The sequence below is a fragment of the Rattus norvegicus genome, chromosome 13, assembly GCF_021556685.1.
Source record: "Rattus norvegicus strain SHRSP/BbbUtx chromosome 13, alternate assembly SHRSP_T2T, whole genome shotgun sequence".
Lineage (NCBI taxonomy): Eukaryota > Metazoa > Chordata > Mammalia > Rodentia > Muridae > Rattus > Rattus norvegicus.
In genome coordinates this window covers 57864725-57993631 of record NC_141546.1, presented here as the reverse complement: position 1 = coordinate 57993631, position 128907 = coordinate 57864725, and the positions used below count along the sequence as shown (strand labels likewise).

Sequence of the window (128907 nt, the reverse complement as noted above, 5' to 3'; positions counted from 1 at the left end):
TTAAGGGAGGTCCCTGAGTTAACAGAAGCTGGAGTTAGGCTTCTGTTTACCCACTAGGTCAGAGTCCTTCTGTTTAGGACATTGTCAGCAACACTGCCATTTTGAGAAGTTGCTTTGGACCAACAGTGATGACTTCAATAACGTGAGGATTTGTGGGCCAGGAGGTGGTGGTGCATGACTGGAGAGGCAAAGGCCATCCCATCTCCAAGTGTGAGTCCCGCCTGATCTACAGAGCTAGTTCCAGGGCTAAACAGACAATCTCTGTCTAAAACAAAACAAAAACCAAACCAAAAAGAAAAAAAAGGAAAAGGAGAAAAGGAGGGTTTTGCAGGAATGGAATGATAGTTACTGCCCTGGGGAAAGGAGGAGGAGGAGTATGGAGATTTTATTGAAAGTGTAACTTGTTACTTATACAATAAAAAGTTCTAGATCTCTAACATATTGATCTAATGTATAGAACTGTAAATACAGTTAACAATTCTGTATTTTACTCTTGAAATTTGCTAAAGATATTGCTTTCAAATTTTCTAACAGAAAATAAATGAAACTCTTAGGAGTGATAACATGTTAATTAGCTTGGTTGCTATAGTTACTGTACATTAAAATATCAATTTGTGGGCCAGAGAGGTGGCTCAGCTGCCCACCCCTTCAGTTGTACTCTACACTCTGCACATTTACATGCACACACACACACACACACACATACACACACACACACACACACACACACACACAATGTTTTTAAAATGATCAAGTTAGCAGAGCGTGGTAACTCATACCTTTGATCCTAGCACTCAGGAGGCAGAGGCAGTCAGGCCTTTATAGTTTTTAGGATAGCCTGGTCTACAAAGTGAATATCAGGACAGCCAGGTCTGATACACAGAGAAACTCTGTCTCAGGGGAAAAAAATAAAGTTGTACAACCTAAAGAACTTTTTGTCATTTTTACCTTAATAAAACTGAAGAGAAGTAAATGGAAATTGATGTTAGATAGATAGATAGATAGATAGATAGATAGATAGAAGATAGATGGATGATGGATAGATAGATAGATAGATAGTAGATAGATGGATGATAGATAGATAGATAGATAGATAGATAGATAGATAGATAGATAGATTGATTTATAATAAATAGATGATAGATGGGCTGGTTCTTTGACTACATAGTGTTGGTATAAGAAGGGATGTCTAGTCCAGATCAAGAGTATATTGGTAAATACAGTCTTATGAGATAGATAGATAGATAGATAGATAGATAGATAGATAGATGATAGAAGATAGATGGATGATGGATAGATAGATAGATAGAAGATAGATGGATGATGGATAGATAGATAGATAGATAGGTTTATAATAGATAGGTTTATAATAAATAGATGATAGATGGGCTGGTTCTTTGACTACATAGTGTTGGTATAAGAAGGGATGTCTAGTCCAGATCAAGAGTATATTGGTAAATACAGCCTTATGAGTTTGTGATGGTTAATGTCAATTTTTAATTTTATGAAATCCAGAATCACCTGAGAGACCTTTGGGGATGCCACGGTGTATGTCTATATTATTAAAAATACATTTTTCTCTTATGATATATTCTAATTACAATTTCCCCTCCCCTGACTCCTCCCAGATCCTCCCTATTTCCCTGCCCACCCAAATCCATGCCCTTTCTTTCTCTCATTAGAATGCAGTCACTTTAAAAAAATAATTAAGAAGGGCTGGAGAGATGGCTCAGCGGTTAAGAGCACTGACTGCTCCTCCAGAGGTCCTGAGTTCAATTCCCAGCAACCACATGGTGGCTCACAACCATCTGAAATGAGATCTGATGCTCTCTCCTGGTGTGTCTGAAGACAGCTGCAGTGTACTCACATAAATAAAATAAATATTTAAAAAATAATTAAGAAAAAGATAATAAAAACAAACCAGAGTAGGACAAAACAAAGAGAAGAAACAGAGTCAAAGAAAAAGCACAAGAGACATATAAAAGCAGACACACACACACACACATTTGCACACACACAGAGAAATCTTATAAAACACAAAATTGGAAACCATAATATCTAAGCAAATGACTTGTACAGTAGCAAACGAACACCCAACAAAGCACTGTAAGACAAAAAGTGTTCAAAATGCCATTGAGTTAGTTTTGTCTTAGCCTCTACTTGGTAAGCCTTGCGCTTCCTAGGTAAGCGCTCTACCACTGAGCTAAATCCCCAGCCCCTGGAGATAACTTCTGAGTTGGGGATGGGCCTTGTGTCTGCTTCCCGTCTTGGCACTGGAACTCTTTGTGACCAAGAACTGTGTTAGTTCTCTTTTCATGTGAGTTCATATGATCTTTGCTCTGTTGATTCAGAAGGCCTGCTTTCCTTGTATCCTCCATTCCCCCCCTCACAGGGTTCCCCAAGTTCATGGGGACCATGTTGGGGAATTGTCTTGATTAGGTTCACCGGGATAGAATACTCACCCTCTCTGGGTGGCAGCGATCTCTAGGTTAGAATGATAGGTCTTAAAAAAAAAAAAAGAAAAAATTAAGCAGAGCAGAGCACAAGCATTCGTTCCTCTCTGCCTCCTGACTTTGAATATAGTCTGACCAACTGCAACCTGGATGAATGTTGAAATATTAATTCAGTTCTGCAATGACTAGATCACTAGGTCCAATCCCACTCTGTTTACAACCTAAACTACTCCAGTAGCAGTATGTACTTCTTGTGAAACTTAAAACCTTAAACTCTGCACTCTCTTATCTCATACCCTTTACACATAGCCAATACATAAGCTTAGTGCAAACAACTTCTAGTTACTGTCCCAAAACTTTCTTCATAAAAGTGGTCTTGGCTGATAGATCTAAAGGACAAATTTACGACTCTATAACTCTAATCTTACTACTGGGAGCTGCTGAAACACATCCCAGGACCTTTGCTTTTGTTCTTAGCATCTGTAACAGCTCAATAAACACTTATTTCAGAGATCCCTAGGTCTCAGTAGTTTTGAGTACTAATCAGCAGAATCAATATAAAAGAACTTGACATATCTTCACTATTTCTTTCAAACTTATTGCCTATAATTTTTTTTGTTTTATTAAGACCATTTTATTTTGGGCATTCATATGCTGTGTGGTATGTGTACGTGTTTTGGTATGTGGGTATGCGTGGGCTTTTAGAGATGGGAGTTTGACCTCATGTGTCGTCTTGAACTGCTCCCTACTTTAAGACAAGGTCTCTTGCTGAACCTGGAGTTAACAGGTTAGTCTAGTTGACCAGCTTATTTTTGAGAATTTCTTGTCTCCGCTTCCAGTCTGAAAGGATGACACACCCTTTTTGACTTTTATGTGAGTTCTGGGGCTTACATTACAAAAGCATTACTATCTCCCCAGACCTTGTTTTCTACCATTTAAATTAGATATCAATAACACAGGTGTGGTTGAACATGCCTTTAATCCAAGCAATCTGGAAGCAGAGGCAGGTAGATCTCTGTGAGTTCAAGGATAGTCTGGTATACATAGTTTCAGGACATTTGGGCTATGTAGAGAGACCTTGCTTCAAATACAAAACAAAATTAGTTGTCAATTAACCCACACATGTTTGTTAATTTCAGTCCCAGACAAGCTCGCCCATTATGATGGCAAATATACTACAAGCATCTGTAGGCTTAATGTTCCCAGCCATCCTATGAAAAGTAAATGTGCAGCTGTGTCTGTTGGTGCTCTCATCAGAGAAAATCTGTATAATTTTCGCATCTGTCTCAGTAATTGAACTTCACGTTCATTGACGACTCCCACTACAATCCAGCAACTGCATTTCTTTCTTCTCCCCGTACATGCATGAATCCGTTCTCTGAGTTGGGAAACTGACTCCTGTTTCTTAGTTGATCTTATTTGTTCTTTATGAGGTTACTTTCTCCATGTCTTATCACCACTGGATTCTCTTCAACATATGAACATCATTCTGATCTTGGCAGCTCACCCGAGTTCTTTTCTTACATGGTTACCTATGTCACCCCTGCACAGATTTTGACACTGCACAGACAATCCCCTGTGTAAATGTCCTTTTACCCTGCTTGGACTTTGCCACCTCTAGCCAGGGTGTATCTCTAAGGAGATTTTCTCCCTGACTCACTGGGATCCTGGAGCATATGCTATTTGGTAGGCTACCATGGTTTTTCTCCTCATCACAAATAGGGTGATTAACAAAACATTGAAACTGGGAATATGAGGTTCTAGTTGTACCTCTACTGGGACCCCTTCAATGAGACTCACAACACAAAAGCAAGAGGAGTTTTTATTGTTCCAGCATGTTGGGGTCGCCCCACTTTGAGAGGGAGATGACCTTGAGCAGACTCTAACAAGGAGTTATAATACTTTTCATAAGAGCAGATTTTAAACAATAAGGGCAGAATTCAAACAATAGTAACTAGGCAGGGTACTATTGGTGGGGTGAAGCAACCTTCAAACTGACTCCTGGCCAGTGGGCCATTCGGGATTTTCCAAGGGGGTCAGTTGAGGAGTCACAAGTGGCTTTGTTTAACAACTTGGCAATGGTTCTGCCCAGAGCACTTGTTGCCTGTCTATCATGGCTGCTCTGACCTTGTGCTGCCCATCTAGGAGATAGCTGCTGCCATCAGTGAACCAGGTAACCTCGGCATCAGGCAGTGGTTGGTTGGAGAGATCTTCCCACCACACCTGTTCCGGTACCAGGACCTGTAAACAGCATTGGGCAGGTAACCCAGGGTCAGGGTCAGGTAATATAGCTGGGTTGAGGGTCACTGGAGGTGTGAAAGTGACTCCATCCAAATTCAGCAATAAAGTCTGGTAGTGGGTCATATTGGCATTAGTGAGCCATTGGTCAGGGGGCTGGGGCACCATGCTCTCAAGGGCATGGTGGGAAGGGGCTGTCACAGTCAAATCCTGCCCCGTGGTCAGCTTATCTGCATCCTTGACCAGGACCGCCACTATTATCCTCAGATAGGCAGGCCATCCAGCCACTACTGAGTTCAGTTTCTTTGACAGGTAAGCAATGGGGCATTTCCATGGGTCAGCACTCCCTTAGCCATCCCTTGATTTTTGGCCACAAAGAGATGAAAAGGCCTGCTGATATCAGGCTGCCAGAGTGCAGATGCTTCCAAAAGAGCCCTCTTAATGGCATCAAATGCCTGTTGTTTCCTCTCACCCCAGTAACACAGTTGTCCAGTCTTAGTCAAGAGGTAGAGGGGTCTGCTAGCTCGGCAAACCTGGGAATTCAAAGCCTGCAAAAGTCAGCTGTCCCCAAAAATTCTTACACTTGTTTGGGGGTCTTCAGGGCAGGGATATGAAGAATGGTTTCTTTCCTGACCTCTGATAATTAGCACCTCCCATCTTCTAACTGGTACCCCAGGTAGCTCACCTTACATTGGCAGATTTGGTCTTTCTTGGCCGAGGCTCGATAACCCAACTTGCTCAGTTGTATCAACAGCTGCTTAGTGCCCTTGAGACAGTCTTTCTCAGTCTCTGCTGCGATTAAAAGGTCATCTACATATTGTAGAAGTGTCACCTGTGGGTTAGACTCACTATAGATGGTCACAATGTAGGTCCTCATCGAATAGGGTTGGTGAGTTCATGAATCACTTGGGTAGCCTGATCCAAGTGAACTGTCCCGTGACCCCCCCTCTTGGGATCTTTCCACTCAAAAGAAAGGTATTCCTGACTTTGGGGAGTCAAGGTTAGACAGAAGGCATTTTTGAGGTCCAAAATGTGTACCAGGTCCTGATAGGTGGTAATGAGCTTAGCAGGGTATAAGGATTAGGTACTGTGGGGTGTAGGTTGACTGTTCACCAATTTACCTCATGCAAGTCCTGCACAGGTCAATAGTACTGTGTGCCGGATTTCTTGATGGGCAGGAGAGGTGTATTCCATGCTGACTGACATCTCCTCAGAATCCCCAAGTCCAGGAGCCTGTTAATGTGAGGCCATATCCCCTCCCGAGCCTCCTGTGACATGGGGTACTTATGCATGGATATTGGGGTAGTCATGGCCTTCAGCTCTACATGAATGGGGAGGGGCGGGGTTGGTTGGTTACCTTCCCCATGCCTGCTGTTTCAGCCCAGCCTGGGGGTACTTTTGGAGCCACCAGTCCATGTTTTGGTATGTTTCCTTGGTATTCTCAAACAGTTTGTATTCATCTTCCAATCTTATGGTCAGAACCTGTATAGGTTCCCTCTTGGGACAAAGTGGATCTGAATGCCCAGTTTTGTAAGTAAGTCTTGACCAAGAGGAGGGTAAGGACACTCAGATATGACAATGAAAGAGTGGGATACCTGGCCCACTCCTAGATCAACAGATCTTTGGGTAGTCCATGAGTACTGTTTAGTCCCTGGCTCCTTAAACCCAAGACTTTTTCTTGGAGAGGAGCCCCTCTGTTTGGAGGAGGACAGAGTATTGTGCCCCTGTGTCCACCAGAAACTGGGTGGGTTTCTCCTCCACTTTCAGAGTTACCCAGATTTCGGGGAGGGGCTCTGAACCCCATCCCCCCCTAGTCACTTTCTTCTTCCAGAGTTAAGACTCTTTGGATCTCTGAGCCAGTTTCCTTCCTTTTGGCCCCCTCTGCCTGCTTTTTCCTGTTGGGACAATCTCTAGCCCAGTGGCAGCGTTCTTTGCAATAGGCACACTGGTCTTTCTCAAGTGGAGCTGTCTGTCTCCTCATTTATGGCAGAGGCTAGGGTCCCCTCCTGTTTTCTCTAACCACCGCTGTCAGGATCTTTTCTAATTTTCTAGTTTGGCGCTCTTCTCTTTGTAATTCCTTTTCCTCTGCCACTTTCTGTTTCCTCTCTTCCTTTTCTTCTTCTGGTTCCCTATTGTGGTAAACTTTCTCAGTTATCTGTACTAGTTCCCTCAAAGACTTACCTGGTAAGCTGTCTAGCTTCTGGAGCTTCCTCTTTATGTCTTTTGCAACCTGATCTATAAATGCCATAGTCAGTGTGGCCCTATGTTCCTCGGCGTTAGAATCATTGTGTGTGTATTGGTAGAAAGCCTCCACTAGTCGTTCTAGGAAGGCAGAAGATATCTCATCAGGGCCCTGCTGCACCTCTTGCACATTAGTCAGATTGGTGGGTTATTTTGCTGTATCCTTGAGACCTGCCAAAAGAGCCTGGTAGTAGACTTTCAAGTGCTCCTTACCTACCGCCTCATTGTAATCCCAGTCAGGCCTCCTGAAGGAATCCTTCATCTATGACAGCAAGGTTCAGGGTTGGGACCCCATTATTTTCTGAAACATTTTTCCAGGCCTCTAGGAAAATCTGCTCCTTCTCCTCAGTGGTAAAGAGGACCTGCAAGAGCTGTTGACAGTCATACCAAGTAGGCTGGTGTGTGAAAAGAATGGACTCTATTAGATTAGTGAGGCCTTTGGGGTTATCTGAAAAGGGAAGATGCTGAGCTTTCCAGTTGTAGAGATCAGAGTTAGAAAAGGGCCAGTATTGCATAGCCTGATTCCCAGATGCCTTTGGGCCTGCAGAGGGAGGGCCATAGTGGTGTCAGGGGACAAAGCTCTACAGCTTTGTGCTTCCATTGAAGGACCTGTGTCCTCCTCTTGGATACACGGGTAAAGGGCTCAGGGGCTGGGGCTGGCAGAGCCTCAGACTCTGCTTGGGGCTCCCGAGGCACACTCAGGGCCAGAGCAGGTGGATATGGTGGGGGAGATCAAGTAGGAAAAGGTCTGTAGTCTCTGATTCCTGATGAACTTCTGACTTCTTCCCTGAGCCAGCTGGCTGCTCTGTCTGAGTCTTGAAAGTCAGAACCCTGCTAGGGAGTAAAGGAGGGTTAGTTATAAGTTCTTTCCAGACAATTATACAGGGGACCTGATCCGGGTGACCAGCAGATCCAGATCCAAGCTCCAGGGTCTTACACTTGACTGCCATGGTTATAGAGTGGTCAAATGGTCCCTCCTGGGGACAATTGACCCCAAAAGCTGTGGCCACTCAGATGTGCACAGGGTCTGGAGTTTCTTTTTCTTTATGTCTACTAACAAGTTGTGTGTGTCTCTCTGGACCTCATCTCAATGCTCCAGAACCAGATCCAGAGGAGTAGTAGAAAGTTTCTGTCTCATATCCAAAAATTTCATCAGTCCAAGTCCAAGAATACAAAGAAGAACAATTAACACACAGACAGACCATTCGCCTCTTCCATAGGCAGAACAGACAGGTTACCTGGTGACTCGGCCGGGTCACCCTGGGTCCAGAGTCTGCAAAACCTGGTGACTCAGACAGCTCATGTTGAATCCAGAGTCATCTCCCCAAGCCTTACTGATGCTTGCAAGCACAAACCGAAAGCAAAGCCAGCACACAAACACAAAGAAAATGCAGTGGAGACACAGACAACTGTGCTACCTGCTCGAGACATTTCCTCCTATTCACCGACCTCTTGTGGGTCCCCCACAAGAAGTGAGCTTCCTGGCCAATGCACTAAATGTGAGTTTCAGATTAGACCTCTACTAGGACCCCTAGAGTGAGACTCATGGAAACAGTGATTGATGCAAAAGCAAGAGGATTTTTTTATTGTTCCAGTGCGTTGGGGTCTCCCTTCTTTGAGAGGGAGACAACCCTGAACAGACTCTAACAAGGAGTTATAATACCTTTGATAAGGGCAGATTTCAAACAATAAGGGCAGAATTCAAACAATAGTAACTAGGCAGGGTATTATTGGTGAGGTGAAGCGACCTTCAAATTGACTCGTGGTCAGTGGACCGTTCGGGTCTTGCTAAGGGGGTCAGTTGAGGAGTCACAGGTGGCTTTGTTTAACAATTTGGCTTGCAGTTGTTCCAGGAACTAATCTAGCTCTACTGGTCCTGGCAGGGAGAGGTCTTTGTGCTCGGAGGTTTGTGGTGGAATTTTCCCACTGGCCTTAGATTGACCCCAACTCTGGCTCTTTCAGGGGAACTCTGAATACAAACTCAAGCAACCCCAAGCTCATTTTCTAGAACAAGTCATAAAATGCTAGAAAGTTCTATATTTACCATTAAAGTTTTATTATAAAAGATACAACTATCTCAAGCCCACGAGGTGGAAGATTTTATCCACGGAGGACACTTGCCATTCAAAAGTGTTCATCAAAGTTTTATAACATAAGCACAAACGATTTTGTCGAGAGCCATAAGTATTTAAATCCAATCTCCAGTGTCGCACACCCATCTCAGAGTTGAAACGTCTGACTCACTAAGGTCCTTCAAAGGAGGCCAGCTTCTTCCTAGAAGCTCTCTAAGCGACACCTCTAAGGACCAGTCTTGATCACATTGTTAACATAATTCAGGTGTATTAGAAAGAGGCTCATTGACAATACCAGAAGTCACTCCTGACACTGAAGAAATTCTATGGGTGCTAGGAACTCTGTACCTGGATCAAAACTCAGGGCAAAGGCCAAATTTATCCTAAGGTTTTTGAAAACCAGGAATAAAAACACATAGCCAATAGAGTTTGAAGTTTAGGTTGTTTAAAGTTCTCATATTTGAGAAGGTATATATTCCAAGTCCTTACTCGAAAATGAAATGAATTATTAGTAAATGCCTCTCTTTAGTTAAGGAAATGGTTAAAGATACAATCACGTATTTTCTTCTTAAAACAGGGTCTTACTATGTAGTCCTCGGTGTTCCAGAACTTGCTTTGTATAACAGACTGACCTCAAACTCACAGAGATCTACCTGCCTCTGCCTCCCCAAGTGCTGGGATTAAAGGTACATTCTACCACATCCCACTACATTCTGAACTTTTTAAAAATGTGAAATCTAAATTTTATTTCAATGTCTTACTTGAGTTCTGAGAGTAAGGGAAATGGAATCAGAGACTGGTTATTTTATAACTTTGTTAGAATTGAGCACAAGACATGAAGTATTCTTAAATTTTTTTAAATGACATATTAAGGCAATTGATGCTAAAGATTGTGATAATTTTACAAATTTAATTTTCTGAAGAATTGTTATTACCATCCAGCATGCTATGAACAAAAAATTTATTCAAAAGGCTTTTTTTTTCTAAGCACTACTTCCTTTTGTATAATGCTGTGGGATTGGTGTTCGTGTGTGTGTGTGTGTGTTGTGTGTGTGTGTGTGTGTGTGTGTGTGTGTGTTGTGTGTGTGTGTGTGTGTGTGTATCGGGTCTGTGCATACTCGTGAATGCAAATATGTGTGCCCATTCAAGAGTACAGTGCTTTTAAAAGTCAAAAGAGGGCACAAGATCCCATGGAAGCTGTGAGCTGCCTGACATGGGGCTGGGAACTAAACTAGCATCCTCTGCAAGTACAACAAAGTGCTCTTATCTGCTAAGCCATGTCTACAACTCCCAAATGAATTTTCTTATGTATCTGAATCATTAGACTTGGGATGACAGGACTAGAAAATGTTTCCCTTTTGAAATATAAGCACATTTTTAAAAGCAGATCTAGGTGGCATAGCCTCCTTGCACTGGTAAACTGTTAGCTCAGAGTTTCACTTCATTTCAACTAAACAGCAGGGTTTTTTAGATTTGCTCCTTACACTCTGTTTTGTCTTCCTAGCTCCATGTAGGCCAGTGACACTTGACTTCATCCTTCTCTCTCTGTCAACTGGGTGAAGGACGTTCATTCTTGATTCTTACATCTCTTATCTGTAGCTCAAGGGAAAAGAACGAGTGATGCTTTTTATGGTACCATGACTATGACCAAGTACTTTGGGGGTTACTTTTCTATTCCTGGAGCAAATAACCGAGACAGTCAGTTTATAAACATGAAAGGCATTTTGCCTCAAGTTTTGGAGGTCTCGTTGGATGATTGGTTGACTTTCTTACTTTAAGACCAGTGATTAGGCAGCACAAGGTGGCAATGAATGACAGATTTGTTAGTGACATGGCTTGAATGGGAAATAAAGGCAGCAAAGGAAGAAGAGACAAGATCCCACAGTGTCCTTCTAAGGGCACATCTAAAACTTGCCTCTCCCTTCTGGAACATTCAAGTTTCACTATTTCCCAATACTGCCAGCCTGAATGCTAAGTATGCCTTTTACATATAGATATTTGGGAATGTTAAGTTCTAAACTACAGTAATAGCAGAAGGAATACAAGAATTGTCAATTTGTAAAAACTTTTTATTGGTTCTTTGTGCATTTCACATCATACCCCCGCCCCAATCCCATAGGCGGTGGTTTGAAGATGCTTGGCCCATGGGAAATGACACTATTAGGAGGTGTGGCCTTATTGGAAAGGTATGGCCTTGTTGGAGGAAGTGTATCACTGTGTAGGAAGGCTTTGAGGTCTCCTAGTACTCAAGCTCTGTCCAGTGTGGAATAGACCCACCTCAGGGCTGCCTGCAGAAGAGTCTCCTTCTGGCTGCCTTTGGAACAAGATGAAGAGCTCTTGGCTCCTTCAGCATCATGTCTGCCTGCATGCCGCCATGCTTCCTGCCATTATGATAATGGAGTGAACCACTAAGACTGTAAACCAGCCTCAATTAAACGTTTTCCTCTATAAGAGTTGCCTTAGTCATGGTGCCTCTTCACAGTAATGAAACCCTAAGACACCACCACTCCCCCTCTCCTTGTACCTATCCTTTAATCTTGCAACCACTTTCCCACCTCCCAACAGATAAAAAAAAAACAATAAAAACAGGAAAACAAAAAACAAAACAGAAAAACCCTATCTTTGTGGAAGCCATAGTATGTCCCAGTGTCACAGTATGTTCCACAATATACCCTTTTGGTTATTTGCTTGCAAATGTTCATTGCAATGGCTCCTTGGTCAGGTAAGAAACCTCTGGCCTCTGGTACTCTATCAATAATGAAACCTCACTTTTGGGGCTCCTCTTGGATATGCTGATATTGCCCTGTATCATGGAGATCCTATAGTTTTGATCTCTTGGACTGGCCCCTTCATGCACTCCAGCAGTTCATAAATGGGGCAGATGTTGGGCTGGGTCAATTCAAAGGCCTGGATCTGAGCCTGAGTATTATCTGAGCTGTTAAGCCCAATGGCTCCCCATCTCTCATGCCCTCAGGGCCAACTCAGAAGCAGCCTATGCAACCATGTCCAGCTCTACCCTACTGCCCAGGAGAGGTGCAGGGCTTTCTCTCCTGAGTGTTGCAGCCTGTGAGAGACATGGCCAGTTCTCCCACTCTCATGACCCCAGGGCCAATTCTCCCACCTGCCTTGGGTGGTGAGGGGTGAATAATGGGAGGAGGGCATCTCTCCTTTATCTGTGCCACCTCCTAGCAGACAAGAGATGGGTATACTGAGATTGGAAAATGTAGATCCTGTATTATTGTGCTTTTGGTTTTTTTTTTTTTTTTAGATTTATTTTATTTGCTGTGTATATAGTAGTCTGCCTATATGTATGCCTACACACCAGAAGAGGGCACCAGATCTCATTATAGATGGTTATTGAGCCAGGATGTAGTTGCTTGGAACTCAGAACGTCTGGAACAACAGCCAGTGCTCTTAACCTCTGAGCCCCTATAGATCCTGCTCTAAAAACACAAAGCAGAGGACTGTAGAGAGAGTTCAGCAGAATGGAGCACGTGTTGCTCTTGCAGAGTGCCCATATTCACTTCTCAGTACCCACACGGTGACTCAGAACTGTCCATAACTCCACTTCCAGGAGATTGAAGGCCTTCTTCTGACCTCTGCGGGCAACCAGTCACATACACCCACATCCATGTAGGCCGAACATTCATTCACATAAAATAAATGAACCTAAAAAGTAAAACAAAACAAATAAAATTGCTAGTTATTTAATAACATTATTTGATTACCACTGAAGAGAGAAATTTCAGTGACGTTTTCTTATTCCACTGAAATCTCTATAATACTTGCTATAAACTGTGAGGAAAAAAGTGCAGTAAAACTATATCTGAGCTAAATCCCTTAAACTTAGTCCTTCCGCCCCAATTTATATAAACTAGTCACAGTTTTATCCTGCTTTATCCTTCAGGGCATTTATCGCTGACTGACTTGATATATTGGTATATATATTTATTGCTTGGGGCTGTCTTTCTCCCAAGAAGAATAAGAGTAGTGAAGTAGAGGGGACTTATTTTGTTCTTACTGGATTGCACAAAAATTTACCCAGGAAAAGGCTTAGTTTTTAAATGCTATTTTAAATAACCTTTATAACACATTCTGGTGGGCTATTGTGGCACATGCCTTTTGGATATCAACCTTGTCTACAAAAGGAGTTCTAGCATGGCTAGCACCACACAGAGAAACCCCGCCTCAAAAAACAAGCAATCAAACAAACAATACACTGTCCGACTTAAATATGAACTTAAAAGCAATTACGGCTGAAGCAAAAGCAAGCAGAAATCTGTGCATTTGAAAACAAACAGCTATCACTGAAGTATATAAAAGGTTGTGTTCTGATTTTAATAAAAATATTAAAATCATTGGCTGAGTGATGGTTTTTAGGTAGGGGAAAAAACTGTGGTAACATTAAGATTATACCAGTTTACTCAAAATGTAATAATTTCTACCATCCAAACATGGGAGAAGTGGGCTGGGGCCATGTCTCAGCAGTTAAGAGCATTGACTGTCCTTCCAGAGGAGTGAGTTCAGTTCCCAGCACCCACATGGCAGCTCACGACTGTCTGTAACTCCAGTTCCAAGGGCTCTGGCACAGTCCACGCTCATACGTACAGGCATAGTATCCGTGCACAGTAACCAAATATAAGGGAGGGAGGAGACCGGAGCAACAGGAAGGAAACTCACTAAAACTCTTAGCCAGAGCCTCTGCCTCTAGAATGGACGGCTTAATTTCTCTGTTTTACAGCACTTAGACTGGTCCCCCTGGCCTCCTTTAGTCCCTATTCTAAAGTTAACCTCCCATGGCTAGATGATTCAGTGGGTAAAGGTATTTGTCACCAAGCCTGGTGACACGATTTCCACACCCCCCAGATGCAAATGGAGCTGACTCACACAAGCTGTCCACAGACCTGCTCATGTGTGGCACACACACTAAATAATAAATGTAATATTTTTTTAAAAAAAGCCTTTCCCCCCAATTCATGCAGTTTAAATGCCGAGTCCTTCCTGTTTACTCTAGTTCCCAGCACCAGTTATCAAGATTCCTATCTTCACGGTGAGTCACGGATTTGCCTTTTGTCTGTGCTAAAGGTCAGACCTGAGGGCTAACTTCGACCACATCTGCGTCCCTCCCTCCCCCTTCACTGTTGGACTCTTCCCATTGGTTCCCATGTACCCCAGGGACTCATCACCTTAAGGTGACTGTGTTCCTCCGCTTCAAACTGAAGGAGGAAATGCACATGTCATGGAAGCCCCTACAAAATCTCACTACTGCTCTGACCGTGCTCGTCTGGTAGGCATCTTTGCTTTAAAACTGTAGGATTAAGTAAAAAAAAAAAAATAGAATGTTAAAGATTTACTCTACTGTGTTGGGTGCTTGTTTAAAGCCCCCGCCTCTTATCTTGGGAGAGCAAACACTGGCAAGGAGCTGCCTCGAGGAATGATTGCTACAGCTGTCTGTCTGGTTGAAGGTCACTCCCACTGCCTGCTCCAGACCCTGCTGAGGAAGGAATGTGGTTTTTTTACTCCTGACTGAAAATATTTTTTTTTTCTGTAGCGTCTGTTCCTGTAAACATGTTTAACTATGATGAAAATTCCCCTTCATGGACATGGGACTCAGAGAGTACACTCAGGTGGTCACACTGTTACGTACAAAATCTGTGGGACAAAATTGTAAGGGGCTGCATAACCCATGCCAACAAGTAACAAAATGGGGTTCCTCCCACTGTCCAGTTGCCTGTTTGATTCGTCGATAGTCAGAATTCCCATGACAAGGGCCCAGGTCCCGGCATTGATGTAGGGTATCTCATGGATTGCTACTCCAGCTCCAGGAGATCTGGCGTCTTCTTCTGACCCTCCATGAGTATCTACACACATACAGCGGATAATCTAACACGTCCATTTCACCCTCTTTTTATATATATATTTTCACAGCTAAATCAAAGATTAAAGCACGGAATAGGCCCTACACGTTTGTTTCTGATGTGTTCCCTCCTTAACGAAAGCGAATTCCTCCTGTGCAGACCGCTCGGCTTCCATTACGCGACTTACTGTTTACAGAAAGTGTTCAACAGCTTCCTCAGCCTGCTTACGAGCCGGTCTCAAACGTGCCCCTTTTAGAAACTTCACACACCGCTCTCCCTGTGCGGCTGTGTATTTCTCGTAAGGCATTTATTAGCAAGGCACGGCTACCCGCACCATAGAGAGGAAGTTGGCTATCCTCAGATTCCCACTAAGGGCACTCAACTCTCAGAAGTATCAGGGTAGGTTCCGTGTCTTATCACCCACTAGAGAGAACACTCAGTTTCTACTGTGAGAGGCACACAGTTCCATACCACCTAGGGAAAGTAGCTGTACCACAATTGCCTCTGCAGACACTACCCTGAGATGGATCGTCTTAGTCTGATCACCCAAAACAGGGGTCATGCAGTCAAACTCCAGCCTGGACTTGAGCACCTGAGACATCGAAGCCTGCCTCCACAGTGACACACTTTCCGGAAAAAGGTTATATGTACTGCACCTCCTAATACCGCCAATTATTCAAACATATACGTCTAGGGTTGCCATACCTAGTCAGATAAGAAATACTTTTGTCTGGAATGAAAGCCCCATGGCACAGGGTTTGCCTGGCTTGCACCAGCCTTGGGTCCAGTTTCCCTCCCTGCAAGATTAATAAACAAAAACAATTTTAGATTCTATCAACTTACTTCCTATAAGACCCAAACTAACCCAGTATGAGCTGTGAACCCTACATTCTACAATACCCATCTGACAATCAAGATGTGTCCCTGGTACAAGAATGGTCTAAAGGTTATGGAGATAACCAACTATGTACAGATTAGATTTGAGGTTTGCTCCATTGGAAGGATTCCATACTTGGCACTGTAGATCCAATCAAAATCCCATGGCCTGGGAGGTCAGGTCCCTTAAGGAGGAGCCAAATACTATTGCTCTTGCTAAACATGCATCCATCAAATGCCTTCTAGACACAGGTTTTAGTATGCCCTCAGCCTTGGCCAGAAAAAAACTTCTCTCTGAAGTAGTCATCAGTTAATGGGAAGACGCACAACTAAGTCAAAGCATTAAGAGTAAATGGGGGTTGGGGATTTAGCTCAGTGGTAGAGCGCTTGCCTAGCAAGTGCAAGGCCCTGGGTTCGGTCCCCAGCTCCGAAAAAAAGAAAAAAAAAAAAAGAATAAATGGCACATTTAGTGTTCGACACTAAATGGAGTATCTCTAGCAATCCCGACTCAAGGCTCAGAGGAGATGAAAAAAACCAAGAGAGTCAGAGGAGGAGGAGTCCTGTGCTGTCCTCTGAGCATGGAATGACTTCTGCACTTATAAATTCACCTCAGCTGTGGTTACCTACACTGTAACAAGTTACCTACCTAATCTGTGACTATGGTTACCTACATACACCATTGCAACAGTTACCTATACTATGGTTATGGTTACCTTGCACGATGTCAAGCCAACAAGATTAGTCAGGCTTCCAACAGTCAGCAGTGGGTTCTGAAAACAAAAGGGAGGACATGGAGGGTGGAGAAGATGTATTAGGAGTGCCTGAGGAGAATGTGAAGAGGGACCTTGGGAAAGATATGGTCAAGATGTGCGGTTTTCATGCATAAGATAATCATGGAATAAATAAACATTGATCTAAAATACGCTATGTGTGGTTTCTAAGAACATATTGTATTCCTAAATGAAAGACCCTGTGCTCAGAAAATAATTTCTCATCAGTGGAGGAACTACGGAGCGGTAAGGGAAAGAGACCCATGGTGAAACTTGCTCACAGATTGTAGTAAGGCTGGGGTTAACAGGAAGATTAAGGGAAACCAGGCATGGTGGCCCATAGCTTTAAACCCAGTATTTGGACGGCAAAGGCAAGCAGATCTCTGTGAGTTTGGGGCCAGTCAGGTCTACGGAATGAGTTCCAGGTCAGCCAGAGTTATGTAGAGAAACATGGTCTAGAAAAACAAGAAACAAAATAACAAACAAACAAACAACAAAGAGTTAATACAGCAAAGTGAGAATGACCAATAAGGTAAGGACTTATAGTAGTGTAGAGATAGCCAAGGTAGACAGATATGAGGGAGGGTAGGGCTCTGGCCAGTGACAACAGTTCCTTGTTTCCTCACAAATCCTTCCACGCCCTTGAGGAATATATGTAAGTCACTGTTATCCTTTTATATCGACTCTCCTGCAGGGGTAAAACATTCTGGCCAAAAGGAACACAGAGGTGGAAAGGGTTTACTTCAAGATCACAGTCTTTGTGGGAAGCTGAAGCAGAAACCATGAAGCAAATGCTTCTTGCTGGCTCAATCTGGTTCAAACATTGACTTATGCTTTCTTTTTTTTCTTTTTAACACGGACTGGGACCACCTGCCCAGAGGATGGGCCCCCTTGAGTAGGCTGAGCCCTTCTACATCATGATAATCTCACACAGAATTGTCAAAAATCAACCTGGTCTAGGCAATCCTCAGTTGTGTCATCTCCTCTCAGATGACTCTGCATCAAGTTTCCAGGCATGTGTGGTCTCGTGTCTGATGTAACTGACCACAATAAACCAAACTGCAAATAAATAAATGCTTCTAATCAGATGCTTCTACCTAGGAGACCATCTAGACCATCCTAAAGACAAGGAGCTAAATAAGATGTAACAAAAAGAGACTGCATGTACTCTCAGGGGCTGAGAATGAGAGTTAACTTTCTGATACGATAAAGCTACAAGCTGGTCACGTGAATGTGAGAACAAACTGAACATAGTCATTACTATCCAGAGAGATACTTGCAAGGTCAGAGGTAGCAACATCAGCTGACAGGCAAGGCCAGTAAGAAAACCCATTAGGAATGACTGGACAGAGGAGTGGACTGGGTGGACAGCTCACAGACAGCTCATGATCATGTACCTGGTTGGGCCAGGAAGTCATGCATAGGGGACATGTGAATCCTTCCTTGCCTCAGCTTGTGGTAGCCCAGATGATTAACCAATGTCAACAAAGATTACTTTGAGTTTCTGCCATCACTCTATAGAAAACCTAAACAAAGAAATTCAGTGTCCTTTTCTCTTTGTTTCTTTGTTTCTTCCTTCCTTCCTTCCTTCCTTCCTTCCTTCCTTCCTTCCTTCCTTCCTTCTTTTCTTTCTTTCTTCTTTAGAAATCCCTCCCAACTCTCAGGAGTTTCTCACACTTCCCCTACACTTTTCTGTAATGATTCTCAACAGAGCCTATTTCTACTTGGCATACCCTGTGTGTGTGTGTGTCCAAGTGTTTAATCCTAAGACAGCAAACTTGAACTCAGAGCCACTGACCCAACTTGACCTTTCGATGACTATGAGTCTGACATACTAGATCCCTGGGTCAAACTCGATAGGACCAAGGAAAAGCCTACCTCTCTCAAAACCTGCATCACCACTGTGAAATCAAATGAAGACTATCCAAACGAGATCAAACGAAAGGCATTTACTTAATGCTATGTACAGCAAGGAAATCAGCTACTGTAACTTGTATTTTGAAACAGACTTCAAGGCATACCAGAGAACAGGACAGCCTTTTCATGAAGAAGATAAAGGACTTGGGTATTTATGACTAGAAGTTGTATGCATGAAGGTGGAGGGCAGACCAACCACTGACTGACTAAAGGATCATGATTGGGAACTGGAAATCCTTACTTTTCCCAGGTGTCTGTTTCAGTGGTTATGAGGTAGTGGCCCCACCATCAAGTTCTAGAGTAATATATAGTCTGGGTAGCTTGAATATTCTGTTCCTCAGCACTGAACAATGAAATTCCATATAGGTCAAAATGCTTGTTCCTGCACCCAGCAAGTTTTAGGTGCATAGTATGTCAAAGCACTGTTATGAAAATGGAAGAATGAGGGTGGCACTCGTAAGCTGGAAAGACTGCATAGTTTGGATCAATTTTGAGAATTTGAGGAGATAGACTCTAGTATATCTTTTTATTATTGGAAGTATTATTATGGAACTAACTTCTTCATATTATTTTTTAATTAATTAATTTGGTTTCTTTAAAACAGGGTTTCTCTGTGTAGCCCTGCACGTCCTGGAATTGGCTCTGTAAACCAGGCTGGCCTTAGACACAGCAATCTGCCTGCTTCTGCCCCCTGAGCGCTGTGTGCCACCGTGCCTGGTTAGAGGAAGTTACTTCTAGCCTGAGCTTTGAGAAGAGTGTTAGCCAGATAAGGTAGGGCCAGAGGAGAGGGGACAGAGAAGTGGGCTCCAAGTTATTCATATGAAATAATTTTGATTTAATCTGATTTGAAATAAAAGCTCTCCATATTCTTCCTTTTAATAAGCTTGTTTTTTAAAACAAACATGGATTGTCTATGCTTTCTTATTTAAAGATCTATTTTGAAGAACAAAGAAGCCAATAAACCGAGTTCTGCTGTGCACCTTACTGTTTTCTCCTCTCTTTTCCTGGGTAGGGAAGTGCCGTTCAGTAATCTTTAAGACTTCAATTGATTTGCCTTAACTTCTTCAACAACTAGTCATTCCGGTAGAACTCAAGCCAGGTCTCTTCAGCCCTAACACACGCCTGATATTTCTTGCAGCTGTTAGATAGAGCAGTGATCTATAGAAGTGCAATTAGTGCTAGGAAATCCATGCTGAATTACTCAACAATTCAGTTTGAAAAAACAAAAACAACAAAGGAAAACAAAAAAAATGTTAAGTGAAACAAGCAAAACAACAAGCCAACACACACACACACACACACACATACACACACACACACACACACACACACACACACACAGAACGTCCTTTCTTTGAAGAACACTGACCAATAAAATATCAATTGTAATTTCTCAAAGGTATGAAAAAATTTCTATTTTCTTTCTTAGCCCTTGTTCTGTTGCTAAAACAAAATACCCAAGGCTGGGAAGTTCATAGTAAATAGAATTTTGCTTGTCTCACAAGGATGGTGCTGGCCAACATCTGGAGAGGACCTTCTTATGTGTTTATCAAACATTCTGAGCATCCTTGGGCCAGGCCTAGTCTTAGCTCCTGTTCTTACAAGCTACCAGTTCTGCTGAGGTGGGACAGAAGATGATGGGGGGACAGCCTGACTTACTCTGAAGATCTTAAGACTCCCAAAAGCTTTACCTCCAAATACCACAAATATACAAATTTGTGGACTCAGTTTAAAATAATGCAATTGGAATACCTGTAGCATTTTTCATATTGCTTTCTTCTGCAGTTCTTACATACTAAGTTCATAGTTACTTTTCACCACATATTTGTCCTAACATTCCAAGCCTCTAATTAGAGATATTAATGAACACAATCAGAATCTAGTGTGCAAGGGACCTAATACTTTCATCCTAAAGAATGAGACTGACGAATGCAACCTGGAGATCCTGATCTACAAAAGACTATTTACTAGGTTGGAGAGATGCTCATTGGTAAAGTGAGCTGCCCAGTTTGGCCTGGCCTTGGTAGGGGTCAAATGACTTGGTTTCTGCTCTTGGTTCCACGCCTTGTTGGCCCTTCATGAGTGTTGATGCCTGCTGTGGGCTTCAAGGCCTCTTTGCATAATAATTTGTGTATTTTATATTCCTCCTTCAAGAGATGTCCTCCCTGCTAGTGTTAATGACTCCATGGTAATCCCAGACAGCACGAGTGTGTGGCTAACGCCTTAGCAAAATGATTGCCCAGCACCACTCTAAAAGGCTAGGTGTAGAGAAACATACCCGTCACCCTCCACCGGGAGAGCAGAGACAGGAAGGTCTCCAGAGCTCACTGCCAGCTGGTCTTGTTGAATCAGTGAGCTCCGGATTGAGTAAGAGACTCTCAAAAACTGAGGTAAAGGGTAAAAGTGAAAGGCATCTACATTTATCTCTGCCCTACACACATACACCCCGCTACCCACATCCACAGTGATGCATGCCCATACACATGGGTGCGCATGCATGAGTGTGTGTGTGTGTGTGTGTGTGTGTGCGCACACACACACACACACACACATACACACACACACACACACAGAGGCACACACGTGGGTACACATCCACAAAAGGCACATAAAGAGCCTACATTATACACTAACAGAATGCACTGCTCTCTTCATTTGGAGTGCCTACTCACCCTGCTACTGTCTGTTCCTCCCCCCCACCCCGACCCCCACCCCCGCTTTCTGTTCCTACCCTTTCTGAGTTACGACATTGACTCGAGTGGAATTTTTAACTAAGGTAAAACATTTCTTGGGCAAGTCAGGTGACTCAGCAGGTGAAGGCACTTGCTACGAAAAACCTGACAAGTGGAGTTCAGCCTCTAGAACCTGTCACAGAAGGAGAGATACGAACGCCTGAAAATTATCCTCTGATTTGCACATGAGTGTCATGACGTACACATGCTCCCCCAACATACACATCATGCACATATATAATAGACATGCACTAATAAAAACAGAAACTTTACAAAATTCTCTCTTTATTTAAATTGTATCTTTTACCCTGCTTTTGGGACTCCTCATAGGACGACATAGGTTAGACTATGGGAAGAAAAACATTTTTTGAAGAGAAAGGCACTCGCTGGTACTGAAAGAGAATTCATATTTATTGATATATTAGATGCTACATTTGAAAGGTATACATATAAAAACCTTAGTAGACACTAGTATTATAGGCTATTTTGTGTTACTATAGTCTGTTTATATCAGTTATGAAGAAAATAAATTCGTTTCTCACAGTTTTGTAGGCTATGTTCAGGATCGAGGCTCTGGCATTTGGCAAGGAGCTGGCAGAGCAGAAGATAAGAAACAAGAAGAGATGTGTGGGGCGATGGGGATGTGGACATATGAGAATTAACTCCCAGCACATAGACTTTTGAGAACACATTCACATATCTATCTATCTATCTATCTACCTTTCTTTCTTTCTTTCTTTCTTTCTTTCTTTCTTTCTTTCTTCCTTTCTCTCTTTCTTTCTTTCTTTCTTCCTTCTTTCCTTTCTTTCTTCCTTCCTTCCTTCCTTCCTTCCTTCCTTCCTTCCTTCCTTCCTTCCTTCCTTTCTTTCTTTGTGAGACAGGGAGACAAGGTTTCTGTGTGCTCATGACCGTCCTTGAACTCAGTTTGTAGACCAGGCTGTCTTGAAACTCACAGAGATCTCTACCTGACTCTGCCTGCCCAGCGCTGGGATTAAAGGTGTACACCACCACTGCCCGGCTCCTAGGAAGCAAGTGCATCCTTATCCTCACTCTATGTGCAAAGAATAGAAACTACCAAAGGGCTAAGAAATTTGCTAGGGTTATCCACTTGTTAGACGGTGCCTTTAATTCAAGTGGTCCCTGAGGCCACAATTGCAATAGTCACACTATTCTGGCTTTCCAAAAGAAACGTGTCTCTAATTAATGATGAACAATCTGTCATTTGAGAAGAATGGAATTTCTGGCCTGTACTGGGACCAGGCACATAGACATGCATGCACAGACATATGTAAACACACACATACCACACACACCAAAACTCTCTTTAAGAAAAGAATAACAAATATGAATAAAAAGCAGACTAGGAGTTATAAAAAAAAGAGAAAAGAATAACAAGACAGTTGATTATAAATCCCTCTAATCCCAACATTATCAACTCACCACTACCTTAGAAGGGTCAGACAGGAGCCAAAAACCTGCCCAGCTGTTTTTCTGTCATGGGTAAATTGAATAGGGCATCTGAGGTCCTCTACTTCCTCTTCTGTGAGCATCTGAACTGGAAAAAGCAAACTGACTATGATGTTCCACTATTAAATAATTTCACACTATCAGCAGTCAGCTCAAAACACACTTCAACTTTATGGAACAAGATAAAACAAGACAGTTCAAACACATCTAAATATGACCACTGTATCTCCTACTTCTTTTCTAATTACAGTTTTAGCTTCATTTCTTTCTTTATTCATTCATACCTTCTAGATACAGAAAATGATAACGCTGTAGGCCAAATCTATCCTTAAGTTTTTTTCTTTTTCAAAATGTATTTTTGGTGCTGACGGTTGAACCATTATTATGTATGTGTTCTAACTCTTAAGTGTGAGAGCCAGCTCCTCTTTTTTGGTACAATATTTAGGAAAGTAATAGCTTTAACACTTTAAGATAATTTTAAAAAACAAATAAGAAGATGTGAATGAGTGTATGAAGTCCACAAATCTTCTTCAATGTTCTGTTACTTCTTAACATCACCCCACTGGGACCATACCACTAACAAATGAATTTTTAGGAAACATACTCAGACCATATCTGAACTATAATCTTCCCCCAAATAATGTAACACATATCCCAAATTGTATTGATTAATTGATTGGTCAATAAAGACAGGGTCCCTTGCTGACCTCAATGATGTGCTTGAACACTTGTGATCTTTGACCTCTGCTTCCTGAGTGCTGGAGTTATATGTTGTGTGCTACTAATCCCTGCTTATATTGGACTGAGGACGAAACCCAGAAATTTGTTCACACTAGGAGACAACTCTACTGAGTGAAATTCCTAGCTCATAAATCCACACTGAGCAAGTCCAAGCTAACTTTCTCTTATGGAAATGTTAATAGGTACGTACAATATATGGTCTTCCTGTTGACATAGGCACATAATAGGCTCATGTCCTACCCTAGAGAGCACACAGTAAGTAGACTCTATTTATACATATTGTAGTAATACATCAAAAAACAAGAGTCCAATCCCATATTGGCCAAATACCATTTGTGGCACGTTGTGTATGGCCTGAAAGCTAAGAATATCCCCCCCCCAACACACATTTTTAGGGGGTTGTTTCAAAACAAATTAAAGAACGAAAGAAGGGAGAAAGGAAGGAAAGAAGAAAACATTAAGACAGAAAGAGAAAATGGCAGAGACCATCTGTAGACCATGAACCTTCTAACATTTATCAGTGAACCTTCTATAAAAACACATTGTCACATCTTCGTTCAGAACTATGAGAGGTCTGCGATTTCCATTGTGTTTGCAAGCTGGCAAGTTAGTATGCTAGTTTCCTGGGTGATAACAAAAACAACATTCCCAGATACTAGATAAAGCACTTCGCAACTGGAATCACTTTCCAGAGTGTCAGCAGTAATTCCCTCTAAAGAACCTAAAAGTCTTGCTACTGCTTACTGCTCTGACACCAGGGGCCAAATTTCAGCATGATTTTAGAGGGGAACAACCATGTTTCTCACAGCTAGCAACATTTCAGGGATGGATCTGACTGAGGTGGCAAGGCAATGAAGAAAAGACAAACACATGGACAGGTAGAAAAGCTAGGACGGGCCATCCAGGAGCAAAACAAAGCATTGAAGAGCAGTGTGTTTATTATATACAGTCGAACAGGGAAGCTGGGTTTTGCATGCAGCTGAACAAGGAGGCGGTGCTGTTACATACAAACAAGGAGGCGGGGTAATTACACACAGCTGAACAAGGAGGCACTCTCTGCAGAGCAGCAGCCTTCAGGCCATAATCACAGTGTGGGGGAGGGGAGAAAGTGATGGTGGACAATTTCAGCATACACATCAACATCTGCTCCTGGACCAAAGAAAGGCTTTGCTAGCTCTTTGAGCTTTACCTGGGGAGGGGGTGGTGTCACTATTTTCCCATAGGTCTGGGGCACAGAAAAGTCTTTGACAGGGCTGTGCCTATGGCAACAGCACCCAGTCACTCAGAGTGTCCTGGTTATCACACATACTTAAACCAGAGAGTCATGTGGCTAGTTCAACTATTCTGACCAGCAAATGATTAGCATTTCAGGCTGGCCCCCTCGTCACAATGGATAGGTTCATGGGCTATACTAGATTGCTCCTCCCCGTTGTATGGTTCCGATGGTCTTTGTTTGTAAGCCATTGACACACGAAAGAAAAGAAAAGAAAAGAAAAGAAAAGAAAGAAAGGAAGGAAGGAAGGAAGGAAGGAAGGAAGAAAGAAAGAAAGAAAGAAAGAAAGAGAGAGAGAGAAAGATGAGAAAATGAAGCTTTTAAGCAGGTTCAGTAGAGACCCTTGCAGCTGATAAGGAAACTCAATTGCCTAGTTTAGCCTTGTGAAATCTGTCTGTCTTCTTGACTGAGGCCTTCTGGTTCAAAGCTGAGAAGTAAGTTTACGGGTAATTAAGTTGCAAATTAAACTCCAGCATTCCGTCCGAGGCTGTGCATAGAAAGAGTTCCGTTTTATATTCCTAGGAATAAGGTCTCTTAGGAGCTTGCTGATAGCGAACCAAAATCCCACTGCTTCTTTTTGAAACTGTTTCGCTTTGCAATGGTTTGCTTGCTCGTCCAGTTACCTATTACCTGAGGAATGTGGAGGGAGAGGCCAGACACAGGTATTTATCTTTGAGCTGGAACTTAGAGGGTCAGACGATCTTCGTAGGCCAATGTCTTTGGATCAAATATGCCTTGAGTCTCTCTTAAGAATTGTTCAAATCCACAGAGGCAGGCAGATCTCTGTGAGTTCGAGGTCAACCTGCTCTACAGAGCTAGTCCTAGGACAGTTCCAAGGTTACACAAAGCTCACACAGTGTCTTTAAAAGCTTTTTTAAAAAAGAACTATCCAAAGACATCCTCGCTAGTTTTGTCTTTTGTCTGTGCTGTGTTTAATCTCATCTGCTTGGAATTGGGTTTGTCCAACTCGGGTCTGGCGACAGATGTATTTTGGCATATTTCAGGGACCTAGGCTCCACAAGGACCATCTTTAGGAAATGTCTTCTCAAGTTTGTTTCAATGGAAAGCTGCCCTATTCTCTGTCAAAATCCACTTTCCTTCAATGTTCACATTGTACTGTCCATTCATCTGTTTAGCTAAACACCAGTTTTACCAAGGTGAAGTGTGAACTGCAGTAGTCGTTTTCCCACTTTCAACAAGATTGTCTCTTCGAGAAACGCTTTGGAACAAAAAGGGGGTAAAAACTCTTTCGTGTGGCAACAGCACACTTTGGTCTAAAAGAAAGAACCAGAGAGCATTAGGGTTGGAGGTGGAGCTCAGGTGGAAAAGTGCTGGTCTGGCATGCTTGGAGTTCCAGGTTCAATCTTCAGGAGTAATCGAACTAGGTAAGTGGTCACATGCCTGAAATCCCACTCAGCACTCAGGAAGTTAGGAAACTTGGGTGTGTAAGGTCATTCTCAGCTACTGAGCTAGTCCACAAGCAGCTCGAGTTACATTACAACCTTGCTTCAAAGCAGCAGCAACAAAAGCAAAGAGAAAGAACATCTTATTTAGGCACAAGACACCCTTTTTTATATACTTATTTTTGAAGGTTAATAAAATGCTGGTCTCCCCCACCCCCCGGTCCCCCTGCGCCTCCCATGGCATAGCTAGACAAAGTTGGTAGAGCCCAGGAATATATTCTTTAAATTAGCTGTAATATAATTCTAGAGCCAGCCTGGATTGCTTAGTAAGTTCCAGGTAAGCTAGAGCTTCACCGTGAGGACTTATCTCAAAGAATTGAGAGAACGGTAATGAGACAAACACAATTACACTTTCATGTGTGTGTTTTATAATGGGTATTTTTCCATCAAACTTTCTTTTCCCTTTGCAGAGAAAGCAGAATTAATCTCGCACGCTGGTCATTTTATCTTTGCTCCAAGCTCTTTCCTTTTGCTCAGTTTCTCTGTTTCGTTTTTCTTGGAAAGTTACAAAGATTAATTGAGGAGCCAGCAAACACTGTGTCCTCACTTAGGAACCTGTAGTCCAAATATGACAGAATAACTCACCGATACAGATGTTGGTAAACTTTGAAAAGCGTATTTATTGAATAGCCTTTGTTACCATTATTACAAGAAAATAAGGCCTTACTTTCGAGCTGAAAAAGAAACTTCCTTTATGATTTATTCTTTAAATTTTATAACATGTAAAAATACTATTGACAGAAAGTTGTGTTTTAAGTAGGGTCAATGTTAAATTTATTGCAATTTCAAGTTCCTAAATCTCCTTAGTTGAATTTCAGAGTCATTATTATTTATTTCACTATTATTTTTAAATTCCAGGCTGGAATAGTAGCACATGCCTTTAATCTCATCACTCAGGAGGCAGAGGCGTCTGGTCTACAGAGTGAATTCAAGTACATCCAGGGCTATACAGAAAAACTCTACCTCAAAAACAAAACAAAAAACCAAAATGAAACAAAAATGCCATATATGAATATGGATACATGTACTCGTAATATTTTAATGCATATAAATAAAATATATAACTATAGTTGGTAAATGACATGGTAAAATAGATATCGTTTTTAAAGTTTCTTTTCTTTTTTTAGTTTTTTTGATTTTCAAGACTGGGTTTCTCTGTGTATGTAGCCCTGGCCACCCTGGAAGAGGGCAGAGAAAAGATAATTTTGAAATATAACTCTGTAACAAGGCTTCTTCTGAAAGAAAGAATCAAAGAACAGAAAACGTAACCAGTTAGCTCTGGTCTGTTGGAATTTTGCCAGATGCTATCAGACCTATGAGACAATAGCGAATTGCTGTCATTTGTCCCCTCTTTCTACGTGGAGATATACACAAGTCCAGACCATTCCCACTGTCCTGCCTCTCTGAGACTGAGGAGAATGGGCATCGTCCTCAGCACCACAAGCCCACTTTGGTGCTCGTTATCTGTAGAATGCATTCCCTTCTCTGCAACTTAATGGCAAATTTCAAGGCCTTACAGCAATTCCCTTTAACTAGTACATTATGTCCAGCTATCAAGAAAAAAACCTATAAGGTTTATCAAACAGAATAAAAACACGATAAAGTCAGAACAAAGTATCAGGAAGACATGGCGGGAGTGTTGGGATTATCAGAGTAGGAATGAAAATAATAATTTATGTGCTAGGAGCTCTAATGCTCAAAGAAGGCAGGCAAGGACAGATGGGCTGAGTCAGTAGGAGGAAGGAAATCTTGTTTGTTTGTTTTTTGACACAGGGTTTTTTTGTGTAGCCTGGCCTGTTACTGTGTTTTGTGGCTAGTGTTTCTTTGATAATGTTTCCTTTCCCCTTGCTGGGTGGTGGTGGAGGTGGCCGCTGCTGGGCTGCACACCTTTAATTCTAGCACTCAGGAGGTGGAAGTAGAGGTGTAGGCAAAGCCAGTCAGATCTTTCTGAATTTGAGGCCAGCCTGGTCTATAGAGGGAGAGAGAACTATATACCTACTAGTCTGACCATAGTATAGAACACTGACAATAGTCAACCCTGGTGTAGACGTGCATCAATAGGAGCTTTCACTCATTGATGGTTACAATAAAAACAATGATACTGATACTCTCACATTGGGAGATAACTTGGCAGTTTTTTACAAAGTTAAGCATTCTTTTATTGTTTGGCCTAACAATCTGACTTCTTGGTATTTATATAAGAAATTAAAATTTTGAACCCAAACTAACATCTGGACATAGATATTGATATGAGTTTTCTCAACCTCAAAGTTGACAAAACTTGGAAGTCACCAAGACATCTTCTGGTTTGTAAGTAATAGTACATCTGGAGAATGGAATATTATTTTGTGTTAAAAATAAGTGAGCTGTCAACCATGAGAAACACAGGAGATGTTTCTGTGGTCACTAACAAGCAAAGAGAGATAATGTGTGAAGACATTGTTAGGACCAAGATTTATAGCATTTGGAGGGAGGCACTGGGATATGGAAGCAGAAAGATTTATCAGGATTCAATGACTATACAAAGATCTATAGATGTGTATATGTATTTAGTATACCCATAATTTCCAGGTTAAAAAGCGAATGGGATACTTTCTGATTGCTGGTTAGGCATTCTATCAATAAACCTTAAGTAAGAATTGTTGGGGATTCTGGTATTCATAATTACAGATATGCACAGCTTTTTTTTTAGTTTTTTGATATTATAATATAATTTTATTACTTCCCTTCCCTTTCCTAGGTCCTTCTAAGAACCTCTTCTCTGCTCTTTCAAATTCATAATCTCTTTTTCTTAAACTGTTGTTACATATACACAGTTCTAATGTGCTCAGTATCACACAACACACACACACACATACACGCGCGCGCGTGCACACACACGCGCACACACACGCACACATGTATATACGAATCTGTATGCTTTCAGGACTGACCATTTGGTTTGGATAACTAGTTTTGTTTCTCCACGGGGAAGACTATTTCACTCTCTCTCAGCATTCCTTGCTGCCTGAGTTCTTTGTCTAGTGTTGAGGTCCCACAAACATTCTCTCTCTCACGTTAGCATGTCCGTTGGTGTCTTTTCTTCGTCAGGTCATGTTTAGGCAGCCATGTTAGTGAGACTTCATGGGCGTATCTTCTCTGACATTTCTAGGAAACACCGTCTCCTAGCAATGCTCCTGTTCTTCTGACTCCTTCAAGCTTTCCACCTCCTTTTCGGAAACGATCCCTGAGCCTTATGTGCAGGGGTTGTGTTGTAGATGTGTTCATTAGGGATCAGCTGCATTTGATCAGTTGTGGTTTCCTGTGATAGTCTTTATTTGTTGCAAAGAGAAAAAAGTTTTTGAAGAGCGGTGAGAATTACACTAATTTGTGGGCTCAAGGATAAATATTTAGAATGCAGTCAGAGTATGCAGGTTTAGTAAAATGGTGGTTGTAGGTTCTCCTTCATGATCCATGAGTTTACTAGCATGGGGAGTTAGCTAGGTCTTCTGTAACAGGCATGGTTTCCCTCTTGTTGAGTAGGTCTTAAGTCCAGTTAGAGAGCTGCTGGCTACTACCAATGTATGTGTCACTATGAAGTGTTAAGCTTATACCCAGGATAAAACTATTTTGAATATAATTTTTTTAGTTGCTTTCCCAAGTTTTCAGTTCCACGGCTACTATCTTTTATTAGACTTTGTCCTTCTTGACTTAACTAATATTAGAGGTCAATTTAAGGGAATTTATATAACAAAAATGATGTAAAAATTTCAGTGCTTTAACTTATAAACAATAACATTTGTCTTACAACATTGAGTCTAGGGGTCATTAACCTTAAAGACATAAATTAATCAAAAAGAGAAATTGGTTGGAAATGATTTGTATATAAAATAAAATTCATAAAAACTATTGTTGACTTTCTTAACTCGTCTTGAAACCTATAATGCACTTATTACCTCAAACTTTACTAGGAGACTTTATCTTTTCACTTACTAACTCAATATTTTCTAGGTGTTGTTACTGTATCAAGTACAGTGCAGACGACCAAGATGTACTACATGTCATACAGTCGTTTCATTTCCTAGGAGGTAGGCAAGCAAATAAAGGGGACAAGGAAATACTGGGTACTGTGATATATAGGTATAAGTCCAGATGTGAAAGGGACAGTCGAGCAAAGTCAGTTCTTTATAAGCCGCATTTGCCGTGAGGTTCAGAGACACATTGAAGGGAGAAAACCGTTTGTGAGGCAGACATTCTTTTAACCTCATACATCCATACCCGGAGAACTCTTTGCCACACATAACAAAAGTTCATGCCCCCCCCCCCAAAACCCAATAGATCAAAGTATTTGGTTTTATAAGTAACAAAGTGTGCCTCCTTCTCACCAAGAGTGAAAAAGAAATATTAGGCTTGAAGTGTATGTTTAAGTTACACAGGCCATGTAAAGTATCAGAATTCTAGGTTCCCCTAACATAAAGTCACCGGTAAACCTTTTGAGGTTTGATGTTTAGTATTTCTTCCACTCACAACCTGGAATCATTTGAGGCTTTTTTTGGGGCGGGGGGCGGTTACCCGGGAGAAGCTGCCGTTGCCGGGATGGAAAAAAGTTGTTTCCAAGGAAAGAGGCGGCGTGGGGGAGGGGGTGGTCAACAATGAATTGTATTTCGTCGACGCGTTAGGATGCTTTCAACTTATTCTCATATTAATTTTACTCCGTTCACCAATCAATCGATGTTAGGAGACCAGCGACTAACAAACGGTTCCAGAATTGTTCTTCACCTAACTCTTCTTTTCCTCTTTGCAAATCTACTCCTAATGAAAACCTAGCCTTAACTTGAAAACGTCCACATTCCAAAGTTCAAGCTTTCCCTAGTAGCTTATCCTGCCCACGGGGACCTATTTCGCTGAGTGCGGCTCAGATGAAGGCAGAAAGAGGGGGAAGCCTTCAACACAGGGAAGCGAAGCCTGGCGCAGGGAAAGTAAATCACCCAGTGCGCGCTCTGGGATCGAAAGTGCGGAAGCGCCCAGCAGGTGCGCGCGCACCTGTCGCTCGCCTCGGAACCCGCGCCGGGCGCGATTCCGCTAAGGCTCAGCACCCCGGGAGCGCCCAGGCTGGCTCCCGGTTTCCCAGAGTCGGCGGCGTGCCCCGCGGGCGTCTGGGAGGCGCGTCTGCTCGGGCGGCCGCGGCGCCCCCTGGCGGCGGCCCGCGGCCCTGGCGGAGCGTGGGTCAGTCAGGCGTTCTCCGCGGGCAGCCCGCGGCGGGGCCTTGCCTTATATAGCGCGGGGTCCTTGGCGGCCTGGGTGGCTTCTGCCCGTGCTGCTGTCGTAGACGCGGACGGCTGTTAGTGTGGTGGCTGTTGGTTCGCGGCGGCGGCGGCGGGGGAAGAGGGCGAGGCGACGGGGAAAGGAGGCGGCGGGCGCGGCGGCGACGGCGGTGCCCGGGGCCCGCGGCGGCGGCGGCTGTAGCAGCGAGGGGGGCGAAGATGGCGGACGTGCTCAGCGTCCTGCGACAGTACAACATCCAGAAGAAGGAGATTGTGGTCAAGGGGGATGAAGTGATCTTCGGGGAGTTCTCCTGGCCCAAGAATGTGAAGACCAACTATGTAGTTTGGGGGTAAGTGCGGCATGGCTTTGGCCTAGTGGTGGCCGGGCAGCGTCGGGCGCCCCCGGGCGACCTCTTCCCTTAAGCCCTCCTCCTCCGGAGTCCCTCGGGGATGAGAGGAAAATATGGGTGCTCTGGGAAAAAGTTATTCTCTGGAGCAGAAGTTGTACTTTTAGGGTGAGGAGGGAAGAAGTGGAGCGGATTCTAGAGCGGTCAAGTCTTTTCTGTGTTGGAGAAGCCAAGGGGAAAGGTACCATGGGAGTTTCCGACTTGCCAGTCGGTGTTCAGTATGTACAGGTTGTCCGCGCTGTGTAGGGCTGCTGCACGTCTACCTGAACGGAGGTATAGAAGCAGACATCGATCCCAGCATCTGGCGTCCACCGAGTCGCTTTTTGTTCTTAGTTGTTTTTTGTAATCTCCCAGAGGCTGCCATGTGTTGCAACTGTCTCCTCTGGCTCTTCGAGCGTCCCGGTAATTTTCTTTTCTTTTTTTCATAATAGGGGAGGCTGATATTAAAAAAGAGGGAATAGACAAGTACTCCTTACAGTTTAGGAAAGATGGGAGAGTTTGGAAGTCTGCAAACATCAGTATTGGAGAGGAAAGCAAGACTTTGTTGGGGAGAAAGTTATTGGTGAAATGCAGTGAGTTTTACATACGGGTCTGAGAAATTGATCCTATGTGCTTTTCAAAAAGCGCTTTCAAAGAAAAACGAAGCGTTTGGGAAGGTTGATTCGTGGATGCCATGAACTTAAGTCGTTGAGGAAATCACAGAGTATCAAGTTAATAATCAAAGATAATCCTTTGGGTCCCCTTTAATCATGATACTGCCATTGATGCTTCTCTTTGATAATTAGAATCATGAGTCAGACTTTTGGTACTCATGACTTTATGAATGATCAATTAAAAACGAGAAAATGTTAAGATTTCTTTGGACTTACTGAGTTCCTTTTTGAAATGTTGATTAAGTGACATTTTGAGTTTCCCATGTTTTACTGTTTCAGATACGTTACACAGAATTATTTTATTGGGTTTTAATGAATATTTTTTCTTTAAAAACCCGTGGGATAAAAGAAGTTTAACTTGGAAAAAAAAAAGTTCCTTCCTTAAGCTATTTTGACTAGAAAAAGTGGAACAGATTAAGTTGATCTGAAATGTTTCCTAGCTGATAGGAAGAGAACAGTTGTTTACTTGTGGGTGGGGCGGTATTTAGAAAAGTGTGTTTTGTCCATTCTACAAAGCCTGGAATAAATGAATGAACAGATGAGTAAACTTTAAAGAACAGCTAAGAATTTGAGTGAGATAGTGGGATAGCCTTCCAGTGCTGGGGACTATAGACTTGAGACTTAAGACATGAGACTTGGGAAGGACATGCTTTGACAAGAGTGTACAGAGGAGTGAAAAGTAAAACTTAGAAGGAATTTAAAACTTTCAACATCAAATCTTCAACAGAAGTTATATCTCTACATGAATTCACATCTCACTGTGTGTATCTCTAAAAGACTAGTTAGTACCCTTAATGCATTCAGCGCTTTCTGCTATTTTATGATAATTACTTTGTATATTAATTAACAATGAATGATTTGACATATCACTTCAGAGCAGTGGTTCTCAACCTGTGGGTTGGAAGTGTGGGAAGACCCTCACAGGGGTCTCCTACGGCCATCAGAAAACATAGGTACATTTATAACAGTAGCAAAGTTAAGAGTTACGAAGTAGCAACGAAAATTATTTTTTAGTTGGAGGTCACCAGAACAAGAAGAATTGTATTAAAGAGTTGTAGCATTAGGAGGGCTGAGAACCACTTGCTTAGAGTAAAAGTGATAATAGAGGCTAGTAAAGGAGGTTTAGGACAAAATAAAGTGAGCTGTATTTAAATGGATTCCTACAGTTGAACCATCATAAGTAGATGGAGGAGAAAGGAAGGGATTGCAAAGTGGTGTGTGCGTTAGCATTAGAGAACTTGTATCCCCAAGACTACATTACTTGATCACAGTATTTTAGTTTTGCTTTATTGGTTTAGTTTGAGAGATGTTATAAGGATCATCTCCTTGGAGTACATCCTTTTAACTTTCAGAGTATTGTTGAAGATGTTGTATAGCAGTATCTTTTTTAGAATTATAAGATGTATATCTTTTAAGTGCATCCTTAGTAATACCTTCATCTAGTTTGTTTTCTATGATAATCCTTTCCATTGTGCAGCTGGTTGGATTTTTTTTTTTTTATTTTTTCTGTTGACAGAGTCCAGAACTCAAGTCTTATTTTAAAATATGTATACATATTTAGAGTTGGGATTGAGGATGTAGCTCAGTTGGTGTGATGCTTGCTTAGTATGTATGGGTTTCGGCACTTGATCCCCAACACCACATGCAAAGAAATATGGTGGAGTGTACATGCTGTCCTCAGCTGTGTAGCAGAGTTGAGGCTAGCTGGGATACATGAGACCTTGCCTGTCTTTTTTTTTTTTTTTTTTTTCTATTCTTTTTTTTTGGAGCTGGGGACCGAACCCAGGGCCTTGTGCTTGCTAGGCAAGCACTCTATCACTGAGCCAAATCCCCAAACCCGAGACCTTGCCTGTCTTAAATAAAGAAAAGAAAGAGTATATATGGTATTTTAAAGAATGAATTTATGTGCTCTCCCTGTTTTTTTTTTTTCTGCATTTTTTTGTTTACTTTTGCCCAATGACAACTCATTGTGAAAGTTTATACTGCATGTATGTTTTTGCTAGGTTAAATACACTGTTAGATAACCAACTAGATATAGATAAATGAATGCATGTAACTGAGCTCAAATATTTATCTTAATCTTAATAAAAGTCATGCCTTAATTTTAGGACCGGAAAGGAAGGCCAACCCAGAGAATACTACACATTGGATTCTATCCTATTTCTCCTTAATAATGTGCACCTTTCGCATCCTGTTTATGTCCGACGTGCAGCTGTAAGTAGGAGTCATTTTAAAACTATTGATCAAATAGTTATAGATAACTTCACTCATGGGTTTCAAATGTCTGAAATTGTCATGGAGAGTGAAAATTAAACTGCTACGTGATTTATTCAGATTTTTTAGTTGGCAGTTCATTCATGTAAAATATAGGTAACATTTATAACAGAACTTTTTTTTTTTTTCTTTCTTTTTTTCGGGGCTGGGGATCGAACCCAGGACCTTGCACTTCCTAGGCAAGTGCTCTACCACTGAGCCTAATCCCCAACCCCATAACAGAACTTTTAAAAGTGACTACATAGATGTTTCAAAAAATATAAGTAGAAGAACTCTGATAATTCAGAACTATAGTTTAATTTCAAGAAAACTTTTCTTAGTATAAACATATTATAGGAGAAGGCATAAGAATGATATAAATTTAGTACTAAAGTATGAAAATCTCAATAAACCCAACGTAAGCAGATACTTCTTTAGAATTTTAACCAGAACAGTTCTTTTGGTACTTTATTGACAAATGTATTGTTTTTTAGTTTTATCTGCTTTGTCAGTGTTTGAAAATTCATTGTTGAGAGGAAATTATTAGGAATAATTAAAAATATTTCATTTCACAAAGATTGTTATGATGAGGTTCTTCTGCTGGCAAGGGACTGTTAAGTAGGATTCTGAATTATTTGAGTTTGACGTTGCAGCTTGGCATACATGTGCAAATTATGATGGTTCTCCAGATATTTCTCTGGGTATTGGGAGGACACAAGTCTCATGTAGCCCAGGCTGGCCTCTAGCACCTGTCTAATTGAGGATGACCTGAGCTTGTGCTTCTCTTGCCTCTACCCTCTAGTACTGGGATCAGATGTGTCTGCAGTCATGTCCTGTTAATGTGGTATTGGGCACTGAGCCCAGGCTTTCATGCTTGCTAGGCAAGTACTCTTCTTCTGAGAGACGCTGCAGCCCTTTAACTTTTATTAAAAGTGGTCCTCCATCAGATTTCTTGATGGATCAGACATAGAATTACTTTGGAGATACTGATATAATCAAATATCTACTCTAAAAGCTGTTTTAACTTTACTGCATTGTCTTAATTTGAAAGTAGTTCTTTCATTTCTGAATATTCTCAAAACAAACCCATAAAATCTTCATTGTGACTTCCATCACTAGAGATATTTTTTGGCAGCTTAACACTACTGCTGGATTGCATTATGTTGTGTGAAATTTACTCTTACAACCTTTCCTTCTAAGTAGAGATAGTTGAGGCTTTTGAAAAGTAACTTGTTATTTGGACCAGTTGTGAAAGTACCTCATTTATTCTGCTTCAGTAGGACTGTTTTTCTGAGTAAGAAACATATATTCAGTGTTAAATATATGTTTAAAAATCTTAAAGTTGGTAAGTAGTAGGGAAAATTAATAATTGACCATTACATTATTTATTAGATCTTTAAAATCCTAATTAAGCAATAATTAGAATTGTTTGTTAAGTAATTTACGTACTTAGAGCTATAAACATTTCATATATCTATATATTCATGTATGTATATTTATATATACATATATATGTATGTATACATACATAGTTTTGTTTTTTGAGACGTAGTTTTTCTGTTTAGCCCTGGCTCATCGGAAATTCATTCTGTAGACCTGGCTGTCCTGGAACTTAAGAGATTCTCCTGCCTCTGTCTCCTGAGTGCTACCACTGCTCCGCAAGACTATTCTTCGAGTGGCTATAGTTCATAACTTATAGTAACAGTTATTGTGGACTCTAGGACTTACATTTATAGTCATATAAGATATAACCCTTGCTTTACTTAAAATTTCTCCAAATGAAATGGTACAGAGATCTAAAATTCTGCAGCTTTACAGATTAGAGGTTGCTTTTTAAGTTGCCATGTTCCTTGCTCTGTGCTGTGTGCTGACTCTTCCTGGAATAGGTGCTCTGATCTCTGGGGCTTTGTAGAGTCAGTAGACCTGCAGCTTCTCAGGTGGGTCATAATGTGGACATAAACAATACTTAGATGGTTCTGAAATACATGAGTAAGCTTTGAGATAGTAATTTAAAGAATATCAATTCAGGCTGGGTGGTGATAGTACATACTTTAATCTCCGTACTTGGGAGGGAGAGGCAGGGGGATCTTTCTGAGATCAAGGCCTGTCTTGTCTCTAGAGTGAGTTCCAGGACAACTGGGTCTACACAGAGAAAACCCGTCTGGAAAAACCAGAACAAAACCAAAAAGACATTAATTCAGATATGTGTAATGTTCCAGATACACTGGTTAAAAATGACAAGGAAAGAAATACTTGTAGGTTTTAAACTTGTGTACAAATATATATTTATATTTATATTCCTTATATAAATTTTAGATTTTCCATGTATAGCTGAAGAAAAATAAGCGATTTACTTGTTCAGCTAAGTCAGAAAAAAGTATGTGCAAATAATGGGTGTAGTGACTCAGTGGTCATTGTGATGCAATTGGCTAGTGATACTAAGGGTTCTCATCACTTCATTGTTGTTCATAATACTCAACAAAGGTTTTAATCTATGCAATCCCTTAGAAACCAGTTTTTCTTGCACTCTCTTGTTTACATTAGAAAAATGATAAGAAAAATTGTGGTAATGGCAAAAGTCGTTGTCCCAAAGATGACTCGATACCTGCAGTATACATTTTATTTATTTGTTTTAATCTTGAAAAGAATTGCTGGTTTTTTGTTTGTTTGTTTTTTGTTTTTAACTTTAATGTCTACATGTGTCTCTTAAGTACACACGACTGCAGGTACCAGAGAAGGCCAGAGGCATTTAACTCCTTCCCTGAACTGGAGTTAGAGGTGGTTGTGAGCTACCTGTAACTGGGAATGCTAGGACGCAAACTGTGGTCCTCTTAAAGAGCAGAAGGGCTCTGATTGCTGGGCCATCTCCCAGCCCCAATTCCAACCATATGTTTACAAGTAATGATTGTAGGTGGATTAAAGAAAAACTTCATTTTTCTAAATTGATAATGTGTTCACACAAGAACTTTAAAATCTTTTTTCTCTCTATTTGAATTTATATACAGTCTAGGATAAAAAGAAGTGTAGAGGGTTAATCACTACAGTCAACATTTTTATAGTCTATTTTTCTCATTCTTATCAATTATCAAAATATATATTTAGTGGTTTATGTAATTTATTTGGAAGGATTTCAGTTGAATAGTTTGAAGAGGTTTGGTCTGGGTGGAGAAAAGCACTGCAGATACTGTATAAAATGAGACAACATTGAAGCACAAGGCCCTGGGTTCGGTCCCCAGCTCCGAAAAAAAGAACCAAAAAAAAAAAAAAAATGAGACAACATTGAGACTGAAAAAATGTGGCTTCATAAGTGCATAACATCCTGAGTACAGTTAGAGCAGGAAAGCCAAGGGATGAGAGAGAGAGACTGGGATTGGTACATTGCAAAAAGATAAAAGTTATTTTTAACTGTCTCGAATAAATCTTTTTGAAATTTCAGAAGTAAATTATTGAAAATTAACATTTGAGAAATTTTCAAAATTTTGTTTTTAGCAAAACAATTGTGACTTTAAATACAAGTTACCAAGGTATGTTAGATAAATTCAGAGATTATATGGTATTTATCAAGTTTCATAGTTGCTTCTATTCAATGTCTAATTTAAAATTTTGGATTTAGACTGAAAATATTCCTGTGGTTAGAAGACCTGACAGAAAGGATCTCCTTGGATATCTCAATGGGGAAGCATGTGAGTACTAAATTTGCTCTCACTCTTAGATAAGCCTTCCTATGAACATAGATGAAGTGGAAAATTTTGTATTCCAGTAGCTTACCAGTAGCTGTGTCTTTGTGCTTCTTCCTGAAATTGCACAAAGTGTCTCTTTCTAGGTTGTCACTCCCTCGTGTGAGTGCTCTTTGGATACTATCAGAGGCTTTGCCTTTGTACATTAGTATTTCTGTCTTGCTTTGTTTTCTCCTCAATCATTACCTTTTAAAAGAGATGGAGGAGAGATATATGCTTTAAAAGTATTGCTGATTCCACATTTCTACTGTTCCCTTTTTATTACTATTAAAAGGAAGAGTTGACAGACTATCACTGCTTATTCGTTACCTCTTTCTTGAAGTTCCTTCTGCCTAGTTTTCATCCTCACTATCCCCCTGAAGTCAGTGAATTGCCACACCTTTTGGTTTCCTTTTACCCACGTTACCTATGAACATTTGATAGTGTTGGACACTGTCTTCTCTGAAATCCTTCACTTGACATTTGGGACACTAGGCCGTGAGTATTTTTTCCATTTGTTCACCTTTCAGTATGTTTGCTGTTATTGTATGACGTGTTGTCCTCGGGTTTCTATTGCTGTGATGGAACGCCGTGACCATGACCAGTCAGAATGGGGATGGAAGGACTTGTCTGATCCTACAGCTCACAGTCCATCATCTAGGGAAGTCAGCTGGGACTTGAGGCAGGAACGGATGCAGAGGCTGTGGGGGAATGCTGCTTATTGGCTCATTCCTCATTGTTTGCTCAGCCTGCTTTTTATGACCTCCAGGACCACCGTGGTGCCCAGGTTGTTGCCACCTGCAGTGACCTGGGCCCTCCCACATCAGTCAACAATATAGAAAATGCACTATACACTTTGTCTACAGATAATCAATCCTACTGAAACATTCTCTCAACTGAGGCTTTCTCTTCCCTCATAACTTGTGCCAGTTGACATAAAACTAGCTAGGATGTTTTCTATGGCTTGAGTTTTCTTTTTCTCTTGAATCTCTAAAATCTCTAGGTGACATCTTCTAAGTTTTATGCTTTAAATATCCTGCCCTATTCCTATCACTGAATTCCAAATATAGTTGGTCTTTGAGCAGTTTAGATTTAATAAGTACAGGTCCACTTATATGTGGTGAGGATTTTTGTTTTTGTTTTTAGATTTGTGCCAATGTTGAAAACTTTAGCCATCACAAAGAAATTATGAAAAAAGTTGTTATGTTGTAGCTTAATGTAAAAGTACAAGGACAAAAAGAAGGAATTTCATAAATGTGTAAATGATTTTTATTCATTTGTAATACAAAAGTTTATTAGATACAGTTAAAACTTAACAAAACTTAGGCACATGGATATATCTGTACTATATGATACCATTTGAAATGTAAAGAAACATAAGATGCAGTATTAAGTCATAACTATAAAATTAAGGTTAGTATCTTATAGATTTATAGGCATTTATTACAGTTGGAGTAAGCTGAGTCAGTATAGCCGTCTGCTTAAAGTGTCATGTGATCTAATCTTGTAATGCGATCACCTCTTTAGGTTAGTACATATTATTGTACAAAGTAATTTCTGGCAGTTCTTAGATATTTTTTCACCATATATCGTGTACAATATTCTAAAATATGGGTTATTGGCTGTGTTATAGCTAAGTACCTTCAAGTAAACAACAGTATTTTTTTTTTGAAGTTTTTTTGAGAAGTCAAATTTATGTATGAGTTTTCAACTTAATGAGAACATCAGTGCCCCAACCATCATGTTCAAGTGTCAGCTGCATTTTTTATTCCACTAACTTTTCTTCATATTTATAAATTTACATTTGTCATCTTCCTTTAAATGTTTTACAGACATCTGAAATTTAACATGTCCAAAATAGAGTACCCAATTTATTTCTTTCCTTCTCCACCCACATGAAACAAAACTGAGCCTGTTCTCATCTTAAGAGTGGTGGTACCTTACATAACTGTGCAATGATTTAGTCCTTAAACCCTGGTGGGAAATGGTTTTCTGACATATCTGCAACATTTGTAAGTTCTTTTTTCTGCCATGGAAACCATGACAGTTTTTCCTCTACTGCTACCCTATCTCATTTGTCTTCTTCCTGTGTTCTAAAACCTTACATATTCCTACTCTTTATTTGCTATAGTTTATTCTGTATCTAACAAGATTTGTTTTTGAAAAAGTATTTCAATTTAGTTGTACCATTTACCTATTCAAGGCCCTTTGTGGTTTTCATTACACGTTTTATGAGGATAAAGCTCATATGTCTTGCCTTGTGGACTCCATGATGTTGTTTCTTCCTAAGTCTCAATGACTTCCATCAGTCTTCTTTTATCGCCGCAGTCAGTTACTGGTCTTTCAGTTGGTCTAGTCTCAGCCTCTGCGTTTGCACTTCTCTCTTCAGTTGTCTGTATTGTCGTTAGGCTCTCCTCTTCCATCAGTGCTCAAATATTCTTCCAAATATTGTTCTGTCAGTGAGGATATCTCTGACCATTCTAAAGCACAAAATGCCATCCACATTCACACCTTTCTTTATGTAATAAAATCTTATTTATTTTAGAAAAAAATGCAAATTTTTTCCTGAAATTGTATTTATTGCTTACTTGGATATGTCTGTGTTGTCTCCTAGAGAATGAACATTATAGGAACAATTGTTTCAGTTGTCTTTTTTATTACTCAGAAATTTAGAATAGTAGTGTACAGTAGATATTTAACTGAATACATTATTATTTCCTTATAGAATACACGTAAGTTGGTTTTACAGAAATAAACCTCATCTTCCCTGGGATGGGATGTATTACCACTATGCCAGTGATAGCAGTTATGTTACACATTCCATTCCTTGTTTTTAAGCTGGACTGCTAGTGTCTAGAGAATTTTGTGGCTAATAGGAAGACCACCAGGACTGTTTTCTTTTGCTATTTTTCATTTAGCAAATGTCTACCTCTTTACAGCCCCCACCCCCAAATTGTATGTCTGCATATGTATGTATGTGGTTGCACGTACCACAGCTTGAATGTTGAGGTCAGAGAATAACTTGGTAGAATCATTTCTTTTCCACCTTTATGTAGCTTCCAGGAATCAAACTTAGATTGCTAGGTTTGTGTGGCAGGTGCTTTACTACTGGCCTTCCATGCTTATTCCTAAAATTCTATTTGGGCACTGTGCGGAATGCAAAATCTTGTTACTTTTATATGAGGTAAACAAGGAATGAGGGGGATACCATTCCTACAAATGGCAATTGTGATGGAAAGATTGAAAAAAGCTGCCTTATTTATTTTTGTCTGTTTTGATTCAAGGCAAATCTAATTATTTGGAACATGACATTCATAGTATATCTTTTTTTTAAAAATATATATATATATATGTATGTATTTAGGTTTACTCTAATTTTCTCTCCCATTTAAAGAGTGTGTGAAGGGAATGTAGGATTCTTCAGTTTTACTAAGTGTCTCAGATACATCTGGTAAATAGGCTCACTTCGGGAGAGTCTCAGTGAGTTGTTTTATCTACATCATTTCTTATGTTTTCCCTAGGACAAATTTAGTTCTCAGATATATTGTTTTGTTAATTTGTAAAATATGTTACTAGTTCAATGAAAAAGTTGAATAGCTGTTAATATCACGTTTATAGGCATGTTATAATTAATAACACAAAGTTATTAACTGTTAATGTGAGTTAAAGCATGATCTCAAGTCTAGACAACTTTTTTGAATAGTAAAACTACAGAATAATTTTAAATTTTATTAGGTATAACTGAGTGTCGTAACAAAGTGAGAAAAATATGAGCAAAAACTAATAGTTGTGGAGTGGAGAACTTAAAGACCTATAACTGAGAAAGTGAGTCAGTAGATATGTTAATAAAACAGCTTCCAAATGTCGGATGAGAGATGCAGATGTGAGGCTGGCCAGCCTTGTAGTGTGATGGCAGTGTATCTGACTCTAGAGATACACACAACAATTTAATATTGAAATGAAGACATATGTCACTTCAATGGAAGAAGGTGGGATTTGCAGTAAATATGTTGATAAAAATAAAACAAGTTTTACTCATAAAAAATCCCTGATAAGTTGGAAAGTGTTTTAACTCCTGTATAAGAGAAAAAGGGTCAGTAGTACTAGTTAACACATGAAGTGGGATCTTAGAAATAGATGCACAAAAGACCAACAACTTGAATAGTAACAGAATGAACAGAAAAGGTGATAAATCATTTGAATTATTGTATAATTACAGGTTTAAAGGATAGAAAAATCAGGTTTTATGTCTTGCTGTTTGTCAGTGAACCCTGGTTAGGCTGTCAGGAAGCATTGGGCATTGTTGGCTGTTTTACTTTATACCCTTCCTGAGGATGTGGACAGCCACAAACAATGTCCACATCCTACATTTGAAAGTGGCCTAGAGCTATACTTGAAAATGTAAAAAGTGACATATGTGTGCTTTCTTCATGTTTTTGTTTGTAATAACAAAAGGCTTAGAGTTGAACTGCCTATTGATAGGGAAGCAGTCACATGAATTATAGTTATTCCACATATAAGGAATAGCCACTGGTGTGGAAGGGGCGTCTGAGCCAATACTCTTCTGTAAATGGGAAGCAAGTTTCAGAATATTCTGCATATTATGCTGATTGTGGAAAATGGTATAATTGTATTTCTTATATCTGTAGAAGGATATACAAGACAATAGCTATTTATATAGGGGAGTAGGAACTTGCTAGAAGGGACCAGGTCCTCGCTCTCTTTTTAATAGTTATTTTGAGCCATTGAACAATAAAATAATTTGAAGGTTAGTTGGAAGTTTCCTATCAATTGAGAATAAGTACAATTTGCATGTTCTATGATGTGTACATATTTAAGTATTTGGGGGAAGCATATTTTTTAGATGTGTTTGCTGTACCATAGTATAATCTGAAGTGACCAATTAACTTCAGTAATTAGCATCTTAGTAGTTTGTAAGCTAAATTTTTAAAAATAGTTATTCTTTCACAGACTTTACTTCTAATTCTGAGTCATCTTGTTAATAAAGTACTGTTACAGAGCTGCTTTCGAAACCAGTTTACCCTGGGAATTCCTACTATGGATATAAGGAATGAAACAAAGCTTGAGCATTTCCTATAGAATAATGCCCAAAATGTATATGCTTAAATACTGATCTGCTTATATGACTTTTCCTTTCCATTTTCAGCAACATCAGCAAGCATAGACAGGAGTGCCCCCCTGGAAATAGGTCTTCAGCGGTCTACTCAAGGTACACCTGTCACATCATTATCTTGAACATTAAATAAAACTCCTTTCATATAGTACATACTTACTTACGTTTATTTTTGTTGTAGTCAAAAGAGCTGCAGATGAAGTTTTAGCAGAAGCAAAGAAACCACGAATTGAGGTAATAGAACTCTATTTTTAAAGTAATTTGTTTATTGAAAGTGGAATTGTGTAGAAATAAGAGTTCTTCATGTGCTAGGCAGTGGTGGCTCATGCCTTTCATCCCAGTACCCAGGGGGATGCAGAAGCATCTGACTTAGAGGGTCTGAGTTCAAGGTGAGCCTGGTCTACAGAGCAAGTTCCAGGAAAGCCAGGCTACACAGAAAAATTCTATGTTGAAAAACCATTAAAAAAAAAGCTTTATAGTAATTGTAACAGCTTTTTTTCTTCTGAAAAGAAAAATAGATTAATAGGTAGGCTGCTTGTATTACTGAGTTAGCTCTCAGTTCTAAGCTCTGTGATGAATATGTCATTTCATTGCTTTGCTATTATTCTTTGCCTTGTTGATGAACACCAGGTCCTACAAATAGGATGAGAAACTATTATCTGATCATGTTAAAGGTCATGTGCTAAGTTTTCTAGATTTTCAGGGTTCTGTAGTCTTGATTACTGCACCTCCATCTTGCTGTTCTATTACTATTATGAGGAAGCCTTCATAAATCACACATAAAAGGATAGATATTCTGACAGAACTACATGATGGTGGAGGCCAGAGCTGGTCTCAGGGCTCTGTTTTGCCAACTTGAGAATCAGGTTAAGTATGGAGACAAGCTTTACTTTTCAGGGCTGTGAATGTGAAGTACTTACTGGTACTTTGTTAATGTCTTGTGTTTTAGTGAGCACAACTGGGTTGGATAGTGTGCTGGTAACTCTTTGTCACTGTGACAAAATACCTGAGGAAAAAAGTTTAAAAAAAGGTTTGCTTTGGCTCATGGTTTTAGCTCACAGTTGCCTGGCCACAGTGATCTTGGACCTGTGCGAGAAGGAATGTGGCCTAAAGTGGATGGACGTTGCCCACCTTACTGCAGAGAGAAACAGAAAGAGCCTGTGGAACAAGATATGCATTTCAAAGCACAGTCTGAGCTCCTTTCAGGCCGCTTCCCCTCCTACGGGTCCGTGGAGGTCCTCAGCATATTAGAGCTATAACATAGACCTCTTGGAATCCCACTGCCCCTCAAAAGCCCATTAGATAGCACGCATCTCCTTAATACCCGAGTCTTTTGAAGTTATTTTTAGGTTCTAACTAAAACATTTACTTGAAATAGAGGACAGGTAAATGTCCTTTAGAGTATCTGTTGTAGTGTGGTGGTAACTAATAACCTATATATTGTATTTTGAAAAACATTAAGGGAGAAGTTTTTCAGTACAAAAAGGTGGCAATATGTAATGACAATGTTAATTAACTAGATTGAGCTATGATATTTGTATATGTATTTCAGAAGATAGTATTATTCATAATGCGTACATTTTTAAACAATTAAAAAAAATGCTGTCACCAGTAGTTGACCAGTTATTATTATGAGCAAGATATCCTTTGGAGTTTTAATTACATATAGAAATACATATTCATACTTCATATTATTTGTAAATACGCTTCATATTATTTGTATGCATAGGAAACTTCTGGATGTAGAGAATAATTTACTAGGAATTTAAAATCTGGCAGTTTTATGAATCTGCATCAGTTTATAGTAAAGAAATACCAAGTATTAACAATACTAGAAGCCATGTATATTATTTTAGAATATACATATATTTTTAAGTTTAGATTAATGTATATACTTCTTTTTTGTGCCATGTAAACAGCAAAGCGTCTACAAGTAAGGATGAGGGAGGTAACTAGGGGTTATGTTGGTTGGCAGGTACATGCAGTGGAGTCAGTAATAACGTTATTGTAAAACAAAGCCATTTTAGTTAAGTATATTTGAGATGAATCAGGAACCTCGTACTTTTTAAGTCATGATCACTAACTCATTGTTGTGGGTCTATTGAAGGTACTTTTTTTAATGTTTTCGACATATTAAGTAGTGTATTCTTTATTACCCTATAATAAAGGGTAAGCCCTTTAATCAACATCTGTGAGGTATAAATGTAACTTAATATTCTCTAGTAATTGTTGTCTGGGAGGCTTACTGCTACCTAGGCCTAGTCTTGGAAGCTTCTAGCTGCTGTACAATCTAGTCTAGGCCTAGAATGTTTTCTGCCTCTAAGACATACTGCTGAGTAAGATCACCCTTTCTAGTTCTTTCTGAACTCTGTTGTCTGGTTTAACTCAGCTGTTCTGGTGCAAATTCCTCTCTAAGCTGACTGACTGATTCAGTCTGGCCTCTCTCAGTTTCTGACTGAATTGCTCTGCCTGGCCTCATACTAACTTTGGCAATATGTTCTGAATTTCTGTCTCCTTCTCATTCTCTGGCTCGTTCTGTCTTTACTTGTGTCTAGCTTGTTCTCTCTTCAACCTGTCTCTGTAAAACTCTCCTGGTAAAACTGCCTCTGAATTCCATGAACTGACTGAACTGAACTGACTAGAACTCAGATATCTGCATGCCTCTGTCTCCTGAGTGCTGGAATTAAAGGTGTGTACCATCACGCCTAGACTTAAGCTTTTCTTTACCTGAAACTTGCTGTATACCAGGCTGTCCACTTGCCTCTGTCTCCTGGGATTAAAGATGTTTCTATATTCCAGCCAGATCGCACAGACCTAGAAGGCCTTTGGATGCGATCTTTTACCAGAGCAGCCATGTTCTGAATTAAAATTCCTCTACACTGAGTAAAAAGACTCCACAGAAAAGTGGACTTGCCGAGGTTTGTATAAGAATTAGAACCAAGACACTGGCTGCCTAGCCATTCTGTCTTACTGAGAATGAATTTTGTGGCAGGAAAACAAAAGTTTCCCCATTTCCTCATATGAAAGGCGACTCTGGCCATTGTTAAAACAGTGAATACATTTAAGGCCCATCATTTACTTGGAAATAAGAAAATATCACAATGTAATCATTTTAAACAAATTCAACATGTAAGAAAGTGAAATACCAAAGCCACCAGGAGCTTGAAACATCAGCGGAAAGGAGGAAAAAGAAAACATGAGATCAGGATTTCTGATTTTATGAAAATGTAGGTGGTATTTTTAAAATTACTAGTTTCTTGAGGACCTTGACCATTGTGAATTATAACTAACCTACAAATGGTAAAAATGAAAATGCATTTGCTAAAATATCTTTGATTTATTTCAGCTGATGTGTCTGTTTTAACATTTTTACATGGTAGAAAACAAATAGGGCATGAGTTGAAGCCCAGTACTTTTTCTGAGGGCTTAAGTATGCTAGTGTTATATATATATATATATATATATATATACACACACACACACACACACACACACACACACACACACCTTATTCATTAACCCTGACTGTACTCCTTATTTATTTATTGAATATAGATGTTGACCTAAATAGGTGTCACTGAATTGGATTTTTTTCTTAATTAGCCATATGCTTTTCAAACTAAATTTCTCTTGACTTTCTAAGTTATAAATAGTATTTCTCAGGCTGACCACAAGCTGCGAATTGTTTTTAAACTCTGGATGCTCTGCTGGGATTATAGGCATAAGCTACACATCCTTGTCAGATAAAATTTTGAATAGTCTATTGGGAACTTTGTAGGAAATTTTTTATGTTCCAAGGAACTCGCTCTGACAACTATTAAATTTTGCTTCTAGTGCTTTGACTTCTGTTTGGTAGATTTGAGGACCTGTGGCATGATTGAAAAAAAAAAAATCCAAAATGAAAAGTTTAACTTTGATGAAGACTTCCTTTAAAAGTTAGATTTTTTTCATTAGGAATGGATCTATAGGGACTGGTGAAATGGCTCAGTTTTAATATTTGTTCTAGCAGAAATCCTAGGTTGTATTCTCAGTACCCAGTAGTAATTCATAACCACCCGTAACTCCAGCTCCTATGTAAGTACCAGGCATGCATGTGGTACACTTACATACATGCATGTGGTACACGTACATACATACATGCAGGCAAAATTCTCTACACATAAATCTAAAAAACATTTTTTAGAAGTATGAATTATATATAGAGACACATACATAATACTCATACAAAAACACAAATTTTTTTACTGACAATAGTGATGGTTGGGATAACATAGAAATAGGTGTCTGGGCACCACATTGTAAACTTACAGATGATTTTTTCAGTAAATTTTTTTCTAAGCTTTTTGATGATGCAAAAGCAATACATATATGTTTAGAAGAATTATTTTACTTTCAGCACCATATTCAAAAAATATGAGATGTCTAACCCTTTGTAATAAAACAGGCTTTGTATTATATGGAGGCTAGTATATATGTTCAAGTAAACAATACTAATCCATATTAAGTACATTAATGTGTAAAATACATTTTTGGCTTATGTTTTAAATTTACTGTGATATTTTAATTTGAGTTCCTGTTGCTGTGATGAAACACCATGACAAAAGTAATTGGGGAGCACAGGGTTTATATGGCTCACAGTTCCACATCATAGTCCATAACTGAGGGAAGTCGGGGCAGGACCTTCATCAGGACTTTAAGGAGAGGTCATAGAGGGGTGCTGCTTACTGGCTTGCTCCCCATGGCTTATTCAGCTTGCTTTATCATGGAACCCAGGACCACCAGCCCAGGGATGGAATCAACCAAAATGGCCTGGCCCTCTCCCATCAATCACTAATTAAGAAAATGCCCTATTTTCTTATTTAGGGTTCTCTCCTCTCAGATAACTCAAGCTTTTGTCAAGTTTACATAAAAGTAGCTAGCACATGTGGTTTATTAGAACTTAATCCTATTGCAAGTAAAGGAACATCAGAAATCAGTTCCATACTTAAATGTCTCTCTGTAAGTAAAAGTTCAATATTACGTGCAACTGTACTGTGGTAATTTTGGTAAGAAGTTATTTATGGTGGTTATTCCGTGTAAAGGGTAAGTACAACCTAAAATGTAACTAATCATTGATTATTTTTAGGATGAAGAGTGTGTGCGCCTTGATAAAGAGAGATTGGCAGCCCGTTTGGAAGGCCATAAAGAAGGAATCGTGCAGACTGAACAGATTAGGTAAGGTAACAGATAGGTAGTATAGGTTTATATGTAAAGGTATGTAGAAAATAGGGTGTTTAGATACTACTCACGATTTATATTTGCATCTTTATTCATTGTATGCCCCTGTTCCCTAAGTTTTGAAGAATGCAGTTGTTCCTTGGAATTTGTTGGAATTGGCTTTAGGATATACCCAGAGGTGCTCAAGTCCCTTGAGTAAAATGGCATGATATTTGCTTATAACCTATAGTATAAGAATCGACCCTGGATTACTTACTGTGTTAGACATCAGTATGCAAATGTGAGAACAACGATAGAAGATAATATTTTGACTTATTTTTAGTTTAGCGGTGCATGACTCTATTCTCAGATTTGTGTGGTAAGGCAGAACATCATGGTATAGAATGGTGTATGTAGTAGGAACCATTGGCATTCACCTCAAAGTGGCATGTAGAGACAAGTGGTGGATGGGGGACTGAGTGGAAACTAGAAGGACCAGGCAATCGATAGCCTCAAGGACTTAACCCCAGTGAAGCACTTCTTTGTACAACCTCCTAAAGTTTTCAGAAACTTCCAAAATAGCATCATCAGTTGGGGACCATGTCTTTAATATATCATCTATTCAAATGCCACATTATATCTGTGGCTCCCAAGAACTCATATTTGTCTCATAATCTAAATTTTAGTCCATCTTTTATAGTCTCTGAGTCCTTGAAGTTTCAATAGTTCCCGTATTATTCAGGTTATGCTTAATGTCTTTTCTGAAGTGGAAGTCTCTTAGCTATGAATTCCTATAAATTTTAGTAACATGTTCCATACTTGTAACATACAATAATGCAGAATAAACATTATTACAAAATGGAGAGAGGAAAATTAGGAAAGAATGGGAATGAAGAAACCAGAGGGCAAATGTTAAATTCTGTAAATTCATGCCTCCCAGTAGTGACTTGCTTGTGATAATATGAGATGTGTGCTTCAGTGGGCTTGAGTAGCCTCATCCCCATGACCTGGCTTGTTTCAGTCCACATGACTTCTCCCCTAGGTCAGCTCTATGTTTTGCCTTTAACTTGATGTAGCTTATGCTCTATGCTCGTTTGACACCTGTAACAGAAAGCATTGTGTCTCTAGACTGACTAGCAGAGAGCTTCAGGACCGGCCACATACTGTTTGGCCTCTTAGGTTTTCCATTGAAATCGTTGAATCCATGGCCTTGTAACTTTTACATTCTTAACGCCTGCAAAACTGGCATGATGTGATCTGCTACTAGTTGCTGGAGACCTTAGAATTATGGCTGTTGTGTTCTTTGAATTCCTAAATGACCAAAGCTAGGCAAAGATTTTCATATGAGGCTCCAACTTTGAGGGACAGTGTGATTGAAATCACACTCACTCAGTCTTTCAGCTGAGTTAAGTAAAATCTTTGTACCCTTAAGTTTGCAGTGGGGTCTAGCTAGTTACTGATATAACCCTAAAAGTAGCTTTCCTTTTTTGATGCAAAGTATTGGGCTTTAATAAAAACAAAACCATGGCCCTAATTGCATCAACAGCCATGCTTTACTGAGTCATAATAGAAATTTATTTTGTAGTGCTGCATTTTCCAGACCTTCCCTAGTTTTTTGCTTACATTTATTACAATAAATTTGGCTAAACCAGCTAGCAGTATCCATGTTGAGCTCCTTGACGTTTCTTCGGTTTACTATTACTTTTAAGTTTAGCCCCACTTAAAGTCTGGGACCATAGACAAAAATATGACAATACTTTGCAACATTATAGCACGAATAGTGCCTTCTTAAGTCCTAATAGAGTCCTTGCTCTTATATTAAGCCTCAGAGTCGGCCTCAGTCTTAGAACATTCTGGTTTTCTGAGTTTCCATATAGGGCTGCCTATATAGCATTCTAGGGTTTATTTAGTCCATCTCTCCAAACTTTACAAATTCTTTCCACAAACTAGTTCCTGAAGCTTGTAAATGGAATAGTCAAGTAATTGCACTAGTGACTGTGTGCTTCCTACCAGTTTCCTCGGTTAGCCTGTAGTGATAAATACTAGAGAACTATAAAAGATTTATTTTGTCTTATGATGTCAGAGGTCGTAGTTGGTTACATAACTCCATTGCTTCTGGGCTTATATGTCTGTAACATCTAGTGAGGAAGGAGCAGTGTGACTTACCTTGTGGCACGTAAGTGTACACACATATGAGCACTGAACAGCCCACACAGCTGTTTTTCTTTCTCTTGGCCCTTTACAGTCTCCTCTTTCCTGTCCCATACTTTCTTTTTCATTTTGTGTTTTTGAGACAGGGTTTCTCTGTGTAAGATAGCCCTGGCTGTCCTGAAATTTACTCTGAAGTCCAGCCTGTCATTGAACTCACAGAGATCTGCCTTCTGAGTGTTGGGATTAAAGGCATGTATCACCACCACCAGGACTGTCTCATGATTTAACTATGGATTTGTAACATTCTAACTCTCCAGAAATTTCCTAATTGCTCAGCCAGCTGTCCTTGTAGAATCTTTAGATATGACTTTCTTGTTTTCTGGGAACTTTACCTTGATGGGATATTTTCCGTTTTGTCTAGTGGGAACACAACTTCTTATTACCAGCTTAACTGCTTGGGTGGTCGCTGTTTCCAGGTTTAGATAGTGCCTTTATTGAGCCATCTGCTATTCTACAGCAGTGTCTCTATGCAGATGACTCTTAAGTGTTCTCAACCACATAAACACTTCGGCCTTGCTAAGTTTTGCCTGGGTTGATGTATTCTGGAAATTTATAAGGCAGTAAGCAGGGAAGTTATAGGAGTTACCTTGTTTGTTTACTTTTCAGAGAATCACTGTCATTCAGTGTCTAATACCTAATATCTGGTAAATCATTATGTTGTGTATTTTAGCAAATAATTCTCTGGTAGATGAACTAATCTAATCACTGGCACTTCATTTTGGCTGGAAGTAGAAGTCTACTAATTGAAAATCCAGTGCCAGCTTGAGAGCCAGCCAGATTGCTCACTGGTAAAGGCCATGCTGCGAAGCTGAACCGGTAACAGGAGTTTGATATCCATACTCACATGGTAGAAAGAGAGAACCAACTCCTGCAACTTGTCCTGTTATTTTTAACACATGGGCATGTGTTGTGCTGCATGTATGTGTGCACAAACAAATACATGTAATAAAACCAATTTGAATTTGTCTAAAAATACTCTTACATGCTTTAGATTTTAGGGGATTGTTGTACGGTATATTTAGGTGAGTCAGACGCATATTAAATATTGCTATAAAATGGTTTTATGCTTATCAGATAAAAATTAGCACACTGTTTTTAAACCTCCAGGGATTCTATAAAAGAGTTTCAAGGTTTTCATTTTTATAACTGAATTATCTACAGGTTTTAAGGTACTCTTAACTTTCTTAAAGGGGGACCAAAATGTTTAATTGTTAAAATACATTAATAAAGCAAGCAGTTTACATGGTAGCAATAAATATGTATGGATCTTGCTAGCTATTAAAGAGCTGTACAGATATGTCACTAATAATAATTACAAGTCCTTGAAAACATAAATTAATACATTGTAACACTAAGATTACATGCAGGTAAAATAAGATTCAGTGGCTACGAAGTATTTGTAGTTATAGATTTGATTAAAGAAAATGAGACTTTAATCAACATGTTCATGCAGTATACAAATTAGAATAGGTTATTTTTAAATATTGTTACACATTTTTCTTAATAAAAGTAATTCTTGGACATTCAAATAAAGTTAGGAAAACAGATAGTAAAAACTGGTGAGCTTGGAGAAAGCATCCACTTAGTAATTTCACAGCCAGAAATCAGTGCAAAGCAGAAGGAGCAAAAGATAGCAAATAAATTACCTTTGGTAACTCATTTTTAGTATTCTGTAACATTACAAATCAAGAGAGGATTTTGTTATATAAAAAGTATTTTTAAAATGCCAGTGAGAAGACAGGTCTTCTGTAAACTGTGTTAACCTATGTTTTGTAGGCAGAGGAAAGTTCACCAAACAAGGACATGTCATTTTTTCTTAATTGCAGCATTTAATCAGTACCCATGGTGTACTACTAATTAAGGTCCAAGTAGGAGAATGGGATGTAGGAGGGACCATATTTAGAATTTCTTTGAAAATATTTGGGCTTTTACAATGTTACTGGAGCAAATCCCCTCAAAAATTGATGAACAAGTACCTAATTTTGTTTTGTACTGTCCTTGTTTGTTTGGATACCATATTGACATTTCAGATGGCAGACTAGTATATATTCTTCCATTATTTTGGCTCTTGTGACCCTCTGTTAGTTATTCTTTTGTTATGTGGTTAGTTGTTGCTGCAAGGTCTTGACCCTTAACTGTGCTGGGGGACTTCCTATGACCTGCTGAATTGCTTGCCTGGGTTCTGCATTTTAATGGGTCTCAGTTAAACGTATGGTCTCCTGCATGCTAGCAAAGTTAGTTCTATTGAGCTTGGTTACCAGTCATTAACTGTTGTTGAATTATTTTTCTCATTTCGTGTTATAAAAACATACCGCACATTTTCAATGCAGATTAAGTCCATAACTGGGTGGTTTCCTCATGTGGTTCCAGAAAAGCCTGTTCTTTTACTATGAGACCAGAATGTTAAATTATATTTTTCATTGAATTTTCTTTTTTTTTCTGTATATGTTTGTAGTTCTTTGTAAGTACTAATAAACCGAATGTATTTTATTTTTTAGACAAGAATTTTTGCTAGAATTTGCTGTTAGAGGGTTATTACAAAGATTGTTAGGAATATATTTAAAATAATATAATTTTAAAAACTGATGAGTCCTGGGCTACTTTTTTTTAAAGTTTTAGATTGGTGTATTTCACTTTTTTTGTGTACACTTATTATGCCTACATGTATTTCTGTGTACCATGTTCACAGAGGTCAAAAGAAGGCATCATGATCCCTTGGTGCTGGAAATTGAACCCAGGGACCTTGTAAGAGCAGCCAATTATCTTAATCTCTGAACCATCTCTCCAGCCTCTGCAATACTGATTTATTGTCTCTGGATCTTAAAGAAAAATACACCAGGAAATTGAAAGCACTAAGGAGTGTACCTTTCTTCATTGCATACTATAATTTTTATTTGTGTTATTGTTGATAAAGGTATTTTTAAAGATTGTACCTGTGATGATCATTTTATGAAATCTACTTTTAATATTCAAAGTCTTCTATTGTGAAAGCATAGCTTCTCTATGCTTTTTGCCTATATGAGAATAAAGTAAATTGAAGATATAAAGGTTGTTCAAATACATTTACTTCAGTATGTGATTTTTTTTAACTTGCAATTTTCTTATAATGAAGTTTTAATTAAGCATGTTTTTTATCTTCTAGAAAAGGATGATTGTGGCATATAAAGTTTCTTTTGATTTTGTAGTCTGTTGTATATGTGACTTATGGCTTTGAAACCTTGAAATAGATTATTGGAAAAACCTAAATTTTGAGTTTTTTTAGCAGAATGATATTTTTATACCATTACAGGGTGACCTATGTGCTTGTGTATAATTTTCATATATAGAGAGGTATGGTGTAGATACAGTGGTAAAGACTCAGGGCATATAAGCAGAAGAACCCTTACTATTTAATTCTGCTCTACTGGGGAGATTGCAAATAAGGAAATTATTTTATAATTGTTGGTATTGTTTTTAATTTTAAAGAAATGACTAATTCAAGGCTGGAGAGATAGTTCAGTGGTTAAGAATACTGGCCATTCTTCCAGAGGATTCTGGGTTGATTGTCAGCTTGAACATGGTGACCCACAACTACATGTAGGTCCAGTTTCAGGGAAATGGATGCCTTCTTTTGACTTTCTTGAGCACCAGACATACAAATGACAGGCAGTTGTACATGTAGGGAAAGTACTCATACTCAAAATAACATAATAAAGAAACTAACTTGGTCTTAGAATATTATATGTATGTATTATTACATGTAAAAATCCTATGTGACTGTAAAATAACAAATATGCCATTTTATAGAAAAGCTTATTTACAAGTACAGTAGTTTTGTTTTTCTCCCAATCAATTTAAGTGCCACAGTGTACATGTTATTCTGAAGGAATCTTTGCTGTGAAATTTTAAAAAATAAATTACTTTTAGGTCTTTATCTGAAGCCATGTCAGTGGAAAAAATTGCTGCAATCAAAGCCAAAATTATGGCTAAGAAAAGATCTACTATCAAGACCGATCTAGATGATGATATAACTGCCCTTAAGCAGAGGAGTTTTGTGGATGCTGAGGTAGATGTGACCAGAGATATTGTCAGCAGAGAGAGAGTATGGCGGACAAGAACAACTATCTTACAGAGCACAGGAAAGGTAATATTTTACTCATTCTTTGGAGTGCTATAGGAATGTTTAAAATTCATTAATAGGTTTCAAGTTTTATTTATTTATGTTTGTGCAGCTAAGGACTAATTCTTTGAAACTTGTTCCAAGCAAGTGTATGCACTTTAAATTTTGAAATATAAGAATTTAAATGGGGGTCTGGCAATCTGAGGCTCATTCAAACCATGTAAAGGTGGAAGGAGAACAACGTTCACTCTCCAAAGTTTTCCTCTAATCTCCATGCACATGCTGTAAGCCTCTGATGCGCGCACACACGCACCCACATACACACACACACACGCACGCACGCGCACACGCACGTGTGTATCACATTATGTACATTAATTTAAAAAAAAGTTTGATACCAGATGCTCTAATCTGTCTGCAGATCTCTTAAAGTTCTGTTATGTGAACATATTTTTCTCTCTGTTGTGGGCATTCCTCTTCAGTTTTCTTAGACATTGATTCTCCATTGATGCATAGTTGCTAACATTGTGGTTTGATAGAGACATTTGAAGAAGTGTGTAAGATTATTGTGAAACTGACCCTAATTTTTGGAAGACTTTGTTTAGAGACCTTCTGGGCTTTTTTGAGATAGAGTCCTTTTTAGTGGCTTGGGCCTGCCTTTGCCTACTAAGTACAGTGGTTTTGATTGTAAGGACCTTAGCTTCTAACTTACTTTATCATTTTGCTAGGAATAAGATTACTGAAAAGGGGTATAAGGAAAATAGTTATTTCTATTCACTTGTACTTTGACTTGTCTTACATTTTATTTTAAGAGGCATTCTCCATGTGCCACAGAGATGACTCAGCTGGTGAGGGCCCTTGTTCTTGGCAGCCTGAGTTCAGTCTCCAGAGCCATGAGATTGAAAGGAGAAAACAAATTCCACAAAGTTGCCCTCTGGCCTCCATACACAGTGGGGCATGTGTGTGCACATACAAGAGTAGAAATAACCTAAGTTTACTTTAGGCAGAAAGGAACCGTTTTCCATAGCCAATAAAATAGCACAGGAATAAAGGGGCTAGCCATGCCAGCCTCGTAACCTGCCTTTGGTTCCTGGAACCTGTGCAAAGATGAAAGGAGACAACTGACTCCACATTGTTTTTTTTCTTAGTTCTACACTATGGTGCGTGTGTCCTCTACACATAAATAAAAAATAAAAATGACCATTTTCCAGAGCTTAAAATTACGAAGAGATGTGAGGTTATGAATAAACGTTATTTTTCATTTTTGTTATTTACACTTAAATGATATTTTCAATGTGTAATTGGCTAATACTTGATTAACACTGTGACTTATTAGATTCTTCTTTTTGTTTGTTTGTTTTTTGTTTTTTGAGACAGGGTTGCACTGTATAGTCCTAGCTGTTCTGGAACTTGCTATGTAAACTAGGCTGGCCTCAAAATCAGAAGTATCCACCTGCCTCTGCCTCTGCTTCTTGAGTGCTGGGATAAAAGGCATGTGTCACCATGCCTGGCTTTTTTAAAAGTTCATTTTAACTTAGTCTTAAACTTAAGGTTTTTTTTTTAATATAAAACATTAAAATTTAAAATTGTTGGTATGAGCTTTTTCCTGTCAACTCTAGGTGGCAGGATTGTACCAGTTTAAGAGTGTTGTAATTTAGTGATGGTACCATTGTATCTTATAAAAATCAAATCATTTAACTATTGTTTAGAAGTAAGGTTTGCTTTTATAAATATTAACAATTTAAAAATAAAGTTAATATTTTTAAAACTCAAAATTAAACATTTTGACTGCTGTTCTCTAGGTATATTATATAGTTTTCACCTACTAAACTTTAAAAATATCTATAGATACTTAAAAGGAGTGTTGAATTTGAAGTCTGGAATTTATGTGTGTGTACGTTTGTCACAGTGTACATGTGGAGGTCAGAAGAGAGCTTGTGAGAGTCACTTCTTCCCTTTTACCGTGTAGAATTCCTGGGAGATGCCTGTAGAGCACAGGTTGTAAGGCTCGGCAGTGCTGGCCGAGTGTAGACTTGAGACTCACCTTCATCATTACCTAGTACCAGAATTTTAAGGAGCAAGAAAGTTCAAGTTCTTATTCTTCTTATACAGTTAATATACTGTAGTTAAAGCAATCTCATTTTATAGTATCATTAAATTATATTAAATGTCTTACTCTGTTTTGTGCTGCTGTAACAGAATATCACAGACTTACTTATAACAAACAGAAATTTCTGTACCACTAAATAATTATGTTTTATTCTGTTCTGAGCTGCTATAACAGAGTATCACAGACTGAGTAATTTATAATGAATAGACATTTCTGTGGTTCACCATTCTAGAGGCTGGAAAGTCCAAGATCAAGGAACTGCATCTGATGAGGGCTTTGTTACTGCATCAAAAATGGCGGAAGGTATCACATGGGTGAGAGAGAGGGAATAAAAAGGAGGGCTGAATTTATGATTTTATCAGAAAATGACTTAAAACACTAAGCCATTCATTTAGTCTTCATTTAATCCATTTTTTTAAAGTCACTTCTTTAAAACTCTACCTTTCAGTAATACTGAATTGAGAATAAATTTTGCAACATACAGCTTTTGGGGGATATTTTTAGACCAAAGTAATTTATTATTGAATTTTTGGTATAAAGAGATCTGTACAAAGAAGATAATCACATGTATTTCTTGCATATAAAATTTGCTGATACTATTTGGATCGATTCTTCTAGAGTTTATGTCTCTCATTCAGTTTATCACTTTAAAAGTGATCTGATTTTCTTGTTTAAGCAGTAGGACTGGGATTTGATTTGCATTTGGCGCTGTGCTGATGTTTGCAGTAAAATGATGCAGAAGCCGTGGTTGCTAAAACTGCTGGTACTTGGCATGAGTCAAGGCAGGGGCACCCAACATTATTAGCAAATTATAGTGTTTTTTGTTCACTGGGTTTAACCTTAATTCAAGGGTGATCCTCGAATGTACCTAGTGAAATTTAAATGGAACAGTAGTCCTGCACACTTATAAAAAAGCTGTGATTGCTTTTATGAACAGCATTTGAATTGTGGCTTGGGTTACTAACTAAAGAAACTTCAAAAAGGAGGAAAGCATTGTGTTTTATTTGAATATCTGTTTTTTCAGATGTCAGTATTTTATAGACATTCTCTTGAAAGAGTCTGGCAGGAAAAGCAACTGATCATATTTTCTGCCAGTGATAAAATATGATTTTTCCTGAGAAAATTAAAATTTTAGAAAGTCTCTGCTAAGATTTTTCTAGCCTAATTCATAGACTGTTTTGATAAGACTTATAAATAATATTAACTAATTTAATACATAAAAGTATTAACAAATGACATACTTTTAAATGTTGCATATTGCGATAGAGTGGGATGTATGCACAACTGTATAAACCAGTGATGGATATTTCCCTGAGGATCAGTGGATGAATAAAAAATTTTATTTAATTTAAAGTATAGATGGATTGATAAGCTTTAAAATAGTAATGCAATAGTATTTATGGATGTGGTTTCCACCTGCAGTATCTTTTAAGAAACCATTTATTTTGGTATGATAGCAAAAAGAAACATATCCAGCTATCTAAAACACTATCTTCTAGCTTTACTGTCTGAAGCTAGATTTTCTTCATCTTTTACCAAACACGATAACATAGTAGATATGTAGATTCAATATCAGAATGCAGCTGTCACTTAGGAAGCCAGATATTAAGTACACTTATAAAATTTCAAGTTTTAGTCTTAATACTTTATTGGGTACATTTTAGAAATAATTTTCATAGAATGTTATGTTTACATAGAATCTTGGCTCTTTCTTGCTTTTTTTAAGGAATTCCTAATTGAAAAAAATGTGTCAGTTTTAATATTAGTGTGATACATTTTGACTTTAGCTTAAAGGCCTTTAAAGTCTTCAGTAGTTTCCAATATGGCAAAGTAGCTCTGAGATGTGTATCTGCTGCTGTAAAGAAACTGGAACTAGTTGGTATCATACTTAATATAACAGTAATTATACTAGTGGTATATAGTTAATGTTTAAACTTCTTGTTTTCTGTACATACTTTTTGCATAATATTTATTAATATGCACAAACTCGGCAGTGATTGATGATGCTTAGCCTTACAGAGATGATACTCCAGTATAGGGAATAATGAATAACGTAGGCATTTAGCAAGGGGAAGTAACTTATCCAAAGTAGAGGGTGGAAAGTGTATTTCAGAGTACTTGGAGGCCATGAGGTTGATGCTAGGACTACAAAGGAACAAAATAAGAACAAAGGTGGGAGAGATTACATAGTAAAAACTAGTAAGGTAGATGGAATGATAAAGCGGGACAAGCAAGCAGGTTTTTTTTTTTTTTTCTTTAAAAGACTTTTTACTTTATGTGTATGTGTGTTTTGGTTTTGTTTTCATGTATGTTAGCATATTATATACATATCTGGTGTCCATAATGGTCAGAAGAGGACTCCTCTACCTCCTGGAACTGGATGGGTGCTAGCCACTGAACTTGGCATGGCTGGGAGAACAAAAAGTACTCAATCTTAACTAAGCCATCTCTCGAGGTCCCAGATTTTTTTTCTTTTAAAATAATCTTTATAAGTTTGTGTACACACACACACACACAACACACACAACACACGCACACACACACACACACACACATGCATGTGCACAATTTTGCAATGGTAGAAATGAGGAGGTCAAAGGATAATATTGTGCAGTTGATTCTCTTCTACCTTTACCTATGTTCTAATGATTGAACTTGGAGAAAGGATTGTTTTACAAGTGTTTTACTTGTTGAGGTACCTTGCCCCAGAATGCTTCATTTCTAAAGAGAATTTTGTTATATTTGAGGTACATGAGAACAGGAACCATGTGTTTGTTGATTATCATTAGACTTCCGTGTCAGTTAAAGTAGTTTGCAGTAGATACTCACATATCCCTTAAACCATTGGATGATTGGTAGGGGCTAGAGTCCCAGAGTATTCTTAGCCATTGGGGGATACTGTTAGTTATTAGGTAAAGACTCAGGGGAGAGCAATTAGGGTACAAAGGAGGCTATCTGGAAGGAAGGAAGGATGGGAGGAAGGAAGGGAGGGAGGAAGGAAGGAAGGACGGAAGGAAGGAAGGGAGGGAGGAGTAATCACCTAGTCAGCAGGTTAGATATTCATAGACAAGCTTATTTGTGATTATTTTCCACCTTTTCAGATTTGAAAAATATACAGTGGCTCCTACAGGTATCTGTAACCTTTGAGCATTTTAGGAAATCTGTGGCAATCTGAATGTAGCAAAGGAATTAGAATTTATTGCACTTTGAGGATTTAGTAGTCCCCTTTAAAACAAATCTGTTAACATTTAAATGCTTACTTTTTTCTTGGTTATATATTTAAGTAGATGCAGAATAATACAAGTTGTATTTAATTGTTCTAAGTACGATTTGTAGTAGCCACTCTCAAAATAGTTGGCTTCTATTTTTATGTGTAATTGTATCACCTTGTTTTCTTTTGACTCAAATACCCAAGATAGGAGCTTCATAGAAGGTTAGGGCCAGGGAATCTAGGCTAATGTAGAATATCTGCTTGACTGTGTAAGGGCCTAGCATCAGGCCCTTACATCAGTGAGGACAAAAGATACTTAATTTAGCTCAAGTTTTGGAGATTGAAACTGGAAGATTGGACAGCTCCACCTTTTGGTAACAGCACAGAGAACTAAACTAAATGCAGCGTCAGTCCTTTCTCATAACAGTTACCAGATAACATAATTATTCCTCATTGGGCTGCATTTTTTAAAGGCTCCTCCACCTCCATATTCCCATGCTTAGGAATAGCTATCTAGCATAGGAGTGTTTGGGAGACAGACCATTTCCAAACCATAGCCATTACAGTACCTTATGAATTAGGAAAACCTAGTAGGAAGAAAGTTTTAATATAAATCAGTGAATGGATAAACCTTTGCACATGTATGCTGGGTTTAATTAGACTCTTTTTATGTTTTAGAATTTTTCAAAGAATATTTTCGCAATTCTTCAATCAGTAAAAGCCAGAGAAGAAGGGCGTGCCCCCGAACAACGGCCAGCTCCAAATGCAGCCCCTGTGGTAAGAATCTGCTTATATTGTGTTTTAAGAAAGTGCCAATTCTGTTTGTATTTTTGTGTTGTAATGTTTACATTTTAAACATTTTACATCAGTCTGTTTTAAAGTTTTGTTACTTCAACATGTTTTAAAGACCCTCTCCACTTTTAGAAAGTTATTTCAGCAGTAATTTTGGGTTTCTTGAGAAATACCTGGGCAAGAGTATGAAAAGGAAGGAGTTAATTAGGAAAAGCCTTCTAAGTAATTATTTTAGGTTAACCATAGCTGGCCTATTTATTAGTTGAGAAAAGTGTAAATATTCTTAAAAATATAAATCATTGGGACCTTTGAGTTTGGACTTCTTGTTTGCTGTCTTTTAGACCGTTCATCTTGGCATGTTTGTTTTTCCTTTGTATCAAATCAAAGACCATAGTCCTTTGATTGTACCTCAGCTTTAGCTCTTCTGATGGTTCACTGAGGTCTTACTTAGAACCCTCCAAACCCTAAATTCATGCATGACATAGAATCTCTATTGAAATTCAGAAATACTCTCTAGTTTGCTATCTTCCTACTTGTTCTCAAGACTTAACAAAGGCGAAAAGTACAAGTCAAATTGATTCAATTTGATGTAGAATTTGGAAAAAATTTGATAGCACTAAACATGGCCTTGAAAGTTATTAGTAATTTCATTCATGATATCATTCGTGGGTAATGTTTACTGATGCTAAATTATTGGTAATATTTGAATGTATTTTTAGTTGGCTTTCTACAATTTTTTTTTCTTTGTTTCTTTTTTGTTTTCTGAGACAGGGTTTCTCTGAGCCCTGGCTTTGTCTTAGAAGTCACTTTGTTCAGATTACCATTAGGGAGAGAATAGTATTTCATAAAGTTATTTAAGCAATTAAAATGCATCTGCTTATAATATTATTTCTGCACTTTTGATAGAAACATACTTGAAATTGTTTTTATTCCTTGGTGTAATGATGGTCATTTTAATTTTTGGAGACAGGGTTTCTCTGTAACAGCCCTGGCTGTCCTAGACTCGTTTTGTAGACCAGACTGGCTGTGAACTCACAGAGATCTGCCTGCCCCTGCCTCCTGAGTGCTGAGATTGAAGGTGTGTGCCACCATGACTGGAGAGATGGTCATTTTCAGACAGCAAATATAATATTGAATATTGATTCCTAGTCATCAATGCCAAGTAGTTTACTTACTACATTCTGTCTTCTGTGCCGTATTGATAATTACAGTTATTTTATAAGTGCCCTATCAGTTTTTCATTGTGAGTGTTAAATAAGTAATACTTAAAGATATTAACTAGCAACTTTTTTTCTAGGATCCTACATTGCGTACAAAACAGCCTATTCCAGCTGCCTACAACAGATATGACCAAGAAAGATTCAAAGGCAAAGAAGGTAAGTTGCTTATCCTGTGTCTTCTAATCATGGTCATGATGAACTTTAGTGGTAGTATAGCGTGATATTTAAGAATAACGCTTGGGGTTGGGGATTTAGCTCAGTGGTAGAGCGCTTGCGCAAGACCCTGGGTTCGGTCCCCAGCTCCGAAAAAAAAAAAAAAAAAAAAAAGAAAAAAAAAAAAAAAGAAAAGAATAACGCTTGTCAGGGCTGGGGACATGGCTCAACAGTTAAGATCTCAACCATCTGTAATGGAATCACATGCCCTCTTCTGGTGTGTCTGAAGTGTACTCATATTTTAAAAAAAAGAATAAGGCTTGTTAATTAACTTCCGTAGTACAAGTCTAGTTCAGTCATCTCTTTTTGTAATAAAAGCTTTTTTTGTTATTGTTGCTTAAATCTAGCCATATTTATTCATTTATGTGTTATCTATAGCTGACAGCTCTGATGAGTAGTTTTGACAGAGGTCATTCTGCAATACCTAAAAATAGTATTTGGACTTTACAAGAACAAAGTTGGTTAACCACTTGTTGTATCTTTGATTCTGGATCCAGGTGGTTTGTGTGTGTCTCAGTTAATTTTTGTGTAGATTTTATTGTTATTTGGACTGTGTTCTCTTATTTCACATCTCTAATTAAATATTTATTAATAGTATTATCAACTTATTTCATAGTTACTTTGGGGATAAACCTGGTGCTAAAGATGAAGTTCCTAGTGTAATATTTGATAATATAATAAACTACTCACAAATGTTTGCTATTATTGATGCTAGTTTTGAATATAAAAAATTTGGGGATGTAAAATGTCATGTGTTAATTTCCCTAACTATGAATGTACATTCATAGTTATGCTCCAAGCATAGACTTGCAGCAAAGTGTGAGAGCTTATTTTGTGACAGCCTGATTGACACTGTAGCTAATATAATTGGGAGCCACTTCTGATAAGCAGAATGTTAGTGAGGTAAACTTTCACTAGTTTCACTTGATAACTTCACTCATCTTGACTGCCCTTAGGAAGATTTGAGATAGAAACAACTGAACATTTGCTATCTTTTTCTGTATTATCTGAAGTCTCTGGGCAACTTTTTAAAAAGGATTGTGTGTGCTGACTTTATTTACCAGATAAAGGTGCCACAGAAAGATAGGGATCCATCTTTTATTCACTTTGGTGTTTTGGAAGGAATGAATTACATAAAGCTCTTCATAGCATATCTAATTTTATAAAGCCCAACTCTAGCTTCTCCAAGTATACACATAGATTCTTCTTGTTTCTACACCACAACTGCAAAATCTTACAGATGACAGACACAAAGGCATATGGACTCTAGTTTGCACAAATACTTGCTGTATGAGCTTTCATAAGAAGATTAGAACATATACTCTATGAAAACAATTTTTCAATTAAATTTCTTTCACTGATAGTCACGTAACCTTGATGGAATTTAAGGAGTGCATATTTTATTTCAATAACATACATACCGTATGTTTATATCATTCTTTCACCTGGTAAAATATTGTCAAACACCCAAATTGACTGCCATTAGTTAATTGACCATAACAAGAGTGAAAGCTAAAGTGGTATGTATGTATAGAGTTAAATGTTTAATTTTAGGGGAGAGAGGGAGAGGGGGAAGGAGCGAGGAAGGAGACAGCATGTTGCACTTGCGTACCTAAAAACTCTTGTTAGAGCACCAGTTTCTACTCAGTGTATAACAATATATCCCTTAGATTATACTTTGGAACCAAAGTTTTTGTAATTTAGGAATTTCCTATTTTATATACTTTTAGTATATAAACCATTTAGTAGCTAGTAGTAAAAATAAGGCTATTCTGTTTTTTTGTTTAGTATTTAATTTTTTTATTTCATTTTTATGTATTTGGATGTTTTGCTTATATGTGTCTGTGCACCACATATGTGCCTGGTGTTCATGGAGCCCAAGAGGGAATCAGATTCCCTGACACTGAAGTTAAAGTAGTTGTGGGCTGATAGTGGGGGCTGGGAATTTTACCTGTTTGTTTTTTTTCCAAACATAGCTACTGCTCATAACTGCTGAGCCTTCTTTCTAGTTCTTTGGTGTGACTTTTTAAAAACAAAATTTGAAAGGTAATCTGAACCAGATTCTATGCAATAAGTGTTTTGGCATTTATTGAATATATTTTTGCAAGTGTCTTAGGATTTTTAATCCTTTGAAATATTTGATAAACTGTATAGTATATTCAAGGCTTTATTATGTTAGTTGTAATGTAAATTGTGATTGAAATTTTAATCTTGAAATACATAAATCATAGTAGATTCTTTGTCTTTGTAGAAACGGAAGGTTTTAAGATCGATACTATGGGTACCTACCATGGCATGACGCTGAAATCTGTCACGGTAAGTTGTTATGACTGCAGGGCTTGTTGGTTCCAGGTGTTTTATGTGAGTAGCAGATGGTAAATTTTTATTCTCTAGCGTTTTTTCCTTGAAATATTTATTTTTAATGACCATTGTAGTGTTAATAGATTTGTGTGATAGATATGTTATTCATTAGTGTTATGCTTTTTTTTTCTTTCTAATCTGAGCAGAATTTATATGTATTTTGACTAATTGCAACTATGATTACATTATGCTGTGTCATTGGGATGTTGTTAAAGATTATACTGGCTATTTTTTAAAAATCTAATGTCTTATGTTCTTTAAAATGTAATTCACTTTGGAAAAATTAGAATGGCACTAGATGTTCAGACTGCTCAATGACATGGGATCAGTCTCCAGATTAGCCAAATTAAATTAGTAAATAGAGAGTAGTACTTGAGGGAATGCTTATTAAAACTCTTGATGGAACCAAATGTTTATATATTCATGAATGATTCAAAGACTTTTAGCTAGCTCATTTGTTTTTTTCTTTTGTTTTCCCTCTTTTTTTTCTTTTCAATCCTTTCTCCTTCTCTCTTTCCGTCTCCTTTCTCACTCTTGTGTCTGATGAGTCCCCCTACACTGTCTTTATGACTCTTTCTATATTGTTTTCATTTGGACTTAAAGAAGGCTTGAACTCCAACTTCCTGAGTAGCTGGAACAGTAGTAGCTATTCAGAAATAGCTTGGCCAACTTCTCCTTAACACTTCTAATTATTATGTAGTAAATGATAGTATTTGATGATGTAAGTCGGGTATACTATTAATGTCATTTTGTATTTTTATATCCTGATGCATAGCCCTTATACTTTAAAAATAATCTATGCATATGCATTAAGTGTTTATGTACTTTAGAACTAAGAACATTACTTAGTTTTGTCCTTGCTTGTGAATTGTCAGAGACTTATAGATGTCACATGACAGAAAATAATAGTTAAGATTTAATCTTTTTTTTTTTTTTTCTTTTTCTTTCTTTTTTTCGGAGCTGGGGACCGAACCCAGGGCCTTGTGGTTGCTAGGCAAGCGCTCTACCACTGAGCTAAATCCCCAACCCCAAGATTTAATCTTTACACTAAGAATTTGCCATAAAAATTGTGAAGAAGTTTGAATTTATTTTTAAACTTCAAATTGGAATTCTATAAAAAATTAGTATTTTGCTAATATATTTACTTGTTTTTAAAGTATCAGATTTGTTTCGTATTGCATTATTGAAACTGTGTATAGGCTTACAAATTCATTCAATAGTTTATTGAGTATTTGTGTTTAGGTGTTCAGTTCTGAATACTACAGGTGAAATTACTTCAAAAAGCCTGCTCTCTGAGGTAGGACTTGAGCAATTCCTGTCAGGAGAGCATTTCCTGAAGGAGCAACAAGATTAAAAGCTTATTTAGTAGACAATAAGGCCAGATTAGGGATCAAGAACAAAAGTAGTAAAAACTTAATATAGGCATCTTATGCCATTTGTTCTTTTGTAACCAGAATGTAATTACTAATAAGGTCTAATTTAAATTCTTTATTTGTTTGCTTATTTATTTGTTTGTTTATATTTTTAAAAAAGGTCTTACTATGTGGTTGTGACTGGCCTAGAACTCACTGTGTAGACCAGACCAGCCTTGAACTCACAGAGATACACTGCCTCCCAAGAGCTGGTCCTAAGGCAATTGCCTTTGTTCCTGGCTTGAGTGACATTCTATGTAATTCAGTTAACTGCTTTCTTGGAGACAGAATTTTTCTGTTGCTGATTCCCAAAGTGAATTGCCAGGGAACTGAAGTTACTTTTAGGTAACCATTAATAGTTAAGGTCGGTCTCTCTCTCTTTCCTCCCTTTCTTTTCTTTTCTTTTCTTTTCTTTTCTTTTCTTTTCTTTTCTTTTCTTTTCTCTCTCTCTCTCTCCCTCCCTCCCTCTCTCTCTCTCTCTCCCTCCCTCCCTCCCTCCCTCCCTCCCCCTCTCTCTCTCTCTCTCTCTCTCTCTCTTTCTTTCTTTCTTTCTTTCTTTCTTTCTTTCTTTCTTTCTTTCTTTCTTTCTTTCTGTTTCATAGCTCTCAGTGCCATGATATTTGTTTTATTATAATAGCGTTTAAATGTAACCAGTGAATTTTAAGTAAATATACAGTGTGAGTTTGAAAAATAATTACACACACACACACACACACACACACACACACACACACACACACACACACACACACAGACTAATAAAAAGGGATTGTTTTGGAATGTACCAAGAAGACTAAAAGTGATCAAATGGATAGTTATGGATAGTTTTATTACTTTAGTAAATATTTTGAATCTGCTACTTTTTGTTGTTGTTGTTGTTGTTTTTGAGACAGAATTTCTCTGTGTTGCTTCTTTCAAGACAGGGACTCAATATGTAGCCCTGTCTGTCCTAGAATTTGCTTTGTAGACCAGGCTAACCTTGATCTCATGGAGACCTGCCTGCCTCTGCCTCCCAAGTACTGGGCTTAAAGGTGTTTGCCACCATGCCTGGCTTTGAATTTGATTCAGTGTTTACTAGACAAGAAATACATAAACAAGTAATGTTTAGATAAGTGTTTGTTTTTAGTTATTTCTAAAACTTATCCTTCCAGTTTAGTATTTTTTCTTTTTTTTTCTGTTTTGAAATTGTCATTTGTGAGCAGCGACAACTTCTTACCTTTTTTCCTTCAGAAATTTTTTTATACTATCAAGACGGACAAGTGCATATTAAATGTAAAAGGATTCATTGCCCACATATGACTTCCTTTCTGTTATGTGTATGATTCATACTTGATAATGTTATTCTTAAAAGTTCTGATATGCTTATTAGTTCATGTAATTTCTGAAGTTAGGATTGATCTACATTAGAATTAATCTTTGTAATTTTGAACTTCAGTATCAGAGTTCTCTTGACACACATCTTAATTTGTATATTAATAATTTTTTACAGTATCTTTTTTCTGTATGTGGTAGACAGGCTTGTATTTTAGTAATCATAGCTCTAAGTTACTAAGACATTTTATATAAATAAAGGTCATGGCAAATATTTTCATAATAAACTATAAGGTATTGTGGAACTTGAGAGATGGTTCAATGGTTAAGAGCACTTGTTGCCCTTCCTGAGGACCCCAGTTTGGTTCCTACCACCCAGGTTTGGCCAATCATACCAGCTTGCACTTACAGCTTCAGGAGATCCAAGACTTTTGTGCACTCCTGCTCTGAGGTGCACATGTGCGTATACCTTTAAGGTACAATTTTGTGTGGTAAATTCTGGTTAACCTTTTCTTTTTCTGAGGTGGGAAATTTCGTTTTTTATTTTTTTTTAAATTGTAATTTGGTATTGGTTTCTTAAGACAAGGTTTCACTATGTGTGTAGCCTCGACTGGCTAGAATTTGCTGTATGGATATGGACCAGGATATCCTCAAACTCTTAAATTATTCACCTGCGTCTGCCTCCTGACTAAGATTAAAGACATGGCTACTACTTTTTTTTTTTTTTTTTGGTTCTTTTTTTCGGAGCTGGGGACCGAACCCAGGGCCTTGCGCTTCCTAGGCAAGCGCTCTACCACTGAGCTAAATCCCCAGCCCCATGTCTACTACTTTCTAAAGGAAACTCACTTGGTTGATCACACTAACCTTGTATTTCCTGGTCAGGGATCTCCTCCTGTCTCAGCCTCCCCCAGAGCTGCTGTTTAGTTACGTACATGTTGCTTCACCTAGCTTCTGGTTGACTTTTGACTTAGATATGTCAAGGTGTACTTTTGGTTTGTCATTAATGACCCCAGAGGCACAAGGTACACAAATGTCCTCAGAGTTCTTTGATGTAGCTTTCCCCCCAAATAGGTTCCTGGAATTCTTTAATGTTTTAAGAAACAATAGATCAAATAGTTTTTTTGTGGTAGAGAATGTAAAATTTTTCCACTAATTATTTAGTTAACATCCCAATCAATATGTTTCCTGTGTCTCCCGGTCCCTACCTCACACAGTCCCTTCTCTATTTCCCCTCCCATTCTCCTCTTGGGTGGAGCCCATCCACCCTTGGCACATCACAGTCTCTGCAGAGCTAGATTCTCCTCTTCCACTGAGGCCCAATGTGGCAGCCCAGTTAGGGAAATGGAATCCACAGACAAGCAACAGTTTTAGGGACAGCCTTTGCTCCAGTTGTTGGGGAACCCACATATGTACAGGGTCTGGGGGAGGGTTGGTCCAGCCTGTGTATGCTCTTTGGTTGGTTGGTCAGTCTCTGAGAGCCCCTAGGGGTCCAGGTTAGTTGACTCTATTGGTTTTCCTGTGAAATTCCTGTCCTTTCTGGGACCCTGGATCCTTCCCCAACTCTTCCATAAAACTTCCTAAGCTCTGTCCAGTGTTTAGCTATGGGCTTCTGCATCTGTTTCTGTTAGCTACTGGGTAGAGCCTCTCAAAAAACAGTTAAGCTAGGGTCTTGTATTCAAGCATAACAGAGTGTCAATGATGGTGTCAGGAATTGGCGCTTGCCCTTGGGATGGGCCAAGTAGGGCTGGTTATTGGTTGACTGTTCCCTTAGTCTCTGCTCCATCTTTGACCCTACATTTCTTGTAGATAGGACACATTTTGGGTTGAAAGTTTTATGTGTGAGTTGGTATTCTTATCCCTTCAGTGGGGGGGGGGGGGGTCCTGCCTGGCTACAGGAGGTGGCCACTTCAGATTCCATTTCCCCATTGCTAGAGTGTCAAATAAAGTCACCCACATATATGTACTTAGTCATCAGGGAAATGCACATCAAAAGGATTCTGAGATTCCATCTTCTATGCATCAGAATGTCAAAGATAAAAACTAAAGCAACAGCACATACTGGTGAGGATATGGAGCAAGGGAAACAGTCCTCCATTTCTGGTGGGACTGAAATCTTGTACAAACATGCTGGATGTCAATCTGGAAGTTTCTCAGAAAATTTGGAATAGTTCTATTCAGGACCCAACTATACTACTCCTGGGCAAATACTCAAAAGTCATTCCACCTTCCTACAAGGACACATGCTTAACATAGCACCTTTATTCATAAATGTTTTTAACATGTGATTATTGGAAGAAAAGAGTGTTCACTGGTGGTTTCTCTGTATTCACTTTTGATGGGAATACTCTTAGAAAGAAGTGATACTACACAGAATTTAGTTACATAAAGCTAGCCTAAAATTATGGGTTCAAAGTAGAAGCGTATTGAGGAAAATTCTTCCTAAAGTCACATATTAGTGCTGTGTTACAATAGTAGGGAGAATCTTTGAAGTTTAAATTTGAAACATAATATTTAGTTATTATGTTTCATACACTTTTTTTAGTATAGTTTGTGAATGGACCCCTATCAACTAGAAAAAAATGCCTATATCTCTATTCCTCATGCTTGGGATGCAGAAGCAAGGAGGATCACTGTAAACTTGTGATCAGCCTGGTCTGTCTAGCAATATCCAGGCCTTTTGGAGCTGTGTAGTAAAACTACTGCTCCAGCACCACTGTCAACCCAAACAAGGAAAACAAGCCCCGTGGTTTTATTATATAGTAATTAGATACGGTAAGGATCATTTTTCTTTCTTCCTTTTTTTAAATAAGGTGTACTTAGAGTTTATTCTTGTTCATAGGAATTTGGAAATTTCATATTGAATCACTTTTTTGCCTCTGGTCTAGCCTATTTAAGGTTATGTAGAAAGGTTAGAAACTCTGACAACTATTTGTTCCATTTTTGTTTGCTTTGAAACAGGATCTCTACACAGCTGTGGATGTCCTGGAGCTTGATAATGTAGATGAGGGTATCCTCAAAGTCACAGAGACCCTGCTTCTGCCTCCCTGGTGTTAGGATAAAAGGCATGTCCTAGCAAGGTGGCAGGCACTCTGCATATACTTGAGAAAACGTTTTACACCATGATATTGTACAAAGTTGAAAACTTTTCTTTAACCTATTTATTTGGATTAACTCCAGTAAGGAATAGTAAGTAGTTCTTATAATAAACATTGTGAACCATTTTCAGATAATAAATATAAAGTGGAGGTAGAATGATAGTACCACTTTTTCAGGGTCATTAAAATTCAGTATCTCATCCAGGTTGTAATTCCTAAAAGCCTATAGACCTACATAGCTTCTGTGTTTTTATAAAATCACCTTTATTATTCTTTGTTGACTAATTGGTTCTTTTCTGCTTACAGTGTTTCGGTAGTATATACTAGCAGTGATGTTCTGGATTTGAGTCTAGTTCTCAGACCAGTCAATGTAGAGAGGTTAAAGTCTTCTTCCTTTTGGGTTACTTGAACTAGGCAGGCTGACTTCCTTCCTTCTTTTCTTAAATAACCTTTTGGATGCCTCCTATATATCATGCACTCTGATAGATCCCGAGACAAAAAGAGATGAGCTAGATTCTTGGAAAGGAGTTAGTGAGTGACTTGAAAATATAATTATAATGAACAAGAGGGTAGAGGTATATTGAGGAGGTAATAACTTGAAGATGAAACTTCATTTGATTAGGTGTGAGGAAAGCATGAAAACATAAATTGAGCATAGTGGACAAAAATTAAGATTAAAAGCTAGCTCTGTGATGAAAGGAAGAACATGGAAAACAGAAAGGTTTAAAAGATTGAGTTAATTGTTTTGTGATTTGTCTGTAGTAGAGTATCTTCTCAGAATTAGAGTGGCCCTGTGCTCTCAAATGCCAGCACATTGCTACACATCTTGTTAACTATATGCCCAAGCATTTTTTTCTGTTGATCTAAAATTTGCCCCAAATATATGTTATGAGAAATCTGTTATAACTTCCAACTTCTACTTCTTACTTTAAGAGTGTCATAAATAATCTATATATTAGTTTTCTTTTATGATACTAGGTATACAATCTCATGAGAGAATAGCCTCAGTGGTCTGAGCTGGGTCTGCTTTGTTTCTTTTAGATTGTCAGAGGACTCCGCAGTCTTCTGTCTAACTGTGTTAACACCATGGTAGCCCCAATTGCTTTTAAATCCTGATCTAAATAAAGCATGTGCCAGGTGGCTAAGGAGAAGCCAAGTACTTTGGGATCGCTAAAGTGTAAGGCTTTGCGGTCAGTCCTGTCATTGAGCCACAACATTTTGTTTTAATTCGGTAGTAAAGTCATAGCATTGATATCACAGTTCTGTTAAGGATTTAAGAAACTGTTGAGTAGTATGTATGCTGAGGAGCATAATGTTGAGCATTCCAAGTTTGACTTACATACAGTATTGAACATAGCTTTATTGATGTATTTACTATTACTTGTTCAATTACAGTTTTTATTTAGTGTTACCAAGAGTAGCTTATTTAAGTATTAAGAGAATGCATTTTTCCCCTAAATCCATGAGGCATTTTTTTTTTAATAGTCGTGACTGCTTATACTGTAGCAGAGAAGGTAATTGTAAAGGAGTTTTCATATAAATTGATAACTTAGGGTACCTTTTTGTATTCACCTGTTAGGACCTAGATGTATACAAAGAATTGTCATATATATACATATGTATGTATATATATCTTGAAAAATTTATAGTATTTAGGACTTTCATATGTTGTAGAAATATTACTTCCACATAAGAAATATTTTCAGACTGATCTGTTATTATATTACTTGTGGATATTACACTTGAATTAATTTTTACAGCATGATTATATATTTCAAGATGGTTGTGAACAACCATGTGGGTGTTAAGAAATGAACCCAGATCCTCTATAAGAGCAGTACAGGATCTTAACTTCTGAGAAATTCCTCAAATCCCCATATTTCTTAAGCTCTTAAAAGTTAACTTTATAAATTTCCTGGCTATTACATGAATATTAACCCACTAATATTTAATCTTAAATATTAACACACTAATATTTTATACATGAACTTTAAAATTAGACTTGCATTTTGACAGATTGTGCTAAGAAGCCATCACTAAGTTTTACGCACAGTATTTTTTGTATTCAAAATATGCTTCTGCATAACAGTTTCTCCTCAGTTTTTTTCTAGCAGTAAGAGCTTTGTAGATCTCTCTCCCTTTGCTTTATTTTGCCTTTTTTATTTTTTTTTAAATATTGTGACACTGGCTGTAGGTTTGGCCCATATCTTGATAAGAACTTTATTATGATTTATTGGTCTGTTTGTTTGAGCATATTAAGCATTAGGGTTTTTTTGGTGTTTGTTTTTATTAATGTAAAAAGGGCTGTTAACTTCCTTTGGGTTTTGTTTTGAGGTTCAAATGTATACATGAATACCTTGGGAACTGTATTGTCCTCCTCAGGGTTGTTGGATTGTAGGGCAGAATTTAATTTTACTTATTGCAAAATTTGTTTTCTCATGCATACACAATACTGTAAATTTCTACTTCTAGTGCATAACTTGTTCTTTTTTCTGATTGACTGTTATTTAGAGTGAACACATACATTGTAAGTGGGTACTAATTTCATTTTATGAATACCTTCTTTAGGTAGAGAGTTTAAAATCAGATGTGTCATTGCATATTTTTTTAACATGATCAGCATTTAGGTAGTAATATACTTAAAGGGAATGGACTAGAGTAGACTATAGTTACAAGTATCAGGCAATTTCAGTGCATATAAAAGTTTTATAATGTCTTTTAGATTATATATCTTCTGGGTTTTATTGAAAACCCATTTGTTCGTTTACTAATAAGATTGCTTAATCAAATTCAGTAGTAAATATTTCTTTACTCAAAAGTACCTCTAAATTTTAGAGATGTCACTAACAGTACAGCATATCCTTTAAAATTAATCTAGGGGCTAGAGAGATGGTTCAGCCTTTAAGAGTGCTTGATGCTCTTACAGAGGACCTGGGTACATTTATGAACATCCACGTGATGGCTCGCAATCTTCTATAACTCTAGTTCCAGGATATCCAATGTTTACTTTTGGCCTCTCTAGCTACCAGGTATGTGTATGGGCCACATATACATTCAATCAAACCCATACATGCTACAGCTACATATGATTTCCAGGGATTTCACAAAAATAGTCTTTAGTTTTCTTATAATTTTTTTTGATTGATAAGAGTTTATTTTTTTTTCCTATGGGATTAACATACTTTTTTTTTCACTTGGATATTTTATTTATTTACATTTCAAATGTTATCCCTTTTCCTGGTTTCCCCTCTGCAAATCCCCATCCCCCCCACTTCCCCTGCTTCTTTGAGGGTGCCCTCCCCCCCATCCATTCCAGTCTCCCCTCCCTAGCCTTCCTCTTTACCAGGGCATCAAGCCTTCACAGGACCAAGGGCCTCCCCTCCCGTTGATGCCAGATAGGGCCCCTCCACTTGTTCAGTCCTTCCCCTAACTTTTCCATTGGGGTTTCTATGGATGGCTTTGAGCATCCCCATCTGTATTGGTCAGGATCTGGCAGAGCCTCTCTGGAGACAGCTGTATCAGGCTCCTGTGAGCAAGCACTTGGCATCAACAGTATTTCCTTATAATGTTCTCTTTTTATCATATTATCACCAAACTTTTAATTTTGTTTTCTATTTCTTGGCATTGACACAGCTTTAATTATTTACTTTGAGTAAATTTGATACAAATATTAAATACATATCAGTGTTAAATTCTAATCCATAAGTCTACATTTAGGTTACTTCTTTATTTTAAACAACATGGAACTTCTTTACTATTTAGGAGAATAGATATTAATGCTTAGTATTTCTATTTCATGATTGAAGATCTGAACCATTTTGTTCATGTGACAAAATTTAGTATATTTAATGATGTGCTTTATAAGACTGTTAGATAGATTTTGATATTTTGATGGCTGTTGGCTGAGTTTTAGTATGCTGTATCAGTTTTCTAGTGTTTGTAAATTAATTTAAATCTTCAATAAATTTTGTCTTTTGTATAAGTCTTGCCTTCAAATTATTTTATTAATATTTTGTCTTAGTACTCATTGGGTTGTGTGCTTAATTCATCTTTTCCTTCTCCCCTCCCCCATCTTACCCAACTACATTTTATCTTTAATTCTAAGTTTTGGTTTCTTTTCCAGGTCTTTTTCTTGGTGGATGTTTCTTTTAGTGTTGTTCTTCTTGTCTTTCCTGCTTCTCATGTTCCTCTGTGAGTGACTGCTCTCATGTTTATTTTAACTATCTGGTTTAAAATTCTTAGTGCTTCTGTTCTGGACAGATCTTACAATTAGAAGCTAAATTCTTGGAAGTTTGGAATACTGCTTGGGGTTTTTTTTTTTTTGTGGACAGATCGAAGAAATTTATTTGAAATATTTGTAAATGGAAACTATTTAAGATCTTTTTGCTTTAGTTGGAAAAGGATTTTTATAGAACTGGATATTTTTATAGTTGAGCTGATATTATAGTGGTCCTGAGATAACTTGGTCTTTGCATTTAGATTTCTCCAGTAGTATGTAAGATGAAATAAAAACATAGCTTGAAGAAGGCCATTTTAACTTCTTACAGATTATGATAAATTAATCTTATCTTTTGTTGTCATCTACAAATAGTAAATTCTGGAAATCATTGATCCTGTAATCACTTTTCCAAATTTGATACTTTTAGATAGATGGTTCTGTTCTTTCGCTTATGTTTCTGTTATTATGGTCATTTTTGTTGCGAGTATTCTGGAGTTAATTTTTGGATATATTTAATTAAGTTTTAGAACTAAAGTTAAGCCAGTCTTTGATCTTAGAACTCACTAATTTTTATCTTCTGTTATTGTTATTAAACAAAACCTCCCTAATTCAACTTTTGATGTGATCTTATGATTTCAACAATGTGTCCTATAAAGCTATACAAAATATTATGTAGTGTCCTTGGGGGTTAGATAGAGTGACAGAGAGACCCATCATTCTGATAATAAATCTGTGAATACATTATAATGTATCATAAACTGTGATACAATATAAGAATTACTGTGGCATTAACAGAAGAAACTTGAAGAACTTAACTTTAGACTGAGTGTACTGGTTCCTGCTTGTAACCTCAACACATAGGAACCTGAGGAAGGACCATGAGTTTGAGGCCAGTTGAGCCACACAATGAGGCCCTATTCATCTCTTCTGAAGCTAAAAGGAGACTCATAGCTCTATAACGTGAGGGTGGAGTAGTTCATACAGTGATTGCTTAGCATCCGAGGCTCTGGGTTCAAACCTTAGCACCGCAGAGACAGAGCATCCCCAGAAAGCTAAACGAGCAATACCTTTTCTTTAGCTGCATTACACTGCAAAAGATGATCTTCAAATAATTATGTCAAATTTGGAGATACCTATGATACATAAAATTACTCAGTTTTTTAAGTAACCAGTACTTTGTGGTGTCATTTCCTTTAATTAACCATTTGAATGGCTTCCTCAGCATTTACCATTGTTCCTTTTCCTTCTCTCTGATGTCTCTCCAGATAGAATGTATTTCTCCCTTAGATGCATAGATAATTTAGTTCAAGCACTAATATGTTTTCATATTCTGCTTCATCTGTTTAAGAACTGTTCCTTAGGTAACTAAAATTTATAATGTAGATACCCAAAGGTGTGACTTAACCAGAAGAGAGGATAGAAGTTGTAGAACATTTTTGCTTTAATCTTTGTGTTAGTCACATTAAATTGTGTTAATTTCTAAGGACAGAGAGAGGCAGGAATCTTTTTCTGGATTCCATGTTTTGATCCTTCATACATACCAGCTTGATAAGTGAATGGGTTAGCTTAAGTACTGCCTTCTTTAACTCAATTTCAGTGGTACAAAGCACTGCAATTTGTTTTTATATCATGGTATAAAAGACTCACAATGTACTCAGAATGAATATAAAAGCCATATATAAATTATAAATTGAATATTACTAAAAGTATCACAGAGTACACCTACTACACAGCTTCATGATAGCAGCATTAAAAATATTTAAACCTTGGTCCTGTGAAGGCTCCATGCCCCAGCATAGGAGAATGCTAGGGCTGTGAGTGCGGATTGGGTGGGTAGGTGGGGGAACACCCTTATAGAAGTGCAGGGAGAGACGGATCTGGTTAGGGGTTTTTCAGAGGGGAAACCAGGAAGGGGGATAACATTTGAAATGTAAATAAAATAAGTAATAAAAAATTTAAAAAAAAATCATCAAAAAGCCCCCCAAAAAAGGATAAAAAAATATTTAAACTCGAAATGTTTATTTGAAAGATGTGAAGCTTTACCATAAAATAATGGTAGTGTTTGAAAGATTATTCCTAAGAACAATTGAATTAGACAAAGTTTTGTTCACATTTTACTCTCATCTGGTGGTATTTCACAAATTTCATTTAATGAACTATTCTTAGTAATGTAATGTGACTTCTCTTCCTCCTACCTCTCTTCTTCTTTTTTTCCCACATACATAAAAATAATGCTGATATAAGTGTGGTAGAGGTTGCCTCATACTTCAGTTAAGTACACTAATATGTTTTTCCTGTACAAGAAATGCATTCTGTGACAGGCACCAGAAGCCTTCACTCCTTCCTTACTCCAGCGTGCTAACTAAAACAAGATGAAAGCCTGGTGTTTCTGTATCCCTTTTCATTTGTCTCCTTTATTTTGTGTCACCTGTTTACTGGCAAGTAGGCACATTAATGATTCGAGAAGTGTCTGTTTCTACGCAAGTGATATCTCAGGTGCAAGGATGAATTGTTCATAAACCTTCAACGACTTTGAAGAACAAGGTGGAAACGTGAAACAGACTGTTTTCAGGATGAGAGCAGGATCTGTGATGGGAAGACTGTATACACCCTGGAACAGAATGTCTTCTAGGAACCGGATTTGTCTGGTTGGGAGTGACAGTGACTATTAATAGATTAATAGCTTCTTGTGTGGTAGGAGTTGATATAACCCTTATCATTATATGTATATCTCTTAAGCTTCCCTAAGTCTTCCTTTTTTTTTTTTTTTTTTTTTTTGTTGTTCTTTTTTTCGGAGCTGGGGACCGAACCCAGGGCCTTGCGCTTCCTAGGTAAGCGCTCTACCACTGAGCTAAATCCCCAGCCCCCTAAGTCTTCCTTTATTCCGGTATATACAGCTATATCAGAACTCTGAGACCCAAATTTGAGGTGGATTTCTTTCTCTGTTGGTATTCCCAGTACTCATTAAGTTTACCAGAACAGAGAAGTAGGTGTAGCTTGTGGTTGCTTTACCTGGGATTTCTGTTCTAAAACCCCGGTCACCATACTGTTTGTATTGGTCTCTTGTATACGTTATATTAGTTCTTGTCCACGGAAATATGCAAGTTATCTTTTTGCATAGTATGAACTTTACATTGAATTTTGTCTCTGTAACTTAAGTTTTTTCATCAAGAAAGTTATGAAGTCTGTAGAAAAAGTAATTTCCTAAGCCACATATTGTTTTAGCTGCTCTTTCAGAAGTGTTATCATTGCTGACTTTCTTTTAGAGATGTGTGTACTAGATGGGTCAGATGAAGAAAAATGGATGGTTTTAATTAGTGATCAAAGTTGTTGGCATGTGACCATAACAACAGAAGTTATTAGTAAGGGTAATTTCTGGTCTTTCCATGTGGTCAGTAGCTATGTATCGAGAGTGTTGAGAAAGCACTCATGGTTTTAGTGGCACACACCTTAACCCTAGCACACACGAGGCAGCCTGAGCTGCATGACAACTTTGAGAATAAGAGACTAGAAAAGGGGCTTAAATATATTACTAAGTGTTCATATAGTTATAGACACTCAATTAACTTTAAGATTTTACTTTGAACTTCAAGAATTTTATTTTTGTAGAAAGTAAATTTACTGGTCCCCTTTTCAGTGTGTAGTAATTGCTGTTTGCACTGATAGCTGCGTGTTTGTGTGTGTGTGTGTGTGTGTGTGTGTGTGTGTGTGTCTGTGTGTCTGTCTGTCTGTCTGTCTGTCTGTTCATATCTGTGCACACTTTAGTTTTTTTTAATGTTGTATAGGGATGAACAGATCTCTGATAATGAAAAGTTTTAAACAAAAACTTGAAAGACCAAACTTTAAGAAAAAGTGGAGTAAATGCTAGATCATTCCTCTTTGCTCATTAATTTCTTTCTTTCTTTCTTTTTTTTTTTTATAGCATACAGTTTATTTAGGGCATGGGAAGGGAAGTTGGAAAGGGAGTAGAGGCAGAGAGAGAGAGAGAGAGAGAGAGAGAGAGAGAGAGAGAGAGAGAGAGAGAGAGAGAGAGAGAGAGAGAAGAGTATAGAGGGTAGAGGAGTAGAAGCCAACCATGAACAGGTGGAGAAATAGGAGGGAGGGAATGGGGAGAGAAGGGATAGAGAAGGAAGAGGGGAAGACAAGAGAGCAAGAGCAAGACAGTAAGAGCTGCTCATTAATTTCTAACCTCACACATTTTACGTTGTATCATTAGAGTTCTGTTGGTTCTGCCTCAAAAAGATATCCTTATTTCAACATCTTAGCTCTGTTAAATTGCAAAGAGTAATAAAACTTAGTTATTTTGAGGTTCGGCTAAAGATAAAAATGCTAGACAATGTTTAGTTTTGCATTTTATTTTTATTTATTTATCTACTTATTTATTTTCCCATCTAATACCTTGCTATCAACTCAGGCCAGCTTTGATTTCATAGTTCTGCCTCTTCTGCCTCCTGATGTTGGGGTTAAAGTCACGAGCCCCTCTGCCTATTTCAACTTCTGGTCTTTAACAGACAAACTGTTCTTGAATTCTTTTTTACTCCAATTTGTTCATGTGGTAGAGCAGCTGTGGGCATGGTCTTAGATTTTGTGAAACCCCACAGATATTAGAAATGGTTTTATTACTGTAAAGTCTCTAGTACTGTGTCTTTCATCAGCTAATTTTGGCTACCATCAAGAAGTAAGCAAACCAGAAACTTGGAGATATTGATACAATTAAAGAATATAGTGGCTGAAAATACATAAACTGTAATAGTCTTAAGGATTTGTTTGCAGGAACTGAATACATACACACATACATAAATGTATATATACACACATACATATTTGTGTACATATTTTATATTTTTAATTTTTGGCTTAGTTATAGTTTTAACCAAAGTATTAACTGTTTCATTCTTCTTTTTCTTTGTTATTTTTTTGAATCCATTGTTGATTTCTTTGTATTGTATGGACAGAATTCTTATTGACAGTCATTTTGATCTCAGAGTTGTACATGTTTCTGAGTTTTATTAATTTGTTGCTGAAACCCATTTTATTTTAAAATAAATTTTATTTTTATTGTCTATTAAACACAATGTTATAATACATTTATAGTATATCTCTTACTGTAATGAGATAAACTTACACATTAGTCATTAAGTAGTTACCCAGATATCTCATCTTAGGTCAATAGGGCACCTCTTGAAGTTGAGACCTAAACTATTTTGACTTTACTTCATTTCTTCTTCCCTTGATTTCTAGCCTACTGATATATTTTCTACTCCAGATCAGGAATAATTTACCATTTCTGCAAAGATAAGTTGTTGCTTTTTAAGGCAGTGGTATGTAGAAACTTTAACCTGAGCATTGGAAGTTTTCACTGGGATGACGATAAGCCTGATGGCCTGAGTTCTGTTTTGGAAATTACATGGTTGTAGGAAAAACCCCAGCTCCTACAAGCTCTCCTTTACTTGCTGTGGCATGTGTCTAAACACATATAAGCACACATAGAATAAATAATTTAATTAAAAAATTGTTTTTTGAGACAGAGTCTGTCTGTTCCATAGCTCTAGCTATCGTGGAGCATCCTGTGTAGACCAGTCTGGCCTTGAACACCTAGAGATCTGCCTGCCCACCTTTGTCTCCCAAATGTCTTAATTAAAAGTAATTTAAAATGTTTTACACCATTGAGGCTCTATTGTCTTTCAGTATTTCGGTAGACAGAAGTTTCTTTTGAAATGTTAGATATAATATTTGCTGTTTCTGATATAATCCTGAAATCGAAATATTCACTTAAATTCTCTGTATCATAGACAAACGAGTTCCTCTGATGCTAAAAAGGAGGGCTTGTGCCCCTAAGTCCGTGTCTCCTGTGCTTCCTTCTTGCAAGCACACTGACTCCGTGAAGAGCTCTGGCCGCTCCTCTGGAGGACGTAGGTTCAACACCAGCACCACACGGAAGCTCACAACTCTCTACCTCCAGTTCTAGGGGATCTGTGGCATCAGGCATGCACATGGCGCACATATATGTGCATGCAGACAAAATACTCATAAAGTCTAAGAAGTAAACCTTTAAGAAAAGATACAGTATAAGCCTAAATGATACTCACTGACTTGAAATAGGCAAAAACATGAATAAAAAAATAGCCAGCTTTCATTTAGATCATGAGTCTTCTGTGTGGTTGTAGAATATGACCTGTATACCATTGAAAATATATTTTCGTATCCTGATTAATTGATAGGGGAGTTTAATAAGGCCATGTTTCACTTATTTCTAAAGTTTGCCTTTTATTTATTTATTTTGTCTTCTTTTTGAAATAGCACTATTTTCCTTTGGCAAATCTGGAACTGCTGGGCTCAAGTAGTTAACCTGTACGTCATCTTAATCAAGTAGCAAAAGTATAGTATATATAGGCAGACTTCACCATACCCCGCTTGCCTTTTAATTTTGATAAAAATTAGTTTTGCTTAGTTATAAATAACTCTTACATTCCTCTTCATTTTGGATTCTCTGACTACAATGTCATGAATTAATAAAGTAGTCATTAAAAATTCTAAGAGAGTAGGTGCTTGAGTAATTAATACTGAACTTCATATCATCTGGGATCTATTTTTTTCCTTTAAACTTTGTTTGTATTTCATTCACTTTTCATTCACTTGTGTGTGTGTGTGTGTGTGTGTGTGTGTGTGTGTGTGTGTATATAAGTTCCACGATGCACATTTGTGTGGTCAGAGGACAACTTGTGTGAGTCACTTCTCTTTTCCATTATATGGGTACCTAGAAAAAAAGCACGGTAGTGTCTTCAGTTTGTTTGTTCTTGAGACATAATCTCTCTATAATGCTGCCCTGGCTGTCCTTGAACTTGCTATGCAGTCCAGGCTGGATGGAACACCTGCTTCTGCCTGGGCTTAAAGGTGTGTGCCACCACTCCCTGCTAGTCTTAATCAGGTGAGTTGGTTTTGACCCCGAGAACTGGTTCAGTCGGTAAATATATGCACTTCCATATTTGTCTGCTACAATTATCAGTTGTGAAATTTCTAATTGTCACTCGCCTACTGTTAACAGATGTAACCCAGGGCCTAAAACAGCAGTGCACAGGGTTTTCCAAGTTGCCACTCACCAATATTTGCAAAGGGGAAGAAAAAAACAACTGGGGGACCAAATGTTCTTTCCTTTCCCTTTTCTTATTTACACATAACACCTGATGCCATAAATGAGAGAAAAATGGCTGTGAAATCTGTGGGCCTGGCCAAAGAGACTAAGCAGAGAATGACAAACAGTGGGATAAGCCAGTTTTGCTTGGTTTTGTAGATCTTTTAACTTCTGTCATAAATGAAATACATAGCAGAACAGCATAATAGTGGATAAGAGCATGATCTTGGAGATGGAAGCCTTTTACTACTAGCCTTGTGATTTAATGTAATTAATCTCTTGCATGAGTCTTTTATCTTTTAGTGTTACAAGTATTGTATGAAGTAATAAGTGTACAGCACTTTTAACAGTACCAGGTACACTGCTACCACAGTCAGTAAATAGTGTGTAGTGTTGCTACTGTTGTTGTTGTTGTTGTTGTTATTAATATTATAGACTTTTCGGGAATAAGGTATTTAAAAAGTTCCAATTAGGTGTATGTACTTACACTTATATGCATGAAAGACATTAAGGAAAATACAAATTATTTAAGTCATTGAAGAATTTCATTACCTCTGATTTTATTCCAAACTAATGTAAATACTGACATTTGCATTTTCCTTCTGAAATGTCTATTAACACTTTGAATATAGTGTTACACAGCTGATTCTGTAGTCTTTCCTTTTATCATGTCAATATAGTCATAGTCATTTTCAAACATTACTTACATATAAAAATTTCATAGTATGGAGGTAAACAGGATATAATTAACTAGTGAGACATTTATATAGCAGCTTGTAAAAGTGGCATTTATATTGTTGAAAATTAAATGTAAAAGTAAATTAATAAAATAATAGAATTTTTATTTAAAGTAAGTTATAGTTTTCATAGTCGCGATTTTATTGTTTAACCTAAATTTGCCTTGAACTCTCATTCTCACTGCCTTATGTTAGTATGTGCTACCCCAAAGGCAGAAGTGTACAGACTTTTGTCTGGAAGAACTTGCTGGTTTAATGCCCCCTGGGGACTCAGAGAATCATCAAATTATGATAATTTTTCAAATCAATGGAAATGGTTTTAAATTGATATCTGACATTAAGCACTTTTTTGAGAATTCTGTGTTTTGTAAGCCAGTGTTTTAAACGCAGTAATCCTATACAATTATAGGTTTTAAATATCACTTAGGGTTTTTTCTTCTTATATTTACACCCCTGTGCAGGAATACTCACAAACATACATACTTCCCATTTTCATTTTAAACTTCTGTGGTGTAAATCAGAGAGACTTGATACACTGACAGGGTCCTTGTCTTTGATCACTAGTAGTTTAGCACTGTCCTCTGTATATCTTTTTGTGAAGTAATACTGATCACTACAATTACATAGAATAAATTAAGTGAAAAATAATTATTAGCCAAGAGCTGGTGGATGTTTCATAGCTGATTGTTCATAATCATTTGGTATGGAATAGAATATTTATTAGGCTTCTTATTTAAAGACAGGGTATACATTTAATAGAAGTAGAACTCAGTGTATTACTAACAAATAAAGCTTTTTGTGCTTCACGTATGAAAGGTAATCCTTTCATACTAGATTCAGTGATTAAAAATGATTATTAGAATTCTGATAGGAGATATTCTGACTTAATTAAAATTTATAAATTTACATAGGATACAGCATTTTAAAGTTAGTGGGCTTATGTTTATTGATGTTAAAATTCATGGTAGGGCCAAACAAAATATGAGAACATTTGTGTAGCATTCTGTTTAGGGCTTTGTTGTTTACTTTTAAAATACTAATAGTACCTTGGTAAATGTGCACTAAGTATATTGTCCACTCTAAAGGCAAACAGTTATCAAACATCTGTAGCTTTCTCCCCACCACTCCCTAAATGGTATTTAATTGGTGATGCAAATATTTGTCATCTACCAAATTAAAAACCAAAGATTTGTAAACTTGGCACTATGAGAAAGAAATAAGTGCTATAAAATGATTAAAATGTTTTCTTATGTACACCTGCGCTCAGAAAATACATGTTTCCCATATGTTGCTGGTTGGCAGATATACATCTTAGAAATACATGGAACGAAATGACTGCCTGGCACCCTGTTTTCCTCCTTTGTAAGGGCAGCACACCATCGCTGTGCTGTTTCATTGCTACTTGCATTTCAGCAGGAGGAACATGACTGTGTTGACAGACATAGGAACATGACTGTGTTGACAGACATACTTGAAGTCAGGTATAGCTGAAGATAATAGAACACCCCAGAGTGTAATATTTATTCTAAAGTCATTGAAATACGGGCTTGACTCTTAATACCAATGAGGAAACAATTTATCTATTTTGATACCTTTAATAAATCATTTTATAAAAACTTGAGCCTGAGACACATTAATTTTTCACATTTATCACATCATGTCAAAATAATTTTCCCAGTGTCGATGAGTATTAATAAAAGAAATTAAAATAATTATAAATTATTTTGAATGAGAATTGCATTGTTCAAACACCTGAATGCTATAAATGAGTTTATGGAATAATGTAACTAAATCTTATTGCGTGTAGTATAAAGTTTTAGAACTCTAGCGTCAGGTCAGAAAATTTATTCTTTGCACAATTACAAAGTTCCCTTAAAATCAATAGTACTGTCTTATTTACATTTAGTTATATGGTGAAATCAAAAGTAAGTCTAGGAATCTTTTACTGTCTTCATTTCTGAACTTAAGATTTATATAGAAAATCTATGCAGATACATTGTATTGGTCCCTAGTGTAAGACTTGAACCATTTATGTATGCATGCTTCTTATTGCATGTTGATAGAGAGAATCTCCTCATACAGTTATTTAAATAGACTCTGTTGGTATACCTTTTTGTCATAATTTGTAATTGTATGAATTAGCTTATTCAGAAATTAAAAAAATAGCTTTGAATTCCTTTATGTGATGAGTTGAACTAAAACTTGTCCTATGTATGTAATCAAGTTTTTAACTATACATGCTTTAAGCAATATTTACAGATTCCACATTTGAACAAAAATAGTCTTCTAGTGTAGTTTGCGGTGCCGATACCTGCCTGCCTTTTCCTTTGCTGCGTTGACACAGGCGTTGTGCTTATTTTGTTGTAAATGATTCCAGTATTTTATCAGTTCACTAGGCTGGAACTGATGAGAGGTAATTAGGTGGCTGTATTTACAGCTTGAATAAGAAACTCGCCAGTGATTGAACACGAACTCATTGGGAGGGGGCACTGGATCAACTCTCAACTTGGCAAGACAGATCCCTACATATACATCTTCCAAGTGCAAACGACGGATACCTAAAGAAACCTTAAATATCTTTTCTGCCAGATCCCCAGAAAAAACATAACCAGTTCCTGAGCAGAAGACAGGGTAACGCTCACTTGGGTACAGGTCTGGTGGCATGTACCACTTGCTGTCTTTGTTTCTGTTAGGTGCATAGCCTCTCATTAGATACCCAGTAAAATAGTTATGTCTAGGAGGCAGGTCTGGCTTTAGTAACTTGTGTATTAAGTATTCTGTGTTGACAAACATATCACTGTCCGTTTTCATAACATATGGAGTATGTGGACAGTATGTTGCAACCCAGTTCATACCCATTAGTGTTTTAATGGTCAGATTATAGTATGTATCTAAGTATTCCTGCTGAATTATATCATGATACTGTATGCTTTCTTCTTGGATTGCATGTTGAAGATAGCCATTTAGCTTAATACTTATGCCCAACAAGAAAATCCTTGTGATTTGGATGCCAGGTGCTAAAGTTTCGTTGCCCCAAGTTTGCCGTATAGCTCTTCTTGCTTCTATTTGTCCAGGCTCTGCAGCTATTAGTAGGATTAAAAATGGACTTTTCTCTTGGCATTTTTCAGGCTCATTGATGATATATTTGAAATGGTAAGAGTTTGGATGTCCAGTACCCTTTTCATTATAAATGCTTCCGTTGGCGCTGAGAGTGTTCTCTAGTCCTGTAACTCCTTGTGGTGATAGCTCTGTGTTGTTGGAGTTAGTTGCTGTCTGAGGCCGCAAAGTCTGAGGAACTACTTCTTTCCAGATGTTCCGAAGGGAGCTTTGATTCGTCTCAGTTTTTGTAGAACGAAATCCTCGGAAAGTGTATGTCACAGGATTTTCTTTGAATCCTGGTCTACCTGGTAACCAGTCATGATGATTGAAAAACAAAAACATAGCAAAAAGAAACACTAGAGAAAGTACACCCATAAGGTGAGTCCGGAACAGAGACCTTTTAGCATTCCAGCTCATTTTTGCAAAGCAGCAGTGTCTTCTCCTCCACTGAAGCATGTTGTAAATATCCAGTAATAGTAGCAGATGTATGTGGCCAAAAACACTGTTGTTGCTTCCTGAATCAATACTGTTCTTGACTCATCATTTTCTGGTTCAGTTACATGTCCCTCGACGTCATTCTATAAAGATATGAAGCATAATGGTTTACAAAATGCAAAATGTTGCAAATTGCCTTAAAAAGGCAGCTAGTAAAAGAACCCTTTTAAGCTGAGGAAAAAGAGGATCAGGCAGTATAAAGTCACTGACAAGATTATGTCTTTAAAAGTAGTGCAATGAACACTCGGAAGGTAAGTGACAGATTAATTTTATTTTACTCACTTGGTGATCTTGGTAGCTCTGCTCGTCTGCTCCTTTGACCTACAGTGTTTTAATGTTGTGTCATGTAGACAGGAAGAATGCTTTTAGATTTCTGACAAAGGCTCTGTAGAGGGCCTTCAGAACAGATGGAGCACTTACTGACATTAATTAAAATTGATTCGACAGACCATGGCAGTATGGTACACAGTCAGTGGCCTTTTTTGGAAAATGGACATGTATTGGTTTTGGGACAGACGGTGTGAGTTTAATTGTGGCAGAGTTCGGTTAGTTACAGTACACTGCTAGGCATGTTTCCAGTGGACCCCCTGTTTTGAAAAGTCAGTGAGAAGATACACCTGTCAAAATTAATTTTTAGGGTCCAGTGATTTTAGTGTGAGATTTTTAGACAGCAATAAATGATTAACATTTTACACTACTTTACTAATTTTAACCATCCACGTTAAATAGGATGTATTCAGGATATCAGTTTTATTGGCGAAGGGTATGCATTTTGCAGTTTTTCTGGACTTCTTGAAAAATATAGGCAATAGCTCCTACTATTGTGATCTGCTTTAAATTCTACTTTCCACAAAAAAAACATTTTAAAATATTCTTGAATTATACTTTTTTGCATAATCTTCAACAACAGAAATTGTTTAAAAATTTAAGTCCTTATAGTAGCATAACACTGACAGTCCTAGATTTTTCCGAAGTTTTAAGTGGCTCAAAAGAAATTAGTAATGCCTCTTTGTCAAAACTGGCTGTTTTGCAAGGGGCTTTTCACCATAGAATAAACCTTATTTGTATTTGCAATCCCTCCCCCCTTTTCCTATTCATAGGTGTTTCTAGATGAAGAAGTTGGGGTTGGGAGGGTCATAGAAGTCATTTGAATTCCAATAGATGGTATTCTGAGAAATAGAGACACGCATCTAGTTTTGATTTTTTTTTCAGTTCTTAAAAAAAAAAAAAGCCAAAGTAGAAGTCATTTATATAGTCATTGATTTTGAGAATGTTATTATTAAATTCTTTTGATCAAGAAGTGATTTTTCTATTATTCAGTGAAATAATTTCTTTAAAAAAGGAAGTCAACTTATTTCAAATTTTATGTGTAAATGCTTGTGCTTATTTATCTTACGATAATGATCTACTTATGATAGCAGTTTGGCTTAACATCGACACGAATGCATTTGAAAAGTAATAGAATTTACAAGTAAGTTCTCAAAAAATTGAGTGATTGTAGCATAAAATTTACACACCTTTCAGTTACTGCTTGAAAGTCTTAGGTGACTATGAATGAAGTACTATTCTAGTAACAACCACTAGGAGGAGCAAGTAGGTGGGAATTTGAACAGATTTCTAATGTGTAACAGGCACTAAGCTTTGATCTTGTTTCTGAAAATGAATGGTGCTTTTAGTGATTAGGCTATATCTCAAACCTAAAAAAGTATTTAATATCTCTCTCTCTCTCTCTCTCTCTCTCTCTCTCTCTCTCTCTCTCTCTCTCTCTCTCCTCTCTCTCTCTCTCTCTCTCTCTCACACACACACACACACACAAGTAGTAGTTTTTAAACAATCTAGTTTGCTCTTAGTTTTATTTACATGAATTTAAATCTTACAGTATGATATAAAGATCAAAGCTATTACATTCTTTGCAACATGGTTTCTATATGACATGAGTTCGAAATTACAGAGCTTCACGACCTGATTTAGAAATGATTTTTCTTGTCTGCACTTATAACTAGATGGCATTCTATTTAAAGCAGAAAACTATTTTAAAGAGTGCATATGAAAATTACATTACGTGGTAGATACTAATGACATACCCTCACCTCATAATGAGGCTAGTGGGTTTTACAGGGTTATGTATGTAAATTTTCAAAAGAAGTTACTTTGGAAAGTTCATTTGATCTGTATCAAGTATTACAAATACAAACATCAATTTTGTGTTGATATAACAGTACTTAGAAAGAACATGGCTGAAGTCAAGTCATTCAGATACTTTAAAAGTGCAAACTTTGTTAAAGGAAAACAGTTCAAAATGAATTAAATTCAAGGTCAGATATTTAATGAATGGATAGAAGGGCTTAAAGGAATGAAGTATTGAAGTACGATACATTGTTTACAAGAAAAGAAGTATCCCTGAAGTGATACTCCGAAGTGTTTTAATATTACAGAAATATTACAAATTTTAATCTATATAAGATAAAAACCACACTTAAATTATTATAATTAAAACAAAAGAGATCTATTTTTAAAAAATCGACTTTAAAGACATGGCAAAATTAACTTAGTTTTGTGCTTATTTTCAAGAACTAATATTCAACAATTTAATTATAATTTAGTGTATATTCATAAGTGGCTCTATTACGATTTTATAAGATGGTGGTACATATTAATTTAAGTTTTACGAGAATCATGTGTTTGTAAGCATTAATGTAGGAGGGCTTGGAATCCCTGTACAAATAGACCTATTTGATAAATTCCCATTGATAAATGAAACTCTCATACTCAGATTTAAATTCTTCTTTTTAAAGTTTCCAGGATAGAAATCTGTCTCTCTTTGTGTCTCTGTCTGTCTGTCTATCTATCTATCTGTCTGTCTGCCTGTCTGTCTCTATCTCTGTGTGTGTGTGTGTGTGTGTGTTTAAAAAGAAAGTAAAATTGCTGTAACTATTTCTCCTTTTGTTAGATGATAAAATTATTCACAGGTTAATGCCTGTTGAATATTAGTTCTTGAAAATAAAGACAAAACTAATGAGTTAAAATTTTGCCCTATCTTTTAATAGATTTTCTTTTTTAAAAAATAGATCTTTTCTGTTTTATTTATAATTTAAGTGTGTTTTTATATCTTATAGATTGAAATTTGTAAGGGTGTTACTAATAAATGTTTCCTCCTGTAGAGTTTCTGTCCTTTGATTTTTAAAAGTTGATATAAATATATTAGTTGTTTTTTAAAGCAGTCCCAGATTTAAATGAAGGTTTGATAAGAAAAACTTGTATACTTTTGCTTTGAAATGTTTAGTTTTTAAAGCTTCTTAATTTCTAATCTAGATACCAAGAGAGACTGGATTTTTAAAACCATGTTTGATTTAATTTAGTTTCTGATTTTAATCTTTATCAGAATAATGATACTTAGTTATGATTGGGAATTGATTTGATACACAACAAGGTCTAATACAGTCATTTAATCTTAATTTTATGACACAGTGCTTTTATAGATTTACAGTTTTTTGCTTTTTGTGATTGTTAATAGCATAGTAAGTTTTATGAAAGTGAGAGGAAGAATCAAAATACATAAAAGGTTTATAAAATTTTAGGAATATCTTTGAGTTCTTCAGCCCTGAGTTATTCCTCTAAAATTGATTGTCCCCAGAATAGTTTATTTCTGTCCTACAGACACATGGAGAGGCAGTAGGCAGGTCATTATTACATGTAAATAAAGGCTAGAAACCAACTATTGATATTATTTGACCTTATTTTGACCATTATTAATGGGTATTTCATATTCAACTATTTTATGCTAGATTTTTAATTTCACTTTTCTAATTACTTCCATAAATAGTCTTACATTTGATTATTTAGAATCACTCTGTCTGTTATTTAAAGGCTCCCTGTTTCACAAATGTATCTAGAGCAACTATTGATAATCTCTTTGTTTAATGTTGTATTCATTGATACTGTAATAAGATGTGATTGACTACTGTGGTGGTGTTATGCTTGGCATAAACTCACTAACGTTTTAATCTGATGGCTAATGTTGTAACTTGTAGTATCTTCTTGTAGCCCAGTAACACTTAAAATCTGCCGATGTCCTCCTGAATTCTGTTTGCTGTCTCTATCTGAAGAGATAGATATTAGAAGATATTACTATGAACTGTTAAGATTTTGTTTTGAAGGGATCTTTCCAAAAAGATCTCAAGATATTAAGATCATATTTTATGGTACTTAATATAATTTTACTCCACTGTCTCTAGATAACCATTATGAAGAATGTGCTTTAATTTATTAGATAAGGAATCAATTTGACCTAATTTGCTTAAGAATTGCTTTTTTTTAAAGGTCTAGAGAGCTCTTTTTTTTTTTCCTTTTTCGTTTAATTTCTCAGAGAACCTTTTCAGTAAATCTAGTTACTATTTGATTTTCCTCTTAATGTTACAGTGCTGCTGAATTACTCCCAGCTACATATTTAATTGAATAAAGCAATGTCAGCTTGTTTAGTAGAAAAGGCAAATTTAAAATCATGTATTTAGAAACCTATCATAGTTTCAAGGGCAGTGAACTGTATGAACTTGTTTATCAAGTGTATTAGTGCCTGTAGGGTTATGAAATTAAAACACATTTAATGAGCATCGTACACAAGACAGCAACATACCTTTCTTTCTTGGTCAGACCACTTAGATGGAGGAGATTATGTCTACTGAAAATACTTTTGGCACACCATCACTTCAGCAGAAACGATGCTATCGAACATGCGCACATCCCCCAACAGTCTGCCTCCTGTGATTGCTTTTCACAGTATCCAAAGTGTCCATCTGTCAGGGTGTCTTCAAGTTACCCTGCTTGTTCATATGTCTGTATCCAGTCTTCAGAGATTTTTCCTTTCTTTCATTTTCTCTTTCATTAAACAAAAGAGCTGTAGTTGTCTGTTGTATTTGGTGCACAGTTGACTCTTTCCGACAGTTGATGCATTGAAGTCTTTACATCTGCTGTATTCCCGGCTGGACAATGCAGTGCTGTATTCTCTCCTCAGTATCCATATTTCTAGTAATAGCGCTGAGCTGCAATGTAAAGCAGCAGAGCTGGGTTTAGTGTTTCAGTTGTATTGGGAGGAAAAAAAGGTTTTGCCTCTCTCCGTCGTGGTTGCCTGGCAGCTGCAGGAAGGATTTTTTGAGCAGTTTTCCTGGGGTTTTGGTCTGTAATGTGAAATGCACGGTTCTTCTGTGCTGCACAGGCAGGCAGCAGTTTAAATGTGGGCTTGACAGATGCTGTCTCTGACAGAGCAGAATTTAACGTCACTGCTTGGCTGAGTCCCACGTGATTGTTTGCGTTCATTTTGACTAAGAACCCAAGGTAGGGAAAAGCTTAGAAATCTTCCTTCTATGTGATACATTATATTTATTCAGAACAAATACAAGTATTAAGATGAAATGGAGGTTATGTTTTTTTTAAATCTTTATTTGAACTTATACACAGGCTTTTTAAGTATTTTCTGTATTGATGGTGGCTTTTATGTTTCTTACAAGCTTTTGTAGAACAGAAGTAATAAAAGCCTATACGTGTAAGTTGGTGTAAATTAACTCTTTCAGTGCAGTCCTGCTCTTCAAGCTTTTGTCTAATTTTTCTGATTTTCTAGTTTAGTTAAAACTCATTCATTATCTATTGTCTGTTACTTAGTTTTCCTCCCCTGTTTTCTACAGCTTACCTAAGTCAGGTGCCTTGGATTACTTAATATTGTGATACTGCCCACGTCTTTGCTCTGTACAGTTTTTATTGTTCTTGAAAGTAGTAAAGTTAATTTTAAATCACTATCTTGTTATCAACATTAAAGTTTTCTCATGTAAAATTATGTGTATCACAGAATTAAAAATGATAAAGTAGGTATAACAAACATATATAGATTTTCTTGATGATTGGTAAGTAGTTCTATAGAATTGATTACATTTTGACTAAAACCTTAGGTAGAGACAGCCTTGGAACATTTGCTTGTGTATATACTTGTATGTCTTGCAGATGTGTGTTTAAGTATAGTGATGAGCTTGAGTTCATTGCTTCTAATAAAGTTTGATACTTTAAGAAGTGGTTTAGTAAAATGCCATCAAACAGGTTTTTTAAGCATTAGAGACTGAAATCGTTCTCTGGTATACTTACCTACGTGACTGGGCACTTGGGCTTTTTTTTTTTTTTTTTCTCTTAAGAGAGCACTGGGGCAGGTATTTTTATACTTGTTTTTATGGCCATAACTAACATTTCCCCTCTGATATTCTAGAGACAGTAACTATATAGTTTTAGAGTTTATGGTATATATTTTAGGGATACAGACTCCATCCATTTTCACAGACCATGATATATTATTTCAGATGAATAAAAATCATATTTCCTCTAATAGTTATTCAATTACTTGTCTTCATGTGCTGCTTACGTGGTTTAGGTGTATTCTATGACTGTCCTAGTTTGTGTCTTACACCCCCTAGAAATGATAGAAGAGTAAGAAAGAAGGAAGAAAGAGAACTATGAGGAGAAATTTAATCTTAGAACTTTGAAGTAGAAGTGACCTTTTTAATATCAGTGATTCCTAATATTGGAGCTTAACTGAGGTTAGAGGTCTTTACAATTATTCCAAATTGTTTATCCCAAATTAGGTTGAGTGATAAGTACCTGAGTTGGTTGTAAATGATATTTCTTTATGATAGAGTAATAATAGCTATTTTATAGATGAGGAACTGGTACCCAGAGTTCTGCAATAATTAACCTAAACACAATTGCTGATGGGAAAGAGGGTTAGTTCAGAATTTCGGAATAGTATTATTTAAAATTTTAAGATCTGAATTCCTATAATTTATTCTTAAACATTATACTACATGCAAATATTGACATAGTACCCCAGGAATCATTAATGGAATTCTGAAGGTATTTTGACTTTTTTCATTAAATGTTAACATCACACTGCTATATGCTAACATGTACATTAAGGCACAGCTTATTAATTATTGGTGATATGTGGATTTCTGAATACATTTTTCATTTTTCTAGGGAAGGAAAAAATAACTATTCTGCATTATTTTTAATATATTTTAAGTCTATCTTTTGATGAAACTGAGAGCAGAAGAATGCTAATAAGTTCTCTGCTTCCGACCTACATCCCTCACAATAGGTTTCTTTAATGTTTATTAATAGCTGTACAGGTAGTTATACAGTGAGACATTTTATACAATGTGTAGTAGTCATCTTAGAACAACTGGCATATTATACATCACCTCTGAGATGGCCTTTTTTTTGGTACTGAATTGGGTTTATTATGGATCTCAATTACTAAGGGCTTTATGGATAACTCAATTATGATTCCTGTCTATGTTGGGTTCAAGCATGAATTCCCCACCTGTGAGCTTTTTTTTTTTTATCCTACTGCTTGCTATGGAGCAAGTGTTTATATGACAAGAAGATTTCTAATATTGGTCACCAGGTATAGTGTGTGTCAGACATAGTATTCATATACACAGTAAGCAAGAATTTAAATCAAATTATAATTGATATCTGTACTGTTTTCTTAAAATTTAAGATATTATATGAAAGCTTATGATATAGAAAAATAGTAGCAACGAGATAAACTTTTCTTTAGTGATGTTTCCTAAGGACTTCAGGTTTCCATGCAAGAGAAATGGTAAAAATATATTATGTTACAACCTTGTAAAATTGTTTTTAGTCTAGTTTCTTTTAAATCTGAATTCTGTGGTTAAACTAACTCCATAAATGTGGCAGATTTCTTTGTCAAATTCTGCAAACTGACAGTTGTCTTGCTAGGTTTTATACTTAAAAGTGGTGAACAAGTATTGCTTACATAAGTTTGCTTTTATTTTTTATAAAACATGACTGAGGGGGGGAAAAGGTATTCATTACTTTGGACATTTTGACCCAAGCTACCCAACTGGTTTATATTGTTGTTGTTTGTTTATTCTTTTTGTTTTAGAGTTTTCCTAGACATGTCTATAGTTAACCCTTAAAGTATTGAAATTAGTAGAAGGGGTTTATAATGCTCCTTAATTTCTCATTTCTCCTAAACACACAAAAAGTGTTGCTTATTCATGGAGTTACTGGTTCTGAGTGGTTTGCATGATATGAAATAACAGTAACTTTGGGAATCATTTGTTTATTGTTAGGTGTATCGTTCCATCATGTATCTTTGATTTTAAAAAGATTGACAATAAATGGGGGTAGAACACTTCAAACCCTGAGCTATTGCAGTTGAAGGGAGCTATAAATCCAGTCTGGCCTGCATTGGTCTCCTATCTGTTTGTGTTTTGGTGTGGCTCCTATATTTGATTGTTACAGCTCATGTAAAGAATTACTTTTTCATTTCAGTACTATTTTCTTAAACAGGTCTGATTTTCATCATGTTTATTTGAAAATTACTATTTGACATAGTTTTCTAGGGACTAGATATTAATCACCACTAATTTCTTAGCTCCAGCTAACTAGCATCAGTTGTCCCAATAGTCCCTTCTATATTCTGGACTCTTAAGGCCAATGCTACATGGCCAGAGCTGCCTCTGCTGCTTGCTGCAGCTGGAAAATAGACTGCCTTGTTCTATTACATTATCACCAGTTTTCTGTTTTCCAAGTCCTTCACTGTCTAAGCTTGGTTGTCCTGGAACCTGCTCTGTAGATTGACCTTGAAGTCACAGATCTGCATGACTTTGTCACGTGGATGCTGGGATTAAATATGTGTACTATCACACCTGCACCTTAGCTTTTCTCTACTTGAACTTGGTCTGTACCAGACTGGCCTTGAACTCAGAGGTCTGGTTGCCTCTGCTTCCTGGGATTAAAGGCATGTACTACTGTGCCTGAACCTAAGCCTTTCATGGCCACTATTCCCCAAGATCTGGATCAAAGCTTGTGTCTTCCTTTTATGGAGTGTAGTTCATTCCAGATTAAAAGTTCAAATGAGAGCAATAACAAGATAATAATAATGCCTAGATATAACTATTTATTGTTCAATGGCAAATTCATAAACAGCCAATTTAGCTAGGTGAGATTTTATCCCAAAGTCACCACACTCTTAATCTGTTTACCTCCTTGAACATAGGATTCAGCACCATTCTACTTTGTGGGGTAGGGGTGCGGGGGGCACAGTGCCCCTTTATTCTTTGAACCATACATTTTGTACTTTTATTTTTGAGGCTTGCTCATTTTCACCAAAAGGCTCTTCATAAAAGCAAACTTTAGTAACCACATAACAGAATTTATGCCAGGCTGTTTTGAGACTACCTTTGTCAAAGCAATTAATCTAAATCTCTTCATCTTTAACCTCAGACAGACTCCTTAGACAATGGGGAAAAACAACCACATTCTTCACCAAAATATCATAAGAACCAGTCTCTTGGCCATGTATAAAATTTTTCCATTTTCCTTTGAATCCTTTGGAACCAGGCTTTTATAGTTCAAATAACCCTCAACAACAAATTCTTCTATATTCCTGCTGCTTTCCTAATCCAAAGGCCCCAAATCCATATTCTTCCAAACAAAAGCGTGATCAGGCCTAACACAGCAATACCCTACTCCTGGTTCCAATTTCTGTCTTAGTTAGTGTTTCATTGCTATGAGGAGACACTATGACCATGGTACTCTTATAAAGATAACATTGAATTGGGACTGGCTTACAGTTCAGAGGTTCAGTCCATTATCCTGGCAGGAGCATGGCAGTGGCCAGGCAGGCAGACATGGCAATGGAGGAGCTGAGAGTTCTACCTCTTGTTCCAAAGGCAGCTAGAAGACACACCTCCTAATAGTGTCACTCCCTGAGCCAAGCATATTCAAACCACCACAGGGTTATTACATCTTTTTAACTTGAGATTATGTGTTACCCATTTTGGCATTTTTAGAGGAAAAAGGTTAGGGTTGACTTTAAAATACATTAGGATATGTCTAATGTCTACATGGCCTTAAGCTTGATCCCCAGCCCTTCATTGAATATAGGCTTCAAATTTACAAAAGTCAAGTAATACCATTTTTGAAAATACTATTTTTTTAGCAATTAAACAAATCATTAAAAGTATTACTCCCTTTAGAAGTTGTTTATTGGTAACACTGTTCATTTCACTAGTATACCTTCTTTTAAAATAAAATAAAAAATAAGGAGGGCTTTTGTTTGCTTGTTTGTTTTGCCTCATAGTTTTAGGGTCTATTTTGTCAAGATAGACTGCCACCTCCAGCAGCTCTGGCTATGACACTGATAAATTTTTTAGGGGTAGGGACTTTTTCAGATCGAATTTCATATGTTGCTCAGAATGGCCTACAACTCAACTACACGCAACAGCCTTCCTGTCTTAGCCTCTTATTAAATATTTTATTTAATTTTATTTTTTAAACTTAAAGGCCTTGGCCAAATGGGAAAATAACTCAATGGGAGAGCTTTATGAGATCTTTTTAAAGTGTTTTATTGTTATTTAAATGAACTTTGATGTGATTTCATACATCACTTTTTATCTTTTAAAGGAAGGTGCATCTGCCCGTAAGACTCAAACTCCTGCAGCCCAGCCTGTACCTAGACCAGGTAAAAAAATATATAACTTTGATTTTTTTTTTTTGTTAGATAGTCATGTTTTTGATGTATAGTAATCAGAAGAAAACATTGTTTTGCTTAAAATACACCAAAAGGCCATTTCTCTTCCTTGCTGATTTTAGTCATCAGCATTCCGTAAGCAAGCCTTAAACTGTGGTGATATGTACAAAATGCTTATTAAAGTTTGGCCAGCATCGTTAACCTTTTTATTCATAGCAAAAAAACATAAAGAAGTTAAAATGTATAGTTTTACAGAATCTTTAAAATCTATATTTTCAATGTTCTTTACTGGACTATATTTTGCTCAGTTTGAGATAAAAACTTGATTACTTATTTGTTTACGTCACAAAATATCTGGCAGAAGCAACTTATAGAAGGAAGGATTTATTTTCATTCAGAATTTAAAGGTACATCAAGGGAAGTTACTGAGGCAGGAGCTTGAGGAAGCCGATTGCATCCGTGGTCAGAAGCAGAGGGAGAGTAATAGTTAAGCTTCGTTAGCTCTCTCCTGTTCACGTAGTAAGGGATCCTAGCACCCGAAGTAATGCCACCTACATTCAAGATGACTCTCTCCCTGGATTAATGTGATTTAGATAATCTGTCACAGACATTTCCAACGGCTAATCTAATCTAGACAGTCTCAGACATGACTGGAAGCTTGTGTCTTAGGTGATTCTAGGTCCTGTCAAGTTGATAGTCAAGATCATAGAAATCATAAGAGATAAAATCATAAGAAATAAGCTATGTGACTCTATAACAGTAACATAGAAACTTACACCATGAAGGACATTTTGTGTAATTGAGTAATTTGATGTAGTAGAAGAGTTAAAGTATATTTTTATGATATTTTTGTTTTTCGTTAAGGTTTGTTTCAAAGGCTATATGTATTTATTTAACAGTTCTTTGTTCTATGTTCATGATCTTCTATGCCAAATTGGATTATTTTCCCTATAGAAGTTTAGCATGGCTGCTGAGCATGTAGACGATCTCTATCACTTCTAAAAATGGTTGCTAGGCAAGGTTACTATTGAAGTGTTTTAGAGTTTGTCTGTTCTTCTTGTTACCTAAAAATCAATTTTTGTTCATTCATGTAAACACTAATGGTATATATTTCTACTGCTTCTATGTAATCATGGCCAGAATTGGATAAGCTAAAGAGCACTTTCCTAGGAAGAAGCAAAGAAGAATAAATAGGAGTGACAGATGATGATGGGTTCAGAGAGCAGTGTCCCGGATGGTAGCTGCATTAGAGAGGAGTTATACACATTTTTACAGTGGAAGGATATGAAGTTGTGTTTGTCAGTCTAATGAAGAACATATAAGAGATATAGAAATGACAAGGTAAAACAAAAAAATCACCTTAAGGAGTTTCTTCATTTTATATTCTGTGAATTAATATGAACTTATTTTGTAGTTTCTTGAAATCAGTATGCAACACAAAGGCCGTAGGAGGAAGTTATTGATTTACTCAGAGGGGTGTGTGTGTGTGTGTGTAGAAATGGACCTTAAGGGGTGTTGGTATTTGAATGTGAAATATCTCAATAGTTTCATGTGCCTGAATACTTACTTCCCAACCTAGTGATGCTATTTGGGAAAGTTGGGAAAGCTTCACGAGTGTTGGAAAGGCACTGGGGATGGCCTGGAGGCTTTCTATCCTGGCTCCACATTGTGTTTACCTCCTGCTTCCTCCTCCTCCATGCCTCCCTTTCCTGCTGTCATGGCTGTCCTGCAGTGATGGGCTGTGTTTCTTTGGAACTGTAAACCAAAGTAGACCCCTTTTCCCTTAGGCTGTCTTTGTCAATTTTTATGTTTGTGAGCTTGTGTGTATGTACACTGTGCATTCCACAGAGCACATACACAAGTTAGAGGACAGTTTAGGGGAGTTGTTTCTCTTTGTACTCTGAGTTCTGCTCATTGTACTTAGGTTGTTAGGTTTGGTAGCAGGCACCTTTTTCTGATGAGCCATCTTGCCCATCAGTCTTTGTCCAGGGTAGATTGTCAGAAAAAAGGTTAGTTATGAAAAGAAGAGGGTTTTCACAATCCAATGTGAAGTATCGGGTTCTGAAATTTCTAACTCTTAGTCTCTTACCCTGCTTTTTCATGTGTCTTACCCAAGTCCACTGAAGTTTTACCTAATAGAAGAAATTGTCTAAACTAAGCGTCTTATAATGTCTTAGATATGCCCCCGCCCTCCTGCCCTCCCTCCCTTCCTTCCAGAGTCACGGTATTTATTTTTGTGAATACTTTGGTTCTATGTAAATGCTTGTTACATGGCATTTCCCAGTATGGAGGGGTATTGTTTAATATTTGACATGTTCATTTGCTGTGTTTGGTTGGAGGCCAGCTCTGGCAGTGTGTTCAGCAATCCAAGGAGGAAAAGGTGGGTTTGGCAACTATGTATGTAAAGCAGGCACACACTAATACACTTGAGGGATGAACTACCATGGCACCAGCAACTTGATTTTTTTTCTCCCACAGCTTTTATCCCCCCAGCAAAATCTTTCAAGCACTATAAAAATTACAATTATATTCCATTTTTCTTTAAGTAAATGATTACAATGAGTATAACTTTAAACACAACAACAAAAACAAACAAACATGTTCCCCAACACCCTTACATGATTAAACGTTTTACATTTTACAGGCAAAAATCAAATTAATCCTAAGAACCACTATATTCTTGTCTAAGCAAAGTATAAGTAAGCAAGGTATTTTTAGGCAGTTCTCTTACTGGCAGGCTGAAATTTGCAGTTACAAAGAAAGGATCAATCATTTTATTATTTATCTTAAAAGGTAATCTTATAAAAAAATTCTAAAAGTATCACAAATCTAAACTTTTATATATATAAAAAGCAATCAGTCATTTCCACTTTAAATTGAGAATGTGTACCTACATATTACCATTTTTTTTATTAAATCATATCAGGAAGTCAAGGGCAAGAATGGGTACAAGAAATTAATCATGGCTTTGCCCCCATCCTAGCTTTAGCAAGAGAGACATGCTAGCTAGTATTAGTTGGGCTGCCACTGTTCTTGTTCCCTAACCTCAGAAATCTATCACTCAACTATCAAGAGTGTGCCTTTCTGTACTTTAAGTTGTTCCCCGAGATTTTCTACATCAAAGCCACAAAAGCAACCTAACTTTACTAACAACCTACATTTCTAAATTCTTTCTAAGGGTGGTAGTTAATTCATTAATCCGCTCCAGCAGCAATGCTGGAAAAAGATTAATCATTATTATTACTGTAAGTGCCAATGCTACAGCCCAGTAAGGGGCTAGAAACTTTCTTAGAGTTGTCACACAACTCAGATTATGAGGGACGTAGTGGCTGGGAGGGCAACAAGCAGACTGAAACTCGTAACAACATGACATCCTTCTTCCCTCTCGGGGTGCACATCTGTCATGGTTGTGCTAAATGGTGGAACTCACTCCCCATGAGTTCCAAAGCTGCTTACTTTTCCTCATGCACGGCTTCATATCTCCTCTCAGATCGCTGAACACACTGCCAGAACTGGCCTTCGACAGTTTTTCAAACCTGGAACAGGGGAAAGGGGGACCTGGGAATACACAGAATACACCTGACAGTGTAATATGTAATACATGGGGGCAGTGTAGAATTGTATTATTCTTTAAGTAGAGTTCTCAGCATATGGAAATGTGGAATGAACCACTTAGGTTAGGTCTCCACTTAGATTAGGGACCTGAAGGAAGGAATTCCATTTACAAACAGTTAAATTTATTTTTTAACTTACTTTTGTCAAATATGAGTAATATTGTACCAGACAAATCCCTAGATATATAAAGCAATCCTTAGGTATATAAAACATTTAACTAAAAAAATTTCAGGTCTTAAGGAAATTTTGGAAAGTAGCTAGTTAATAGTGAGTGGTTGTGTTTTCTAGCTTATCTAGAAATACAAGTCTTGAATAAGTCACAACCCCACTGTCATCTCATTTTTATAGAGTAAAGAACTTACCTTTCTCTTGCTTTTTAAATGCATCACTGTCCATATTCAGCTTTTCTAGATTAAATTATTATTATTATTATTATTATTATTATTATTATTATTATTATTATTTTTGAGATAGGGTCTTAACTGTGCAGCTGGAAAAGCTCACCTGGTATACCAGACTGTTCTTGATCTCACAGAGACTCACCTTCCTCTACTTTCTGACACTTGGGATTAAAGATATATGCCACTGTGCTCAGCCTTCTAGCTTTAAACAAATTCCTTCCTTCCTTCCTTCCTTCCTTCCTTCCTTCCTTCCTTCCTTCCTTCCTTCCTTTCTTCTTTCTTCTCCTTTCTTCTTTCTTTCTTCTTCTTTCTTCTTTCTTCTTCCTTCTTTCTTCTTCTTCTTTCTTCTTCTTCTTCCTGAAGCTGAGGACCGAACCCAGGGCCTTGCACTTGCTAGGCAAGCGCTCTACCACTGAGCTAAATCCCTAACCCCTAGCTTTAAATTTCTTATAATTAGAATTCTTATGTAAATGGCCTATAGCTCTAGTGTGTCTCATATACTCCTGAGAAGGTTATGCTTGTCTATTTCATTCAAAAGTTTCACAGTATGCTGGATGGAAGACTTCTATAAGTCCTCCAGTTTAAAATGTGTATGCTGAACTGAGCTGTGGTGACATAATACCTTTAATCCCAGCACTTGGTAGACATAGGCCAACAGATCTTTGTGAGTTCGAGGATAGCCAGGGCTACACAGAGAACCCCTGTCTTGCACCCCTCCCCTCCCCATGAAATATGTGTGGTGATGATTTTCAGATTTTTATCTTCAGTTAGACTTTTTTTTCTAGCTTTGCGACTTGATACTAAAAATAGTAGCTTTCACTTCTACATGAAAATAAGTTATGGGCATCTTAAAACAAAGTAAACAATTTTTCCTCCCTCCCCCCCCAAAAAAAACCAAACCAAGATCTCTCTCTTTATACTTAATAAGTGGCACCAATATTAACTGTTTTTTAATGCCCTCAAATGTAGTAGGCATTCTTCATATCTCCTACTTTTCCTAGCTTCTCGGTCAGTTCTGTCAAATGACATATTTTGTATCCCTCCTTCACCTGTTTCACATCTTGCTGTCTACCATAACTTTAAAGACCCACCAATTTCCTTAAATTAGAGCATCTTACATTGTAGTCAGCAGACCACATTGTATGAGTCTAACTTTCTGTTCCTTCTCTGTCCTCCCAAAGATAAATGGTAGAAACTGTCACAGGCATCCAAATATATATAAAGAATATGATTCAATTTAATGAATTTAATAGTAATTATTTAAACCCTTGTCTACTTAACCTTAGATTGGAGTAAAACAATAAGGAAAAAAAAAGCTCTCATTTAAATCACACATAAACCGAGGACTTTCATACTAGTTTTAACCAAGCTTTCTTTAGTCCCTCCTTTCCTGAAGCTCACTACGTATGCCAGACAGACTGCAAAAAACCAGATATGCCTGCCTCTGTCCCTACCCACTGCTGGGATTAAAGGCATATACTATAACATTTCCCCCAAGAAGTTCTTTTAATCCCTATCTAAATTTCCTATATATATTTTTTTCTTTTTTTCAAAAGGATCTTGCCACTTCTGCCGTAAAGGTTATTGGGCTTTTACTTGGGGGAAAAGAGTCAAACATTTCAATATCCTTTGCAAATCAAAAGATGTTATCTATGTCAGATTAGTATGTTATTCAAATGGTTGCCAACACAAGTCTATAGTCCCTGCTAGTGAAAAATGGGAAGATCAGGTGAACCCAAAAGTTAAATTCTAGTGGGATTCAATCCACTAGTTGAAAGCTCTGTGAGAACAGATCTCACTGCTGTTTAATGACTATGTAAAATGTCATACTGAGTAATACTTTTAAAATTAGGAGTCCAAACATTTTTAACCAAGCAAACGAGGGATAATAATGTTTCCTTTGGTTTCTGTTGGCTGGCATATTGCTCATATGATCGTATTTGCTGTAGTAGTAGTAGTAGTAGTAGTAGTAGTAGAAGTAGTAGTGGCGGTGGCGGCAGCAGCAGCGGCAGCAGCAGCAGCAGCGGCAGCAGCAGCAGCAGCAGGGCTCAGTAAATGACATAAATATATGCTAGGTCTGTCTGAGGACTTGGAGTACATCATTACTTTTAAATTTTGTAGAACGTAGAATTATCTCTGTTCTGCAATTGAGGAAACAGACTAGGCGAAGTGAGTCACATTACCAGTTTAATTTATTTAGGCAGTAGCGAATATGGATTATGAGTTAAATCATGAGATCAGACCCTTACTATTATTGATCACTTTGCTATTTTTTATTTATTTAAATATATATTAGTATATATTTATTGCAGAGTAGTTTCATACTAATATTTTTGTTCCAGTATATCAAGTGCCTTGATCATTTGAGCTTATCAAATCCATTGACCATATATTATTCTCTACCTATTTTCTCCTGCTTCCCCTTAGCAAATTTCTTATGGTGTATATAGGCATATATTGACATGTGTTTATAAAAAATATCTAGGCTCTATATCTGACAGCTAGCTTATTTTCTTTTGTGTATATATATATATATTATATATGTATGTGGGTTATAAATTTGGAGATCAGAAGTTTTTCATGTCTTTATTAATGTCTCTTCTACTTTGTTTTGAAGCTGTCTTTCATCAAAGCTGGAATGTATAGATTAGGCTAGATTGGCTGGCCAGTGAGCTCCAGTGACTTACCTGTCTTTTAAGCCCCCTTCCCTCCACCCCTGCCAAACTGATAATTTATGTAGGTTCTTGGTATTCAAATACAGGTTTTTGTGTTTGCACCACAGACACTTTACTCACTGGACCTTCTTCCAACTCATGCTTGTTTGTCTATATAGTTAAATTCTTTGTTATGTATATATACTATATTTTTTGTATCAGTTTGTCTTTTAATGTGTACCTAGCAGTGATGTATAGCAGGATCTTGTATATCTGTTTTTAGTCTTTATAATGACTATTTTAAATTACATTTTGGCATCGGTGTGTAAGTGTTCTTTTCCCCCCTCAAATCCTTGCCAATATTTGTTACAGTTTTCTTTTTTCCTTCTTTCTTTTTTTAATATTGTACTGAGAGGGATAGGAACAGAATGAGGGAGCGAGAGCCCCAGTGTGCCATGGCAAATGCCTTTATCTACGGTGTGATTTCCCTGGCTCTGTTATTTTCTTAATGTTCTCACATAGGTGATAGAAAATTGCAATGTTGTTTTTATTTAAATTTCCCTAATGGCTAAGGATATTGAACTTTTTCATTTGTTCATTACTTGTTATTTGTACTAAGACCTTTGAGATGTGTCTTCTTCATTCCATATACCCATTTTATTGATTAGATTTTTTTGTGTGTATTTAGTTTCTCAAGCTCTTTATAGATTCAAGATATTAATCCTTTGTCCAGTGTGCAATTGACAGTTTTCTGAGAACTGTCATTGAATTTGATTTTTATCTCTTACTACACTATTCAGTAGTTTAATTCTGTTACACAAAGATAACAAAGTTTTAGAGTTGCTAAACCACATTTCCAGGTGGAACAACTGTTATCATGTAGGTATAATTTTTAGATAGTTTGTTTTGCATCTGTTTTTAGAGACCTCACTCACTTAGTTTACTTGTGTTAACATCTTATTTGGGTGCCTCTCTTCTCCCAGGCTCTCATGTAGCCGTATTATGTTTAGGTCCCATTACCACATTCTTCAGTTTATCCTGAGGTCTTTCTATTCTCCTAAAAGATTTGTTTGTTTGTTTGTTTGTTTGTTGTTTTTCCCTGACAGGGGGTAGATAGTTTGAGAAAGTGTTTTTCTGTAGCTTTAACTGTCCTAGAACTATCTCTCTAGACCTGGCTGGCCTCCAACTCGCAGAGATCCATCTACCTCTGCCTCCTGAGTGCTGGGAATAAAGTCTTGCACGGCCACCGCCCAGCTATTGATTTGTTTAACTGTTCGTATTTACTCTTTTTTTCCCTTATGACGTTCCAAGGTCCTGAGAAGTGTTCAGTTTTTGTGTTCTTTATCATGATATCATGTTGAATAAATTTTAAAATTAAACCAACTACATTCCATGTGACATATAAAAAGTATTTCAAAAGATGTTATATTAATAGTAAAGCTGAAGGTAAAGCACTATTCTTCTCTTAAAGCCATATGCTAACAATAATGCAATCAGAAATATTTGTGTTTCATAGTGCAACCATAATTACTACTGAGGTCATTTCTACACTGTATAGATTAGATTGTCAGATATAGTTGACTCACTGCCCTTAAGGGTCTTTTTGTGACCCAACCTCATTTGAAAAATTTAAAGAGAGAAAACAATGTAGAAACTATTTCCAATCTTAATCCGCAATAATGTCTTTTCTTTCCTTGGTTTCTCTCTCCTGAATCTACTATGGTAGATGTTCTTTCAGTACCCTGGTTTTCCACTTATAATAACAGTTAATCAATGTAATATAACACTGTCTTGTTTACCAGATCCAGACATGGATGAACATACTATATAGCACTGTTTATTATTTGTTTCTTGTAACATCAACTTAATATTTGCAAAAAGCAGAGGCAAAAAAATGTAAGGTGTTTTTGTTTCACCAGTAGACATACGAATATCGGCAATGTTTAGGTTTCCTTTGTAAGTTGGAAATAATTTTTTATAACAATTGTAATTTTCTGTTTTTTTTTTTCTCTCTAGTGTCTCAAGCAAGACCTCCCCCAAATCAGAAGAAAGGTATGATTGTGCCTTTGATTTACTTTAAGCAGTAAATGTGGATGAATTAGGTTATAAAACCAGTGGTAACATGCTTGTGTATCATGTGTATCTGTTTACTATTTTTGCTTGGCAGGAAATAAACCATTCATTAAATATTTTTGCCATTATTATTATTTTAAAATAATTTAGTATAAAAGAATTAAGGTAACATTTAAAATTACTTTAATAAGAAAGTAATGTCAGTAAAAATGATGATGTTTTTTGTTTTTAACCTTAATTTTTTTACTTACAGGGTCTCGAACACCCATCATTATTATTCCTGCAGCTACCACTTCTTTAATAACCATGCTTAATGCAAAAGACCTTCTACAGGATCTGAAGTAAGTTATTATAGGTCTGTTTGTCTATCTGTCTGCCATACTTTTCTCTTTGCCCCTTTGGGGGTTGAACAACACTTTCCCTAGAGCTCCCTCAAACCACTAGGAAATACAGATATTTACATTGTGATTCATAACAGTAGCAAAATTGCAGTTATAAAGTAGCAATGAAAATGATTTTAAGGTTGAAGGTCGCCATAACAGGAGGAATTGTACTAAAGGGTTGCAGCATTAGGTAGGTTGAAAACAACTGCTTTAGAGATACAAACTTTTAGATGAAGCCCTAAGGATGATACTCTTAGTTTTTAAAAGCAATTGCTATATTTTGATTTTATCTGGAGACCTTGAGGAACTTCTAAGACAAATTCTGGTCCTTTCTATATACCTCCCAACCAGGAGGATGCATCCCTATTAGAGAGTGGGGCATTGGCATTTGATATAAGCAGAACTAAAAGCTTAAAAAGCACAAATGAAACGTATTTCCTATTTTATTCACAGGTGTTTAGCCTTTTGAAAAATTCAGTAGCCGCTTCTCATTTCCTTTTTAGAATGACTGTGTACACATTTATGCTACATTTGGTTTAATGAACACATGCATCATGTTAATGCATATAGAGTAAATCTCAATTTTTCCAACCCACTTCAGTCTTATAATTTAAATAGTTGGTGATATAATTTTATTAGTATTTTTCTTTCTATTAGTGAATGTGATTAAGTGTTTTACTTAGTTATTGTAAGTTGCTTATTTTGGGTTTTTAAAAGTACAGACCAAACTTGACCTTCTGTGTAAGCCGTACTGATCTGGAACTCCTTTGTTTCCCACTGCTGATATTACAGAAGGAAAAAAAGTAATTGATTTTAAATTGTTTTTATGACAATCCTCATTGATAAGGTTTAAAATGATCCCCAATTAAGTGATTTCAGAATGCTAATAAGTTAATGAGGATCAGCATGGCAAAAGATAGGTTTTTCTGAGTTTTTTTTCTTCCTGCCTTATTGTTAAAATGGATATATATTTTATATATTCCTGCTGGGTCCTGCATGACTGTGTAACACAGTTCCTGCTCCTGGAACATCACCAGGCTGTTGATCCCCATGTGAGCTGATGGTTGCTGATCTTCTTTCTTTTCTGTTTTACTTTCAATCGTTCTTTTCTGGTGAATATGCTCCCCTCATTACTCAGAGCTAATCACTCTGTAATCAATGAAACAGATGTTGTTCTCAGGAATGAGCAATGGAGGTGGTCATGAAACTGTGGAAGAAGAGGAACAGATCTTCCGCTTGGCTCTTAGGCCATGGAAAAGAATCTAGATGACAACATAACCATGGAGGCCATAAAAGCTTACATGGTCCTTTGTAGAAATTACTAATTGCAAGGTTTGGCCTTGAATTAATATGAAGAGATGTAGGTACCCTCCAGCGACTGCTGCATTAACTAGCCAGGGTAGACGTTGGGACATCAAGGATAAAGAATTAAAATGGTCTCAAGAAGAAAAGGCATGGATAGGCAAAGACGGAAGAGTCTATTAAACAAAAACAAGAAAATGCTAGGTGGGTTTATCTCATAAAAGGTTTTTAATATGATCTAGAAACAAATAGCATTAGATGGAGAGTATGTGAATAGCCATGGAATTGCTAGGGTAGGCAACAAAGATTAGAGTATTAAAAGATGATGTATAAGTATATAAAAAGTTAGTTCTTCGTCCTCCTCACTAGTTGAAGGAACGGAGATGACAATGCCTAGAGAGATATGGAAGAGAGGTAGCTGCTTTACTTGCATAGATTTTAAAACCTTGTAAGAAATTATTTTAACCTTAGTAGTCTGTCACATTTCTGTTCTTTTTTTTTTTTTTTTTTTTTTTTTTTTTGGTTCTTTTTTTTTTTCGGAGCTGGGGACCGAACCCAGGGCCTTGCGCTTCCTAGGTAAGCGCTCTACCACTGAGCTAAATCCCCAGCACATTTCTGTTCTTAAATGAAAAGTTCCTAAAGACTGTTGTCTGCTGTACTGGGAAACTGCAAGAGCTGTGCCCAGATACCTGTGAAGAGCAGCTGTGTAAAAGCTCTGAGGAAACGTGCTTTTGCTTTCTGTTTAGTTTCTGTTTTAAGGAAGCAGGGTTGGAACTATTGATCCAGGATTCTTAGAATTTGTGTAAATTTAAGAATTTCTGGGCCTGGGGATTTAGCTCAGTGGCAGAGCGCTTGCCTAGGAAGCGCAAGGCCCTGGGTTCGGTCCCCAGCTCCGAAAAAAAAGAACCAAAAAAAAAAAAAAAAAAAAAGAATTTCTAAGAAATGATTAACAAAGGTCAAAACCTTGATGGCAGTGTAGCTTTAGTAAATAAAATCAGGCTCTCTGGTCAGAAGAAAGAAGGAAAAATGAGAAGGAAAAAGAATGAGAAGAAGAAGGAAAAAGAAAGAAGGAAGAATGATGACAAATCTTAGGCAAAGAGAGAGCACTTTAAGTGACAGCCTGCACCTACTACTGACTGAGTCATTATCAGTCAGCACTGATATCAGTGCCACTCCCATCACCCACTTTTCTCATAACCCTCCTCACCCTGAGGCTGGGCCTTGGCACATTCCATAAAACATGGCTAAGAGACACGGAACTTTAGGACATTTTTTTCTTTCACAGTGTTTCATATATAAGAACTCAAAATATCGTGTTTGAGATGATTAAGAGGAGTGCTGTAATCACTGACTGGAAACCAGTTTATAGTTTTGTTCTTTATTATTAAATGGAAATTGCACATGATATAATTGCATTGGGTACCTGGTAATTATATATACAAAATATTTTATTTAGCACGTAGAGTAAAGGATTTTATTATGAATTTTCATATGAATATGTCATTATTCTGTTTTGACCAAGTGTCTTAGTCAGGATTCTCTAGAGTCATAGAACTTATGGGTAGTCTCTATATAGTAAGAGAATTGGTTGATGACTTACAGTCTGTAGTCCAATTTTCCAATTTTTCCAACGATGATCAGCAGCAGCTGTGAATGGAAGTCCAAGGATCTAGCAGTGGCTCTGTCCCACGAGGTAGGCAAGCAGGCAGGCAGACAAAAAAGAGAGACTCTTCTTTCTTCCAATGTCCTTATGTAAGTCTCCAGCAGAGGTGTGTCCCAGATTAAAGGTGTGTACTACCACACCTGGGTCTGGGACTTGGCTTGTCCCAGGTGGCCTTGAACTTGGAGATCTCTTTGCCTTAGTTTCCTGGGATTCATAGCCACTTTGCCTCAAGATCAGGATCAAAGGTGAGCCTTCAAATTCTGGATTGTAGTTCATTCCAGATATAGTCAAGTTGACAACCAGGAATAGCCACTACACCAAGTATGGTTAATTATTAAACCACCACATATGCGGTGCACATACATATGTGTTGGCAAACATATGCACACAAATCTTTAAATTTTTCTTTAAAAACAGATTATTTAAAAATTAAAAACAACACCCAAAAGATTTCTCCAAATGAGAATGTACAATCAAAATTAGATAAATGTAGGAAGGGGAATACTGAAAAATGTCAGGAGTTTTAAACGTATAGGAAGGAATTAAAATACAGAAAAACCACTTTCCTGTGGTTTATGCTGTTGTAAAACCTGTATTATTGCAATGTCTGCTAAATCTGTCTTTACTTGAGTAGCTTACCTTCTTTGTGTAACAGGGTCCTCTTTTAGCCATACTTAACTTAGCTTTATGATCTGTGTGCTGGGCCAGTTTGAAAGTCCTCAAAGCGTACTCTCAGGGTTTGCTAGTACTCTACACGGAGGATGCCTCCTAAATGGGTTGGAGTAGTGGGAAGCAACCAGAGTACTGAGCTCTGTATAGGCAGATTCTGAGTCCTCGTTCTAGAATTCTTAAGTATTAGCTCATTTGGGGGAGGGGTGTACTTCTGAGATCCTGGGCTATGTTGCAGTGAAGGCTAGATAGGTAGGTAATACCAGAGGTTGATCTGCCTGCTGCTCTCAAGGTGGCTCAGGGTCTGGGGCATAGGATCATTCTTAGTTGATAAGGTTGGTTTCCAGCCTCCAAGGGCAGTTAGGCCTTTAACTGCCTGGACCCAGTCTTTTCTTCTCCACTTTTTAGGTTGTGAGATCATATTCCTCCCTTATCACAGTTGCTTCCTAGGTCTGGCTCTGAGTCTTGTAGCATGTTATATTTAGGCTCCCTGACTCCTGGTTCCCTGTCCGTTTTGCTTATATACAATGTTTGCTCAGTTTTAAATAATAGAGTTCCTCTCGTTGGTGCCTAGCTACTACTGTGAATGATGCAGAGTAGCAAAATGAGGTTCCTCCCCAATGCTGGCATGTCCTGAAGAGGAATCACTGTCTCATAACCAGATATGAAGCTTGTGAGGGCTCGGACCTCTCCTTAGGTTAGGATTGCTAAGGTACTACTTCCACTCAGCTTCCTTTCAGATGGGGGTTTCTGTTTGTCCTCCTCTGCTAGAACTAAGGCTCAGCTTCTTTTCAGATCACTGTCATCTTTTAAAGGCACTTTTAAGCTGGACTAGAATATATTCTTTTTTTGTATTGACTATTTGTAAGAGGTCACATGGCGGCAAAAGTTATAGTTTGCTCTCTTACCCAGAAATACGAGTCTTCAAAACAAACACCTCATGAACCTGAACATGGCTTTAAGAGATTCCAGACTAAACACATGTTCTTCTGTTACGCATGTGCGTGTATGCGTGGGTGTGTGACTGTCTGTCTGTCTGTGTGTGTGTGTGTCAATCTGTATTTGCTTTTTAGATATTCTGATACTACCTAAATTAAATCACTTAAGAATTTTTGATTCATTAGGGTAAATATAAATTTAAATTCATAGTGATGTTAGGGTCAGCTCTTGGCTGACAAATTATACCTCAACTACAGAGTAAGGCCAACATAGCTGAATTTCCTTGCCATTTGAGTGCAAACAGTTTTTTGCCTACTTAGTCCTGCCATTGTTTATTCTGAGATTCTGGTTGTGCTCCTTTGTGTAAATGGTAAAATCTAACCCACTGATAAAGTGCCTTTTTCTGGCAACATTCATGCACTTAATTGGTTGTCACTGTTTTGTTTATTTATATTTGATCTAGCTTTTCTAGCTGCTGACAGTAAGAGGACTGTATCCTGTAAGATATACTGTGTGGTTGGAACTGGAAGTTTGTAAGCATATATTTTATATTTAATGTGTTTTATACATACTGTGATTAGTACGTTAATTGGTTAAAGAATGTGTATATTTCTTATTTGAACTGTGCTTGAGGAAAAAAATGCAAAATATGTCATTAAATATTTTCCACTTTAGCCATAAATAGAGTCTTCATTTTGTAGTACATCAACAATAGAAAAATCTTTTTTTGACCAATACTGTTTGGTGTCTAAATTAAGAGGTTAAATTTTAGTAATAACTTATTTGGAAAGGTTGTTGTATATATTGGTTTGTTTATTCAAGAAGCAACTAACACAACATATAAATCGAAAGTCCAACCTTCTCTGGAAGCTTACAAGATAGCAGTGGTAATTTGTCAGGAGTCATTACTTGCAAGTGATAAAATTCTTCTAGCAATTAATGTAAAAAGTCATTTTCAATTTCCTGTTGTTATTCTATATTGTTAATACACTGAAAAATACAAACACGAGTGACATCCTGATAGAATCAGGATCAAATTAAACCCATTAGTTATCAACCACTGAACACCTTGCCTACAGAACATATATTATGTTCTCATATATTATGTGCTATAAGTGAAGATGTGGTTCTTAATGTTTATTAAATGAAAAATAGTTGAAATTTATTGTTTTCTACAATCTTGTGATCTTGAAATGATATAGAATATATCTAGTTTAACCCAATCAGGAGAAATCATGGGACAAGACCATGTGGGGCTCCTCACCTTTTTCACCTTCTAATGTGCAAATACAGTTTTTCCATCTTTGATAGTATTAACTACAGAATATAACAAGGTCAGGTCACTGAGGAATCAAAGATACAGACTATCAAAGATATATTGGTTTTTCCATCTTTGATAGTCTGTGAAAATAGCACCTGCTTCTGTTTTCTTTAGATCTGTTCTTGTATTTCTAGATTTTCAACTAAATTTTGGATTCCTCAGTGACCTGACTTTGTTATATTCTGTAACTAATATTCTAGATACACTGTTTCAATTTAAACTATTGTATTATATAAATGAAGAAAAAGGGGGCGGTATGGAACATAGTGGAAAAAATAGGGAAAATAGAGATGACCTTAAATTCAGCATTGGACAGAGGAGTGTGTGTGTGTGTGTGTGTGTGTGTGTGTGTGTGTGTGTGTGTGTGTGTGTGTGTGTGTTATGAGTCCAAGAGTAACATGTATTTATCTTAACTTTTAAATTCCTTGTTTAAGGTGTAGATGGTAAGTTCGTGTGAGACTGTTTTGTACTTGCTCTTGGCGTTTTTGTTTTTTGTTTTTAAACTCTTTGTAATTTTGGATTGGTTATTTTTAAAATTCCTTCTAACTAATTTTTATGTTATATTCGTCTTGATATGGCTAATATTCATAATTTGAAGAGATAACAAATGTTAACTTTCATTTTCTTATTAACCTTACTAGAGAGAAGCATACAATTAAATGTACTGCACTTTTAGGTTAGATTGTGCCCATTTTTTTCCTTCCAAATTCAAACATTTTCCTCATTGTTTAATGACTCATTGCAGTTGACGTCTCCCCTACCGACTGAATCAGCTGGAGGCTTCACCATGCAATTAATGCATAATTGAAACCTCCTTGACACAATTATAGTACTGGCTGAAGCCCATAGTTCAAATTGGCATAAATTCTGTTTGGTTTTATATAAAACTAAGGATCCTTTTCTCTTAGAAGCTCAAATTCAGCTTAATCTTTTGCATCCTAACTTTTAATACCCCTAACAAAATGAAGCTAATATTCAGAAACGTGTTCTCTGTCAGCATGTTTGAGAGAAGAATGATGGGACTACATGGTTATTTAGAGTGCGTGGATAGAAAGTGTTGTTTTGGCCATGGGATTCCCCGAAGTTAGAGTTCTAAGAGGAAATCTTGCACAAAGAAACTCCAAAGATATATAAATGTAGAGAGTAAAACTTGTTCTGTAAGGACCTGTAAGGAAACTGCTTGGATCTAGGCATGCAAAGTATCTTGGTGGAAAGAACTTCGTTTTGTGCATCTAAAATACGAGTTCAAGAGTACAGCGACTCAGCTTTGTGTGTGTGTGTGTGTGTGTGTGTGTGTGTGTGTGTGTGTGTGTGTGTTTTCTAACATTTAAGATAATGTGTTACACTTGCACATGCAGATATACTAGATGCCTTCATCAGTTCCTTTTTGTTTAGAATTGTTTCCAGCATTATATAAAAGCAATTTTATATTTGTTATATAAATTGAGTTATATAAATACATTTTAAAATAATAATTCATCTAAAATGCTGCTATTAAATTTGGCATTTTCCATATAAGTGTGATTAACTAAAAATAATCAATAATGTACCAGTAGCAAGTGATTAGCAAATGTTAAATGGATATGAAATCATGTCAGCTTAAATGGTTCTGTTCCTTTACTAGCATTAAGCACTAAAACCTTTGATGACCTCAAAATTTGCATTATTTTATGGAAAATTTCAAGGAACCCTACCCATTATAGACATCCATAATCTATTTTTGCCCTTTACCTTCTTTCACCCTTCCTACCCTTCAGAAGCACATGCTCCTTTCGCTGTGTGGGCCAGGCTTGGTAGCAGGTGCTTTCTGATGAACCATTTCATGGCCCTCCCTCTACAGGCTGTTTTAGCTTCTCAGAGCAATGGCCACACTTGAGCAAAAGCAGCATTTTTGGAAATATTACATCATCATTGTAAATAGAAAATGCATCCCAATGTGTGCGTGTGCACGCACACACACACACACACACACACACACACACACACACACACCACGAAATTAATTAACTAATTGAGTAATAGATAAGTGCTCACCTAAATGGGCCACAAATACAGTTAAAGAGAAATTGCCATTTTTTTTTTTTAAAAGCTCTGTCAAATTACTGGCATTGCCTTCTCTATTTTATGCCACTGGTTCATTGATGGATAAATAAACAATATTGAAACATGGGAAAAAGAAGTACATATTCAGTGAGCCCAGGGATTGTATTTCCTAGTGTAATTGGAGGGCGTAAGCCATGAAAAATAGATCATATGTTTGAATTATTTTCATTTTAAAAATCAGAGCATTTGTAAATGCTTACTTAGTTTTGGCAGTGCTCTGACATAATACAAAGGCAGCTTGGCCTCGTTTTGACTCTCAGTAGAGGGTATAGTCTGTCATGGTAGAAAGCCATGGCAGCAGAGACTGACATTGTATCTGAAGTCAGGAAGCAGGGAGAACTAAATGCTGGTGTTCTGCTTAATTTTCCTATTTATTCAGTCTTGTGCTTCAGAGTTTGGGACATTGGTGTCCATTCTTTAGTTCAACCTTTCTGAATTCCTCTTATAGACACATCCAAAGGAATACTTTCATAGAGTTCTAAATTTAGTCAAGGTAACAGTTAACATGCTAGCCCATTACAGCTTGTAAAACATTATCAGGTTCTAGAATGGTAATATCTCTTAATGTTTATCTTCTGGGAAGATATAGTAGAAAACTCGAACTACATAGAGTTAAAAATACTACTATATGATTATGTGTATGTGGTATTTTTTAGAATGTATTTGGTATATGCTCATTTTTTTCTACTCTCAAGTCTTAAAAGTGCACATAGAAGTTTGATGTCATTTTTCTAATTTTTCTGAAACAAAATGTAAAAAAATTTCAGGCGTCTCAACGAAATTTCAGATAAGTTGAATCACCAGTGACCAGTCCTACCCATCCACACAATCATCTTCCTTTCAAACAAATTTTTGTTTTGTCGTTATGTCTTCTAATAGCAGTTGATAAATCAAGTTAGTGTTACAACTTCTGAGTGCTCACTAATGACTACTAATTGTTTATAACATACATAGGGCAGTGGTTTATACACATACATGGGGCACACATGAAATCTCGATTCTTTTTGGTATACAAAATAAAGATCTATACTCTCCAACTATTAAGATTTACACATAAAAGCAAACATTTTAGTTTAAAATATTAAAATTTCAAAAATTATTTGAAAATATATTTTCCTAGTTCATTATATTGTGTATTTTTCTCTGCTTGTTCAAAGATTTGTCCCATCAGATGAAAAGAAGAAACAGGGATGTCAACGAGAAAATGAAACACTAATACAGAGAAGAAAAGACCAGATGCAACCTGGGGGCACAGCAATTAGTGTCACAGTCCCTTACAGAGTAGTAGACCAGCCTCTGAAGCTTATGCCTCAAGACTGGTGAGACACTCCTTCCTTCCGCTCTCATTTCTCACCCCGTTCTCTGCATTCATGCTGTTTCTAAATGGTTCTGAGTGTTTATGTTGCATGTATGTGTATGATATGGTATGATTGCAGAGATCAAAGGACAACTTGCAGGCGTTGCTTTTCTCCTGCCATATGTGTCTTGGCTTGGTAGCAAGCACCTTTACATGGTCGGTCATGTTTTCTGCCAATTTTTTTAAATGATATAAACAAGTATCAGACTATATACAATGGATTTTAAAAAGAGATTATCTTGGAAAATTTATTAATCCATGTGTGAAGATCTATTTTGGATATCTGTAATGCTGACATTCTAGTAATATCTTACTCTCACAATTATTACAGGGCATAAATCACATTTAATTTATTTAGTAGTGTATTGTATTATTGAAGATGTTTTTGAAAGTTCAGGTATATATCGCACAGAAGGAAATATTATTGTTTAATTCAGAAAACTCAGAAACTTCGAAAAGAGTAAGAATTTTAAGTTTGCTGTTTTTTTTTTTTCCCCAGTGACTTTGGATGCGTGAGCGCATGCAAGCACGCACACCTGCACGCACACACGTGTGTTTGACCTCACTCTGATTTAGGCTTGAACTCACAGCAGTCCTTTTGTTTCAGCTTTCTGGACACTGATTATTGCCATTAATTCCACACTCGCCTTGAACAGCTGGTTAATTGCTTTGTTAGATGTTTAGAACTTTTGTCTGAGACTGTGATTGTTAATGTGAGGTATGAAGATTTTTGAGCTTTCTGAATACCTTTTCAAAAGGGTAACCTATTTCCATAGTAAATGGAACCTTTCTTACGAGTGTCCAAGGTTAATCATTATTTTCATTCCTCCTTTCCTTTTCTTCCATCTCTTCCTGTGCCTTCTCTTTAATGGATGTTCCCGTAACATACTCATGTATTCTGTCTCCTCATCTGAAAATGGGCTCGAAAAATGGGCTCGAGTAGTATTTACCTCCACAGAGTGTTTTGAAATTGAAATGTGTCAATATAATTATTTGTAGTGTGCTTAAAACAGCATCCTCACATAGTAAATTACTTTAGTAAATGGTACTAATGGTAAGTAGCCATCATTGTTTTGTTCCAGATTTTTGTATGCTTAAACTACTTAAGGTAATTAAGTACTGTGTAAAATAATGAAAGATGAGGAGCTAAAAGAGATTTATTCTTTCTAGGGAAACTAGTTTGTATAGCTGAAAAAGAGTTGCCTTAAAAACCAAACTAACATTTAGGGTAAATGGTAGTTATCTAGAACTTGGAAAAATTAGAAAAGTTGAGATTTTCTTATACTCAAATTTTTTCCTAAGCAACCCTAAGATAAGAAAATAAGTCTTGGATTTTCATAAAATGGCTAGAGAGTTCCTATAATTTAGTGTTTTAATTGAATTTAAACGCTTAATATGTATTTAAATTTCCAATAACTTCCGTTTAAAAACGATCTTGTTCACTTAATCCACTGATCCTTACTCTAATCTGTAAGTACATTGTTTACTTAGGGCAAGAAAAAAGATTACAAAGAGAGCCTGAAACTATTGTGCTTGCAACTATTTCCAGAAGACTTAGGTAGGAGTGAGGTGCTTAAGTGTGTGGGCAGCCTAGGAGTCACTAAGGTTTATATCATAAAGCATACTAAAAAGTCAACTTAATTATCTTTGTCATACCAAGAAGACTGTCATATGAGTACTTATGAGAGCCTTTTTAAGGAGTTGCAGTGGCTAAAGCTTGAGTTTGAAGTGTTCTTCTCTCCCCCACTTCCTCCTTTGTGCTGGTAGGGATCGAGTCGTAGCTGTTTTTGTACAAGGTCCTGCTTGGCAGTTCAAAGGTTGGCCATGGCTTCTACCTGATGGATCACCAGTTGACATATTTGCAAAAAGTAAGATTCTCCATGTATTTTTTGCTTATTTAATATAGAATTTATTTTTAAGAGAAAAAGTCACATGTAAGTTACCCTGCATATGACTGTATGGCCATTAAGTAACATTCTGTGCTAACCTTTAACCACCTATATTTTTAAAGCCCTTTGTTGATTAATATTTTCTTTGTGGTTGTATATAAAAATGAGTGACATATTGCCAATGTTAATGATTTTCACAGCAAAAGCCAGTTTATATAAAATTTGGTTGCTATGTGATATATGCAATTATAGTAATATCACAATGAAAATCATTAATTTATACAGTCTAAATTATATAAATCTGGTTATAATCTGAAAGGAAAAAAAAGTACAGGCATATTGAAATATTATTGGTGTATATAACCTAAAATACTTAGCAGTGTATCATATAGCCACCCCAAAACAACTAAATAATAGTTGGAATACTCTTTCCACCTAGTAGACTACATTTAGTATGTATCAATGTACACAAATGTTTGCTCAGCAGGAGATTTAATATATATAAAAATCATTCATTCATAGGGTATTCACTGAAAGTCTGTGTGTGTCTAGCATTCTTTTATGATGAAAGCACACAGGTGAATGAATGTATAAAGGGCTTCTCCTACTGTGGTAACTGCATTGTTGCCAGGCACATTATCTAATACAGACATAAAAATTAGAAGTTCCCAAGAAATAAGCACTATTAAGGATTCTCAAAAGACAAAACACTTGAGCTGAGAGAACTGAATGAAGAGGAAAGGCCAATCTCGGTAACCATCCTAGATGGATTAGCTGATAAATGTCCTAGACTTTTTAAGTCAAAGTCAACCTATATAAAATTTAGTTATTACATGATATTTACAGTTATAGAAATATCACAGTAGAAATATAGAGGGAATAGAAATTTAATGAAAATGTTAATACAAGTACTTGTTTTTATTTTTTTTAATAATACTTGCCTTGTGGACTATTGTTTAAAAATGATTAGGTTAACTTCAAGTCATAAAGACTGAATTTTCTTAGAAACTTAATGCATATACTTCAGTTGTTGAAATTACTGTTTTTGCAAGGTGGATAAGAATGTAGAGAACTTAGCAGTGATCAGTGATTTTCTCCACACCTTACTCTCTCTGCATTGCTGCTTTCATCTTGGCTTCTTTCTGGCAGTATAGAAATATTCTTCCATATTTAAAGGAATCACAAAACCGAACCATGGACCTGAGCTCACACTGTTGCAACTAGTCTTTGAAACAGTTATCTTTATGAATCCTGTGCTCAAGCCTTAAACCACTCTAGTGTGGCTATTTCACTAAAGTTGTTTTTCCCCATCTCCCAGTACTGGATAGTCTTGACCTCCTATCAGAAGTCTAGACTGTTGACTCATTCCTTACTTTTTAAAATTCTTGTTGTCAAGTCCTGGGCTTCATTTGATCTTGAGGGGTTTGTCTGATTTATTTATTTATTTATTTATTTATTTATTTATTTATTTATTTATAGTTTTTTTTTTTTGTGGCTGTTAGCCATAATTTTAAATTCTCATTTCTCCTTAAATTCTGAATACCCTTCTAAGGAAATCTTAGATTTTTAGTTTTTTTTATTATTTATTCATTCATTTTTTTTCTTTTATTTTCGGTTTTTCAAGGTAAGATTCTTTGTGTAGCCTTGGTTTTCCTGTAAGTCACTTTAGGCTCACATTTTCAGTTTTTATCTCAACACCCCCCCCCCCAATACCCCAGTAAAATTTTGTCTCTTAACTCAACATTGTGGGATCATCTGACTTACTGCCTGATAAATACTTGGTAATACTCTATTGGCATATGACAGTTTGTTACAAATGACACCAAAAATTGTCTTACTCTTTCACCTAAACTTTTTATCCCTAGTGTAGTTTTTTCAATGATCTTCCTAAGCCAGAAACTTAGTACTATATTGTCTTTTACTCCTAGTGCTTCTTCTAGTGTCATTTTTGTTGCAGAAATAAAATAAATTTTTAAAAAGCAGCTTAGAAGGGAGATATGTGGTGTTTTTTTTTTAAGCTTATAATTTCAGGTTACAGTTCATCATTGTAGGGAGGTCATGGCAGAACCTTCATTTAACTAGCCATATCATATCACAGTCAAAAGTAGAGTGAAATGAATGCATTCATGCTCAACTTGCTTGCTTACTTGTGCTCACTACAGATTTTCTACTCTTAGACAGTTTAGGACCTACTGGCTAGGGAATGGTGTTTTCCTTACTGGACTGGCTCTTGACATCAGTTACCTTAAGAATAGTCTTCCACAGACATGCTTACATGCCAACACAGTGGAGACAATCCCTCATTAAGACTCTTCTGGGGTGATTGTAGTTTGCTTCAAGTTGAAAATTTATGTATCACAGTGCTTTTTTCAGGTTTTATCAGCTCTACCCTTTTCCACATCATAAATCACAAAGTAGGCAATTTAATTAGTTTTGTAACATAAGCGAAACCTGAGAGTTTGGGGAACATTTTCATGGACTGTAGTAAAGAGTAACTTAATATTGCATAATTAGGATACAATCAAAATTCAGCGGGATAGCAGACATTTATAAATTGAGTTATATAGTTTTCAAATAAAATGTTTCAAAAGTACAGTGAATTTTAATTTATTACTTGACATATTTTACATTTTGAGTAGCTGAGTAGTTGCACACATTTTTTGATAAAATTCTTTTCCCCCCTCTTTTTTTGGAATGCTGGGATTGAATTCTTGACTTTTGCATTCTAAGACAAACATTGTGTTCTCAAGATTTTAAAAAGTTTTAATTTTTTTCATGTATATCGGTATTTTGCATATGTTTGTGTATGTGAACCAATGTATGCTTTCTGCCCTTGGCAGCCAGAAGAGGCCAATGGATTGTCTGGAGGTAGAGTGTAGAGATTTTATGAGTCGTCATTTTGGTACTGGGAATAAAAGCCAGGTCCTGTAGATGAGTAGCCAGTGTTCTTGACCCCTTTGCCATCTCTGCAGCCCCATTCCTCAAGATATTTTTATGATAGTTTCTTCAAATTTTTGCTGGTTACTATTACATTTTAAAGAACTCTATCTCATCGTCATAATCTGGCTGTTATTGTATCTGTTCTTCAAAAGGAAGAACATTTTGCTCTGTGCTGAAAATGTTGGCAGAATTTTTAAATTCCCCTAAAGATGTGTTATTTTGATCCATATGAAGCTTTTTTTTTTATTCATTATGTCACTATATAACTTCCTTTGTTTTTACTTGAAGCTTAGGAAACTTTGGCTTTCCTGAGTCACAAATATATTTTATGGTAATATGCTGGCTTATTTGCTTTGTATTGGTACCTATAATAAAAATCTGTTTGATAAAGAAAACCTTATTTTGTTTTGTGTAAGTCAAAAGTAAATAACAGAAAATTATTAATTATTAAAGAGATTTAGGTAAATTAGGGTGTATTTACTGGAATTATATGTATGTGTTCAGGTGAGTATACACATGTACATGCAAATGAGCTTATAGGTAGATGCCAGATATTTGGTGTCAGGTAGTTTACTCTTTACTTTCATGTTGTTTGTTGTTGTGATTTGGGTTGTTTTGTTTAAATTGTGTGTATGTGTGTTGGGAGCGTTGTATATTTTATATGTACAAAGAATTGGTATGTGTTTATGGTCCCACAAAGTCTTTGCCTCATGAAGTCCCACAGCTTCTCCTAGAGAGGAGAGAAGAGGTTGTCTGCTTTCACCAAGGGTTCTGAGGATCAAACTCAGTTGTTAGGCCTGTGCAGGAACTACCTCTGAGCCGTCATACCAGTCCCACTTCATTTTCTGAGACAAGGTTTGCCATTGAACCAATCTTTAGTTCATCATTTTGGTTAGACTGGCTGGCCAGTAAGCTTCAGGGATCTGACTTTCTCTGTCCCCCAGCTTTGGGGCTAGAGGTGCAAAGCACTAGGCCTGAATTTTTATCTGAATGTGTGGGCTCTTGGGGCAAGCACTGAACTGACTGAGCCATCTCAGCAGCCCCTTCATATGTAGTTTAAGCAGCAATTTAGAGCAAAACAGTAGACAGATTAGAAAAACAAAAAATGTAATAAGCAGGTTGACAAGTATTTTAAAATGTTATTTTATATTTAATGTAATAATTTCATAATTTTAAAAATGCTCAAAAATTGTTTACATGACACATTTGAAATTGGGTTTTTCCAATATGTGGCACAGAATCTCTTAATGAATTTTAATTAAATTTGCATATAGTAATTTTTTAAGGAAATAGGTTTAAAATAATATTGTCCTTTCCATCTGTTCATTTTAATTTCCTTTGAAGAACTGAGCCTTGTTTAATTATTAATGTCACAAGCCAGTGTGTGAGCTAGGCATGGTGTCTCATGCCTGTATTCCTGGCATTTGAGAAACTGAGGTAGGAAGAGTGCTGTGAATTGGGGGTGATTTTGGGCTACATAAATGAGATGTTATGTCAAGAAAAACAAAAACACCAGTACACCCACTTCCACTGTTTGGATATTGCATATTTAGTAGCTACTAGAATATGTTTTCTGTGAGGATGGAGAGTTTATGTTGGTCACTGTTGTACTCTTACCACAGAATATTTCACCTTATATGTCAGTACTGTACTTAACAGGTTTTAGCTATTTTTATCACCAAATTTTTCTTTTTCTCTATCTTTTTTTAAAAACGAAATTGTATTAGTTTGCTTTTTATTGCTATGACAAAACACCATGACCAAAAGACAGTGGAGGAGGAAAGGGTTTATTTGACTTCTATGTTCTGATTGCATTTCATGATTGAGAGGCGGAAACTGAGCTGAGCAGAGGTAGGAACCATGGAGGAAAGCTGCTTCTTGCCTGCCTAGGGATAGCACTATGCACACTGGACTGGGTTTCCTCACATCAGTCGTTAAGAAAATATTCCCACAGACTTGTCCTGGGCCAGTCCGATGGATTTTTCAATTAAGGTTCCTTCTTCCTGGATTACCTGAACCTGTGTCATGATGACAAAGATCTTGTTAGTTTCATTCCCCTAGTAATTTCACAAGGACATACCATTTTGGCTATTTCAGAGATCACTGGTTTCAATGCTAGCGTAGCTTCAGTTGGTAGTAGAAAGATAGGAAGTTTTGTTTCTTTTAGTAATTGTGTTAATATATATTTTCTTTTGGTAAATATCTCCATAATTTTGACAAAAGTTTTAATAAGAATGCTGTTTTCCCTCCTGTTCTCTACATAGTTAAAGCCTTCCATCTCAAGTATGATGAAGTTCGTCTAGATCCAAATGTTCAAAAATGGGATGTAACAGTATTAGAACTCAGCTATCATAAACGTCATTTGGATAGACCAGTTTTCTTACGTTTCTGGGAAACATTGGATAGGTAATTATGATTCTAAAGTATACTCACACATGCTTTATTGTAGTGGTTTTTTTTAATCAATTTAAAATCTTAAAGTTATGAGATGTATTCTGTAATTCCTTGCTTTGAACATTATCTGATGCCAACATAATAACTGATGATTGACAAGTGCTTTGATTTATTAACTTTATATGTAAATATAGAACAAGTTTAGAACCTGTTAGAAGGCAAAGTAAAGTCTGAGATGGAAAAGATTGTGTGATCTGCTCTCATGAACTGTTTTACCTTCTGAACATTATTTTCTGTCTGCTCAGAGAGCCTCAAGTCAGGTGACCCTTGAGCTTTGCAGATTCAAAGCTTGTGAAAGAAATTTAACTTTTACATCTATTTGAATTACTAGTATAGAGTTCTTGAGTTCTTTCTAACAACTGTTCGGTAATTTACAAATAAAAGAACAACAAATTATCATAATAGAGTCAACTGCTGTTTATATTGTTCCTGAGAACTATAGCTTGCTTCTTTGATATTGGGTTTTATCAGATTTCTGAAAGTCATTAGATAACTTTAGAGCTGTAACTGATAGTGTGTAAAGACAAATGTGCTTCCAGTAAGCTGGTAGGTTGCAGAACTTAATGTGAAGTTTCTTTTGGTTTCTAGTTTTCAGAAGTTAGAGACTCAAGTTTACAGTTGTTTAATAAAAACGGTATTTGTCCCTTTTGATTTTAAGTTAAAAAAAAAAAGCCACCCCTTTCTACATGTACTATTTAAAAAATTTTAAAGTTTGTGTTGTCATCATAACCCATTATTGTATTTTTTCCCCAGATACATGGTAAAGCATAAATCCCACTTGAGATTCTGAATCATTTAATTCCTCCTTTTCTGAAAACTTGGATTAAGAAGCATGGATATAGCTTGATCTACAGACTGAAACCAAGCTTTATGAATTCATCAAGAACTTGTAAATGAAGAAGGACACAGAGTAGTCTTTTATAAGACCTTGTTTGATGCTGTGTGCTTCAAAGGGGCAATGCCTCCCATCCATACAAGCAAACTTTTTTGGCTTACAACTATTTTTTTAATATTAGCCTTCTAGTCTGTAATGGAAATTGTATATTTTGATAGAAGTTTTTTCTCTATTGGTTAAATTAGCATTACTTAAAATTTGTTTCTTTAGAAATAAATACAGGTTATAAATGTGTGTATATTTAGGAGTTATTAGGCTCTTCAAGCCATCTTGCTTCTGATTTTTCATTGCTCTATGGTTCCTTTTACTGGAAAATACTGTCATGATGGTATTAAATTTTAGACTCTAGAACTTTAAAACCCTATTCAAGGGAAGTAACTATTAAATCAGTTGAAAGTCAGCTTGTGTGTATACTATGTCTATACTAACTCATGTTTAAAAAGGAATAATGAAAAATCAAGAACAAGTCTTCAGTTGAACTCTTCAGCCTTTTCAAGATTTCTTTTGTAAATGAATACATTTAATGAATGTACATTCTCTTTGTTGACTTTGATGATTTTAAACTTAAAGTGATATATTTCTATCTGGGATATGTTTCCACTTGAAAAGAAATCTCAAAAAAAAAAAAAAAAAAGCCCAACAAAGATAAAAGTGAAATAGACTGTAGTGATTTTTACTTGGGAAGCTGAAGTATGATTTGGGGGAATGAGTATGTGTCAGCGTAGTTACAGTGTAACTTGAACCTCTTCTAAGTCTGACTTTGATTCTTATTTTATATGCGATAAGATTTTGAGTCTTCTATTTGTACACATGTCAACTTGGAACTTCTTATCTTCCATTAATCCTAAATATTGATAAATTCCCAGGCACCAAAGAACATATTTGCTTACGTGTCTGAACAGAAACAAGATAAAAACACTGGTATTTTTATGTGTGTGTGTTCAATGTGGTATAAAATATAAAACCTATATTTTAACTTAGTGAAATATTTTACTACTCCTCTACTTTAGACAGTGTTGCATCCTAGCCACAATGAATGGCCACGTTCCTTGAGTTCTGCTTTGTCTGACTACGCATGGAATGCTTATTCCGTGAAACTGATCTTTCATTAGAGCTGTTGACCATCCCACTTTATATCTTCTTTTCCTCAGTGACTATCCCTTAGCTTATCAAATTGGGGGAGCACAGTAAAACATTTAGCTCTTGCTTTTATTTAGGTGAATTTATTCACTTAGTAATTTTATTCACTTAGTAAATAAGTAAATTTATTAGCCTATTTAGAACTTAATGCTATGGTAAAGATGAAAAACTATTATTTATTTTATTAACTTCCAACGAAAGTCCATTATCAGTAAAAATGGGAAGGTATTTATTCAGATGGAATTCAGGGGGCTCTCTAGAAGAAAAACAGCTAATGTTTTAAAAGACTTCAATACTTTTGTAGTTTTAGTAGGTTCTGTCCACAATTTCCCCTTCTTGCATTCATTTCTTGATGATAGAAGAAAACTCAACTTTGCTCACAGAATTTCTCAGCATATAAATCTATTCTTAAATTATGAAATAATTAAACTTTCTGTATAATGAAATGGTCAACAACTCAAACCTGTAATACCTTAGTTTAAGAATACTTGTTAGGACTACTGCAAAGGACATGAACTGCCACCTTTCCATAAAGATGTTTGGTATTTGTTCTTAATAGCTGAAGTTTAGGGGTTGGGGATTTAGCTCAGTGGTAGAGCGCTTGCCTAGCAAGTGCAAGGCCCTGGGTTCGGTCCCCAGCTCCGAAAAAAAGAAAAGAAAAAAAGATAGCTGAAGTTTAATTGAGCAGAGTATGGTTAAAATTAATACCTACTTTGGACAAGGTTTATTTGTCTATTTTAAATTTGCTTTGTGAATAGTCAGAGGCTTCTGGATATAGTCTGTAACAGCAAGGCTAGAAGTATGCTTTACATATGTTATGAAATCAGATCCTTTGTGTGTATTAGAATTTCTTGTTTTATTTTTAAGATTTAAAAAGTTTTTTCAAGGTAGCAAGGTAATGAGTTTCATGGCAGCATTTTGAGGGACCCATGTCACCTTACATTGTTCTTTTCCTATTCCCAGCTCTCTTTGCCTCCATTTTCTTTCTTTTTTTTTTTTTTTTTTTTTGCTATCACATATCTATTTCTTTCTCTTGTTCTACCTCACCTTTTCTTAGAAGCTCTTCTTCCTTCTGTATCATAGTTTTTGTTTCCTTACCTATACATAGACATGGACATAAATTAAAATAATTACTCAACATTTTGGACCCTTAAATAGGTTTATGAAATTTTATAATGAATAATTATAAAACAAATTTTTAAAAAATCCACTATGCTCTACCAGTCATTCTTTATTCTCTTGTGACTCAGTTCAGCAGTAGCAGCTAACACAATGCTTTGCATACTTAGGCATTCCGTAGTTACATGTGTAAGTGGATGATTTTTTCAGCATAAGTCCATTAAAACAGTTTTGCCTTTATTTGATATTACAGTTTGAGAATACAAAATTATAGGGCATGAGAAGCAATAGATAACTTAATGAAAATGAAGTACACAGTATTAAGTTCAGCTTCCTGTGAGTTCTTAATGGAGGTACTCCTGTCAGCTTTACTTAAGGAAGGTTCTCTTATATAATCTTCTGAGTAACAGTAAGAAAAAATATACAGTTTTTAAACAGAAACTCACCATTTGGAAACAATTAAAAATATAATTTTCAAAAGTTTTCCAGAAAAACTTCTTTTTGAGAAAGAGGTAGGATTCACCTATTTACATTACTGGAAGTAGTGTCAGCATTAAGGGTCTTGCTTTCTCCTCTTCATCTATGGCTGATTTGTGTATGTATGGATGCGGTTTTTTGAGGCCACTCTTTGCACTAGAACATCTCTCACATTGGTGATACTGGCCTATATCCCCAAATGACAAATTCAAATCTTATTTATTTAAGGAGTATTTTGCTGTTTAATATTTAAACAACATTTAATATATTTCATTATTAATTAGTATTATAGCTTACGGTTTGTTTCCTGTTTGCTTATTGCTTTACTAAGTATTTTTTAGCAGAGGCAGAACGGCAGCTTATACAGGAACAAGTAATTCATGGTGACGAGAACCTCAAGTCTTTTAAGTTCAAGGAACTATTATTTTCTTTGCTGTGCAGAGTAGGATACAATTTAATTATGAAAAGAAAGGCATAGTTTACACAAAAAAGTTTTCACCTAAAGAAGATTTACTATCTAAATAAACATTGAGGAGACTTTTACCTACATAAGAATTTCTGTGACTCAACACAAAGTGACAACAGTGTTCTCTTTTTGGAAAGTGGGCAGGGATTACTTATTACACCGATGAGCTATGCAAGAGTTTTTTGACATTTTACAGTATCTTACAATATTATAATTCAGTAATTACTGAAAGTCAAAATTAGTCATTTCGAGTGTGGCTTTAAAGTTCATTGAGTTTTGTTTGTTATATTGTCATTTGTTGGCTTGAGAATAAATAAACTCAGAGCCATCTGCATTCTAGGCAAGCACTTGTACCACTGATGTCCACTCTGAACCATGAATTGTGAAATTATTTACATGTAGAGTCATAGCTAAACTAGGGAAGTTTATTTTTGCTTTTAGTCCCCCCCCCCCCCCCGGAATGTTTTTAAAGCATGAGTGTGACTGCTCATACATGTACTCACATGCAAATCAAAAGGATAACCATTCTGTTGAGGTCAAATTCATGTAGAATGCTGAGAAGAAAATTAAGATTAAGTCTGTAGAAATTTGTTTTTAACTGAAAAGCTGGTGGTATTTTTCAAATAAATGAAATTTAAATTATATTCACTTTGAAATTACTGAACTGAATGTTCATTATCCACTTGTATTTTAGTTTCACATGACGATTCTCTTTAAATTTATAGTAAAATGGAGAATTGACTAACCTTGACTTAGAGAATTTGATTATGGTTTAAATTAGGTCCTAAGTTTTCTGGTATATTCATGGCTGTGTTTAGAAGTATGTGTTGGCCCTAACATAGTTTCTGCACTAACATTGGCAGAACAACTAAGAAAATTTGAAAATGTACAATAGTTGTATAAATAATTCTTTTGAATAAGTACACAATAGGTTAATTATGTTTTCAGGTCTTTGATGTGTTTGGGATTGTGTATTAGGGACTTCATAAGAGTATCTTGAAAGTTAAAAATTGCCACATCCTGAAATGCAGTAAGCATTTTTATATAAATAAAGTTTGCGGACCACAACTAGTTTTGTGCCAAAATTAAAGAGATGGAATAATAATATGTCAAAACTAAGCAAACGTTCTTTCCAAGTATTTTGTATACTTTTAAATTTTGTTTCTATTTTAAATGTAAGTAAAGCTACTTAACCTCCAACTTGGGTTAGACTTCTGAATAGGTAACCTTATTTCTTCCATGGTAGTATCCACTGTAACTGCTTGCTTAATCATTAACTAGTACTGTTTGTGAAGCAGAGCAGTTCCTGAATAGAGCTTACTTGAAGCCTCTGCTATCTGATGAAATGTTCTCATTCTCATTTAAATTGTGGGCCTTATTTTACAGAAAATAGTTTGCAGTTATCTTGGGAATATATCTACCATCCCTCAATTTCCCCCAAAAGACTCCAAACAGAGAGAGAGAGAGAGAGAGAGAGAGAGAGAGAGAGAGAGAGAGAGAGAGAGAGAGAGGTGTGTGTGTGTGTACGTACACGTGCGCATGTATACATACCTGATTTATGCCTACCAAGAAGGCAGAAGTATTGTGAGTTTGGGATGTTTTCTCTATGTAAAGTGATTCAACGATATTTGTCAGGCATAGTATTTCTGTTCAGGAAATAAAGATGTTTACTTTTTTGGAACCAATGAATTAAATTCTGTTAGTCTCTTTTTTTCAGTTAAATAATTTCTAGAATTCTTCATAAAGGCAGCAGGTTTTATGGCCTACTGAACTTCTAATTGAAGTATGTCAAATATCTTGTTATTGTAATAGTATTATACATCTCAGTATTTTACATATAAATAGCCTGATTTTAACGTAAATTTCAAAACTACATTTCCATATAATCAAATAATTAACAACATTGTCATATTGGCAATGGCAGAAATAATATGTGAATCTGATGTGACAGTTTTCTAATGAAGGACTTAATGGGCTATATTTAAATTTAATTTTTGTTTTCTTCATCAATGCTCAATAAATGTAAATTTCTGTTTCCTTTGATCATCTGCTCTTAGATCCATGTCCTTGTAATTAAAACGGAAACT

At 36.9% G+C, this 128907-nt stretch overlaps 2 protein-coding genes across 4 annotated transcripts; one reads left to right on the top strand and one right to left on the bottom strand.

Annotated features, from left to right (window-relative positions):
* The first annotated feature begins 31429 nt into the window (after window positions 1-31429).
* On the top strand, window positions 31430-123852 carry Cdc73 (cell division cycle 73). The gene is given in 17 exon segments (NM_001024769.1): window positions 31430-31694; window positions 34513-34618; window positions 38271-38340; window positions 43541-43603; window positions 43689-43741; window positions 48633-48721; window positions 54821-55037; window positions 61013-61111; window positions 62424-62502; window positions 64811-64875; window positions 96894-96951; window positions 105647-105682; window positions 105957-106044; window positions 115241-115402; window positions 117208-117308; window positions 122534-122675; window positions 123477-123852. Coding segments are annotated over 17 exon segments (1596 nt in total). The 5' UTR covers window positions 31430-31563; the 3' UTR covers window positions 123514-123852.
* Window positions 82636-109336, bottom strand: B3galt2 (Beta-1,3-galactosyltransferase 2). Of its 3 annotated transcripts, XM_087581664.1 has the most exons (3): window positions 108989-109147; window positions 91054-91459; window positions 84402-86503 (listed from the first exon to the last, which is right to left on the bottom strand). In XM_087581664.1, exon 3 carries the CDS (start codon window positions 86379-86381, stop codon window positions 85113-85115), a length of 1269 nt encoding a protein of 422 aa, XP_087437790.1. In that variant the 5' UTR covers window positions 86382-86503; window positions 91054-91459; window positions 108989-109147; the 3' UTR covers window positions 84402-85112. The 3 variants fall into 3 exon arrangements, with proteins under 3 accessions (NP_001102962.1, XP_087437790.1, XP_087437791.1); NM_001109492.1 differs by lacking the exon at window positions 108989-109147 and having other exon boundaries at window positions 82636-86503; window positions 91054-91648; XM_087581665.1 differs by lacking the exon at window positions 91054-91459 and having other exon boundaries at window positions 108989-109336.
* Window positions 123853-128907: the final 5055 nt, after the last annotated feature.

What these genes read in the sequence shown, in the direction of transcription:
- B3galt2 (XM_087581665.1), bottom strand. Translation starts at nt 86,381, where the DNA reads ATGCTTCAGTGGAGGAGAAGACACTGCTGCTTTGCAAAAATGAGCTGG.